General features: G+C 47.8%; 1 protein-coding gene across 1 annotated transcript; it reads left to right on the top strand.

The window, feature by feature from the left end:
• Positions 1-23,644: 23,644 nt before the first annotated feature.
• ATXN10 (ataxin 10) lies at positions 23,645-96,063 on the top strand. The gene is made up of 11 exons (XM_044677785.1): positions 23,645-23,796; positions 32,115-32,306; positions 44,128-44,213; positions 53,733-53,829; positions 54,276-54,437; positions 61,154-61,234; positions 62,763-62,928; positions 66,274-66,382; positions 66,850-67,019; positions 89,436-89,499; positions 95,873-96,063. Exons 1-11 carry the CDS (start codon positions 23,645-23,647, stop codon positions 96,061-96,063), a joined length of 1,470 nt encoding a protein of 489 aa, XP_044533720.1.
• Positions 96,064-113,406: the final 17,343 nt, after the last annotated feature.

Consider the following 113,406-nt stretch of genomic DNA (forward strand, 5'->3'; position numbering starts at 1 on the left):
GGGGGAGGGAGAAGGAGGGGGAGAGGGAGAGAAAGAGGAGGAGGGAAAAGGAGGGAGAGAGGAAGAGGGGGAGGGAGAAGGAAGGAGAGAGGAAAAGGGGGAGGGAGAGGGAGAGGAAGGAGATTCGGTTTGAGTAGTGTCCTCCCTTCCAGCTCCCAGGGCGATCTCCAGTCAGTCCCGGCTCCTCTGGGAGCCTCAGTACTCCTCTGTACCACGTTGGAGCGAGTTGGAGATGCTCGAGCGTCATGGTGTCTTGGGTCTGTGAGTTGGACCCAGGGTGTCAGAGCTCCCTGCCCCCGCGGGCATTCTCTGCTCCCATGATCCCAAAGGGTAAATGTGCTTGGCTCGGCCTCCCCAGCCTCATAGCTAGGCACCCTCGCCTGATGGCGTGCACACATCTAATCTCGGTCTCCTTCGCTCTCCCGCACAAAGGCACGGGATAACGAGACGTGTCTCTCCAGAACCTGCCATTCCATCCCCTGACCTCATCTTCCTGGGAGGGAAAAAGGAAGGGAGGGTTCTGGTGGGGTCCAGAAATCCTGGCAGCTGCCCCCGCGACCTCAGCCCCAGCCTGAAGGCTGGACCACCCGGGGCTCTGCAAGGGCTGTGGCGGGCGTTCTGGGGGGACGAGGAGCAGCCTGAAATGGATACCTCTGGCGCTCGGGCTGAGGTTTCGGGAAGGCTGGCTTCTGCACAAGGCCAGCTAAACTGAGGAGAGAGGGAGCGATCGAGGGGGGACTCTGTCTGTGGCCAGCCCTGCGGGATTTGGAAATTAGAAAGGAATGTTTTCCGCTCTGCAGCGGCAGGCGGCGGCGGGGCCTCTCTGGCCACGGGGTCACCTCTCTAGTCAGCACCGCCTGGCACAGCCGCTGCAGCGCAGAGCAGGGCAGAACAGCCCTTATCAGCCACCCTGGATACCACCTCCATCCGGCAGCACACGCTCTAACGCGGGCCTTGAGCAGCAGCCCAGCCGGAGGAAAGCAGCCTCGTGCGCACTCGCTCTGTTCTGCTTGGCCGGTAGGTTGGAGGGCGGCCACCATAGGGCCTAATTAAAAGAAGTGCTTGATGCCGGCGGGCGGGGTGGGACTCCCTGATGACTGTTCTCTGTGCCAGGCATCAGATGTGCAGGCACGGCTCCAGGAGCATCTGTGGGACTCCGGGCGCTCCAGGAAGCAGAGGCAGGAGCTGGGTGGGGCTCCGAGACGGCGGCTTTTGGAGACAACAGACCTCCGTTTGAACCCTGCTTCTGCCGCGGCCAGCCGGGTCCTTCTCCAGCTCCCAGTGTCCTTCCGACTTCGCCATGTCCAAGCCCTCTTCCGGCTGCGAGGCGGCACGCACATAGCCCGGAGAGGGTCTTGGAGTCTGGGGTCGGCCCCATAAGTCACGGTCCTCTAGAGCCTCCGCAGACCGGGGATGAGAACGCGGCGCAGACCTTCCCTAGTGGCGCGATCTGGAGCCAGCCTCCTTGTCTGCACTCCCGTGGTGTGGTCGCTGCGCTCTTCCAGACATGGCTTCGCTCCTTGGACCTCGGCTTGTTCATCTCCATCTTGTCCATAAAATCCCGTCAGGAAAGCCCACAGGCTCCTGGAAGGTTCGAGTCCCCTAACCAGGAGTGGACACTTCGCCCTCCTGGGCTGCCTGGCACTGCCCACCAGGCCTCCTAGAGGCCTCCACAGCCACAGTGCCAACCTGGGCTTGCCAGGTCTTGGGGGAGAGTGAGCTGTGGAATCTGGGGCTGGGAGAGAGCTGCCCACTGGGCTAACTCGAAGGGAGGACCACAGCTTTCTGTCTCTCCCTTTTTAGAAGTAAAGCAGCCCCTGATCGTCAAGGCCCTGCCCGCCTTCCCTTGTGGCCCTTCAGCACTCTGCACACATTCCCCCAGGAGACAGAAAGCAGAAGGGGCCCCCGAGAAGATGGGGACCCAATGGCTGCCCAGGGAAGTGGGAGATGGGCATCTCCTCCTCCCCTCCACTGCTCTTCCATTTCCAAGAAAGGGAAGTCCTTTGGCAGTTGCCAAAGCCCCAGGCCCCTCAGGCTTGAGGCCTCTCCCTCCCTGGCCAGACCAGACACTCGGGGGACCCAGCTCCCTCAAAGGGGAGATGCCTGCTTTCCCCAGAGATAATGTCAACCTCATGCCCTGAGGTTTCTCCAGTTAAATCTGTGGTTCCTGGGGAAATCACTCTTCCGAGGAGAGCAGGGTCTGTTGAGGTGGCTTTGCTGGAAGCAAGGGGTGGGGTTTGTTTACAGGGCTGGTGGGCTGGTGTCATGGTACCAGAGCCTCTGATCTAGGCCTCTCTGTGGTTGGGGCCGGGGGGCAGCTCCGTTCTGCAAGCCTCTATTAAGTAGGTGCCTCCTGTGCAAGGAGATTCAGAGTTTGGGCTCTGCTCGCAGTCTAGAGAGGGGAGCAGAACCCCCAGACCACAAGAAGGGTTTAGGACCGATGATATAGTTCAAACCTCTCATTGTACAGAGGAGTAAACTGAGGACCAGAGACGGGAAGGGACTTGCCTAAGATCACACTGATACCAAGTAGCAAACCCAGGATCTGGGGCTCCTATTCCAGGGCTTTCTTGACCATACCATGCTGTTTTCATAGAGAGACAGGCTTGGGCAAGCCCACTGTTCAGAGATGGGACTCCAAAGGCCCTTGTAGATTATTCAAAAGTGAATCAAAGAGGCTGATGGGGGCAAATAGGTGTCTCAGTGGATACGGAGCCAGGCCCAGAGATGGAAGGTCCTGGCTTCGAATCTGATCTCAGACACGTCCAGGCTCTATGACCTTGGGCAAGTCACTTGGCCCCCATGGCCTAGCCCTTCCTGCTCATCTAATACTAACTTGAAAACAGAAAGTAAGGGTTAAAAAAATAAGAAATAAAGGAAGTTGACTTTGCTACAGTGACCCTGAGCTTTGATCTATGGGTAGATCATCCTTACTCCTTCACTGCCACCTCCATGCATCTGATCAGTAGGACAGAGACATCTGCCACGGGAGTGGGCTTTTTAAAAGTCTTTTGGTGCCCAAAAAGACAATGTGAGGCTTATTGGCAGCCGGATCAAGGGTGGCCTGAGGAGGAAGATCACTGATGAAGGCCCAAGGAAGGCAACATCTGAATGAGACAAAAGATAATTTCCCAAGGCTACCCCGGGGCCTTTATGTTCCGTTTGTATAGGAAACGGATTCTCAGTGTGAGACAAAACATGAGCCCCACCAGAGAGACCATTCATTTGCCACAGGGGCCTGATATAGCCTTATGTAATAATATTCTACAACAAGTCAACCAATGTTTATTAATCCCCTACTATGCGCTAAGTACAGGATGTAACAAAGAGTGGCCGAAGAGGGCCTGCCCTCAAGGAGCTTTCACGATTCAATGAAGGGCACAATGCATAACTAGCCAGGTACATTCGAGATGTACACACAGCAAATGAGAGATGGTCTTAGAGGGGAAAGTATTACCATTAAGGGAGACCAGGAAAGACTTCCCGTAGGAGGCAAAATTTGAACTGAACTTGAAAGAAGTCGGGATGTAGAGATGAGAGAAAGGATTCCAGGTATGGAGGAAGGACAGCCAGAAAAAATGCTTGGAATTAGTTCCCTACTAGATGAGTCATCAAAGGATACGAACAAACAATTTTCAAAAGAAAAACTGCAAAAGTTTTCAGACCACATGAAAAGACGGTTCCAAATCGGTAATAAGAGAAATGCAAATTCCAACAACCCGGGTTTCACCTCATACTCTGCAAACTGGCAAAGATGATAAAAAATGGTACCAATCAATGTCAGAGAGTTATCTAAGGATAATAAAATATAATATTCTTATGTTACATATAATTATTATATAATAACACTAATACATTGTTGGTGGAGCTGTGAAATGATACAATTATTTTGGAAAACAATTTAAAATTGTGCAAATAAAGTGACCAAAAAAAGCTGTGAAATGATACAATTATTTTGGAAAACAATTTAAAATTGTGCAAATAAAGTGACCAAAATTTAACCCAAAGACTCCATGACTAGGCTTATTCTTCAGGGAAACCATTGAAAAGAAGTCCCACATACTCCAAAACATTTATAGCAACACTTTTTGTGATAGCAAAGAATTAGAAACTGATATTTATCAGTTGGGGGATGGCTAAACACATCATGAGACATGAATGTAATGGGCTATTGCCAGGCTATAAGAAATAATGGGGGATTTGAGTACAGAGATCTTCATGGACCATTGGGTCAGGAAGTAGAACCAAGGAAATGAGACACAGTGTAAATGGAAAGAATAGTAACACCCCAAACCTAAGTAAGTGAAACAAAATTATAAAGATCAGAAGGAATTAGAATAAAAAGACAGGAGAAGACTCTGCCCCATCCCCCTCCACCAAGTCACCCCTTTCACACTTTAAAAATCGCAGCAGCAGAAGCAGATCCCAGCTTTGTTCTTGTGACCTTCAGTTTGGGCCTGAAATACATGTTCTGTTCTGGTCTGACTCAATTTAAGACTTGCCCTGTGTAGCCCCAGAAAGACAGGTAATGGGTGAATGTCTCTAAGCTGTAGGCAAGGGCCAAACAATCCCAACAATGAGCATCTAAAAGGAGGTAGTGAACTTTCTGCTGCTGGAGGCCTTCAAGTTAACACAAGACATATTGAGAGCCATGTCAGGGGTGCCCAAGTCTGATGCCACTCAGCCTATGACTTCTGGGGCCTTTCCTGATGCTGAGAAAAACTGGGCTTCTATGGTTTTGTGCAGCGATTCCCAAAGTGGGCGCCACTGCCCCCTGGTGGGTGATGCAGCAATCCAGGGAAGCGGTGATGGCCACAGGTGTATTTGGGGGCGGTGAATAACTGTAAGGGGGCGGTGATAGTATGTGACAGGGGGCTAAGTTATATTTTTTCTGGAAAAGGGGCGGTAGGCCAAAAACGTTTGGGAACCCCTGGTTTAGTGGATTCCGTAAGGGGTGAGAGCCAGGCATTTAGCAGAAGATGGAGATCGTTCTGCTACAAATATCCCAGAAATGGAGGCCGGGTGGTCCAGGATCAGCCCTTTCTAATGTCCTCCCACCCTCAGACATAATGCAGTTGGTTGACTCTGGGAGCCTAATATTGAGAGATTACCAGGGATTTCTTAAGGGGAGATGAAGCTCCAAGGACTCACTAAGGGCACACAGTCCTTCCCCCACAACTTTTTGGTGACAACGAGATCCGACGCCACAGAGCTGAGTAAGATGGCAGGTCTTCTGAGAACCACTTGGCGTTTGCTGGTGTAACAACCCCGAAGGCACAGTCCTTGTTGACAAGGAAATAAGAAACATTCCCAAGCTGAAAACGGGGCCCCTGATATCCTGGGACAGGGAGTGTCAAGAGCGAGGAGGCATGAGAATATCTAGTTCAGTGCCCTCATGCAGGTAGAGAAACTCAATCCATCCATGAAATGTTTATTTAGCCCTGTGCTAAGTGCTAGACAGTCTCTGCCCTCAAGGAGCTCACAGTCTAAAGGGGAAGACAATAAGCAAACAGACATGTACAAACAAGCATTATACAGTTCAATAAGAAATAATCATCAGAGGGAAGGCTCTGGAATTTAGCAGGTCAGTGAAGGTTTCTGGGAGGAAATGGGAGCTTTGCTGGGATTGAAAGGAAGCCAGGGAGGTCCGTAGTGAGATGGGGAGATGGTTTCAGGCATGAGGGACAGCTGGAGAGAACGCCTAGAGGAAAGACAGGGGGTCTGTGTCTTGAGTCTAGCCAATCAACCAAACAATAATGGAGGCCCAGTGGGTAGCGTCTGTTCATTTCCAAGGTATAAATGCTCCCTGTGAAAACGGAACAATCTACTGACTCTCGCACACCCCTGCAAACACCACCCTAGGATTTCCGTTTCCAGCAGGAGACTTTCTTGGGCGTTTGGGCCCCGCTCTCTAGGATTTAGGGTTTCTACAGCTCTTGGTGGGCTTCGTGGGGATTTCTCTGAATGAATAAATCCAGGGTGGCTCACATGCAGTAGAGGTTAGTTTGCCTGGACCCGTTCCCTGACACTAACTTCCATTCCCATTCAAGTACACGGCCTATTGGAAGCCCCTAAATATAGGGGCCAAGCCAAGAAGCCTTCCCTCAAGGAAGAGTCAGGAAGCAGTTGCTTCGTATTAATACCTGCTTACTCACCTGGGCACAGGCTACTTCCACTGTGTAGAACAGTGGCCTGGGGGAGAGCCTGAGAGCTTTCACGGGGGATGCCTGGCCTGGGGGTACTCACTCCCATGAGGCCAGGGAGTTCCCTCTTGGCCCAACTGCCCCAGCAGCTTTCTATCCACACTGCCCCTGGGACAGTCCCCCCTGGCTTCGGTGACCGCCAGGACCCAGAGAGAAGACCCTACAGAGATGAAAGGCTCCTGAGGAGAAGCGAGAGATAGGCTGAACAAAGAGTGGTTTGTTTGTTCTGGACCAACTGAGGCAGAACACAGCAGTGAAACCGGAGCCTTGGGGAGCCCAAAGGAAGGGGAGAGGGTCTGTGAGAGGGAAGTCAGATAGGCTGGCACTAGAGAGGCAGGGAGGGAGGGAGGGAGCTCTCCATCCCTAGGCATATTCAAACAGAGGTGGAGGCTCCTTTTTCCAAGCAGGATTAGGCTGGGAGGCTTCCCTCTAAGAGGCTGGACTCTGGGGCCAGAGTGGGGACCCTTTGCTTTCCGTTTTCCAAGCCAGCAGTTCTCCTCGCTGGCCCCTGCCCCCTTGGTACCCAGGCTTATCTCAGGACAAATTTGAGCAATTCAAGCAATTGGAAAAGCATTTATAAGTGCCTGGGCACCATGCACACAGAGGCAAAGACAAGACCTGTCCCACTTTCTGACAGGGCGATATGCCCCAGTCTCAGCATATCCACATGACAGATACGAAGTGAATGCCAGGCAGCTTGAACAGGAGGGAAGAAGGGCATTCCAAGCCTAGGGCACGGCCCCTACAAGGACCCAGAGGTCAGAGCTGGGGCACTGTGTGTAGGGAACAGGGAAAAGTCCTTCTTGGCATCTCTGTGGGCCCAGACATAAGTGGGCAATTTGGAAACTGAGGCTTCTAGAGGGAGAGACGAGTGGTCAAGCTGGCACTGAGTCCAGGTCTCTCCTCTCTGCTCTCCTGGGGTTTCGGGCTGCCCCACTTCTAGAATTTCACACCATTCAAAGATCAGTACTTCTAGGGCCTAGAAAAACAGAATTGAAAGCTGGAAAGGCTGGCTGGCCCAATGCTGTCCTTATGTACAGAAGAAGCAGATGGCCCCGGGCCACCCAAGGAGCAAGTAGCAAAGCTTGGCTTGGAGCCTGGGGCCTTGGCCAGGGCTCTGGGCTTCTGGGCTCAGGTCTTGCTCAGCATCTTCCAAGCCCAAAGGCTTCTTCTCCCCAAAAGGGAACAGCAGGGAGACAGAGGGAGGGAAGCCTGTCCCCATTGGTGGACAGACAGACAGACGCTGAATTCCCGTCGCAGCCACACAACGCCCGACCGAGCAAACATGAACATTTCCCGGGTCTGTGAAGCCGCATGTTCATTCTTGTCTAACCCAGTTTCCTCACCTGCACCTGCATGGCAAACATGAGCTCATGGGTGTGGGACTCTGTAGGTTGGGACAGCCTGGAAGGAAGGACTCCCCGAGGTCAGATGGTGGCCTCTGTCATTGTCATCTCATGGCTGGGAGATGTCTTGTTTTTACAGAATCTTCCCCATCAGACCAGCTCTGCCGGGGTCCCAAAGGTTGGCAAAGGACCTCTTAGCCCCACAAGGACCTTTGAAGGGAGATGGAGCAAGAGCTGGAACTCAGACATAACAACAACCATAATGACAATATTATTATTTTTGTGGAACTTGAAGGATCGCAAAGCACTTAATAAACATGACCTCATTAGATCCTCACATATTCCCATTTTCACAGCTCAGAAAACTGAGGTAGATAGAAGTTAAGGGACTTGCCCAGGGCTATACAGTTAGGGTTGCACGGTTGTTCTCCAAACTAGAGTAATGGGGGCCCACCTTGGTTTCTTTTTCTGTCACGTCCATTTGGCAGGCTTGTCTCATGAAATGGTTGGAGGAAGGCTCTGAGGCCATATTTGAATTCGGGATTGCTTTGACTTGAAGCCCAGCGATCTCGAGTTCTTCATTCAAAATCCAACACACTTTCCTTTAAGGAAAACCCAAGAGCCAGTCAGGAAGGGGAAAGTCTTAGAATTCAACTCAATTCAATACAGTTTCTTCCTTTCTTCCTTCCTTTTTCTTTCCTCCTTCCTTCTCTTTCTCATCACCTTCATTTTGAATGTGATCTTCCCCACTTTCCAATGTGGTCACACATTGAAACATGGGAAAGAGGGAGTGGGAGAGAGGGAAAGAGACAGAAACAGAGAGAGATAGAGGAGAGAGGGAGTGGGGGAAAGAGAGAGAGCCAGAGAGACAAAGATGACAGAGAGAGAGGAGATAGAGGAGAGAGGGAGTGGGGGAAAGAGAGAGATAGACAGAGATAAAGATGACAGACAGAGGAGAGAGAGAAGAGAGGGAGTGGGGGAAAGAGAGAGATAGAGAGATAAAGATGACAGAGACAGAGGAGAGAGGAAGTGGGAGAGAGAGAGAGATGGAGACAGAGAGACAGAAAGGGAAGGAGAGAGGGGGAGAAGAGAAAGATGACAGGGATAGAGAGAGAGGAGAGGCAGAGAGAAATAGAGGAGCTGCAGTTCAACTCAGTCAATCACACAGTAATCAGGGCTGACAAAGACCCATACCCATGGTACCTTACTCATACAGAAGAGAGAGGGAGGGGCGTTTTCTCCTCTCTTGGGGGGATGAGCTCAGTTAATTTTACTTCGTGAGAGTTGTTAGCTTCCATTTCTGTTCTACAAGCATTGATTGAAGCCTCCTTGGCCACAGGCCAGTCCTGGGCTTTGCCCCAGAGCAGATACTTCATACAAATCTGGGTCATCCGACTGGCCGGCAGAGGTACTAGGCCCAAGGAGGTGTTACTGAGAGGTGGAAATCGGTCTTCCTTCTGATGCTAGAGAAGGCATGGAAGAATGGGTGGAGAGCAGGTTTTAGATTCTGGGAGGTCTGGATTCAAATCCTGCCTCTGACACAGACTTTACTGGGTGATCCCAGGCAGTTCTCTAAGACCAACTCACAAAGCAGAGGGTGATCTGCACTGGGAGAGGAGTGTCCTCATGTGGGAGCTCCCCAAATCCATGAAACCCAGGTCTCAGCTCCTCTTCTCAACCCTAATGGACAAGACTTTGAGCCTTGTTTTGTATCCAGTAGAAAGAGAAATAATACTGAAGATAGAAATCAGAGGACTTTTGCCTCTTACTATCTGTTACCTTGGGAAAGTAGCTGTTCTTCTCTGGGCCTCAGTTTCCCCTTCTGTCAGACCAGATGACCTCTGAGGTCCCCAACATCTCAAGATTAATGACCCTATCTCTGGCCCCCTCATTTGGAGAAATTGGCCTTTTACTCTATGAAATCTTTGTAGATATCATTAGCCGAGCAGCTCAGTGTCGACAGGAAAGGCAAGAGCTGTGGTGTCCAGCCCTGAGTGTGAATTCAGGCTGGAGTGATAGGCCCGGCCCCTCTTCCTCTGTTGTGTCCATCTGGCAGGCTTGCCTCACGAGATGGTTGGAGGAGCTCTGTGAATTGGCAGATACTCTAGAAAGGGGAGCCAGGCTTAGAATTTGTCCTAGGATGGCCTGCTCTGTACTGGCTCTGCCCTGGACTTCTCTCTCAGGCACAGTAAAACTGCGACATCATTAGTAAAGTGGCCATTATCTTTGCTCTGGGCATTGCTGGGTCTTCAGGAGCACTGATTTCCTTGTTGGGGTGGGGGGTCCCTCCCCTTGTCTACCACCCAGCGGTCCCCCTCTATCTCAGAAGACTGTCCTGGGGGCCCCCTGAAACCCCATGGGGCTAGGGCTGGGGCTGGACTCATTCTTAGGCAGCCTCTACTGCTCAGCAGGTCCAGCCAGGGCTTGGGTACAGGGGGAGACCCAAAGTCCATTTAGCTCTGTGCACGGGCATCTGGGAGAAGAGAGATACTGGAGCCCGTTAAGCCTCTGCACGTCCTTAGAAGAGGAAGGTGGCGGCCCATATTGACATAGTATGGGTGTCAAATAGTTTCTTTCAATGGCATGAGGATGGAGAGGCAGGACCCAAAGGAGCCCATTCAGAACAGACTGATTCATCATTTTCACTTTGGCAAACACCGAGAAAAGCCCTGTGCCCTCCAAGGACCCAGTGCACTTCCTCAAGAGGGTGCCCTCGGGTTCAAGGAGAGAAGGAGCCTTGTGACGGTAGAGTTGCTAAGGGAACCCCCAGGGGCCAAGAGCAAAGCAAACAGCTGAATGGAGGGGGCAGTAAATCATTAATTTCAGAGGTGACTATTGAGGGGTTTTGGAAAGACTGGCACAATTTTGCTTTGAATTCCCATTTTTAGAAGTTTTCTTTCATCGGAAAACAAACACTTGGTGGACCACTTTGAGGCTGGTTCTGGGTGCTTTTGCCTCACACCCTGGAAATGGGAAAAAGCTGGCTCTTGGCTTTTCATTGATCAAAGAAAGGAGGATGGGCCAGAAGAATGGGTCCTTTGCTCATGAGAGGGGCCTGGGTGGGTGGGAATGAGGGGGCGCCATCTAAACCAAACAGTGCTAAATGAAAGCTGCCTGACAAAGTGGATGGGGGTTCCGGTTTCCTGAGAGATGAGGGATGATCCAGATGGGGGCTGGGGAGAGCCAGAGTCCAGTTAGTCCGCCCTGGTCAGCCTCATCTGGAAAGACACTTTGGGAGGACGGGGATGGCCTGTAGCAGAAAGACAAGAAGGAAGGAGGGCTAGACAGCAGCTCAGAAGAGAGGCTGTGCTGGAGTGGAGACAACCAGGGAACGCAGAAAGGGGGCATGAGAGCTGGCCATTCCAGGTTCTCCTGGGGGAACATGAGCTCTGTTAGTGAGGGACAATAAGGCATAGGCACAGAGTTGACTTGATGTCTAGAAAAAAGCTCTTAAGAACTGAAGCTGTCCCAGGGTAGAACAGGCTCTCCAAGGATGCAGGGATGGGTCCCTCTCTTCAAGCCAAGCCTGGAGGCTCCTTGTCAGAACCTCCTGGGTTAGACCCCAAAGTGTGTAGCTTAGCAGGACTCGGCAGTCTTTGTAACTGTGATCTGAGACTTCAGGAACCTGAGCTGGTGCTGAGGCGGGGGCAGGGACATGGGGAGGGCAGAGACAGAGGCAGAGATAGGGGCAGGGGCTAGAGCTGGGGTAGAGAACAGCCGGCAGAGCCAGACCTGAATGCCAGGACCAGGCAGGGCAGAGCCGGAAGCCCAAGCTCAGACAAAGCCCAGAGCTGGCGGCCTCCTTGTTGCAACACCCATGGTGAGTGCCATGCTTCTGAGCTGGGTCAGGATGAGTCAGCACTGCCTCCCATAGCTGGCCGCTGGGCTACAGGAGGTTACTGAAAGGTGAATACTGCCTCGGCCCCATTCTGTGGTCTAGATGAGTAATCTGGGGATTCCTCATGGTACAGTCTAAGGGCTTGGGTTCAAATCCTGTCACTGCCCTGGGACTAAAAGTCTCCTAGTTCTAGACGGATGGTCCTAGCATCCCCATGATGACCAGCCACGTGATGGGCTTCTCTGTAAGTGAGGGATGGCTCGGATGAGATGACCCTTACGGTTCCTTCTACCTCTCCATTTGACGAACAAGGGGATATGGTGAGATAATTCCGTAACGGTCTCCACTTCTTCATTTTCCCACCCCAACTTTCAAAGAAACCCCTGTGATCAGAGGAACTGGGGCAATCCTTGGCGAGGCTCTGGAATTGAGACATGGGTGGGGGCTGGAGAGTGGGCTTACATGAAGCCAGGTGGGAAAGGAAGCGTGTGGCCGGACCTAGGTCTTCTTGGCCCCGATCCAGCCCTCTTTCCAGGCTCCCCCGCTTTCTCTGCCCCTGCCATTTCTGGGCTCTCATCACTGAGACATGCTTCTGTTCCCTTCCCCCAATACTGGGCCCCTATTCTTGTGCCTGGGGATTGGTGCAGAGGACCCTCCTCTGAAGCACCAATTTGATGTCCTTCCATCCTCTCCTGGTCTGCACTGGTGGGGCCAGGGGTTGAGTCTCTCCTCTGCTCTACTTGGGCACAAGAGGCTGCCTATTCTAGAGTCCGAAAGCTGGACTGGGCATCTGGTACACAGGATCACAGGATTCAGAGAAGAAGAAACCTCATTGGCCAAGCGGTCCCAATGAGGAACCTGAGGCCCTGTCTTCGCCCAGGGGCCCAGCTGGAAGTCCCAAGTCTCAAACTGAAAGGGCCCTCAGAGGTCGCCTTGCCCCCACCTCCATGTTGGAAGGGGCCTGAGGCCCTCTGGAGCTCAAGGCCAGGCCTATTTCTCTGCCCAGAATGCCTGTCTTTGTAGCATCCTTCTTGGTGTTCTCCTAATGAGGACGCCAGGTGAGGGTTCTAAGCCACCCTGCATCACTTGTGAACGGCAGGGATTAATGTTCAAGATGACAGATCAGATGCATTGAGGTTTGCCATGAGCATTACAAATGGCATCCAGGGGCTCTTCACCAAACCTGCATAGCTCTTGTTCCCATTTTATGAAGGAGGAAATGGAGGCACAGATTGATCCCTGGAGGGTGTCTGGAGCAGGGCTTCAGCCAGTGGCTGGAGCTACGAGGCCAGGGCTCCATGCTCTGGGGCTCTTGTCCCACTCACAGCATGAGTGGCAAGTCTCTCCAGACCCAGAACCTGAGCCCGGCCCAGTCGTGAGAGGTCCCTTTTTGGGAAGTGTGGAGGCAGTAGCCATATCCTCTTCTCGGAAATCTCTCTAGTGTTTTCTTTATAGGAAAGAAAATATCCTTATGCCTCAACGTAAATTTGAACCACTGATGGGGAAATGCACTCTTCTGTCTCCAGGGAGGCCAGGAATCAACTGAGTTCAGACTGTCAGAGTTAGGAGAGGCCTTGGAATCCCGAAGGTCAGAGATGGAGGGCAACCTAGAACAGAGAACGTGGAATGTCAGAGCCAAGGCGGTCTTAGAGACTTTTCTACCCCACTCCTTTTAGGAAAGAAGAAACTGAGGCTTCAGGTAGATCATCCCATGGAGTGTTGTGCTTCTCCCAAGCCCCAGTTCATGCATGTATCGGGTATTATTTAACATCATGACTGTGTGTGTGTGTGTGTGTGTGTGTGTGTGTGTGTGTGTGTGTGAGAGAGAGAGAGAGAGAGAGAGAGAGAGAGAGAGAAGAGAAAGAAGACAGAGACAGAAACACAGAAAGAGAGAGAAAGAGAGAAAGAAAAGAGAAAGAAGAGAGACAGAGACAGAGAAACAGACAGAAACAGAGAGAGAAAGAGAAAGAGATAGATAAGGAGAGAGAGAAAAGAAGAGAAGAGAAAGATGAGAGAGACAGAGACAGAAACACAGAAAAAAAAGAGAGAGAGAGAGAGAGAGAGAGAGAGAGAGAGAGAGAGAGAGAGAGAGAGAGAGAGAGAGAGCGCAGGGCAGGCAGGGGTTGTCTCTCTTAGGCTAATGTCCCAGGAGGGGCAAGCCCTGGGGCCATTGCCTTTCCCCTGGCTCTAGAGCAGAGAGCCCAACACCATGGACAGGGTCTCATAGATGCTTGTGGTTCAATAGCAGCCGTGAATGAGCGAGTGAGTGAATGACTCCCTTCTCCCCTGGGCTAATGCAAGCATTTCTAGTGGCCAAGGCCCTGTGGCGGGCCTCCTTTTGCTTTGGCTGAGCCTGGATTGGGGTCCAGGGCTGGGGGAGGAGTTCTGGGGGTGGGGGGCCCGGGGCCCTGGCGCCCGGCTCCTACCTCCTGGCCGCACCCTCCCAGGCCACAGCTGAGACTCCTGGCTGCCTGAGTGGATTCTTTCCAGAGGTAATTAGCGAGCGCCCGACATGCAGGGGCTCGTTCCCCAGTGGGAGCCCATCATTGGAGCTGACAAATTGGACAGGCTCCCTCAGGCGAGGGTTAGCTCGCTTTGTCATTTGTAGCACTCGAGATGTGATTTATAATAGATTCCTATTTGCCAGACACTCCTTTGCCCAGGAATGAAGGAAGGCAGCCCCTGGAGCCAAGAGGTCTCCCCCACATCCCAGCCCCCTGGGAAAGCTTCCGCAGGTCCCCGCTCAGGCTTGGCTTCCAAGGATGCGCGTGCCCCATTCTTGGTTGGATAGAGCCAGAGGCAGGAGGCTCATCACTGCCAAGCTGGTAGGGCCTCTGGGGTCATCCAGCCCACTCTTTCATTTTACTGATAAAGAAAGATGCAGAGTCTAGCCCTATAGGGGTTATGCAGCGAGTGGCGGAGGTGAGATTCAAACCCAGGTCCTGGGACCACCCAAATCTCCCAGCTTCTTCAGGGAAGCCCATTTCCCAGCCTGAGTAGGATCTTCATGTTCCAAGAGCTAGGAGGGCTGGGGGAGGGGATGGGGCCAACTATTCCCCAGCTTCAAGGAACACGTGAAACGCTCTGAACCCCGAGTCTCTGCGTTTCCTCTTCTCCCCTGGGGCCGACCCCTCTTACTCTCTCTGTTTCTGGAAGAGAGCAATGATGATAAGAGGAGAAACAGTCCCAGAGCTTTTTCCCTCCACTGGAAAAAAAGGAAAAGGAAAGAAAGAAGCCACATAAAAGTGGAGGATTTTCTTTCCTTAAATAAAAGTCGAGCCTTTTCTTTGGAAGGTTTGAAAAGTGAGTTAAGGTTACTGGGTCACTTGTGGCCAGGAGTGGGGGGAGTCTAGGAGGAGGTAAAGCTGAGCTAATCTCTGCATCTGGCCAGAAAGCCCAGGCAAGGAGCTGGGGGGAACAATGTCCCTGTATCAGGAAACTTCCTAAAAAGTTTTCCCCGGAGTAACCTGAGCTCCTGAAAAATGATCCCGATTGCCAGTGGGACAAAGCTCCCCTTCAAAGCACTCTCTGGGCTGAGCCTTTGTTCCAGCTCCCCAGAGGGGGACGGGGGATGGGTGCATCAGGCCAGCCAGGATGGACAGCCAACAATTGCCGCTATCTGCACCTTGGGTTCACTTATTTGTACAGGAGCTCGGAAGAGGACAGGATTTAAAAATCCTCACCTACATAATAGGAGAAAGGCCAGGGAGGGGCAGTGGGATGGGTGAGAGCTCCCTGTTGCTACCTGTGTGAAGGTGGGCAGGGCCTGGCCTCTTGGGGCCTCAAGTTCCTCACCTGTGAAACAAGGCAATTAGACCAGCTGGCATTTGGGGTGTCTGCATGCCATTCTTACTTCTTCCTAGGAATTTGTAGTAACCCATTCTCAGATGCCCTTCCTTGTAACACTGGCCACCAAATACCTTTCTAGCTCTGAGGGTGTATATTCTAGAGCCTTGCTGGCGAACCTATGGCACACATGCCGGAGGGGCTGTTCCTTTCCCCCTCTTCACATGCCTGAGGGCATTTTCCCATCACTCACTCCTCCGCCCAGCAGCCCAATAAAGCGCTTCCTCCCTCCCCTGTCTGGGGTAAGGCAGGGGCTCACTTGTGGTGAGGGTGGCAGTTTGGACACTCGGCCTCTAAAAGGTTGATCATCACTGCTCTAGACTCTAAGCTCCCTACCTACTAGCTCAAAGTAGCTTAGGCAAGAACCTCCCCAGTTCCGACATTCCTTGTTCTAAGAACCCTCCAGCTCTGACATTTCATGTTTTAAGGTCTCTCCTCATATCTGATATTCTCTGTTTTAGATCCCCACAGCCCCACTATTCCAGCTTGTAAGGGTGCTCCCCCTCTGGCAGTCTCTGTTCTAGATCCCACCAGCTCCATTATTCCATGTTCTAAGGATGCTTCCTCTCTGACATTCCATCTTTTAGATCCTCCCACTCCACTATTCCATATTTTAAGGCTCCTCCTCATCTCTGACAGTTTCCATTCTCAGTTCCGACATTTGACGTCTAGCTTTAGGGTAGTTTCAGGTCTAGCTCACTCATCTATTTAATGGGTGGATAATAGACTTGTAAACAGTCATTTATTGCTCGTCCCCCATTAGCCATGAGCCACTGAAGATGGTACCCAAGGAGGCTCAGTGAGTAGCTCAACCTGTCTTAGGCAGACAGTAAGTGCCAGAAGTGGGGTTTGAACCCAAGTCCTTCAGGCTGTTCCCCAGGTTCTCCTTTGCCTTGATTCCATTTGACCTTGACCTCATCTCGTCTATCCTAATCTGGGTCTCGGTCTTATCTTTTCAAGGAGCCAGTCAGCCCTTTCATTGCCGAGTCCCTGGGATTCGGGCAGAAGACCTTGCACGCAGTAGGTGCTGAGTTAATTATTTGTGGGATTCAAATCACAGGATTCATGTATTTGTTCAGTGTGGGTTTGTGAAGCGCTTTCAATGTGCCAGACACCACGTGAGGTGCTGGATAGAAAGACAGAAGTGAAACTGCCAGGGACCTCCAGGAGCTTCTGTTTGAGGAGGGAAGGACACCAGAAAATTACAGTAAATGCAAAAAAATGTAGAGTAGTTTGGGTAGAAGAGCACGAGGTTCAGAATCTTCCTTTGGGAGAGGGCACTTTGAGGAAGCCAGAAAGACTGAATCTATGAGGCCAATGGAAAGAATGGATGCATGCCTCATAGATTAAGAGCTCAAGCCCCCCATTTTGTGGATGAGGAGACTGAGGCCTTGAGAGGAGGTCAGACCTGCTCAAGGTCACCCAGATAGGAAATGACATCAGGGCCCTGTACATCAGTACAGCTAATGAGAGTTTGGCCCAGAGGAGGCAAAAGGGTTGTTTTCCCTCTTAGGTGTCCTCCTGGCCAAGGAGGAAGAGGTCTGATGTTGTGGGCAGCTCCAGAGATCTGAGCTGAGGCCCCCAGGCCCAGGAAGGCAGAGCTGGCTAAGAGTTTCTCCGGCAGGAGTGAGCTTCCTGTCCCTGAAGCTGAGCTGTCTACAGCCATAGGACTAGGGTTGGATGGGGAAAGATGGAGTTCGGCCGGCCTGTCTTTTCACTTTCACTGACGGCCAGTACCAGGTGTGGGCCAGGCTGGCTAGGGGAGAGGGTCAGCAGCCAAGGGGCCCAAGGACAGAAGACCCGAGCTCACGTTCTGCCTCAAGGATAATTTCTTCATTGGAACCACCAGAGGCTGGCACTCAGTGGTCTTGAAGGTTCATTCCAGCTCTAAATCTGGGATCAGATGTCCAAGTCCCAGCGGGTCAAAGGAAGGTGCCTGAGAAATGATAGAACAATGTCTGAGTCTGACACTTAGGGAAACTGAGGCCCACAGTGGGGAAGAGTCCGGCCGAGGGTCACAAAGTGACTTGGAGGCAGAGCTGGGATGGTATTTCATGACCCCATCACTGGAGTGCCAGATGTGACCTGGTGCTTGAAGGGGGGCAGCAGGGAGCCTTCAACTGCCCTTTGGAAAATGCCTTTGAACTTGGCCCCTGCTGCCTTGGTCCTGGCCGAAAAGGTTTGTGAGCCTGTCCGCTAGATGGCGCACCAGGACTACAAGTGTCGGCCAGACAAATGTCTGGTCTGCGAGCCAGAGCTTTCCTGGTGGCTGTCTTTGGCTATGCGTCAGTGCAGTGGGCATCCAGAGCGAAAACCGTGGTGCTCCCCGCTCCCTTTTATTCACCAATAGGGCCCTTCGAAACTTTTTTGCTTGGGTTTTTTTTTTTAAACCCTCACCTTCCATCTTGGAATTAATACTATGTATTGGCTCCAAGGCAGAAGAATGCTAAGGGTAGGCAATGGGGGTCAAGTGACTTGCCCAGGGTCACACAGCTGAGAAGTGTCTGAGGCCAGATTTGAACCCAGGACCTCCCATCTCTAGGCCTGGCTCTCCATCTACTGAGCCACCCAGCTGCCCCTTCTAAACTTTTTTGGAGCCGTAACTTGCCCCCTTCCTCCCCAACGTCCCAGTGTGGGACCAGAAGGCAGAGGTCAGGATGGCTCCCTGCTCCCCACCATCCTGAGCAAATGTGGTCCAGGCCCTCTCTCGAATCAAACCGGAAGGCAGGAGCCTCCCCATCCACCAGAGCCTCTCCTTTTAATATTTCCGTGGGCCAGGGGCCAGCTGTGGGCTCTCTCCTGGTGTGTGCCCCCTTGCCCTGGAGCCAGGAGGGGACCGGACCTTTTCCCAGTGACGGGTGCTCATGGCGATGCCTTTAACGGTGCTTCTCTGTACCCTTTCTTGGTCATTACTGTCGTTTCTTTTCCCCTCTTCCCTGTGCCTGGAATGCTCTCCCTCCTCTCCTCTGCCTCATACAGAGGTTTTTTTCCCCCCAGCCTAGGCCACCTCCTCTCGGAACCCTTTCTTGGTGGCTCAGCTGCCTTCCCCAAACTCCCTCATGCCATGCTGGGAATATATTTGTCCCTGCTGGGTTTCTGGACAACACCTGAACAGTATCCCCCAGTTCTTCTCTGACTGGGATTCTTTGACCACCCTGCTCACTCCCCAAAGTCTCAGTCATGCAGCCTCACTGGGGCATGTTGGGGCTAAGTGGAGGAGGGGACAGGGACCAGATCTGGGCCTTCATGGTTTTAGGGAACTCTCTCCCCTTAGCTTTGCCCGACAATGTACACTCTTGAGGGTTTGCCTGGCACTCCAAAAGGTTGGATAACTTGTCTTGGGCACCAGAGGGAGAACTCATCCCAGTTCTTCCTGACTCCAAGGCTCGCTCTCCAGGTTCTCTGCTACAACCCCTCTCTGAGCTGGTAAGGACTAGTGTCCATCTATTTCCCAAGATTCATGTCTGCTTGAGGTCTCCTAACATTTTTAATGGTGTGAGAGTGACCTGGGGCTCCCAAAGACGTGACCATGCATGGAACCCAAGTTGTGATGAAGTCTACTGAAATGCAGAGGCTTTGGGGGAGCTCCAGGAGCAGAGCCCACATCCTAGCCCTGTCGTTATTCTGCACTCTCTGAGCAGTCTTGGACCAATCCTTTCCTTTCTCTGTATCCTCCTCTGTAAAATTGAGGAGGTGTCCCCACCATGGGAATGCCATGCTGTCATTCTAGGATTAGCTGAACTACAGATAATCAGCACAAATTGATTCTCCAATTTGAGCTCAGTAGCACCTGGGGCATGGATTTTTTTTTCCAGGAACAACACTGCATAAAGACCATCTTCTAAATTGTAGAGGAATTGTAATCTACTCCAATGGGAGAAGAGAAATCAGAACTTCTTGGAACCCTGGTGGTTCCAGGTGTTCATGATCAGAGCTCTAAGACTTTCCATGGCTCCCTATGGCCTCAGGATAAAATGCCAACTCTTCTCAGCCTAGGGTCAGGAGCAATTTGGCTCTAGTTTGCTTTTTCAGACTTCATATCACTCCCCTACACACACTCTATGCTTCATTCTAACTGGCCATGCCAGGGGATGGGTGGATATTTGTGGGGACCTGGAGTTAGGAAGATCTGAGTTCAAACCCAGCCTCAGACACTTTGAATTGCATTTCTCTAATCAGGAGGGATTTAGAACACTTTTTCATGTGCTTATTGATAGTTTTGATTACATCCTGTGAAAACTGCTTATTCATGTCCCTTGACCATTTGTTGATTAGAGAATGGCTTGATTTTTTGTAAATTTGACTTAGTTCCTTATATATTTGGGAAATTAAACCTTTGTCAGAAAGTTTTGTTATAAAGATGTTCTCCCAGTTTGTTGCTTTCCTTCTAATTTTGGTTGCATTGGCTTTGTTTGTACAAAACCTTTTTAATTTGATATAATCAAAATCATTCATTTTACATTTTGCAATGTTCTCTATCTCTTGCTTTGTCTTAAATTCCTTCCTTTCCCACAGATCTGACAGGTATACTAATCTATGTTCACCTAATTTATTTGTGATTTCACTCTTTATATTTAAGTCATTTACCCATTTTGAGTTTATCTTGGTATAGGGTGTAAGATGTTGATCTAAACTTAATTTTCCCTATACTGTTTTCCCAGAAGTTTTTGTCAAATAGTGAGTTCTTGTCCCAAAAGCTGGGGTTTTTGGATTTATCGAACACTAGCTTACTGAGGTCATTTACCCCTAGTCTATACCATTGATCCACCCTTCTGTCTCTTAGCCAGTACCATATTGTTTTGTTTTGTTTTTTAAACCCTTACCTTCCATCTTGAAGTCAATACTGTGTATTGGCTCCAAGGCAGAAGAGTGTTAAGGGTAGGCAATGGGGGGTCAAGTGACTTGCCCAGGGTCACACAACTGGGAAGTGTCTGAGGCCAGATTTGAACCTAGGACCTCCCATCTCTAGGCCTGGCTCTCAATACACTGAGCTACCCAGCTGCCCCCCAGTACCATATTGTTTTGATGACCACCCCCATCCTTCACATTTTTTTCATTATTTCTCTTGATATTCTTGATCTTTTGTTCTTCCACATGAACTTTGTTATAATTTTTTCTAATCCTTTAAAAAAGGTTTTTGGTAGTTTGATAGGTATGGCACTGAATAAGTAGATTGATTTGGGCAGGATTGTCATTTTTATTAGGTCAGCTTATCCTACCTAGAAGCAATTAATGTTTTTCCAGTTGTTTTGAAGGGTCCAGAGAATTTTGGATTTTCCACCAGCGTCCTGGTGTCATCTTGTTGCCTCTTTCCCAGCAGTGACCTCATAAGATTCGGAAGGCAGATTCACGCCTAAGCGAAAAAGCCGGCAAAGAAGCCTCTTCTAGTTTAGGGGAACCTTGTGAGTATTCCTCAAAAGGGAGAAAAGAACTGCCAAAAAAACAAAATCCATGGCACCCCTTTGTCACATGTGCTCTCTACCTGGATTCCATTGGAAGGGAGTATGTTTTACACCAACCCTTCTCACTGTATCATCTTTGTAAATGCTCCTTTGAGCCTGGCTGAGTGAAAATCAACCTACAATCAGGACAGGAAATTCATTAGTGGGGGCTCGGCCATAGCACCAGAAACTACTCTCTGCCACCTCAGAGCTGTCCTTAGAGTCCTGAAGAGATGTAGCAATCAGGTTCTGGGGTCCTGACACATCAGAGAGAGTGACAGAAAGAAAATAGTTGCTCCCAGGTGTCCATCACCACTTTTAAACCCAGGGATCACTCACCCCCAGATCCATACCAGGGGGCAGTGTGCCAGCAGCCCCAAGCTGGTATAGTTTTCTCCAGAGTAACAAGCCATGGGGGAAGGTGGGCAGATGAGAGAGAAGGCAGTGAGTTGGTAATGGGTGCCCCATTGGCTTGGGAAACTCCCTCCTCCTTGAAGGAGGGGAAAGCTGAACAGAGTTTTGGAGGCGGGTTTGGCAGGGAGGTGGGTGGAGATAGGAAGCATTCCAGGTGTCAGAAAAGGTATGTATCTTCTATCTCCCAGGCAGAAAACAGAGAAAGAAGCTTCCCTGCATGGGAGCAAGGCTTGTCTGGCTGCAGAAATGGGACCAGCTGCTCCAGCTCCTTTTCTATGCCTGACCCTCTCCATCTTGGTCTTCCAGCCAAGCCATATTCGTGGTGTTCTTTGGTCCCTGGAAGGAAGAGGAGGGAGAAACAGCTTTCCACGTTGGTACTAATGATGCCGATTCTTCCATCCAGAGCTGGAAGCTTCCTACAGGTCATTGTGTCATCTTCTTATTTTACCAAAGAGGAAAAAGATTCAGAAAGGGGAAGGGATTGTCAGCTGCAAAAAGCAGAGCTGAGATGAGATCCCTATTTTTCTGATTCCAGATGTGTTACTCTCCACTTATTAACAAATCAAAATGTTAAGCAGCTACTGTATGTATGTGAGGTATCACACTTGGTGCATGGGGAAATTGCTGTCTGTTTAACACACCACTGCTCTCAGGGAGTTCATCTTTGGGTAAGGAGATAAGTCACAGACAAGCTACTTTAGACTTGAAGGAGTCCCCACCCCCCATTACGTGTAAAAAAAAATTAACATTCGTTTTTAAAAACGTTGAGTTCCAAATTTTCTTCCTCTTGCTCCACTCCTTGAGAAGGCAACAGTTTGTTATTGATTATGTGTGAAACATATGATCTTGGATTTCACAATCAGAGGAGGCAAAGAAGGTTCTATAGAAGATTCCTTGTTTCCATTTCACTGTTTACTCCTTTTTTCTATGCTTCTAGGGAGAGCTGACTCTTTTGCTAAGGCCAAACCAGGATCCCAACTTCTCTCATCTTTTTTGGGTGCTTGGATGCTCCATTGATCCCCTGTCTCTCCTTCAATCTCTCCAACTCTTTCCTTGCAGTCTAAAAATATGCTCCGGGCTCCCCGATTTTTTTTTTAATTTTACCACCAGGGAATGCTTAATCTACTCATTTATCTGACCCAAACCCTTTTTAGGGATGGCAGTCAAGGTAAAGCCAATGCTATATTCCCTCTGGGACTGGAGATTTCTTCCTTCCTTCCTTCCTTCCTTCCTTCCTTCCTTCCTTCCTTCCTTCCTTTCTTTCTTTCTTTCCTTCTTTCCTTCTTTCTTTCTTTCTTTCTTCATTTTAAATTTTATTTTTTAGAAAAATTTTCCATGGTTACATGATTCATGTTCTTACTTTCCCCTTTGCCCCCACCCCCACCTTCTATCCACTGGTTTGAACATGTGTCATGGATCAAGACCCATTTCCATATTATTGCTATTGGCGTGGTCGTTTAGAGTCTACATCTGGGACTGGGGATTTCACTCATCTGCAGGGGTGCTCAGGAAGAATGCTGTTTTCTATGGTGAGCTGTGGCACCTTTATTTCCTAGTTCTGCCCTTTTGTGGCTGGCAACTACTTTCCTCATTAGAGGAGAGGAGGGTGGCTAGTATGGATTTGTCCAATTAGAATTTTAGATTAAGCTCCCAGATGAGGAGGAAACTCGTCTTCTTTCCTTCCTAGCTAAAAACGCATGCCTGAAGTGTTGTATAAATCTATATTCACAATTCAAACAAGGAATAAAATCCATATATACTAAAAACAACTGTTCATTAATGAAAGGTTGTTACAAAAGAACGAGTTCTGGGTCTGAAGTCAGAGGACCTGGGTGCACATCCCGAGTCTAAGGCAAGTTATTTAACATCTCTATTATTCTTCGGTTACCTCCTCTTAAAAAAAAAAAAAAAAAAAAAGGTCCTGGTTTAGCCACTCCTGAGGTCCTTCCCACCTCCAAGTCTGTGCTTCCAGGATTTTATCTATGCCTGTATCTATGGCTGCTCCCCAAACCTCGGGATTTCTGGAGGTTCAGAGGGAACAAACGTTCCCAAAGCTGGCTTTCCCATTCCCTACCTCTCACCAGTCAAGACCAGAGGGATTGCCTGCTTCCTGGGAGATACTTAGGGGAACACCGAGCAAGGCTGCAGGGGGGCAGGGCCGGGGACCGGGGGGCGGAGCTGGAAAGCGACGGCGTCGTCAGGGGGCGGGGCTCCTGGAACTAAACATGCAGGGGATTCGGCGTTCAGGACATTGGGGCGGGGCCCGAGCTCAGGGGCCAGGTGAGGGGCGGGGCCTGAGGGGTTGAGTGACAGGGGCTCGTGAGGCTGAAGAGGCGGGACAGGAAGAGGAGGACGCCGCAGATTGGTGGGGGGAAGGTTAGGGGTGGGATTGGTACGGTATTAGGCTGTGTATGAAGAGGAACGAGATACTCAATTGGGGGAAAAGCTGTTGGAGGCGGGGCTCGAGGGCAGGCCTGGGGCCGGCGGCGCGCAGCCCATTGGCAAGCAGACCGTTGGGGGCGGTTTTCTGCGCACAGGTCCCTCCCTCTCACAAAGATGGCGGCGCCCAGCGAGGAATCCGACCGTGTAGGACCTAGTTCGGGGCCGGTGGAGACGGCGCTGGTGGCGCTAGAAGCCGACAGTGACCCGGGCAAGCAGCTGGAGCGATTGCAGGAGCTTATGGGGCTGCTTCGTGAGCAGCGGCACCGGTAACGGAGGAGTAGTGGGCCGAGGCGGGTTGGGAGAAGAAACTGAATCTGGGACCTGGGAAGGGAAGCCCAGAGCGGAGGGAGGCTGAGGCCCTGCCCCGGAGGTGACGTTATGCTGAGGTTCCGTCCCCGTCCTGCTCCCCCTTTTTCTTAGAACCTCCTATCTCATCCATCATTTCTTCTCTGCCACCTCCCCATCTGCCAGCCGCTGTTCTGAGGCTTTCTTCTCCTTCTCTTGCATTCTCTGTTCTGAGGTCCTTCCCAGCCTTGACATCCCTTGTTCTCTGTTTCCTCTCACCCAACATCCTTATTCTAAGGTCCCTCCTACCACTGAGGTCCCTCCCAGCTCTGACATGTCCTGTACTAAGGCCCCTTCCCCTCTGCCATTCCTCCTAGTAGGGCCCCTCCCAGCCTTAGAGGTCCCTCCGACCTCTGATATTCCCTCCTCTCCCAGCCTTACCATCTCCTGTTACAAGGGCCCTCCTAGCGTTGACATTTTTTTGTTCTGACTGAAATAAAATAGAGATAGTTTGAGCCTCAGTTGTTTCCCTAGTTGTCCCTTTAGATTTTGGGGTTTTGTGGCCATTTCCAGTGCTGTTAACTTGAGTCAGCTCTGGGAAGTGCTGGGGAGGGAGCAGTGGCAACAGGTTCTGGTAAGACATGCCCCTCCCCCCCTTAGTACATGTGCACATTCACACACGTCCCACAAACACACCCTAACTCACATATCCATTCACATGAGTCTACATACTGTCCTCTCCACTCTCCCCCCCCATGCTACCAAACATACCTATGCCTGTATACACTTACATATGCTCTCACACTCATTCATACATGCTCACTCAAACACACATATACTCATGAGCACACACACTCATGATCCCTCCTTCCCCTGTATCATTGAGTCCATCCTTGGCAAGGGATGGATGGCTTCAATCCTTTGCTTTCTCTCTGCCCAGTTCTTCTACTTGATTCCCTTCCTTGACTTGGTTTACCCCTTCCTCCTGCTTTGAGCCTGTTGAGTCTGTTTTTCCTTGTGGAGTGGTGGCAGCTTTCCCAATGTCTTTGGGCACTGGCAAACAGGAAATGGATACTGCCCCTGGGCTCCTGGGAGGATAACAGTGGCCTGCCACTAGTTTCTCTATCAAGAATGTGTTTAGGGCAGCTGGGTAGCTCAGTGGAGTGAGAGTCAGGCCTAGAGACAGGAGGTCCTAGGTTCAAACCCGGCCTCAGCCACTTCCCAGCTGTGTGACCCTGGGCAAGTCACTTGACCCCCATTGCCCACCCTTACCAATCTTCCACCTATGAGATAATACACCGAAGTACAAGGGTTAAAAAAAAAAAAAAAGAATGTGTTTATAAACACTCAGAGCCTGAGCTGGGTTAGGGGAATTCTCTAAGATTCCTCCCTTTAGTCACCCTGAGTTGGTACGTGTGTAGTCCGTGTTTTCTCCTCGGTAAAACAATCTTCCCTCTTCAGCCAGATCAGCTGTAAGAAGAGTCAAAGGAGAATTCTGGGCATTGTCTTTGGCTATCAGCACCTCTCATTTTCATCTTGCCCAGACAGGACTCTTCTATATTTCCCTGGGATAACCTGGGCTGAGTCAGGTGTGTGAATGAGGCATTACTGGGTGAGATGGATTCAGAAAAAAAATGGAAATGAGGTTGGGGGAGGCTGATGGGGCTGTGACACAGGAAATTTTAGCTCTTCTAATTGAGTGGGTCTGCCTGCCCTTTTCCATTGAGGCTTATCAGGGTGCTTTGGTATCCCTGATTGCCCAGATAGATTGCCCAAGGTATCATCTTTCACCAACCTCTGGTGAAAAATCTGAGACTCCTTTCTCCCAGCCTGAACTGGGGAAGGGACTCTCAGGACTGTGGCAGTTCAGCCTTTTTTGGTTCAAGACCAGACCCTCATCAGAGCTGGTTTGGATGGATAGACTAGGTGAGGAAACACATTGTGGGTTTTGGGTGCAGCCAAATCCTGTTTGTGTGTTTTCCCATGTTGGTGTCTCCTGAACTTTGTGCTGGTTTAGTCTAATTGCCTTGTGGAATATTGACAGACACTTCATTTTGATTAGAAATCTCAGCTTCTCTCAGATAAAGAGCAACTTTCATTGTCTCACCACCATTTGAGTTCCTTGGAATTAGGGTATTGGAGAAGAGATGGTGAAGGAGTTGAAGGTTTGGGTTGAGAGTCATGATAGAAAGTTAGTGTTTCAAATGATAATGTGATTGGGTTTCAGTCTTGGGGCCCACCATGGATTCTTGTCTCTTGCCACCTTTAAGAAAAGAAACAGGATGATTGGCATGGGAAACCAAAAGTGCTTTCAGAATCTGTATTTGTTTTCCTGACCTTTGGGGTAGAACAGAATCATGGGATTTAGAAATCAGACCTTTGGCCCATTTCCTTCATTTACAGCTCAGGAAACTGAGGCCTGGAGAGGGGGAGAAGATTGCAGAGTTTAGTTCTGACCCAGGTCTACAGACTTCAGACCACTAGGGGTTTTTTTTTGTTGTTGTTGTTTTTGCTGAATTGAAGATTTTGTCCCTTAGGAAAAAAGGCTGTGGTTTGTTTAATCATTGTGATTACTTCTGCCACTAAGAACCCCTCCATGGATAGTCTTGTAGAGTCTTTGGGGCCCAAGTCTCCCCTTGGCCTGATCCCTGGAGAGTGAGTCTCTCCCAGGAGATTGACGTGGATTTTTTCAGTGGCGGACTCATGAAGCTTTTCTGGTGAGGACCTCAAGGTCCTTGAGTCTTCAACCCAATGAAGTCCCATAGTGGAATTGGAGGGATTGGGGCAGTAGCTGAGAGCTTTCCCCATGTGTCATCTACTGGGCTCAAAGAGCCATGGCCAGGAATGGGTCATGAATACAAGGGGGTCTCTGGCATGTGAACTTTGGGGAGGCTAGCAGGTGAGTCATGTACCTCATGCAACAATTGGCCATGAAAGACAAATGAGAGCATGTAGAGTATTTTCCAGTATGCTTCTTCACTTTGGTCTTTCCACTAGAGAAGAGGTAAAAGATTGCTTTCTATCAGAAATGTGAACACAAATGCCATCAGTTGTACCTTCTGGAAATCATGAATATGGGCAGGGAGTCAGGAGCTATGGGCCAGAATCCCAGCACCTCTCCCAGCACAACTCTGTACCCCCTGGGCCGCCTTAGGTAGATTATTGGGATTGTCTGGGCCTCAGCTTTCTCATCGATGGAAGGAGGAGTCTGGAGGAGGTGGCCTTCCAGCAAGGCCCCAACCCTTCAGTTTTCCACTCCTATGATTAGACAGTGGAGTTCTAAGGTTCCTTCTGGCCCTCCCATCTTGATGGTAGGGAGGAAGGCAAACATTTTAAGAAATTTACTTCATACTCACTGAGTGAAGACTATTGAAACTTTTTGTCTTTGGTCAGTGACTCCTGACCAGCTCCTATCAGGTGGGGACCAACTAGCTTTGTAAATGACATGTCTCGCTATGACTCATATCCCCAAGGCTGCTTCAGCTTTTCTGTCAACCCTATCCAGGCCCCTGGAGGTCAGGCAGGAGGCTCTCAGACATGAGACTGCTGTTGAAGGGGACTGAGCTGAGAGCCCTGATGCCCATCTCCTCTAACCCGATTGTTTTGAGAGCATGGCTTGTTCCTTTTCCTGTTTTTTTTATTCATCCAATGTAATTGACTGTAGTGGGCTTGTAAGGGGTGGCTCACACTGACCACTGTTTTCTATATTTTGAGATTGACTCAGAATCCCTTAGCAAATGGTTCCATGTGCTCCTCAGAGCTGTGGCCTTGGAAAAAAAATAAAGGCAATTGCCCTGAGGCTGTGAAAGGGCCCTCTTTTTATAGTGTGCCTTAATTGGTGGGCTTGCTGTTCTTTCTTATGGTAGCTGAGTCACAGGGCTGCCCAGGGCCACTCAGAGAATGCTTCATGCTGTGCCCCCAGACAGCAGGCAAGCTTCCAGGGTGATTCTATGGGCCACTGAACCCCCAGTCACCCAAACTCCTTCTCCACCTTGGGAATTTGAGATAAAATATTTATTCAAGGAATTAAGAGCACAGAGTTATCCTTTTTGGACTTGGAAATCTTAGCTTCAAATAGCTTGTCATGTGTGATAGCCTGGCTGCTGTCTCCCTTGGTCCTTTTTTCCTTCTATCTTTTCTTCCTTTTCAAGGTCTTAGAAGAAGCTAAGTACTAAGGGGGATGATTACCAGTGGTCTAGGCTACCTCTGAGTTGGATGCCTTTTGGGTGGTGGTTAGGTCAGGCATTAGAAAAAAGCTGAGTCCTCTGCCTCAAGGGACTTTATTGAATTTTCTCTGCCTTGGAAACCCATGAGTAGTTTCTCTTTGAGTGTTAAATGGGAACTTGTGAGTTTCTCATGAGCTCAGAGAGCTTTTCTCTGTCTTTATTTCTGGTTTGTCTGCTCCCCCCACCTTGGCCCATTTATCATTTAGATGAATGAAGGTCTTTGATGAAGTCAGCCTAGATAGTCCTTGCTCCCAGCATTCCTTTCCTATGAAAAGATGGTTTTTGGCAATCTTCTTCTTGGTATTTTAATCCATTCTTAGTGCCCTGGGCCACCACTGAGCTCAGGGCAGATAGATCCAACCAGTCAGCAAATAGCCTGTATTGAGTGCCTCCTAGGGGCCAGGCACTTGAAGGAATACTATAAAAGGAAATCAGCCCTGTCCGCAAGGGGCGTGTGTGTGTGTGTGTGTGTGTGTGTGTGCGCGCGCGTGTGTAAAAATCAATGCAATGCTATTACCTGATGAGGGAGAGTACCTGCTGTGGCAGGCAGCTGCAGGGGTTGGGGTGAGGGAAATCAAGAAAGGCTTCTGGAGAAGGAGATCTCAAGAGAGGGCCATGTGAGAGGATCAGAAGGAAGGCCAGGACAGGTGGGGCTAGCTTGAGAAAGACTTCCAAAGCCAATCAGTAATTGGGAGCCCTGGGGATTTGGGAATTTGTGACCTAGACAAAGCTATGATCATGGAAAAATCACTTTGGTTCCCACATGATCAGGGGTCTGGGAAGGAAGGAAGGAAGAAGGACTTCTCTTTGCTTCTGTGTGTCTAGAAGAAGCTGCATGGCAAGATTTGGCTGTGGTTTGAATGTATGGGGTGAAGGGGAGGGATATTTAGAATGTGGGAGTGTGGATGGGAAGTCTAGAGGACAGGAAAGGTTAGGGGAAAAGAGAAGGAGTTTTTTATTAGTAAATGGGCTGAGTTGAATGCCAATTAGGCCAGTGGTGATTCAGGATTGGTGCTCAGGAGAGAGGCTGGGAATGGGGAGTTGGTCTGTGAGTCCTTGACCTAGGGAAGGTGATCAGACTCCAGTCTTCACCCTCTGTAATTGTGCTGCTGCCCTCATCATTCTGATAAAACTGCCAGCCTCTCCAGAGCTACTCAGGATCTCTGAGTGGCTAAAGCCAGTGAAAGCCTCTTCTCAGTCCTTATTTTCCTTGACCTCAGTGTTGAACACTGTCCAGCACCATCTCCTTCTTGGTTCTCTTTCCCTTCTCCCTTTTGGTTCTCCTCCTTCCTGTCTGGCTGGGTACATGCCATCTTGCTTGGTGACTTTATCAGCACCCATGGATTCAATCTCCTCTCCAGGCTCTTACCTCTGTTTGTTGAGCCTTGATGTCTTTTCTTGGCAGCTAGATAGTGCAGTGAATGGAGTCTAGGAGGCAGGTGCTGGGGCAGGTAAGAGGATGGGACCCATGGCCCCACTCTGGGAAGGCCCTTGTGCCAGGCAAACCAGAAAGGATGTTGGAGGGTTAGGGAACAGCTAGATGGGAATGTGTTTTTTCAATAACTAGGCCTAGGAAATCAAAACTATCAATAATCACATGAAAAAAAGTGTTCTAAATCCCTCCCTCCTAATTGGGGAAATGCAAATCAAAACAACTTTGAAGTATCACCTCACACCTAGCAGATTGACCCATAGGACAGTAAAGGAAAATAATAAATGTTGGAGAGGATGTGGCAAAATTGGGACACTAATGCATTGCTGGTGGAGTTGTGAATTAATCCAAAAGATTGTATGCCCTTTGATCCACATTGAGAAAAAGAACTCTGGGAGTAGAAACGCAAAAGAAAAACATATGACTTATCATTTGTATATATGGGTATATGATTTTGGCTTTAAAAGATTGCTCTCTAGCAAAAATGAATAATATGGAAATAGATATGAAGTGATAACATTTGTACAACCCATTGGAATTGCTTGTCAGCTCTGGGAGTGGGGAGGGAAGAGGGGAGGGAAAGAAAGTGAATCATGTAAACATGGAAAAATATTTTAAAAATAAATAAAAATTAAAAAAATAATAATAACTAGGCCCCTCCAAGCTACATTCTACTACTTGTTGATTAAATCTGAGCCACTTGAATCCATCTTTTGGGCAGCTCTGAAAGTCCTGGTCTTAGCAGGACAATGACTCACCTGGCGTTTCCTTTTCAGTAGGAGACCACCCCGCTCAATGAAGTCTGTGGAAACTGGATCTCCTTGTAGCATCTCAGACCAAATTCTTCCCTATCTGATAGTAGAGTCTAAAGGCTGATTCCTAAGAGTCTTTGCAAGGGCACTGATTGCCCATTGAGGAGGAGCCCAATATCTGGGGCTCTCCACATATAGGATCTCCTATGTCAAAGGGCTGAATCCCCACGGAATTGTTAGGAAAAAGAAGAACCTGCCTCCCAGAGCTCCGGTGGGCCATCACAAGACTTTCTTTATTACTGACCTGATGGCACCATTCATGAGTAGTCCTGATTCGTGGCCCTTCTGGTCACATGGCATCTTTTTAAGGAAGTCTGTCAAAGATGGGCAGAGGTTAGAAAGCATGGCATGCATGCATGTGTGTATGTGTATGTGGCATTTATGGGGACTGCTCTGATTGGTAGCCTTGGAGCAGCTTGGTGCTTTTGATGGTCAGAGCTCTGGACCCAGTGAGGAAGCCTGGCCAGCTCAAGCTGCCTCCTCAGTGACCCTATCTATAAAATGAGGCTAACAGTATTGGTGGTGAAGACTAATGTGATATCATATAATAAAATGTAATAAGATTGAATATGATAAATAGGATAGAATATGGTATTATATTCTTTAGTGTAGAAACTGGTAGAAAATATTACATCAGACAGCTCTGAGGGATTTATGGTAAAGATGCTACCCACATTCAGAGGAAGGACTGCAGGAGAGGAAACATATAAGATAAACAATTGCTTGAATGCATGGGCTGAGGCGGACATGAATGGGAAATAGACCCTGAACAAGGACACTTGTTACAACCAGCGGAAATGTACGTTGGCCATGGGTGGGGGGAGAGCGGGGGGTGAAGGGGAAAGTAGGGGCATAAAGTATGTAAACAGGTTAAAAACAAATATTAATAAATGTCTAATAAAAAAAAAGAAAATATTACAACTCCACACAGTATAGTATAATAGTATGTCCTTCCCCCACATGGAAAATAAGGATGAAAAATTAAAGCCTGTAACCAGTGCTCACAGTCAAGCCTGACAGATTTCCATTCTGTCCCCTGAATCCCCCTTCCCCCCAGTTGGTCAGGGTTCCTAGCCAGCCATGGGAAGGCCAAGAAGTCCATTCTCTATCCAGGACCAAGGCTGTGGCTGTCTCAGTTGTGGTTTGGTCTTTAGTCAGGCATGAGCAAGTCTGGTGGAATCAGTGGAGTCTGCAGGGTCTTCTGGATGAGGCAGCTGAGGTCCACAGTGGTTCTGTGGCAGGCAGGATTCCTTGTCACACTCGGGGTTCTTCCACTCTGATTACCATCCTAGTCCCTGGCAGTTGGAGGCTGACATGGGGTAGGAACAGGATTGGAGCTACTGGCTTAAAGGATGCTCCTGGATGAGGACACCCTCTTTACCAGTGCAGGTTGGCACCATCTCTGTTCCTTCTAGTCCTAGGTGATGGGCCAGGCCCTCAGGGTCTTGGGGCCTTGTCCAAGATCATGGCATCAGGCCTCGATCCATGTGTTTCTGGCCCCAGGCAGTTGCTATATACCCTGCTCTACACTGCCTGTCTTAAACCTTAGAAATGTTAGAGACTTTAATGGATTTGGGCTTCCCAGGAGCATACTGCATTTCCCCACTGCTTTGGCTCCTGAGTCAGTGAAAGCTGCTGAAATGTTGAGGGGCAATTTCCACTCTCAGCACCTCCTTTTGGTCACTCAACTTGCCTGCTAAACCTTCATGATGTGGAGGCTGCCTGGGGACGTGTCAGCCTGTGGCGTTTTGCTTGGCAGGTGCCTGTCCTCTCAGCCAGTTTGGGAAGTTCCCTCTCCTCTTGACCTTCTCCTTTTCCTCTTGTTTCAGAGAAACAGCGTCCAAGCAGGTCTTTCAGGACATCCAACAAATCCTGACAAAATCCTCCCATGAGGTAGAGTTGGCATGCCAGGAGGCCGGCCGCCTGGTGTGCCTGGACCGCCACCTGCAGCTCATTGCAGAGTGTTTCCGCTGCCTGAGGAATGCTTGTGTGCAGTGCCCTGGGAACCAGGGCACGATCAGGTAGGGCATCCGCTCCTCTTGGGCACAGGACCCGAGCCAGTACTGCTGCTCGGCCCACAGCACAGGACTCAGCTCAGCTGGGAGGGGTGGGCTGGTGCAGCATCTTCTGGGACCAATCTTCCAATTGAGATGAATGGTGACTTCTTTGGTGTGTGCCTTGAGCAAGTGGCTCCAATCTCAGGGCACAGACTGACTGTGGCCTTCAGAGGTGGTGAACAGGAGAGGATACAGGAAAAGGAAGGGAGGGCCTATGAGCAAAGCGGTATTGTCCCATGACCAGCCCCAAGGTGGCTTCTGAATTGGTCCCTCTTAGGATTGGCCCTTCTTCTGCCAGGAGTTTGTTCATCTCCACAGTGGTGATGAGAAGCCTGGTACTGTGGGCCTTCCTGGGTCACAAGGCAAGCATGTGATGCGTATTGGCTTCGGTTCACTCCCCTAAGACCTCCTAAGTGCTTCTGGGCTGCATTCCTGGTACTCGATGGAGTCTTCCCTTGGGTTTGAAGAGGTGCTTCCGCCAGTGATTCCTGGTCAAGATAGTGTATCCGCCCCAACAGTGATTTAGCTTTTCCAAAGGGATAGATATTTGCCAAGAAGACAGAAGCCTAAGCCCATCTGCCCTCAGGCCCCTGGACCCTGGGGAAGGCTGGAACCTGAAGTGACTCTTGCCAAGATCTTTGCTGATTGTCTCATGACTGATGGACAAATGGCTCCTGGGCTGCAGGACATATGTTTGCTGAGCCATCAGCCAAGTCTCTGCCCTGTATGGACTTCTATCTCTGTACCTCATGTGGCCACTGTGGCCTCTTGGATCTCTGGGAGTCACAGCTTGGACATCCTGACATGTCTCTGTTGGGCCATCATCCAGGTCTCTGTCCCATACTGACTCCTGTCCTAGGACCTCTTGGAGCTCCTGGGGTCACATTCCTTCCTCATAGAAGCTGAGAGAGGCTTGAGGGGCTGGGGAGAAGGTAGGTGCTGTTGTTCTCCCCAGCAGTCACCACCCAGTGAGAGACCAGGGATTGTCCCTCTGCTAAAGTCTTATGGCTACATTCTCTGTTCCAGCCCAGCCTGTTCAAAGATCTGCCTTCTCTATGTAGTCAATGGGCAGGGGTAGCTGCCCCTGGGTCTCTGGACATGTGCTGAATTCGGGGCCAAGGCCACCCCTTCCAGATCCTCCTAGTACAAGTGTCCATGTAGTCTCTTCTGTCTGTGGATTCATGGGAAGGAGCACCTCTGGGGGAGTGACCCAATGCCACCAAGGGCCTGCATCCCCTCCTTGTTGGTTGGTGGGTTTTTTCTCTGGGTCACTTGAGCAGACTTTTTGTGTGTGAGATGGTGACATCTGTTAAACCTGCTAGTCTGAAGGTTTTTGTGGCTTGTTGGTCTGTACAGGCAGCAAGGGGGGCGCCCACTGGCCAGGGAGAATGGTCCCAGGCTCCTGCTGCTGGTTGGTTGAATTCTTGAGGCTACTGGGGGTCTGCATTGGCAAGAGGAGGACCATACACTTGCCTGTCAGCCCATATATACCTGCCCTCAGAGACCATCTCACAGGAACCTATAAGGTGCTTAGTTCCACATGGCTGTGTATGTGGTTCAGGTCTCTGGTTCTTCCTCTTATCTGTCAAGATACCTCAGTCCAGGACGGCTCTCTGGAGAGATAACTCTTCCACAGTTTCTGGTGGTCTTGGTCCTGGACTGCCCTCACAGACTCCCTGCTTTTACAGTCGATCTCAGGCAGCTTGCGCCCTTGTTGGACATGTCTTAAAGGATGTCTGTTTGGCTATGTGGTTGTGCTGGCTTGGTAGGTTTGGAATCCTAATGAGCTGTACTTGGGCCCAGGTAATAAGGAGGCTGCCTTCAGAAGTTCTCAGTGGATTATCTTGCAGCCCCATTTATTAATAGTGACCTCGAGTAGGTGCCCCCCTTAAATCCTGTGGGCTCTGCAAGCAGGGGGTCAGACAGTGCCTAGGGCATAGTTCTCTGCTCTCTCCAAAAGTTTGGTAGACTTCCCAGCAGGGCAGACCTGTCTGGCCATGATAGATGTTCCCCTGGCATTCACAGTGCACATGGGATGTGTCTTCCATTCTCCTCTGCATGCCCACCCTGGGGCTGATGGCCCCCTTCTCTGTGGGGAAGTTCCCCTCGGGCATTGGTTGCTGCTCTGGGAGGCTTGAGTGGTCAGAGTTTGTGGAAAGCCTAATGGAGGATTCAGAGGATTTCATGGGTTAGGCACTAGGAGCAGGATTTCCTTCTGAAAAGTGCTGCTGTCTTAGGGGTTGACCCGTAGAAGTCTGGGGAGATTAGCCCTTTGATGATTCATGCTCCCCTCCTGCCGTCAGGCCTGCATGTGTGAAATTACCTATCCTTGAGCCAGGAATGCCAGGAATTTCCTTACCCTGAGTTGGGAGGCCTATCTCTCCTACAGGCTGCCTCCTGGCCACAGGATCCCTCTCTTTTTCCTCCCAATTAGCTGTTTTGGATTGTTTTCATCCATGGGCTTGTTTGGGGTCCCCTTTTCTCACCTTGGAATCTTGGCCTTCTCTTGGCCTTTGTGTGGAATGATGGAGATTGGGAGGCCACTCCTTTGAGGGGGAGAGGAGAGCCCTTCATTTTTCGCTGTTAACATTTTCCCTCTATTCATGCCTCCTCAGTGGTGTTTGAGTAATTAGTCGGTGGAAGGGCAGCTAGGTGGCACAGAGGATAAGGCACTAGGTCTAGAGACAGGAGGTCCTGGGTTCAAATCTGTCCTCAGATATTTCCTAGCTTTGTGACTTTAGATAAGTCACTTAACTCTGCTTCAGTTTCCTCATTTGTCAGATGAGCTGGTGAAGGAAATGGTGAACTATTCTAGGATCTTTGCCAAGCAAATTCCAAACGAGGTCACCGAGAGTCAGATGCAACCAAAACGAACGAACAACAAAGACTCATTGGTTCATGATTGGGGAAGGAGGAGTTTCACATAAACTAATTTTTCAGTTAATTAGGAAATATATATTTAAGCCTTTTTAAGAAAAGTTCTTCTAAAATCTCTTGTTAGATCTTTCTAGAAATATAAAGATTTTTTCTCTCCCTTATAAGCAGCATACTGAACATAAATTTATCTTAGAATTGTGGCATTCAGCCACAGAACAAGGCCTTCTCATCCAAATATCTCATTTTAAAATGAGGCCTGAAGAGGGGCAGCTAGATAGACTGTCAGGCCTGGAGTTGGGAGGACCTTGAGTTCAGATCTGACCCCAGACACTTCCTAGCCTGTGTGACCCTGAGTGAGTCATTAACCCCCGTTGCTTATCCCTTACTGCTCTTCTGTATTGGAAACCAATACCCAGTATAGATTCTAAGATAAAAGGTAAGAGTTTTTAAAAAAAGTAATTAATCAGTGTTGCTAATTTGAAGTTCTCAGGGCTTAATTATTGGATCACTTTCCAGCTAGGTGTTTTCTTTATATTGCTCATTCTCCTTGTTAGCTCCAAATTCTGGGATTTTCTTTCTTTCCTGTTCATCGATATGTCCTGCAATGATGTGATATTAAGAAGGAGAAAGTTAGGGCTCTGAGATCCTGAATTCAGCCCCTTTTCACGAGGTTAAATACCTGACCAGTCCTGAGGCTGGCTAAGACCTCAGCTTGTTTAGGGTGAGCTTGGAATTTCTGCCCAGAGTGCTGGGCTCAGAGCTGTCTGTCTACTTTTGAGAACAGGGGTAAATCTTGGCGATGATTAAAAAGCTTTCCTGAGCTGGGCAGCCAGCAGCTGGAACTTTCATAGCTGAAATCCAGGCTATTGGAGAAGTCATGTGATAGGGAGGTCCTGGGGTCCATTGGATTTTGAGGGCGTTGTGGAGAAAGGTGAGTGTTGGCCCGGGTTTTTTGGGAGGCCTGAACTCTTGGGAGTTCCTGGGAGGCTCATTGCTCTGCTCCGTATGAGACAGATTGATATCCCCGGCCCAGAGCTGTAGCTAGTAGATAGCAGCCCTGATGCCCGGGGCAGGTAACCTCCTCCTCTAAGTACAACAATCCCATGAGCCCTTTCTCCCTGCATAGCTCCAAAGACACAATGGAAGCTTTTCTCTTTGTTTATCCCCAGTATTGGTGGGGTGGCAGGTGATGCCTTCTTTTGAGGAATCCCTCTGGGATCTCTAAGAGCTGCTGTGGAGGTCCCTCATGGAGCTCCTAGGTTGACGAGAATCCAGATTCCCCTGGTATAACTCTGGAGATGCAGGGACACTTTAGGCTACAAGGAGGCAAGAGTTCTTAACCTGGAGGATGAGAACATGAAAAAAAAAATTTTTTTGTTCATTGTATTTCAATATAAGTGGTTTTCTTGATAATCTTAACTATTTTCCTTTATACTTTTAAAGCCATTTTTTATTTTTTAATTTAAAAAAATGTTTTTTTTTATTTTGAATATTTTCCCATAGTTACATATTTCATGTTCTTTCCCTCTCCCCCAAACCCCCTTCACCCCCCTTAGCTGATGCACAATTCCACTGGGTGTTACATGTATCATTGATCAAGACCTAATTCCATATTATTGATAGTTGGACTAGAGTTATCATTTAGTGTCTACATCCCCAATAATATCCCCATCAGCCCATGTGTTCAAGAAGTTGTTTCTCTTCTGTGTTTCTCCTCCCACAGTTCTTCCTCTGAATGTGGCTAGTTTTCTTTCTCATAAATCCCTCAGCCTTGCTCTGGATCCTTACATTGCTGCTAGTAGAAAATTCCATTATGTTCGATTGTACCACAGTGTATCAGCCTCAGTGTACAATGTTCTCCTGGATCTGCTCCTTTCACTTTACATCAATTCCTGGAGGTCATTCGAGTTCACATGGAATTCTTCCAGTTCTTTATTCCTTTCAGCACAATAGTATTCCATCACCAACAGATACCACAATTTGTTCAGCCATTCCCCAATTGAAGGACATTCTCTCATTTTCCAATTTTTTGCCACCACAAAGAGTGTGGCTATAAATATTTTTGTACAAGTCTTTCCCCTTATTATCTCTTTGGTTTTTTTCTAATTCAGTAAAAAAGTTTTTTGGTAGTTTGATAGGTATAGCACTAAGTAGGTAAATTAATTTGGATAGGATGGTCATTTTTATTATGTTAGCTCGTCCTACCCATGAGCACTCTGTTTTTCCAATTGTTTAGATCTAGTTTTAATTGTGTGGAAAGGGTTTTGTAGTTGTGTTTGTATAATTCCTGTGTTTGTCTTGGCAGATAGATTCCTAAGTATTTTATATTGTCTAGGGTGATTTTAAATGGAATTTCTCTTTCTAACTCTTCCTACTGCAATGGAAATATATAGAAATGCTGATGATTTATGTGCGTTTATTTTGGATCTGGCAACTTTGCTAAAGTTGTTGATTATTCCCACTAGTTTTTTGGTTGATTATCTGGGAATTTTTTAAGTAGACCATCATATCATCTGCAAAGAGTGATAGCTTAGTCTCCTCATTGCCTATTTTAATACCTTCAATTTCTTTTTCTTCTCTAATTGCTACTGCTAGTGTTTCCAGTATAATGTTAAATGATAGAGGTGACAATGGGCATCCTTGTTTCACACCTGATCTTATTGGAAAGGCTTCTAACTTATCCCCATTGCAGATGATGTTTGTTGATGGCTTTAAATATATACCATTTATTATTTTAGGAAAGGCCCTTCCATTCCTAAACTTTCTAGTGTTTTCAGTAGGAATGGATGTTGTACTTTGTCAAAGGCTTTTTCAGCATCTATTGAGATAATCATGTGGTTTTTGTTGGTTTGCTTGTTGATATGGTCAATTATGTGAATGGTTTTCATAATGTTGAACCATCCTTGCATTCCTGGTATAAATTCCACTTGATCATAGTGAATAACCCTCTTGATCACTTGCTGGAGTCTTTTTGCTAGTATTCTGTTTAAGATTTTTGCATCTATGTTCATTAAGGAGATTGGTCTGTAATTTTCTTTCTCTGTTTTTGATCTAACTGGCTTTGGGATCAGTACCATATTTGTGTCATAAAAGAAGTTTGGTAGAACTTCTTTCCTTATTGTGTCAAATAGTTTGCATAGTATTAGAATTAGTTGTTCTTTGAAGGTTTGATAGAATTCACTTTTGAATCCATCTGGTCCTGGGGAGTTTTTCTTAGGGAGTTCTTCTTAGGGAGTTCTTTGATGGTTTGTTCAATTTCTTTTTGTGATATGGGATTATTCAATATTCTATTTCTTCTGCTATTAATCTAGGCAATTTATATTTTTTTAAATATTCATCCAAATCACCTAGCTTGCTATATTTATTGCCATGTAATTGGGCAAAATAGTTTTTAATGATTGCCTTAATTTCCTCTTCATTAGTGGTGAGGTCTCCCTTTTCATCTTTGATACTGGTAATTTGGTTTTCTTCTTTCCTTTTTTAAATTAGATTAACTAGTACTTTGTCAATTTTATTTATTTTTCCAAAGTACCAGCTTCTAGTCTTATTTATTAATTCAATAGTTCTTTTACTTTCAATTTTATTAATTTCTCCTTTGATTTTTATAATCTCTAATTTAGTTTTTAACTGGGGATTTTTAATTTGTTCCCTTTCTAGTTTTTTAATTTGCATGCCCAGTTCATTGATCTTTGTCCTCTCTAATTTGTTATTATATGCACTCAGTGATATAAATTTCTCCCTGAGTACTGCTTTAGCTGCATCCCACAGGTTTTGGTAGGATGTCTCATCACTGTCCTTCTTTTCAATGAAATTATTAATTGTTTCTATGATTTGTTCTTTAACCATCTGATTTTGGAGAATCATATTACTTAATTTCCAATTAGTTTTTGATTTGCCTATCCATGTGCCTTTACTGATTATTATTTTTATTGCATTATGATCTGAAAAGATTGCATTTATTATTTCTCATCTTTTGCATTTGTTTGCCATGTTTTTGTTCCCTATTACATGGTCAGTCTTTGTGAATGTACCATGTGCAGCTGAAAAGAAGGTGTATGCCTTTTTGTCCCTATTGATTTTTCTCCATATATCTATTAAATCTAATTTTTCTAGGACTTCATTCACCTCTCTTATCTCTTTCTTATTTATTTTTTGGTTTGATTTATCTAGATCTGATAAAGGAATATTTAGGTCTCCCACTAGTATAGTTTTACTATCTATTTCCTCCTTGAGCTCTGCCAGTTTCTCCTTTAGAAATTTGGATGCTATACCATTTGGTGTGTACATGTTGAGTACTGTTATTTCCACATTATCTATACTGCCTTTTTTATCAGGATGTAATTACCTTCCCTATCTCTTTTAATCAGATCTATTTTTACTTTGGCTTTATCAGAAATCATGATTGCCACTCCTGCCTTCTTTTTCTCAGTTGAAGCCCAAAACGATTTTGCTCCATCCATTGACCTTAACCCTTTTTATGTCCACCTGCCACATGTGTGTTTCTTGTAGACAACATATAGTAGGATTTTGTTTTGTAATCCACTCTACTATTTGCTTCTGTTTTATGGGCGAGTTCATCCTATTCACATTCAGAGTTATAATTATCAGCTGTGTATTCCCTAACATTTTGGTATCCTCTCCTAGTTCTACCCCTTCTTCTTACGTTATTTTCCTTTTTAACCAGTGTTTTGTTTTAAATCAGTACCCCCTTGTCCCCTCCCTTGTTTTACTACTTTTTCCAACCCCTCCCATCCCCTCTTATTATTTTTTTGTCTTTTATTTTTTTTTAATTTATTTTATTTAATTTATTCTTTTTAAATATTTTATTTTTTTAGAAAAATTTTCCATGGTTATATGATTCTTGTTTTTACTTTCCCCTTCACTTCCCTTCACTCCCCTCCCCCCATATCCAATGAGCATTTCCACTGGTTTTAACATGTATGATCAATCAGGACTTATTTACATATTATTGATAGTTGCATTGGTGTGGTCGTTTAGTGTCTACATCCCCAACTATGCCCACATCAACCCATGTGTTCAAGCAGTTGTTTTTCTTCTGTGTTTCCACTCCTGCAATTCTTCCTCTGAATGTGGGTAGCATTCTTTTCCATAAATCCCTCAGAATTGTCCTGGGTGATTGCATTGCTGCTAGTACAGAAGTCCATTACATTCTATTTTACCACAGTGTATCAGTCTCTGTGTACAATGTTCTCATCCCCTCCAACATTTATTACTCTCTCCTGCTATAATTTTAGCCAATCTGCTAGGTGTGAGGTGGTACCTCAGAGTTGTTTTGATTTGCATTTCTCTAATTATTAGGGATTTAAAACACTTTCTCATGTGCTTATTCATAGTTTTGATTTCTTTATGTGAAAATTGCCTATTCATGTCCCTTACCCATTTATCAATTGGGGAATGGCTTGATTTTTTTATACAATTGATTTAGCTCCTTGTATATTTGAGTAATTAGACCTCTGCCAGAGTTTTTTGTTATAACGATTTTTTCCCAGTTTGTTGTTTCCCTTCTGATTTTGGTTGCATTGTTTTTGTTTGTACAAAAAACTTTACTTTAATATAATCAAAATTATTTATTTTAGATTGTGTAATTTTTTTCTAACTCTTGCTTGGTTCTAAAATTTTCCCTTTCCCATAGATTTGACAGGTATACTATTCTATGTTCACCTAATTTTCTTATAGTTTCCTTCTTTATATTCAAGTCTTTCACCCATTCTGAAATTATCTTGGTATAGGGTGTGAGATGTTGATCTAAACCTAATCTCTCCCATATAGTTTTCCAATTTTCCCAGCAGTTTTTGTCAAATAGTGGGTTTTTGTCTCAAAAATTGGGCTCTTTGGGTTTATCATAGACAGTCTTGCTGAAGTCACTTACCCGAAGTCTCTTCCACTGATCCTCCCTTCTGTCTCTTAGCCAGTACCATATCGTTTTGATGACCACTGCTTTATAGTATAGTTTAATATCTGGTACTGCTAGGCCACCTTCCTTCACGTTTTTTTTTTTCATTATTTCCCTTGATATTCTTGATCTTTTGTTCTTCCAAATGAACTTTGTTATAGGTTTTTCTAATTCAGTAAAAAAGTTTTTTGGTAATTTGATAGGTATGGCACTAAATAGGTAAATTAATTTGGGTAGAATGGTCATTTTTATTACGTTAGCTCATCCTACCCATGAGTAATCATTTTCCAATTGTTTAGATCTAGTTTTATCTTATTATTTTTTAAGGCCTAATAAATCCCTCCCCCATCTCTTCCTCTCCCTTTATAAACTCCCCACCCCACTGCCCCCCTTGGTTTATCCCTTCTGACTTTATCTATAGGGTTAGGTAGAATTTGATATCGCAATGGATCTAGCTACTCTTCCCTCTCAGGATTAATTCCGCTGAGAGTAAGGTTTAAGTATTTCCTATTAATGCTCTCTTCCTCTCCTTCTTATAATAGTATTCATCCCCTCCCCTTCCCATGCCCTTTTTGTGTCGTATAGATTATCCTATTTTTCTTATTCCTTCAAGTTTCTCTGGGTTCCATCTTCTATTCCCACCCCCAATTTTTCCTCCCATATCATCTTAGACCATTTAATACTCCAACCTCTCCTTTTGACGAATTCTTCTAATTACTATAATAGCGAGTACAATTTTTTAGAATTACACATAATATTTCTCCATATAGTAATTAATACAAATAATTTGATCTTGTTGAAGCCCTTGAAGAAGGCAATTTAAAGATGAGTTTTCTTTCTTTCCCCTCTCTTTCTTATTTACCTTTTCATGTTTCTCTTGGTTTTTGTGTTTGGATATCAAACTTTCCATTTAGTCCTGGTCTTTTCTGTGCAAATCTTTGGAAATCTAACTTGTTGAATGCCCATACTTTTTAATGGGAAAGTGATCCTTGATTATAGACCCAATTCTCTTGCCTTTCTGAAAATCATGTTCCAAGCCTTGAGATCTTGTAGTGTGGAGGCTGCTAGATCCTGTGTAATCCTGATTGGTGTTCCTTGATATCTGAATTATCTCTTTCTGGCTTCTTGTAATATTTTCTCCTTATCTTGGAAGCTTTTGAATTTGGCTATATATTCCTGAGGGTTGTCTTCTGAGGATTTAGTGTAGAGGATGTTCTATGAGCTCTTTCAATGTCTATTTTGTTCAAGGACATCGGGGCAATTTTCTTGGATAATTTCTTGTAGTATGATATCTAGATTTCTATTTGTCTCTAATTTTTCCAGAAGATTAATAATTTTCAAGTTGTCTCTTCTAGACCTCTTTTCTTGATCTGTTATCTTCTCGTTGAGATATTTCATGTTTATTTCTATGTTGTCAGTCTTTTGACTTTGCTTTATTAATTCTTGCTGTCTTGTGAGATCATTGGCTTCTACTTACCCAATTCTAGCTTTTAAAGACTTGTTTTCGGCTATAATCTTTTGGTTTTCCTTTTCAATCTGGTCTATCTGGCTCTTCATGGCTTCCAGCTGGCCATTTCTGGTTTTCAATTTGCTTATCATTTTATTTGATTTCTGAACCTCAATTTCCAGTTGCAGAATTCTGCCTTTTAAACTGTTATTTTCTTGCCAGATCTCTTCCATCTCTCTCATGATATCAGATTTGAACTCTTCAAGAGCTTGTGACCAATTTTCATTTTTTGGGGAAGTTTTGGATGTCTTCAATTTTGTCCTCTGTTTTCTGGTTTTTTTCTGTGCAGAAGTTATCAAGTGTCAGAGCTTTTTTCTTGGTCTTTTTGCTGGTTATTTCTTGGGCCTTGCTTGGCATCACTATGCTTTCTCAGCTGGTAGTCTGAGTAAGGCTGGCAGACTCTCTGTGTATGGAGCTCATTGCCTGAGGCTACTTTTGCGAGTCTCCTGGCTTCCACTGTCTACTAGGCCTCAGCTGTCCACAGCCCCTCTCAGCCTTACTTCTTCTCCCAAGGTCTGAGCTCCCTAGCCTCCTGGGGTCTCTGGTCTAGCTGTTTTCAGAGTCAAGCCCCTTTGGTCCTAGTTGGCTTCCCAGAGCCCGGAAACTAGCCCACGCTTGCTCTTCCACCTGAGGTTTTACCCCGAGTCTCAGCAAGCTGAGGTGCTTCCACACCTGCTGCCTCTCTCATCCCCACTCTGCTGTCCAAGGTCTGCACTTGCATCCTCCTGGGGTCTCTTGTTGCTCTCAGGGGCAAGCTCCTAGTGGTCCCAGCTAGCTGCCAAAGAGCTAGATTTTGTGCCCCCCCTCACTCTAACTCTGGAGCACAGCCTCTGACTCTGGTACTGTGGGTGGGGTGGAGGAGGGTTAATCAGCTCGCGTTTTGATGGGAGCTATTTCCCCCCACCCCCCACCCCTTATAGTGTGGAAGTGTCAAAAACCCACGTACCTTCGATATTGCACCCTATTGTGGGATCCCTTCTTTTATCTGGATTTGTTTTTTTTTTTTTTTGTCCTTTGGAGGTATGCTATATGGGTCAGTAGTTAGGAGAATAAAGTGCCCTGTTTCTACTCTGCAGCCATCTTAACCCAGAAGTCTAAAGCCATTTTTTAGAGAAGGGTTCTATTCACGGGCTTCATTAGCCTGGGTGCTCATAGAGGCCATACCACCAACAAAAAAAAAGCACCCTACCCTACCCTAATGTAAGACTTAGCAGAAACTCAGTCCCTCTGTGCAACTTAGCCTAAGTAGTAGGGAGTAGAGATGGGTAAACTGAGGCAACTTGGGGGTAAGTATCTTGTCCAGGGCTCTGTGTTGAGTTAAGTGCCTGAGGCAGGTCCTTAGGAGTAAAGGGAGCACCCCCCTCCCAATTGTTGGAAGAGCAGCCATAAAAGAGGAGTTTGGGAGGGGGGCTGAAACAAACTCTACAATTTGTTTCCTACCCTACAGTCCAGTGAATTTTGCTTTTTTCTTTGAAAACATTTGCCAGGGACTTGGATTTGATTGGCACCTCAGTGAAGCTGGTGGACTTATTTCGGAAACGGAATGTCATTAAGCAGGAATCCCAGTTGACAGGTAAGAGATAGAGTCATTCCTTGGGTGCATCTCCCACAATGAGTACCTTATCTCTCCTTGCCCCTGCTCTTCCTTTCATGCTGAGGTGGGCTTTCTGGCCCTCTGCTTGGTGGAAGCAACTCTCCAGGTGTGAATGCCAGGGTGCCATTAGGTTGGTAGGGTGATGCCCTTACATATGGGGAGGGATTCCAGTGCTCGTTTGAGGCACAACCCAGATCAAACTGAGCTCAGAAATTATAACACCACAGCAGGCTTATCTTGTTGTCCACACAGAATAAGTTGCCCCAACACAGACCTTGACAGTAGACTGTGAGGACTCACAGCAGGATCTTGTGCCCATGACAAGAAGGAGCCTGGCCTTGTCTCTGTCTCTTTCTCTGTTGGGGATGGGGTATCTCCCTTCTGTTAGAGACTTGGGCCCTGTGGCCCTGGTTCTGGCTATCCTGAGAGATGCCATAGCAGTGGACACAGGATGGATTCTTTTCTCCTTTTGGAAAAGTTAGGAGTCTGTGTGTGTATAAGGAAATCAAGACAGCAACTTTAAAACCCCATCTATTTGAAGTCAGTTTGGAGCTGTAGGGGCTCAGAAATTAGGGATAAAGAAAACTCCTTAGGCACCAAGAATTCCATTTCTGCCTGCTGTTGTCTTTGAGGCAGTGGGAGGGCACAGGCTCATCTCCCCCATTGTCACTGGCAGAGCCTGGGCTATGGCCGTGAGCAGCAGTTTGCTTGTTTAATGATGGGCTACTAAATAAAGAAGCCCCAAAGGAAATGCTATACCAAATGCCACGATTAAATAATGATTACAGGAGTGAGGAGGCAGCAAATGAAATCCAGAAGGTTAGGCTGCTGGGCCTCATCTCTGCTTGCCTCAAGACCTGGAACCCAAGAACTTCTTGTGGCTCTACGCTCTCTTTGTGTTGGAGTTGATGATTTGCTGTCCCCTGTTCAAAATGCTGTTAGAGGTGTCACTGGGCCTAGACCCATCTCAGGGCAGCAGAGGGAGGGAGCCTCAGAGCCGAGCCTGGGACCCTGAATCTCTGGCTTGAAGGCAGGGCTTCTTCCCCCAAAGTATGTGGAATTGCTTTTAAGCTTTCTCATGGGGCAGAGAAGTTATTACAAGCTTAAGAATTATGATTTGGAACACTGTGTGACAAGTGTATGATAGAATTCAGGTTAGGTTTGGAACCAAACATAGTGGCTTAAGCCCTCGAACCCTCAGGACTCTGGGCACAAGTGGCCTCCCCACCCCTCCTAGGGCCTTGAGCCTGAGCACTAATCTCCTGAACTAGAATGTGTAATGTGTCTGCCATTGCCAAGCTGGGTGACCAGGGGCAGGTTCTTAAGCCTATCTGAAGGCTTTCCTTGTTTGTAGACTGGAGACATCTCAAACATGGAAGAAACTCGAGCTCTTTAAGAAGCATGGTGGGTGGAGGGGGTGAGACCTTCCAGTTGGGGCCAGGTCTGGAGCCAGGACTGGGAAGGACAAGTAGGGCTGTGAACATCTCTTGCTGATCAAAGACACTGGCTGACCAACTGTGAAGGCAGTGATGAGCATGAGGCACTTATGACTTGTTAACTCCTCATGTAGCTTCCAAAATACAGCTCCCCTTGGCTGAATTCTGTTCGAGGTCTTGTGCTAGCTCTAGGGAGACGGAGACAAAAACGAAATGTCTGTTCCCTTAGGGACCTTAGCTCTTAGAACCCTCAGGCCAAACCTTGAACTAGGAAGCAAACTCAAAAGACATACAAAGTGGCCTTTTGGGGCCCAGCCACTGCCAAAGTGCTTTCTGCTTTGGCTGAACCATGTCACAGCTCCAAAACCCTCCAGCTTTGACCATTTCCCTTTTTTGTCATTTGGCCCATCCTGATGTGTCTGAGTACTTTGGCCATTTGTCTCTTGGGGAGTGGTTCTCATTCTTATAAATTTGAATCTGTTCCCTATGTCTTTGAAATGAGATCCCTGTCAGAGAAATTTGTTGCAATGAATTTTCCCATGGTTATTTCTAGTCTGATTTTAGCCACATTGGTTTTATTTGTGTAAAAGTTTTTTAATTTAAACAATCAAAACTGTTCCTTTGATTACCTGTGATCCTCTTTATCTTTGGTCATGAACTGTTCTTTTCTTGATAGTTCAGAGAGAGAATTTCTTCCTTGCTTCTTTAATTTGTTTCTGATGCCCTCCTTTATGTCTTAAGTCACGGACCTATTTGGAGCTTATCTGTCCTAGTGTTGAGTTGTTGGTCTAGATGTAGTTTCTGCCAGACCATTTTCCAGTTTTCCCAACAGTTTCTGTCTAATAATGGGTCTTTACTCTCTACTATTTGGGGTCTTTGAGTTTGCCCTAAATTAGCCTAATGGACTCATTTAATTCTGCATATTGTATATACTGCTATGCCCCTTTTGTGTTTTTTCCCCCCATTAATTCCCTTGATATTCTTGACCTTTTGTTCCTCTGGTAGAATGTCTTTAGTATTCTTTCTGATTCTACAAAGCAATCCTTTGATATTTTCATTAGTATGGCACTCAATGATTGTATTTTTTGGCAATATTGTCATTATTTTATTGACTCAGCCTACCCATGAACAATTAATATTTTAATTTAGGTCTTTATTTTTGTAGTTGTATTCATATAGTTCCTGTGTGTGTGTCTTGGTAGGTAGATTCCCAAGTACTTCATGTATTCTGTAGTTACTTGAAATTAATTTCTCTTTTGATGTCTTCCTGTTGTGTTTTGTTGGTAATACACAGAAATGCTGCTGCTTTAAGTGGGTTAATTTAATATCCAGCAACTCTGCTGAAGTTATTGTTTCAATTAAATTTTCAGGTGACTCTTTAGTTCTCTGCAAAAAGTGATAATTCTAAATTTTCTCTTGACATACTTATTTTTGCAATTTCTTTTCTTATTTAATTGGTAGCATTTCTAGCATCATATATCAAATAGTAATGGTGATTATGGATCCCTTTGATCTTACAGATTATGCTGGCTCTTGGGTTTAGTTAAATACTGTTTATCACTTTAAAGAAATATTCATTTTTTTCCTCTGTTTTCTGTTTTGTTTTTAAACAGGAATGAGACTATTATTTTGTCAGAAGCCTTTCTGTATCTATTGATATAATATTATTTTTGGTATTCTTATTGTTAATATGACCTATTATATTGATAATTTTCCTAATATTGAACCAACCTTGTATTCCTGGTATAAATACAAGCTGCCTGTTTTCTATCATTTTTGTGAAATATTACTCTAACCTCTTTGCTAATATCTTATTTAAAATTTTTGTCTCAATGTTCATTTAGAGACATCGGTCTGTAGTTTTCTTTCTCTGTTTTGACTGTCCTTGGTTTAGGTAACGAGGCCAATCCAAATTTATATCAGAAGGAATTGGTAGGATAGTTTCTTTTCCCATTGTTTTCGAACAACTTATATATTATTGGAATTAATTATTCTTTGAAATTTTGATATTATTTCCTTGTAAATGCCTCTGGTCCTGGTTTTTTTTTTTTCTTTGCTCGTTTATGACTTTTTCTAATTTCTTTTTCTAAGATTGGGTTAAGTCTCCTATTTCTTGTTCTGTTTTCTGCACATTTTATATTTTTGGAAATATCCATTTCAATTATTTTGTTAGTATTATTAGTACATAATTGAACAGCTTTTAATAATTCCTTTTTTATTTATTGTGAATCCAACTTTTCAATTTTAATGCTGATAATGTGGCTTTCTTCTTCCTTTAAGAAAATCAAATTAGCTAATAGTTGTATTTCATCTCCCCTTTATCCTTTACCCCCCAAAAAACAGTTCCTACTTTATTTAACTTTTAATTTTGTTAATTTCCTTTTGGGGTTTTAGGATTCCTATTTTGGTGTTTAATTGGGGGGGGGGATAATTTGTTGATTTTCTAGTTTGTTTTTAACTGTAGGTTCAACTTATCCGTCTTCTCTCTTTTCCTGATGAAGGTATTTAAAGATAAACATTGCTGCCCAAGAATTGCTTTGGTTGTGTCCCCTAATTTTGAAAAAAAACCATTATCTCACTATCTTTATTTTTAATGAAATTAATTACTATTTCTATGATTTGTCCTTTGACTCGCCAATACTTGTGGATTAAGTTAGTCTCCAATTAATTTTTAATAATTTTTCAGTGACCCTTTTTTTTTTACTATAATTTTTATTTCATATGGTTAATCAAAGCTTTTCTTATTGTTTATGAAGTTTTTCTGCCCTAAAAAGTCAGTCGTTTGTAAAGGTGCCATGCACAGCTGATAGAAATCTCTCTCTTTCCTTCTCTGTTTATCTATCTCTCCTTCTTTCTTTTCTCATTCAGTAATCACCAGAGGTCTGTCATATGTAAGTTTTCTAAAATATCTATTCAAGTCCTTAACTACTTCTTTTTCTTTTTGTTAGTTTTATTTAGTTCTAAATGGAAGATTCTCTCACTGTTAAAGTTTTACTGTCTATTTCTCCCTTTAACTTATTTCGCTTTTCCTTTATTTAGATACAATGCTGCTTAGTGCACATATGTTTAGTATTGATAAAAGATTTATGACACCTTTCAGCAAAATGTAGTTTCCCTGATTATCTCTTTTAATGAAGTCTTAGATCTGCTGTGTTGGCATGGTTGCCTTTTCTTCCATGCCTGCCTTTCCAGCCCCTCTTTTTAACTCTGTGAATTTTAACTCTGTGAAACACATTTCAAGTGGGTTTCCCAGAAACCCCCTATTGTTGGCTTCTGGTTTCAAATCCATTCCACTGCCCTCTTTCATTTTAGGGGTGAGTTCATCCCATTCTCATTCGCAGTTGTGACAGTTGATTGATTGGGACATTCCCTCCACTGGATTCTCTCTCCTTGTTTTCTCCCCTCTCTTTGTAAAGAAGGAGGTGGCTAGCAAGAAGTGGGCCCCTCTGCTCTTCTCTTTCTTTTACTCAGAGCAAACCGGTAGGATTCTTCACCATCTGGTAAAGTCTTTGGACTCCTCTTCAGTCATAGTTTTAAAGATACAAAATGCAGAAGGTTAGAGAAGAAACCAAAGATGAGGGAAAATGAAAGGTGATATATATATATATATATACTTCAGATCCCAGTTTATGGACCCCCTGAAATCTCTTTGTGGGCCTTTTGTTAGTCTGTGAACCCCAGCTTAAGAACTGAGGGCTTTGCTCATGAAGAACAGAGAGCTTTTTACATGCAAATTTAATTTTAGACAGAGTTCACTTGTCAAGATGATGATTTTTTAATATATTATATAACTCTGATCATCACACAAATAGCCTCTTTAAAAATGATTTTTGTTGCCCAGTAATGTGCCCATCGGCCTCTTTCTGTGTATTGAGAGGTTTGGGATAGAGGATCAGCGCCAGTCGTCTCCTACCACTGGTGAAGGAATAACTATAATTACATTGTCAAAATAATATTTAGAGTATTATTTTCAGGGACTAATTGCAGGAGTGTGACGAATACATTACTCTCCTCAAATTTAACGTAAACACAAGTGTGTGTTTTGTACTTGACTTATTGATGTTTTTGATCCTGTTTCACTTCCAATCTGTAAAAAGAACAGTGGGATTTTCTTGGGCTCTGTCCCATTTTCAGTGTTTACTCACAGAGCAGCTGAGAAACTATCTGGTCAAAGTAAATGGTTGTGTTGTTTGTGTTGGCATTTTCTGTTCTGGGTTCCTAGCTCAGTTCTCCAATAGGACAAGATGCCTTCCAAATGTTTCCCCCCAAAGTTGCCTCCTGATGAGTCAGAGCATTCACACAATTGTTTTCAGAGTCGCCATTTTGGCCCTCATTGTCTATGCTTTGGATGGTGTTGGTTGGAAAACTCAGTGTTTGGAAGAAGCAATTGGAACTTGGCTTGGCAGGTCTTTGAGTGGTGGGTAGATTCTAGGCCTCTTGTCCCTGGGGTTCCACCTGGTCATGGTCCTCCAGGCTGCCTTACTCACCTGCCCCAGAAGCGCCCCCCTTAGGGGACCCCGGAATGAGCTCTTCCTGCTGGTGATAGGCCTGGTTCCAATGATTCCCTTCTCAATGACTCTAACTCGAGACCTCCTCCTGAGCCCGGCCCACAGGCCCAAACTCACATCCCACTTCTCCCTTGTTGGTTCTCGGCACACTAGGGACCATGTCCCTGCCTGATGGAGTGTTTTTCCTTCCCTTTTGTATGAGAATTGAAGAAGGAGGAGGCACCTAATGGAGGCTGATGGGATGCATGCCTCATCTCTGAGGTGGAAGCTTTAAGTGCAGGAGGGCCAAGCTCCTCAGGGGTCCTCACTAAGACTGGCACCAAGATGTCAAGCCCCCAGTTGCTGGCAGCCATCATGGCCCTTGCCACAGCTTCCCAGCTTATGTGTGGCTGCCATGCTCTCAGCCTGGGTAAGACAGGGAGATGGCACACAGATGGCCAAAGAAACTGTAGCCAGGAGAAGCTGGAGATCATCTCAGACAGAAGGTGCTAGCATCGGGAGAGTCCCAGAAAGTGGAATTTTACCTGGGACATGAAGGATGCCAGAGAGGACATGAGGTGGAGGTGGGCTGAGCAGGGAGAGTGCCCAGACATGGGAGACAGCCAGAGGTGACCTGGGTGAAGAGTGGCAAGGAGGCCAGAGGCCTTGGAGTGAAGGGTCTCTGTTAGGAAGGGAGGTGTGAGAAGCCTGGGAAGGCAGGAGGCAGCCGAGTCACGGAGGGGGAACACCAGACAGAGCATTTTGTATTTTTTGCTGGAGGCCATAGGGAGCCCCTGAGGCTGTCTGAAGAAAGGGTGATCTGGTCAGAGCTTCACTTAAGGAAAACCCTTGGGGTAACTGCATGAAGGACGAATTGGAGCCCCCCCACCCCAGCTATGACAGTAGTGCAGGTGGGAGGGGGCAGGGTCAGAGGAGAGGAGGTTCCATGATGAGCAAGGCAGCATCACCTGGGATCAGCATTGTGGGTGGTAGTTCTTCAGGCTAGGCATGAGGTGAAGAGAAGGGCCACCATGCAGTGAGAGGCAGCGTTGTACCTGGGTATTAGCCACGGGCAATGGCTAGGATGAGGAGGGAAGTACTTACCTATCGAGAATATTCAGGCATGGGTGGCCTTGGCCATATAGGTGGGCAAGGGCACTGGATGGGGGAAAAAAGGAGAGGGAAAATGAACCCACCCAAGTGCAGACTCCCTCCCCAGCTGCTCATCTGGCTAGTTACTAACTTGCCCAGTGACTGTGGCCAAGTAGTTTACCCCCTGACCTGTTTTCTCATCTGTAAAATGGATGATTTTTTCAGGTCCCTCCCATTCCAGCAAACTTTCAGTCTTATGCCCACTAAAGGCCTGTTGAGTAATGGGATGATTGCGCCTCTTGTTTTTTTTTTCAGATTTGGGGCTAACGCTCCAGGGGGTCCCGTGCCCATACTATGCACAAAGCTTCCTTTGGCCTGGGACAATATAGGGAACAGAATCATTATCATTCAGTGATATATTTATGTAAATACATATATATGTGTATATTTGGTTTCCAAGGGCCTCATGCTGAATCAGGTTATTTTTGGTGGTTCCAATGGAATATGCCCTCCATTTGTTCAGAGTACTTTGAGCAAATTGTCTTCTGTGGGCATCCATTAATAGGCAGTTCTATATAAGTATATTATTTCTATTTTAAAATGTTAAAAGGGCCAAAGGGAGGGTCCAGAGAAAGGATGGAAAAAAAAAAAAACGATTCAAAGAAAAAATGCAAATCCTTGCCATTCCCTGATATTAGCTTTAAATTAAAAAAAAAAATGACCACTTAGGCTTGCCACTGAAAACACAAAGGGCACAGTTTTGTCTCCCCCAGCATTGGAGGGGGGTTGGTAGAAAGCATGACTGGCAGCCGAGCAAGAGCGTGGTCAAACCCCCATGGCAGGTGGTGGGGCTTCTTCCATATTTTCTCTGTTTGCCAGCGGCAGAGTTTCCCATCCAGGTTGAGCCCCACTGTCCTTTCATTGTAGCTAGAAAGATGATGCTTTGTCAGAGTAATAGAAGCCAGCCAGTTACATTTGTGCTAACATTTCATTTCCCAAGTGGGAAGGGGACAAGAAGTCTGCACACTGGGAGTCATTTCAAGATGGTAGTGGTGGTTGGGAGTATGAGGGTGGAGAGGTCTCATGCTAGGTGAGGACTCCTCAGGCCCATGGAAGGTTCATCTTCTCAGCAAGCCAATACAGCTCCAGTGAGTCCAGCCAAGAGGCTGTCTGTCTATCCTCCAAAGGAGTCCTGAAGCATGGGCCACTTGGGTATCATCCTAGAGTCAGTCAGGTTATTGCTGGGAAGGTTTCCAGCCCGGGCTCTTTGCTTGACAGAAGAGGAAAACTAAGGCCTTTCTGTTTCTTCCTGGCTTCATCTGCCATTTTCTTATGTGGTCCTTTTCTGTGTACAAATGACATAATTCCTAGGAAACTATGGAGACTGGCCGGGCTAGGGCCATGTCAAGTTTTGCCTTTATACCTTGTGGGCCCAAGAACAAGGCCTTGTCTGGCCAAGGCAGACCCTTCTCCCTACACTCAGCCATCCCCACATTGGCACTTATCTTCAGCCTTTCCTCTGCTGGATCCTACCCTACTGCCCAGAAACAAGCCCATGGCTTTTTGGGCCTCCTAGCTTTGCTAGTCATTGTCTTATTCTACAAAGCTTGGAAATTCTTATCTGACTTCTGGCCTCATCATTCTGTCTAAATTGCTCTCTCTGGAAAAACAAACAAACAAATAAATAAATTACTCTCTCTGAAGTGACCAGGAATCTTGTTTAGTTATGGCCTATGATCTTATCCTGTCCTGGGAAGGTTGGTCCTTTCTCATAAGGATGTGGGCATCCAAGAGTGAGAATGCCAGCTTGGACAGAGGCTGGGTCAGCAGGATGCCCTCTGTATTGGGAAGCCTATTGGCCACATTTGAAAAAGGACCAGGGAAGGTCATCAGGACAGCCAGCAGCCAGGGAAAGGGCCCCCTGGCTGGACTTGACTGACAGCCTCTGAAGGGTGAAAATTCTGGGAATTACAAGCAGCTTTAAAATGGCCTTTTGAAATGAATGACATTTGCATTCAAAAGTAGACTACAAATAGCTAACAATCGTTTATTTTTAGTAAGTAATCTTAAGCTTGACACACTGAGGCTTAAATGTTTGCTGAAGGAATGGGATAATGTCCAGAACTTTTCCAAAGTTCAATTATAGAAAGAGTGAGGAGGAGGAGGAGGAGGGTGATTGTTCCTGTTAAATGGAGGAGTCTCTTTTTTTTTTTTTTTTTTTTAAAACCCTTACCTCCTGTCTTAGAATTAATACTGTGTATTGGTTTCAAGGCAGAAGAGTGGTGAGGGCTAGGCAGTGGAGATTAAGTGACTTGCCCAGGGTCACCCAGTTAGGAAGTGTCTGAGGCCAGATGGTTGAGTTATACCAATACTTGCTTTTATCCCCAGTATATTAAAACAGACCAGCAAATCCCCAAACCAGAGAAGCCCCCTCCCCCTTTCTTTGTATTTCTTCTCTAATGGTTGGTCTTGGTGTCTCTTAGCCTTTCGATGTGGCCTGCAGTTCTTGGGTAATGCCGTGGCAGGAAATGAGGCTTCTCAGAGGATTCTGTGGAAAGACGCCTTCCCAGATCTCTTCTTGTGAGTTTATTGGGCTTGTGGGCTGTAAATGACCTCCCTGCTGCTGGGGCTCAGGGTCTGGATTGGACAGAGGGCCCTTATCACTTCAGTGACAGAAGTGTTCTCTCATGCCGAGGGTGGTGCAGTGGGTGGCAGTGTCTAGGCCCAGGACCCCTCCCTGTGGACCCTTCTGTCCGGCACACCTCACTCCCTCTCTTGTCCCAGTTATTTGCCAGGGTGCCAGGCCCTTGTGGCCTGACCCATGTGTGTGGGCGCAGCACTCCCATCACCGCAGGTCACTCACTCGGGTGCTCACCTGAATGGTGAGTCCACCTTAGAGGCCCTCATCACACTTCACACTTGGAATCATTCTGCTTTCTTTCCGAGAGTGAGTAAAGAATTGACCTGGCACATCCTTGCAGTTCTTAGCCAAGTGCTCACAGCGCTCTCCCTTTGTGTCCTCCCAGGGCCTGCCTCAGTTATCCAGATGAGAAGATTGTCACCTACTCTTGCATGATCCTGTTCACTTGTCTGAACTCAGAGAGGCTGAAGGACCTTCAGAGCAGAAATATGACCATAGCTTTGAGAGTTGTCCAGGCCTATGAGAAGCAGGCAGATGCTGAATGGGCGTAGGTATCTCCTGGGGCACAGAGGAGTGATTCCCAGGGGCCACTGAGCAGGACACCATTCTTTAATGCTTTTGACAAGGGACCAAGACTACTTGATTATCTCTGGGGATTGGGAGCTCATTACCTCCCAAGACAGTACATTCTACTTATGGAAAGCTCTGGCTGCTGGGAAATGTTTCTTGATGTGGAGATTCAGTGTTTCAGGCTTTCTAGACTTCTGCTCATCCCAGCTGCTTCCTAGGCCTACAGCTGGCAGCATTCAGGCCTGCCATCTCATTTGACAGAGGAAGAACCTCAGGCTCAATGAGGGGCAGAGGATGGCCTGCTCAGGGTGACCCAGCCATTGGTGGGACTCATCAGAGCACTGGGCCTCTGGGTCTGGATGAAACGTAGTTTTGTCAGCTGCTTCTGTCTGAGGGCTGGGACCACAAGCCTTTTCTGTCTTCAGCTTGGAGGAGTGAAGGGATGGAGACTGTGCTTTACCCACCCACCTCTCGTCCTGCTTTGGACACATCCTGGCTGTGTGTCCCGGGGGCCAGAGTCTGTCCTCTTTCTGAGCTCCAGGGCCTCTCTCCCCCTCATCTTTCTTTGCAGAGCAGGTTCCCAGAAGTCCATCTGCCAATCATGAGTCAGCTCCAGCCTGCCCCCCGGCACCTGTCTCTTGGATAGGGTGACAGAAGACAGGTTTCATGTCAGGTTGGCTCAACCTTGCCCCTGCCTCCATCCTCTGGGAGACCCTGTCCAACCTGACCTCCCACTGGTCCTCAGGGCATATGTGTATTGGGGTGGGGCCCCAGGATTTACTCTCACCCCAAACAGGCTTCCCTGCTTGCCTTTGGGGAACATAACAGTTTTTATCCTCTCACAGGCAACCAGAAATCACCAGTGGGGGCATTAGACCACAAAGGTAGCTGGGGGTGGACAGGGAAGGCTTGGCCAAGGACTCGTTGTCGTTGTAGAAATGCCAAGAGCTCAGAAGAGTGAGGACTTCCTTCTGCTCATTGTGCCTAGTTTGGCTGCCTGGGTCATGTTCCTCCTGCCCTGCTGAGGGCCCCAGCACTAGCAGGAGAGAAGAAGCTTCCTGAGCAGCTCAGAGCCCCAGGCCCAGCTGGAATTCCTGTGGCCCCCAGCTGGTGGCCTCCCCCTTCCAGTCCTAGTTACTGGTCCTCTGGGGGGGGGGTGGAATCTCATGGGCCCTTGGGAGTAGATTTCCATGGCCCCTAAATCCCCGAGGTGGGCTTATCTCGGGGTCCAAAGGGAAAGGGCCTTTTCTGCTTGTTTCCCTCCTCATTGAGCACATCAGAGGTGGGCCTTCTGGGAACCCTGGCCATCTGTATGGGGGATCATCAGCATCCTGTGGACTCCCCATTTGGGTCTTCAGAGCCTGAGTCTGGCCATAATTATCCTGGTCCTCTGGCTCACCCCTCCCTTCTAAAGCCACAAACCTTCATGGGCTCTGTAAGTTTTAAAATTAATATTCAATGCCTCCAAAGTATGATATTTATAAGGATTTATTAAAAGCACAGGGAAAGAGTCCCAAATCACCCTTTGCCACCCTGTGACCACACCAAAATACACCTTACAAATCACTCCCCCCACAAAAAAAAAAAAACCCCACAACCAATAGGAAATGGCCTAAGGAATTATGAGTATGGTGAAAGGGAGTTTGGGTAATGTAGTTTAAAAGGGTACAAGGTCTTTTCAACTTTACATTCCCCCCTGCAGTCCTTTGGGAGACCAGTCTCCCCAATGGATCATGAAAACATAATCAAATTAAAATTTACAATAATTCAGAGATAAAAGGGAAATAAAAGGGAGAAAGAACAAAACCAATGTTCGGTGCATTGACAAAAGCCATTTAGTGGGCAGCCCCCTTTCTGGCATAAAAGTATCCATTCAAAATAAATACATTCAACCCCTCAAAGTTCAAATTTGCCATATCTTGAAATTCACTCTGGATCTTCTGGTGCAGTGCGTGGTCTCTTCAGGCATCTTCATGGCACCTCCTGGATTCTGGGAGGTAGTCTTCTGTTCTAAATTAGGGTCAAATTCAAGTCCAAATTCACAGAAATAACATAGTACCCCCCCATAGGAGAACAACTTTACATTCCCCTCTGAGAAAAATACAGGGATACACATGGGAATCACACAGGACCATGGTCAAGGCATAAGGTATATGAATCAGTTCCCAAAACATCAAAGAGTCCAAAGAAAAATACCCTGGCATTCAAGACCCTCCCCAATCGGATACCTGTATTCTCAATTATATCTCTTCTCCTTTTCCAACCAAAACATCCTTCTGTCCTGTGTCCTGTACCCCATTATTTGAGCCTTTGTCTGCCCCTCTGACTAAGAGACCCTCTGCTACTACTCCTGGATGCCCCTAGCTACATATGCATTTGTCCATAATCTCCTTTTCCTGAAGACTCAGCTGCCATTACCTCCAAGAATCCTTCCATGGTGTCACCCTCCAGTATCTCCTGGGGAGGTTTACACAATGTAAACATTTATCTCACTGGGGTTTGTGTGCCTGTGTCTCCACCCATTGTGATGTGGGAAGATTGCTGGTCTTGACCCTTCGCATGTGACTCTTCCTCCTCTAGGCCTCAGTTTTCCATCTGTAAAATGGGCTCTGGTGAGGCCATTTTCTTTGCAAATACTAGAGCACTGTGTAAACATCAGCTACTTTTCTGGATGGATTATTGTGTCCCTGAGCACTGGCTCTGATTGACTGAGGGGTCAAGCAGAAAGTGAGCTGGGCTTGGGGTCTAGCAGCCTGGGCCCTGACTCCCAGTGTGGAGTTAGACTAGTCCTTCCCTCTCCTCCTAGCCTCTGTTTCCCCACATGCACACTTAGGCCTACCCTTCTTGGTCCTGGGCCTAGCAGGCAGGAGGGGCTGAAGAAAGGTTCCTGAGCACCTGAGTTGGCTTCTCCTTGGGATGAAAGCTGTGGCCTGAGAGGATCCGTCTCTGACCTCCTCTAGGGCAGGATGGGCTCCGGAGGCCATGGGGATCGACCATAGCTGCCTGGAGATGTGGCTTCCATGGCTGTCTCATGTTCTCTGTAGTAAATAGTGGTAGTGGGGAATGAGGGTCGCAGGTTGGGAGCGAGTACCTGCCCTTCTTTGGCCTGAATCTCCTCCATTGTCGGGGGAACCCAAGGGTCTCAATGGTGCCTTCTCCTTGGGGCTCACTAGAGCCTAAGACTTGACCCTTGAACCTCAAGGCCTTGGCACCTGTCGTTCGCCTGGGAGCCTGCGCTGGGCAGGCTGGGCAGGAGGGTGGCATGTGGCCTGCCTGGGGAGCCACAGCAGCCTGCCTCTTGTCTCTCTTGCATCTCCTCTTTAAACTCTCCATCTCTGGGAGAGCTCAGGGTCCCAGGTCCAATGACCTCTACTTGGAGGTGGGAGGGAGCCTGACCAAATGTTCTGGTGAGTTTTCCAGAAGCTTAGGAAATGACCAAATGGCAGCTGTTTTTCATCTAATAGTCGCTTTGGCCTCGATTTTGCCACAAGATGCATCCGTGGGCATGTTTTCTATTTTGTGGTTGATTTGTTTAGGGCACAGATAGTTTCCAAATGGCAGATTCAGTCTCCCTGTTGGGTAACCAAACATCTCTCCTCCCAAGTGTGACATGGAGCCTTTCATCTGGGCTTCTTGCAGTGTAAACAGAAGGCAAAGAGGCTGAGGTAGAGGTGATCCAGTTGGCAGTTCCTTTATTTTCCTTGAGTGAAAAGGACTCGGCATGGAAGCCTCTGTGCTGGTCAGGCCTTGGGATGGCCTAGCAGGAGCCTTCTCATCCTGCTGGGCTTACCAGCCCTTGGATGATGGAGGAGAACAGACGGATAGGTTGGGGCCCCGGCCCGGGCAAGGAAGCAAAGCACATGTGAGCCTCGGCCCCAGGCCCCTCGGTGTCTGTTCTGTGGCCTCTGGCCACCTCCCTTCTGGTAACACATGGGTGTGTAGGCTTCCAGTGCATGGATATTGTGGCTCCACTTCTTCCAGAAATGCCCCTTCGAGTGACCCCCCAGAATTCTCAAGCCTTGTCATTTGGATCCATAGCCAGATTCGCCTGGAGGCTACCAGGGCCAATAATCATGAGCTTCTTTTCCTCAAACAAATCATTTTATATCTTTTCTTTTAACCCGGCCACATTTCCCAGGGCATCCTGTACTCTCCCCTACTTAGTGCCTACTAAGTTCCGTTACATTCATAGACTGATTTGGTTGGCCCTCCTCCAGCAGATGGGCACCTGCTTTGTTCCCTAGTCTAGGGGCCCTTCTCTCTATCTTGGAACCTGCCTGAGCTCCGAGTCTTTGGGAGTTTCAGTCCCGTTCTTGGTATAATTACAAACCACACACAAAATGTCAGAACTGGTCAGGGGCTCAGAAGGCATCTGTTCCAACATCTATTTAAGCAAGGCTCCACTCACTAACATCTCTCACAGCTAGAGGTGACTTGGATGCCTTTTCCAATGGAGAGCTCACTACTTGCCAGGGTAGTTCATTGTACTGTGAGCCAGCTGTCCTTGTTAGGAAGTTTTTTCTGCCTTCAGGCTGCTCTCAGAGGTTTATCCCTTCAAGGTAACAAAGAGACCTTGTTACATTGCCTGTGACCAGCTGGTTTGAATCTGCTGTTCAAAATCTCTGAGGTCCCTTTAAGCCCAAACCCCGGATTGGTTTTTCGGATATTTCAAGATTTCTAGGGGAAGGAGGAGGAGAAGTGTTGGGGGGTGGAGGGGGAGGCAAGAAAGAGGAAAGAGGAACCAGAGGCATTTCTTAGCCTGGGTGGAAAAATGATGTCAAAATGTGGTCAGTTGTCTGGCACTGAAAACCTGATTTGGGAACATCAGCTTCTTTTGACTACATTTAAAGGATGAATTTTTGGATGAAGCTGAAGGAAGCTTCCTTCCCCTGACATTGCCTGGGGGTATTCAATCCTGGCACCAGGGTAAATGGTGTTGGCAGAGAGCAATGTTGCTATGTGGAAGCTTCTCCTTCAGGCATCAAGGGCAGCATCCCAATGGGGCTGGCAGGGAGCATTGGGGGAACCCCTAGGACAGTGATAGCGAGCCTTTTAGAGACTGCATACCCTGCAACCCCCTTATCCCAAATAGGGGAGGGAGAAAGCGCTCCCATTGGGCTGCTGGGTGGGGTTTGGATGAAGTGAGGAATGTCCTCAGCGAGTGTAGAGAGCAGGAGAGGAGTGGCCTGAGTGTACCGCTCCTCCAGCTCTGCCACCTGTGAACTGCCCACCTTACCCACTGTGCATTCCTACCGGGCTGCTGGGCAGAGGGCTGGGGATTGTGAAATAATGGTGTCAGGCACAATGGCGAAGAGGAGGGGAGCAGCTCCACTCAAGTCACTCAGTCTTTCTAGTAACAAACTCTGGTGGGGTGGGAGCACTCTGCGTGCCGTCTTTGATGCCTGTGCTGTAGGTTTGCCATCACTGCCCTAGGACTTGCCCTGCTTTCTCTGCACAGCTCTAGTGTCCCCAGTGCTCCCACCTGGCCTCCAGCAGTGAAGGCATTTGTTTTTCCTTCAGGCTGTTTAGCTGATGTGGCTTCCAAGTGGCTCAGAGCCCCACTGACTGGTGCAAAAAACATCATTGCCAGGGAGCCATGTCATCTCCAAATCAGGGAGTCACTTGAAAGAGTTTTCATTCTTTCTTTGGAAAACTCTACACAGAACTCAGTCTTTTCTGCACTGGGAGTCAGTCACTTTCTCCTTCCTTAAGTTTCCTTTGAATACCTAGAACTGTGCTTCTGACCTTTGGAGAGCTTTGGAAGGGAACCCACAGGCCCCCTTTGATGGCTGAGGCTCATGACTCCCAGGGGATCCTCTTTCCCTACCCTCTTTGGTACCAGGCTCCCATGTTGATGGTCCTGTTTGGTTCCACTTGATCCAGCTCCTCCTCTGGTCTTGGCCCTGTGTTGGGTCCTGGGGTAGAGGACAGAGATGACAGACACAGTCCCAGGCCTCAAGGAAATTCCCATCTAGGAACAGAGATGAGGTCAGCTAAGAGAGGGTGCTCCTAGGGCCTGTTGTGTTCCAAGTGGTCACCAGGTATATATTGTTGCCTACCTCTTATTCTCTCATGGTTATAAGTCTGGGTCCCCTTGAGCTCCTGCTCATCTTCACTGCTCATCTGTGGGGCAGAGTGCAAGCAATTTGAGTTATGCTGTGAAGGAGTGATTCCCAGACGTGACTCCATGTGCATCTGGGTACCTGAGATAGGAGGACTTGGCATGTCCTGCCATTTTTAGTGACAAACCTTCTCTACCTTTTTCCTGAAGGCCAGGGTTGGCCATCATCTCAACTCTACCTCTCAGGGCCCAGCCCTAATCTCTGCAAGCAGCAGGCCCTCCAGCTGGGTCTCTGAACCAAGGATTAGGGGGGTGGAGGATATAGTGGGGTCACATTCGGGAAAGGTGGGGATTGGACATGGCCTGGAGGACAGGAGGGACTTTGGTGCTCCCAGAGGAGCTGAAAGGCTCTTTCCCTGGGTCAAGAACAGCATTGGTCAAGGCGTGGAGGTGGGTGGGGGGGTGCTTTGGAGCGGGCCAGGCAGTTGTGGGAGCAAGTGCAGGCACGTTGCGCTACATCACGAGGAAGCGATCCCCAGATGTGACTCCATATGCATCTGGGTACCTGAGACAGGAGGACTTGGCACATTCCATTCCAGCATTTCTAGTGACAAACCTCTTCCTTTTCCCAGGTTCTTGATCATTTCAGACTACTTGCTGAAAATCCCAGAACTGGTGAACTCCCTGTATGCCAAGCTGAGCCATCAGGAAAGGTGAGCCCCCAACGCAGCCTTCCAGACCCCCCTGTGGGCAGCTTCTGTGCTGGCCCAGGCCTCTAAGTACATGTAGTGTCTAGGTCAGTGAGGGTTGGCTGCTTGACAGTGAGGCTCACCCAGCTGGCAGGGAGTTGGGGATGCTCCCTTCAGGTGGGTGCTGTTACTCAGGAAAGAACCAGTAAAAGGTTTCACACTCACCCTTCGGGGCCTGGCTGCCCAGCTCTTCCTAGGACTGAATTTGTAGTTTCCCTGGAGAGCTCACTGTCAGCTCAATCAAAAATCCAAATGCCATCCCTGTTTACATGGTAATGGAAAGAACCCTGGATGAGTGGATCAGGAGACCTGGAACCTGGAACCCCATGGGGTGAGCCTGGGCCGGTCTCATCCTTCCAGGGGATGCTCTCAGTTTTCTCCTCTGTTAGGTGGATCCTCAGATCCCACCTCAGGTCTACACTGGCAGGGCCTTCAGCCACGCTCTGGGGATACCCTCCTTCCCCAGAGGGCTAGCAGGGAGGGGCTTGGCCTCAGAGAGGCCACTATAGCATTAAAGGGATGGGTTTGTTAGTGGGACAGGATGGCCACAGAAATCCCCTCTGACTCAGTGACTCACCGAGGCCATTGGGCCCTGGAATGAGGGAGGATGGCCATGGTGGTCCTCCAGGCCAATGCCTTTTCTTTACGGATGGGGAAATTGAGGTCCAGAGAGGGGAGTTAACACCCCTTCTAATGAAGCAGAGCCTGATTCAGACCAGAATTACGTGATTTTCATTCTTTTCTCTTTTAAAAGGGTGGGTGAATCTGGAGAGGTAGAAGAGGAGTCTTCTCCCATCTTAGGGATCCTTCACATCCTCCTCAAGCATGGTCTCAGGGCCTTTTGCCATCTGCTTATCTCTGAGGGTGTTTTCTATCACTTCCATAACCATCTTTGGTGGTGATTCTGACACCTGGGCCTGATGTCCCAGCTAGGGCCTGGCCAGGAAGGAGAAAGCATCAGGATGGTCAGGCCCCTTTTGGTACACTGTTAACTCAAATTGGGCTTGTGGTCCCTTCAGACCCCAAGAACTTTTTCTGACCAACTTCTCTCTAGTGATGCCCGCCTGCCCCATCTTGAACTTTGGGAAGTGGCCTTTTAGAAGCTGCTGTTTGCCCAGCTCTCTAGCCTGCTAAGTTTGGAGTGTTTACTCTCTGCTACCTTGGGTTAGCTTTGGGCTATCTCCCCATTGCAGGAGCATTTTGGCTGCTCTGGAAAGAGTTGTTCTAAAGTTTTTTGTTGATCTGAGTTCTTCTTTCTTCGTTCTCATTGGGGTAGAGATGGTTAGGACTATGAATGGGTCTGGGGGTTAGCACAGTTTGGAAACTATGGGGGCCAACTTCCAAATGGCTTTCTGAAATGACTTGTTCCTGACATTCATGTTCCTTTATGCTTCGTAATTTCCTCCAACATTTGTCCTCTTTCTCAGTAGTGAGCACCTCTTGTGTGCCTAGGACTCACGACAGCCTTCCTCCACCTTCTTGTGTTTTACAGGGTGACCTTGCTTGAGCTCATGATAGCCAAACTCTTAGGGGATGAACCGCTGACCAGTGAGGACACAGCTGCGTTTCTAAGTCACGCTGGATTTGTGGCAAGCAAATTCAAGGAGAACTACAAGTCTGTGCTGAAGCTCGCCTCCGTGAGGCACCGTGAGGATGAGGTCAGGAGGCAACAGGTCCTCAGAGGGGGCAGAAGGGAGGGAGTCACCCAGGCCAGCCTCGAGGGGCCAGCTTCGATCCTGGCATGAGTCAGAAATGGGCTGCTTAGCAGCCCCCCTGCCCTTTGCCATTCTTCTTGAGCCTTGGCCCCACCCGGCCAGGCCCCCTCTCCCATCTCACCCTTTGCTGATCTTAGAACTGTAGCCTCCAGATGGGAAAAGACTTGAGATACTGCTGCCATAAGCATGATGGTGGGGAGCCCACGTCCCAACAAGGGATAATTTTTGTTTAAATACCTGTAGGCATGGGAAGCTCACTCTAGTCCATTTAGTTGGGGTCAGTCATAATTGACAGAAAGTCCTTCTAGATAGCGATGGAGAAATTTTCCCCCAGATTCTGTGTGGAGGCATCAACTCCCCTCTCTCCTATTGGAGATTGAAAATTACTGTATGGAGGAAATGTAGGTTCTCCCCCCTCAACTTCTGGGCCTCACCGTTTCCCTTTCAAACTCCTGTTTCAGAAGAATCTCTGACTTTCCTCTCTTCTAAGCTTGCTTCCTTGCCTCTTTGGCAAGGGGTTGGAGGAAGGGCCTTGACTAGGAGCTGTGATGTCTGGGGCTCTGCTCCCAGCTGTGCCCTCCTCCCTACCTCCTGCTCTCCCTTCTAGCAGAGATGTTTAGTATCCACGGAGATGCTCCCCTCAGCCCCTTAGGACCCCCTCATCCACACAGAGGGATGTCACACCCTTACTCATTCAGAGAGGACCATGGCCAGGTTCTTACACCTTTGGGCCTTGCTGTCCTGCTCTCTCCACTCGAGGTTGAACTAGATGTCTCTGATACCAAAGCCACAGAGTTATTGTGCTAAGCCGAGGGTCCCTCCATCTCCTGTGCTGTCTTAGCCTCTCTGGCATCTGGTTTCATTCAGGGCTTTCTCCATCCTGGATCCCCTCTCCTTACCTGCCACCATACACGCACTCAGACCTCTGCTGTTTCCTTCTGGCACAACCTGGGGCCAAGACTCTTCACCTGCTCTGGCCAGTAGGGAAGACCATGTCTAGGGTCAGTCTGTGCAGTCTGGAAGCAAAAGATGGCCAGTTGGCTTTGTTTATTAACTGCCTGCTCTGCATCCATCTCTCTCTCCATCCATCCATCTGGGCATTGATTCCTAACACTGGAGAAGCATGGATTGGATGTGTTTTATGCAGAGCCCTGGGAGAGATGTGAAATTCCTGAAAGAGTAAACCCTCTAGCACTAGCAATGGCAGATGTGAGGAAGGCAGTCACAGAGGTGCCAAGTGGATGCCAGGTGAAGTCTGAGGGTTAGGGACATCCTTTCCCTGGAAGCAGTTGCTTTTTTTTTTTTTTAAACCCTTACCTTCTGTTGTGGAGTCAATACTGTGTATTGGCTCCAAGGCAGAAGAGTGGTAAGGGTGGGCAACAGGGGTCAAGTGACTTGCCCAGGGTCACACAGCTGGGAAGTGTCTGAGGCCAGATTTGAACCCAGGACCTCCCGTCACTAAGCCTGGTTCTCAATCACTGAGCTACCCAGTTGCCCCCTAAGCGATTGCTTTTGAGGTGTGCTCTAAGGCTTTTCAGAAGGATGGCCTAGAATATCAAAGGGATCGGAATGACTGGAGGCATTGGGGGCCCCTGGGAATTATTGAGAAGATGAATGACGTTTGTACAAGAAAAGGGATTCTGGCACTGCTAGAAAAGGACAGTTTGGAGGGGGGGAAAGAATGAAGGCAGGAAGAGCCATCAAGAAACTGGTGCTGTGTCTGGAGAGGGACCACAGATGTCCCTGATGTCCAGCAGGAGGAGCTCTGCACTGCCCCATCCTGCCCTCTTCTTGGCTTTGCCTTTAGGGGATTCCCCCAAAGGGTTAGAAGGAGGAGCAGAGAAGGGAGGAGAAAGGGAGGGAGGAAAGAAGGAAGCCAAAGCCCTTGCCCAGTTACACTTCTTTCCTGGAATTTTTCAGGATAGCTTAGGAATTGGAGGCCTCAGTCCCTGCCTGTATCATGTTAGAGAAATGAGAAGCTCTAAGCTGTTGCCATCTTGGAGGGAGGGCAGGTGGGTGCACTACAGAAGACCATCTGTCTTCTCGCAAAGATCAGGGAGTTGAAAACCGGCCTGTTGTCCTCCCGCTGCCCCAGCCACAAGGCACAGGGGCTTGACCAGCTACTGGCCATATGACCTTGGATCAGTGTCTATCTACCCTTTGCTGGTGTTCTTTTTCCTTCTCCATAAAATGAGGCATCAGACAAGGTGGTCTCTGAGGCCCCCAGCAGCCCCGTGGCGGCTGAAGCAGGTTCCAGAGTCCTGGGGGCCTTTTAGGAACTGCACAGTGGGGTCTTGAAGTGTCTTTATTCATTTCTCTAGCTTGCTGGCTTCCTCTTCTTCCTGTTTCAGTTGTCTGGGCCCTGTTGGACCTCTGAGCCCTTGTTCAGCCCCTTGAGATTTTTCTCATGTTGAGTGTTCCCAGAGTGAAGCCTGACACTTCCAATGTTTCTTCGGGGGAAGGGGGGGGGGGGGTAGAGCCTCTGGGTCTTGGCCTTGGTACCTTCAGTCCCCATGGTTTGGCTTGGCTCAGGTCTCTGGGGCCCTGGGCAGAGTTCCTCCATTCCTCCCTTCTTCCCTCCTTCCTGTTGCTTAATCATCTCCTACATTGGAGACCCTTAAGTTGTCTAGTTATTACATATTCGTTTACTTGCTCTGGTCTCTCTGTTATGAATTTCATGATTTTGAGACTGTGATAAGTCACTGAAATATCCTGGAGCGAAGCCGCTAGGCCTTTCCAGAAGAGGGAGGACCCTCCCCGCTGGCCTGGGGGGTGGCTGATAAGCTGGCGTGGCATGACCGTATTATGCTCAGCGCACTGAGGACCCCGGCCTGGCACGCGCCGTCTGTGGAGTGGCGAGATAAATTCACACTGTCGGCGTGCTGACCCAGGACGAAGGCCCCTCGCTGCAGCCCAAGTGCGCCCGGCCTCGGGGTTTACAGGGCTCGTCCCTGAGGACAGGGAATTCGCGTCCTTCCTGGGCCTTGCACGTTGGAAGAGCTCCCAGGAGCCAGCACTGGCAGAATCGGGTTTTGCGCCATTTCTCCTGCCTTTGGAAGGAGGACAGAATGTATTCTTGCTGCCTCCTCGCTTCCTGACTCGGCACTGTGTGCCGCAGAGATGAGGCTTCATCTCCGGTCCGCGGTGGCATGCCGGGAGCAGGATTTCTCCCATCCGCAGCGGCATGCCGGAGCAGGGTCGTCCCTGGGGCTCCCTCAGCAGGCTCCCGGGCAGCCAGCTCGGCCTGCCCTCGCTCAGATTCCAAGGCCCGCGTGCTTGTCTTCACAGGAAGCCCTGACCGCCATTAGGCTTCTCCATGCCCTTTGTGAAATGAGTGCCAACTGTGACCTGCTGCCCTCCTTACAGGCTTTCCCGGGGCTCCTCGAGACAGCACTGGGTGAGTGGAGGTTAGCCCGTGGGGGCACCCTCGGGGGCAGACGTGGAGCTTCCTCTCCAAGGTGGGATGGGGGACTCCAGGGAGTGGAAGAAGCGAGCATTTGTCAGAAAAATCTGCCGCTACCGGGTGTGGGGACAGCGGAGCGGCTGCCCGGCCCGTGTGGGCGGATGGTCGGAGCCCTCTCTGCACGGCCACCTTCACAGACACGTGGCAGATTCCCGCCCTTTGCCTTGGAACCCGGCTTTATTTGAGGAAAGGCCTAGCTCTGGGCTGGGTCCTCCTGGCGCTCCCCCAGGGCGTCCTGGCCCGGCTCCCTCCCCACCTCAGCTCGCCTCTGTTTTGGAGTGCAGCCCCAGGCAGTCCATGGAGCTCGGCTGACTCGGCGCCCCTCTTCTGAACGGGGTTCCCAGTGGCGTCCCAGTGTGGGGGGCTTTTTCTCTCATGTGACTTCCGTTCCTTTGAAACAGAGACCTTGCAGATGACTCACTTGGCAGGGAGGCAGACCCTAAATGTCTTCACCACTTCTCCCTGCGTGCGTGGGCACTGGGACATCTCCAACCCTGTGGCAGGATTCAAGTCCCACCTCATTCGTCTGATTGGCAACTTGTGCTATAAAGACAGGAATAACCAAGACAAGGTAGGTTTGCCCGCGAGGCCCACCCCGGGCAGGCAGATGGGCCTTGTTTGGATTGAGGGTTAGCTGTGGGGCTCCAGGGAGTGGCCCCAAATTGGAACCCAGAGCGCTGAGGTTCGTAGCCCCTCTAGGCCTCGCCCACCGTGTGCCTCCCTCCCTCTGGCCTCCGGATGGAGGGAGGAGACGCACCCTGAGACCCCCTCCAGCCCCGCGTTAGATAGCCCTCTGGAGTCGGGGTGCTCCAGGAGCTTTGAGGTTAGTCCTTTTCTCTCCGACACTGCTTGTGGGTCTCTGTTGGGGTGGGGACCTCCCGGGGGGCAGCTCCCGTTGCCAGTGCAGCCTGTCGCTTAAACACCTGAGGGGGTTCCCTGGGCACAGAGAAGTTAAGAGATCGACTATTAAGATTAAAAATGATAAAGACTGATATAAATATATAAATTAGTATTTTAATTAAAGCCATGCTGATAGATAAAGTCATTAGACCACGCGCTTGTAAGCATTCAAAACTGCCGCCCCAGCCATGATTACCTCCCGTCTCCTCCTGCGCCCAGTAGCTAAAGAGCAGCTGAAGCGGAGAGCTAAAGAGCTAAAAAGGCTTTACTTTCGGGTTTCCTCTCATTTTAAACTGTTCTCTGCGTGGTGACGCAGACGTCCCCACGCCCAAAGAACCGGAACTTTGGACCACGGGAAATGTAGTTTGATAGTTCCCACGTGTCCATAGAAAATATATATATATATATATATATATATATATATACTTTTAGATGGCATCTCCCAGATTTCACTTTTACACTACCCAGGGTCTCCCAGCCTGACTGCGCCAGAGATAGCTGAGCTCAGGCCGCCTGTTGGACTTCTCTTACGGTGTGATTTTTAATCAAGAATAAAGAGGGGGAGCAGCCGGGTGGCTCAGTAGATAGAGAGCCAGGCCTGGAGAGGAGATGTCCTCTGGGTAGCGGGGTGACCCTGGGCAAGTCACTCAACCCCCATTGCCCAGCCCTTACTGTCCTTCTGCCTTGTTGTTTAGCCAGCAGCCCTTCTCCCACTCTGGCCCAAATGTCTCTGCGGGCTGCTGTGGCGGCCCTGTGCTGTGCTCTGAGGAGTGGCCGCCACAGGCAGCTCTCGCACTCGCCTCCACGTGCACAGCTGGGCACAGTGCGTTTTAGTGACACTTTAGCGCAGGCACACCAGGCTCCTGCTGTGTGAGGCCAGCCAGACCGAGCAGGGGCCGAGCACCTGCGGCCTGAGCCCTGGGGGGCACCCTGGTGGCCAGGAGAGCGCTTGTGAGAATGGAGGCCTGAGCTTCCACCAAAAGGGTTCCCAGAGCCGCTTGCTGGAGGGCCCCCCGACTCTTGGTCCGAGGCTCCTCCGCTCCCCTGAAGGCTGTGGGCAAAGACCGTTCACTGTCAGAGCCTGGAGGGGCCTCGCTCTGTGTCAGCGAAGGGCAGGCGGACCCAGGAGCCGTCCTGGAGCCGTCCTGGAGCCGTCCTGGAACCATCCTGGAGCCTCCTGGAGCCTCCTGGAGCTGTCCTGGAGCTGTCCTGGAGCCGTCCTGGAGCTGTCCTGGAGCCTCCTGGAGCCGTCCTGGAGCCTCCTGGAGCCGTCCTGGAGCTGTCCTGGAGCCGTCCTGGAGCCGTCCTGGAGCCTCCTGGAGCCGTCCTGGAGCTGTCCTGGAGCTGTCCTGGAGCCGTCCTGGAGCCAGGCACCCCTCGGGCTAGAGGAGCCTCATTAACTGGCATTCGTTGTTGACTCAGACAGGAAGTGCACAGATTCGTGTGTCCCCTCTTGGCACTTTCCAATGGCCCCACCTTGGGTGAGGGTCTCGGTTTGCTCATCTGCGGAGTGGGAGTGACCCTCCTGCAGCTCCCAGGGAGCTCTGCTGACTCGTGGGGAGTGTCCAGCCCCGTCCTGGAGCCCCGCCACGGCACGAGGTGCTGCCCCTGCAGCCTCGGGGGACCGAGCGGCCTTCTGAGCCCTGGACGGAGGGCGGAGCGGACGGCAGAGAGAGAAGAGAAGGGAAGGGACGAGCCAGACTGAGAGTGAAGGTGTGTGTGGGTGAGGGCATGTGTGAGCACATTGTGTGTGTGTGTGTGTGTGTGTGTGTGAGAGGGTGTGTCTGCGTGTGTGAGGGTATGTGCATGTGTCAGTATGGGTGAGGGTGTGTGTGCGGGTGCGTGCATGTGTGTGAGGGTGTGTGTGCGAGGGCACACGTGTAAGGGGTGTGTGTGAGGGCACGTGTGTGAGGGGTGTGTGTGCAAAGGCATGTGTGTGAGGGTATGTGTGGAGGGCACACGTGTGAAGGTGTGTGTGCGAGGGCACATGTGTGAGGGTATGTGTGTGAGGGCACGTGTGTGAGGGGGTGTGAGAGCACACGTGTGAGGGGGTGTGTGCGAGGGCACGTGTGTGAGGGGTGTGTGCGCGAGGGAATACGTGTGAAGGTATGTGTGCGAGGGCACGTGTGTAAGGGTATGTGTGAAGGCACATGTGTGAGGGGGTGTGTGCAAGGGCATGCGTGTGAGGGTGTGTGTACGAGGGCACACGTGTGAGGCTGTGTGCGAGGGCACGCGTGAGTGGTGTGTGCAAGGGCACATGTGTGGGGTGTGTGTGCAAGGGCACGTGTGAGGGGTGTGTGCAAGGGCACGCGTGGGGTGTGTGTGCTAGGGCACACATGTGAGGACGTGTGTGCAAGGGCACATGTGTGGGGTGTGTTGCGAGGGCACATGTGTGTGGGCACATGTGTGAGGATGCATGTGCGAGGGCACGCATGTGAGGCTGTGTGCGAGGGCACGCATGTGAGGGTGTATGTGTGAGGGCACACATGTGAGGGGTGTGTGCGCAAGGGCACACATGTGAGGGGTGTGTGCAAGGGCACACGTGAGGGGGTGTGTGTGAGGGCACTCGTGGGGGGGTGCGCTTGTGCGAGGTGTGCAGGATGGCAGGTGGGGCCACAAGGCGTGCTTTCCCCAAGTCTCAGGTAGCTGGCAGAGCCCCCCCGTGGGCAGGCCTCTCCCCAGCAGGGAGGCGGCTCCTCACTCAGCTTGGACTCGGGGCCGGCTGCCCCCAGGGGTGCGGGTGCGGGTGGGGGCTGGAGGAGGCTCGGCCCCTGAGCGGGTGCCCCCCTCCCAGGCTGAGCCGCCCTCGGTGCTCCCTGGGCCGCGGCCTGGGCGCCTGCGGGCGAGGCTTTTCTTCTGTCTGGCCTCGGGGAGGGGGGAGCCTTGGCTTCGTGCTGGGGGCCGGGTGGTCCCCCTTATTCCGCGCCTTTGACATGTGATTCCCGTTCGAGAAATAGGCCAGAATGCCGAAATCGGGCCGGAGCTCCCTTCCCCGACGGCTCTTGTTACAGTCGCTGAAGTTAAAACTCCCGCCCAGAGGACACGAGCCTGGTTTGGTTCATTGGCCCTCCGGATGGGAGCCACTGAGGGAAGCTTCTCCCTGCCGGGGCTGCCCCGGACGGCTGGCCCTCGGGCTCATTGGCACAGCCAGGAAGACCCTGACGCTGCCCGCCTCCTCCTTGCTTGGCTGGGGGCAGGGGTCGTGGGAGCGGACCTGGCCTGGCGGGGGCGGTGAGCGAGGTTAGAGCTGGGGCGGCCTAACGGACACTCGTACTGGTCAGAGCCATCGCTGTCTCATCTCCACTTTGCAGGTGGCTAGACTGAGGCCCTGGAAGGGAGCTGCCCAAATAGGTCAGGAGCACGTATCCTCCCCGCCTCGGGGGCGCTTCCCGGGGCTCTTCCTTCGTCTCCTTCCCCTCGTGCATGGTCTTCGGGGTCCGCGTGCCCCCCTGGGGACAGCTGCGGCTTCTCTTTGGTCAGGAGGGCCGGGGAGCTGGCGAGGGAGTCTCTCCACAGACTGGTGAGGATGCTTTGGCTTTTGGGAGGTCCCGGCACCAGTTGGTGGCAGAACGGGCCTCCCGAGAGCTCCTCCCTCCCTCTGGGACTGGGATTTAGGGGGCCCCAGATTCCGGGGTGCCTCCCCCCCCATATGGCTAGCAAGCCCAGGACCTGGCACACTTGCCAGCCTGGAGGCCCTGTGCCTGTCTTCGGACATGTGTGTCCGTATGTCCGGGCTGGGCCCAGGAGTGAGACACCTCGAACCTCCCCAGGCTTCACTGCTTTGGTTCAAGGAAAAAGGGGCTTCCATCTTGCTCAGGAATCCCGTCCCAGAGCCTTCCGTCATGTGGCCCGGACTCTTGACCTCGTGGCATAGTAGGCATTTTGCTGGCAGCGACAGAAAACTTAGAGGATCAAAGGTACCTGGTACAAAAGACTTTTTTCGTTAGCAATTAAAGTCACTGTTTTCAAAAAAAATACATATCACTTTGCTTGCTCTGTTGGAATTTAATTTTGTATCCCTGCTGTAAAGGCTTAGAATGAGGTCCCTCCAGAGTGGGGGCTGGGTAAGAGAGCAAGCGAGCCAGCGAGGCTAATGATGGTCTCTGTGACGGGGGCCTTCTTTACTGAACGCTTTGTCTTCTCACTCATTTCCCAGTGAGGTCCCAAGTTCTTCCCTCTCCCCAAGAATGAAGAGCTCAAGGCATACCGGGAAGCAGAAGGAGAGAAGTCCTGGTCCGGGTGCCTCTGACCCTGCAGAGGACAGACATCTGGCCTTTGTCTTTTTGCTGTTTTGCTCCAAGGTGCCCGACTCACAGAGATCCTCCTGGGTCTCACTGACGCCTCCAGCTGCCATTTTTTCTAGGCAGTGATGCTACTCTTCCACCCACGTACAACCGCCGGGTGCCCACCTTGAAAACAACTACATCCCTGTCTCTGTCCTCCTTTGTGGACAGACGGGCCCGCCAGTGGTAAGAGGCGAAGCCTTGAGGGGTTAATTTGGCTTGGAGCATTTGGTCCTGTGCTTGGTGACGATTGATGTCTTCCTCTTCTTCCTCTTGCTGAGTTGAGCTGACCCACGTGGCTCATAGCTCGGCTGGCGTACCTTCTCTCCTGACTTGTGCTGCATGGATTTTGTCTGTGCAGAAGGTTCTCAATTTTTTGGCTTGATCAAAGCATCCATTCTTTTTTGTGTGTTTGCAAAGTCTTTCCTCGGCTGTAGCTGAGCAGGGTCCCTCCTATTCTCTGCTTTTGAAAATGTAGCCTTTTGTGGTATGTGGTAGGAGATGTTTGGACCACTTCCCGAAATGGAGGCCTCAGGAGGCTCCCCTTGAGGAGGAGCCCAGAAGGGCAGAGGGATGCCCTGGGGAGAGAAGGGATAGAGGGATGACCCTGAGGGAGGCCCCAGAGCTCAGGATGTCACTGTCTATGTAAGGCATTTATTCCTGCCCATCCCCGGAGCCAGGCCTGTGGCCAGGGCCAGCCTTCTGTGTCTCAGACACGTTTGGGCCTTAGTACTGATTTCTTAGCTGCTGACCCTGTCTCAGGAAGCCCTTTGGGGGACCTTTCTCATGTCTGCCAGTTTTACGCCTGCAGACTTGATCTGTTCTTGGCACGACCACGTTCCTGTCCAGCTGTGAGGAAAGGGCACAGCCCAGATATTTGTCCAAGGATGATTATGCACTGGCAGAGGAGCTCGGAACCTTTTTAGTCTTCAGCAACCTGAGAAGGTGGAGCTGGAAGGGCTGGGAGATGCTAGGACCCTGTGGTGACACCCTGACTTGCCTTCTTGAGCATTCTGCATTGCCAAATAATAGTAATAAGGACTGATGGGGAGCTTTTCTTGGACCTTTCAAGGCAGTCGGCACATGTTTTCATCCCCATTTTAGAGATAAGGACGTTGAAACCCATCAAGTTCATCTCTGGTACCAGAGTACCATCGATACTCCCGAGAAAGTTACCGTCATTGACTAAAAGCCCATAGACTGAATCAGACAAGGACATTCCTCTAAGTTGGACATTATTATTCCCTACACTGAGCTAGGGAAAATGGGGTCCTTCCTAGCCAGGTCAGGCCAAGGGGACTGAAGTTGCTTCCACAGATGGATGGACGACAGCACCATCATAGTCATGAGGGGGCCCCAGGAAAGCCCTTTGAGGATGCTGCCTCCTGCATCAGCACCTGCAGAACTCGGGACAAGAACAGTTGATTCCAGCCCAAGTCACTTCAATAGTTTGGAAAAAGACAAGGATGGGGGCATTTCTCTGCCTTTGTCCTTTTCGCCACCTTCTCCCAGTTGATGATTAGTAATTACATGAAACCCGGGGAATAGCAGAAATTGGTGTGGATGGTGTTTAATTAAAGTGAAAACAAAATTATACCCTCACCATGGAGAAACCCATAAGTGGTTGGGCCCAGCCTAAAGGAATGATGACGGCTTGCTGTCAGAGCTTAGGAGGACTGTAGGCCTCGGGGCTTTACGTGGATTAGGAAGCAGCCTTGGGGATGATGCAGGCAGGGACCCCTACAGCAGGCCAGGGAGTCTGCCCCTCTACCCCTACGTAGGCCCTTGGGCTACTCTAGGTGTGATGCAGAGGGAGCTCCCTGTCAAGGCAATGAATGCCTAGGCAAGAGCCTCAGAGGCTGGCAGAGGAGAAAGCAGACATGGTTGGAGTGGGACCGACAGGTTCCAAGATGTTTCATTTCCCATCCCCAATGGACAGTGAATAAAGTAGTGACCAAAGGAGACGTCTGGACAGATGCAAGATTGGTGGAGCCCAGCCTGGCCTGGGCACAAGGCTGTTGGGGTCCTATATTGGTGTCTGGGGAAGGGCCAAGAAGGCCCCACGGACAACCACTGGGAACTTCTCTGCCCACTTGGCTTTCTTCCCTCGGTCTGGATGACCCACTTGTATACAGATGTTCTCTCAGAGACCAAAACCATTTGAACTCCACTAGAGTAAACCCCAGATTGTTGGCTCTTACTCCAGGCGGCCCTCCTCACCCAGGCCATGTAGTCATTCACAGAAATAAGAAACACACAGCCCTTCTGCTTGATCCCTTTCTGTCCCGGTGGGCCGGGGGCCTGGGGGCTCTGCAGGAGGCTGGCTGGATGCTCACATGCTGCTGGGTATCTGTCTGTAGCAGTGGTGTTAGGCCCCATACCTCCAGAGGCCAGGACCCCTGTTACCCATGAAGTTGGGCCTGGAGTCTGGGTGGCCCAATAGATAGAGAACCAGGCCTAGAAATTGAGGCCTTGGGTTGAAATCTGGTCTAGCTTCTAGCTGTGTGACCCTGGGCAAGTCACTTAACCCCCATTGCCTAGCCATTGCTGCTCTGCTCTCTTAGGACCAATGCATAGTATTGATTCTAAGATGGAAGATAATAAACTTTTATCTAAAAAAAGGAATTAGTCAGGAGGCTTCAGAGTCGGGGGGTGGGGGTGGGGGGGACTGGTCTTGGGCCTTCCCTCTCCCGTCTGTACCTAAATATTGGTATGTTGTCTCCCCAATTAAACCAGTAGCTCCTCAGGGCTAGGGCCTAGTTTCTGTCTTGGTTTGTATGTACCCCCAAGGCCTAGACATGCCTGGCACATGGTAGGCATCTACTGTTGACTGATTAACCGGCCAGTCCAGAGAGTTCATAATGCATGGTATCAGGGAGGGCAGGGGGGACCCAGACTGTGGACTGACCTTGCTTTAATGAAAAGAACCCAGCTCTACACTGGAAATCAGACACCTCTCGCTCGTTCCACTCCTGGGTGTGAGGCTCAGGTTGGCCCTCACCCCCACCCCCACTGGCTGTGTGACCTTGGTCCAGTCCTTCCCCTTTTCTGGGCTAACATGTCCTCTGTAAAATGGAGACAGGATGGCTGGGAGGGAGGCAGTTGGTCACCAGTGAAGTACCATGGAGCACCAGTGGCTCCAGACTGACTCCACTGTGGACTGAATCAAAATAGAAAATAAGTAGGAAACATTTTTTTAAACCAATCTGATGGCATGAGCCTTTGGGAGCCTTAGTCAGCTGACAGCAGACTCTGGGGCAGAAAGGCCAGGAGGACCCATGCTGGGGGCAAGGACTCTGAGGGCACAATCTGGTGCTGCCCATCTAACCCAGGAGCCCAGGGAAGGGACTTACCTGAGGAGGTAAGCCTGGGACTCTTGAGAGGAGTCTCTGGGGTGGGGGTGGCTGGGCCTGTGGTACCCCTCCTCCTTCCCTGCTCACTTTGCTCTTACTCACGGCCTGCCCTGCTTGTTTGTCCATCACAGACCCTGAGGCACTCGGGCAGAGTGCACTCAGGAGGCCACACAAAGGGCTCCTGGGCGCAGAAAAGGTGAGTCACTAGGGATATAGGATGTGGGAGCTGGCACCAGGTGCCTTCCATGCCCAGCACCCATTGGCCCCTTGTTGGCTATCCCGTTTTTCCCATGGGATCTGGGAACCCTGGCCCCCTGCCCACTGTCAGCCTCCATGGTTCCTACAGGGGACAGCAGGAACGTGATGTTGCAAGACATTAAGACCCAGAATGGAAAAACCCCAACATGGCAGGGCCTGAGAACGGTGACACTTAGTTATTCTTTAGCTGTTTTTAGTCTGCATAAACACGGAGCTGTGGCCTTGGTGAAGCACACTCTGAAGCCTCTTGGAGAGGGTGCATGCAGGGTCTGCTCCCATTTTAGATGAAAGAACCAGAGCCTCCTTGCCATCTCATGGTCTCTTTATTATCAGAGAAACAAGTTTTGCTTCATTTTAGTTGGACTTTGGCGGGGGTGCCTTCTGGGTATGAAAGAAACCCTAATCTTGGGGGAGTCCCCCCAAAGCAATTGGTTAGCCCATATCTGTTGCCTACCCAGTGAGAGTGGAAAGATCCTGGGCGGGTTTCCAAGGGTCTGGGCCAGTTACATCTAGAGCAGTGGTTCCCAAACTTTTTTGGCCTACTGCCCTCTTTCCAGAAAAAAATGACTTGGTACCCCTGGAAATTAATTTTTTTTTATTTTAATAGCAATTAATAGGAAAGACAAATGTACCTGTGGCCATCACCACTTCCCTGGGTCGCTGCAGCACCCACCAGGGGGCGGTGGCGCCCACTTTGGGAATTGCTGATCTAGAGGGACCCACAGTCCTAGAGCTAACAGAGACCCAAGAGACCATGGAGCCCAAGCCCTTCATCTTAGAATGAGGAGGCATGAAGGCCCAGGAGAGGAAGGGACTTGGTGCCAAAGGCAGACTTGGAGGAAAGAGCAGTTTCCGTTTTTTTATCCCAAAGATTTTGTGATGTTTTTGGATTTCTGTCAAGGCTTTTCATTAAACAGAGGGAAGAAATGATGAACTCTAGACACTTGTTCTACTCCAGAGAAAGCACTGGCTACTTCAAGCCAGTAGGACAGTTGCTTGGTCATTTCCCTCTAGAATCAACTTCTGTCAAAAGCCCCTGGGCTCAAAGCAGCGGCTTCCTCCCCAAGAGATAAGTTGAGATGAGATTGGGACCTCAGGCCTTCTTTCTTTTCAAGGTTTTTTTTTTAAATTCATCTTTATTTTCAGTTCCATTGTCTCTTTCCAACCACTCTTCCCCCCCCCCCCCACATCTGTTGAGAAATCAAGGGAAAAAAACCCCAAACCTAAAACTCATTACATGCATGTATAGCAAAACCAGTTCCCACCTCAGCTATAGCCAGACCTTACAGACATGTACTAGCTTCAGTCTGCCATCCAGACATGGGCAGCACGTTGCATCCCAAGTCCTCAGGCATTAAGTTTGGTGGTTATTGTGTTGATCAGAATTCCCAAGTCTTTCAAAGCAGGTCATGATTCTTTTTTTATATAAATTGTCCTCCTGGCTCTGCTTCCTGCACTTTGCATCTGTTCACACACGTCTTCCCCAGTTACTCTAAAACCATCATCCCCTTCATTATTTCTTTGAGCAAATCATATTCTTTCACAATCAAATTATTCAGCCATTCCCCAATTGAGGAGTATCAGTTCCCAGTTTTTTACCACCACAAAAACAGCTGCTCTAAATACTTTTGTACATGAGGGTTATTTCCTTCTTTGATCTCTTTGGAATATAACCCTAGTAGCAGAATTGCTTTTTGGGCACAGTTCCAAACTGATTGTTCCATGAGCCATAGTGTTCCTGTTGTCCTATAGCCCCTCCAGCATTTGTCATTTTCCTTTTGTCAGTTTAGCCAATCTGATGTGTATGAGATGGTACCATAAGGTTGTTTTAATTTGTATTTCTCTAATTATTAGTTATTTGGAAAAAATTTTAGATAGTTATTGATAGCTTAGATTTCCTCGTTTAAAAATTTCTTAGTCATATCCTTTGACTAATTGGAGAATGCCTTTAATTTTTACTCATTTTCCCCTATATATGTATTGTAAATGAGACTTTTATTATGGAGAAATTTGCTGCATAGCACCCCCCCCAAACTTCCTACTTCATTGGTTTTGTGTAAAAACTTCCTTAAAATGTATGTAATCAAAATGATCCATTTTACTTTTTGTGACCCCCACTGTCTCTTGTTTAGCCATGAACTCTCCCCCTATCCATAGATCCAACAGGAAGTTTCTTCCATGTTGGTCTAATTTATGATTGTCATACTTTATGTCTAAATCAGGCACCCATTTGAAGCTTGTCCTGATACACAGTGTGAGATGTTAAGTCTGTGCCTATATATATATATTTTTTTTTTAACCCTTGTACTTTGGTGTATTGTCTCATAGGTGGAAGAGTGGTAAGGGTGGGCAATGGGGGTCAAGTGACTTGCCCAGGGTCACACAGCTGGGAAGTGGCTGAGGCCGGGTTTGAACCTAGGACCTCCTGTCTCTATTGTGCCTGTATTTTGACAAGATTCCTTTCAAGTTTTCCCTACAGTTTTTGTCACAGTGAGTTCTTGCCCCAGTAGTTGAGATCACCTGCTTTTGTATATTGTGTACTTGGAAAAGGAATGAGCAAACCACTCCAAGGTCTTTGCCAAGAAAACCCCAGTTGAGGTCTTGAAGAGTCCTACACGACTGAAATGATTGGACAGCACCAATATTGTGTCCCTAATCTAGTCTAACGATCACCCTCTCCATTTCTTCCCCAGGGTCAGGTTGTTTAGAGGATTACAGCTTTGTGGAGAGTTTGAATTTTGGTAGTTAGGTTCCCTTTCCGTTTTTAATTTATTTCTTCAATATTCTTGACCTTTTGTTCCTCTGGATGAATTTTGTTAAGATTTTTCTAGCTCTATAAGGTGATTCTTTGGTAGTCTAATTGATGTAGCCCTGAATAAATAAATTAGTTTGAGTGGTGGTGTCATTTTATTATATTAGCTCTACCTAACCATGAACAATTTCTAGTTCTCCCATTATTTAGATCTTATGGAATATCCACTTAAAGGTGCTTTGGGCCAAAGATCATCTTGTCCATCCCCTTCATTTTACCAAGAAGAAAACAGACTTTGCAGCAGAGAAGTCACTCATTCAGGTTCACACAGGTACTAAGTAGCAGAGGCAGGATTTGAACTTGGGTCTCCTGATTGAAAATCTGGTGCTTATTTCTGTCTGTCATTCTTATATCCTCATTTTGAAAATTAGGGATTTGGGGGCTAGGTAGGCACAGTGGATAGAGAGCCAGTCCTGGAGATGGAGGTCCTTGGTTCAAATCTGGCCTCAAACACCTCCTAGATGTGTGATCCTGGGCATATCACTTAACCAAATTTCCCTGCTCTTACTTTCTTCTTTCTGCCTTGGAACTGATATTTAATATTGATTCTAATATAGAAAGTAAGGATTTTAAATAAATAAAATTGGGGCTTTTCGTTCCTATACTCAAGAAAGAAAATATATAGACATTTTATAAAATCTGAACACCATAAAAAATAATCCATTATGAGTAGTTTGATCTGCAGTAGAACGGATGCTAAACTTGAAGTTGGGAGACCTGGATTCAAATCCTGGCTTCATTACTTCCAAAATAGGTCAACACAAGTATGTTCCTGAGCCTCGGTTTCCTTTTCTTTAAAATGGTAATAATCCTGACCCTTATGAAATAAGATCTTATTTGTAGAACATTTAGCACAGTGCTTGGTATACATTGGGTGCTTAATAGATGCTTATTCCCCCTTTCCTATTATGAAAGCTCTTTGTAAACCTTGGCATACTATAGAAGGGGGAGCTTCTCTTAGGCCTTGGGATTATAATCAGAAAAGTGTCAACATGATGTGTTAAACAGTGACCTGCCTGTGTATGTCACTACATGTCACTGTGTTTATTTTCTCTCTGTCTGTCTTTCTATGGTTTGTGTGTTTGAAGTCCCTTGGGTTGGTCTGGGCCTTCCTAGTCAAACCCTAACCCTGGTTGTCTCCATCCCTAAAAGCGGTTCCTCTCTGAAGGTCGACAGGCTCTGTCAGGTTGGGAGCCAGCTGGCCCTTTGCCAGGTGATCCACTGAGCAGCGCCGAGCACACGCACTCTGTTTGGTTTCTGTTATGTCGTTGTTACCATAGCTGGAGGCGAGAGGGGGGGTTGCATGGACCTTGGTGAACCCAGAATTCTTGCAGGATGATGGAATATTCCATGTTTCATGCTCCTGATACAGAGAATGTGTTCAGCTCTTTGACCAGGTATGTGTTTTTTACAGGTTCATCTAATATAGAAAATGTGTTTCTGTTCCAAGAAAAACAGAAGCGGTAAACAGTTGGGAGATAGCTCGCATATTTTCCTTTATTTTCCTGTCTGATGATTAATGTGTTCAGCTCCGCTCAGCCTCACGTTTAACCAGGTTACTGTTTAGTTTGGGTGAGGGTGTTTTCCTGCTGAGCCCAGAAATGGCCAACCCTGTGCCCAGCCTGTCTTTCACAGGGAGGCTTTGCATTGTTTCCCCATCACGGTGCTTAATATCAGGTCAGATGTTCTTGTGAAAACAGATTTGGGCTTAACGACGTCGTCCCAGGTCTGTTTGCACATGCTCTTCCAGATGCACCTCCCCGTGTCCTTATGCATTAGCAATGGGCCCCGGTCTGGACTCTGATGGGAGGATGAAGAACTGGCTCTGAGTTTGTGCTCCTGATGGGGCAGGACCAGGAGCAAAGGTCCTAACCATGTGTAAGGAAAAGAGGTTCCTTCCATCACAGCCACCTCACAAGGGAGGGAGAGAAGGAGGAAGCTTCCCACCACCTGAAGTCGCCTTCAAGGGGAGACTCATGGAGATGGCCTTTTCCCATTGCTTCCAAGTCTGAGATAGGATTAAATCACCTTTCTCATTTTAAGGAAGAAGTCGATCAGGAAAAAATCATTTTAAATGGTTTCTCTGAGTTGGTTGCATTCTTATTCTTGCTTTCCTCTAACTGGGTATATGTTTCCTGAATGAATGAATGAATGAATGAATGAATGAATGAATGAATGAATGAATGAATGAATGAATGAATGACACCAGGGGAGGCTTATGGACCTGGGACAGTTGGCTGATAAAAACAGCTGAAGGGCTTGTGCTGTCCAGCCCTTAGAGTCATAGAGGCAACTCCAGAAACACAGGTGGGGAGCAAGGCCAAACCAGTGCCAGCTGAGTGGGGGAAGGTAGAATCACTGCAGAAAAGTGAGAGCTAGCGCTGGCTGAACCTGGATTCCCTCGACTCTATTCTTGGCGCTGACATCTCCTCATTAGCCAGTGTTACACTCTGAAATGAGCAGAACCAGGAGAACAATGCATACAGTAACAGAAATATCATTTGGTGATCAACCGTGAAAGACTAAACTAAATGGGCAAAGCAGGTCTCCAAGGTAACCACAAGAGACTCATGATGAAAATACTAGCCAGCCAAAGAAGGAACTGTTGGAATCTGAGTACAGATCAAAGCATGTCGTCTTCCACTCTATTTTTTTCATGAGATTTCTGTTGTATGTGTGACACATGACTTCTATCACGACATGAGTGAATCAGAAATGTGTTACATGAAAATACAGATATAACCTATATCAGACTGTTCACCACCTTGAGTGTGTGGGGGGGTGGGGGTGGGGGGGGGCAGTGTCGGGGTAAGAGAGGGAGAAAACTTCAGTTAAAAAAGGCCAAAAACAATTATTGAAACTGAGAAAATTTTTAAAAATTGGAAGAATGGCATCAGTCGTTAAGAGTAGAGATTTGGAGGGAACTGGAGATTGGGAACAGGTTGATCTCCATGCTTTAGTACTGTCCAGAGTGTAATGTTTTCATAAGTAGGAAATGAACAATTTAATACAAGAGTTTATCCTTCCAATCTTCCTCTCTCTTTCCTTCCTCCCTTATTTCCTCCATTTCTCTTTCCCTTTTTCCTTTCCTTTCTTTCCTCCCTCTCTCCCTTCTTTCTTTTCCTTCCTTCTTCCCTTCTTCCTTCACTTGTTTCCTTCTTTCCCTGCTTTCTTTCTTCCCCCTTCCCTGCTTTCTTTCCCCTCCTCCCTCTTTTCCTTTCTACCCTTGCTTCTTTGAGTCAAAAAACCCAGACTCACATTGAGTAAGTCACTTTCTCTTGGGTGCTCATTTTCCTTACCTGTAACAATGAAGAAGCTCGACTCAGTGACACCTTTCTTTCTTCCTTGATTCTTTTCTTCCTGTTTGGTTTGTCTTTCTGGATACCTGATTCTGTCTTGAGGTCCTTGTCCTGCCTCTAGGCTCAACCTTGGATCCTCTTCTCTCTCTCCACTTCTAACTTGGTTACCTCATGGTTCCCACAGCTTTCGTTACTAATTCTTTGCAGTACTAATTTCTTTGCAGATGGCTCCCGACTCTATCTGTTTAGCCCTAGCCTCTCACCTGAGCTAGTCTTACATGCTGGCTGACATCAGTATTGGGTATCCCATAAGTGCCTCCCCCTCAGTGTGTTCAGAGAACTCATTCTCTTTCCTCCAGCCCTCACTACATTCCTCTTCCTGTCTTTCCTGCTTCCTTCTGGTTGTCCATCCCTCCCTCTGTTTCTGCTCTCATAGCCTGTCAGATGCCAAGTCTTGTCTGTTCCACTTCTACATCACCCTTGTTCACATCCTCTTGAATGTCCTCATAAAGCCCCATTCATCTCTTTCCTGGGCCGTGCCTCTCACTCCCTTCACTATCGTATTCTCTACCCCCTTGATCTTCCATTGGTTTGGCCATGCCACTCCCCTACTCAGTGAATGCCAGGGACTCCCTATTATCTCTAAGTCAGAACAAAAACATCTCTTTGGCATTTAAAACCTTTTATAGTTTGGTCCAGCCTCTCTTAATTTCTTTTCTTCCCTTGGTGTACAAGCATTTATTTGGGTCCTACTGTGCTCATTGTTAGCAACCCAAAGGCAAAAAAGCCAGGCTCCCATACCAAGGAGCCTGCCTGCCAGGGAGAGAGATGGCCTTTTAATAGCAAAGTGATTACAAGATGTATGTGGAGAGATGGAAAGGACACTCGGAGGGAAGATGCCAAGAACCAGAGGAGCCAAGGCCAAAGGCCAAGATGAAGTAAGATTAGGATCCTGGAAGATCCCTTAGGCTGAGGATTCAGAGTCCTTTTTGCCCGGCCCCTGCCTGATGGGTGGCCTTGGACACTTGCTTAGAAAACTAGCTCCATGATGTAACTGAGACCTTCCCTGAACAGAACTTGTGGTTCTCTTAAAAGTGCAGAATGTTTGCAAATATCAGGGCTTCAGTGACTGAGTTCTGAATGAGACAGCTATGCAGCAGAAAGACTACCCCAGGGGTAGGGGTGTTGGTGAGCAGCCCTTGACCCTGCTGCTTCCACTTATGGAGGCCTTGTGTTGAGCTGTCCAAGAAGCATTGCAGTGGGTCACCCCAAAAAGCTGGAAATTCCCTTTTACTACAGGTCAGTAGGTGCAATATCTCACTTGGTGGCTCCCCAGCTCCCATGGATTCAATGATAACTTTCAGGTCAATAGCTTGTCTTAACTTCTCTCATGTCCTCCAGTCTCGATTCTCTGGCTGCCTAGTAGATGTCTCAGACTGGATCTATTCAACTCCCAAAGCAACCTTTCCCAAGTGGAGGGCTGACCACGTTGCCATCCTGGCCAGTCAACCCCAGTGGCTCGCTAATACCTCTATAACTGAATCCTTCTTTTTGGCTTTTACAGTCCTCCATAATCTAGATCCTTCTGCCTTTCTGGTCTTTTCCTACATTATTCCTCCTCGTGTACTCTTTGATCCAAGGACATCCTGGCATCCCTCAAGCAAGACCCTCCATCTCCAGACACAGTGCGCAGGCTTCTAGGGCTCTCCCTTCTGCCTCCAGGTTTCCCTCAGGACCCCCTTTAATCAGAAGCTTTTCCCAGTCCCTCTTAATTCTAGTGCTTTCCTTCAGCTGATTGTCTCCAATTTATCCCATGGATGTTATCACTTGCCTGTGTTGTCTCCTCCATTAGACTGAGAGCTCTTGGAGGAAAAGGGACTGTGGTTTGCCTCTTTTTGCAACCTCAGAGCATAATCCAGTGCCTGATATACAGTAGGTGCTTAATAAATGTGTGTTTTCTGACTGACTCTTTGAGATGTCATAAACTAGGGTGCCAAACTGTTATAGAAATGGAGTACATTTATCCATATACAAGGATCCCTGCAGGCTGGCTGCTTACTTGGTTTACAGTGTAATATTATCGATGTTCAATTGTACATTTATCTTGTTGACCATTTGTTTCCCAGTTACATTTTAATCCAATTCCAATCCCAGATCGCTCTGCCTTTCATTTCCAACCTCATGTCAGTCACGGGGTCCCCATGGCTTCTGTACTCTTAGGCTGAAGGGGCTCCCTTCTCCTAGTCTGTGCCTCCTACCCATGGTTCTCACATCCTTCCATTCATCACTCAGGACACTTTGTGCCAACCAAGCAACTCTACCCACTTTATTTAGACTTGTTGTATTTGTGCCCCTAGAGGGCAGAGATGCCTTCTTTAATGAGCATCTTCCCCAGATCTTGGCATGGGCCTTTCCACCCAGTGGGCACTTAAAGTTTGGGTTAAGCCTAGACAGTCCTACTTATGACAAAGAATGCTCTCCACCTCCAAGAAAACTGTTGGAGCTAGAATGCAGATCAAAGCATGCACTTTTTCACTTTATTTGTGTTTTTATTTGGGGGCTTTGGTTTTATGTGAGTATTATTTAAAGCACTGACAGGCCTAGTCCCTCCCCTTGCTAGAGGATAGAGGTGCCCTGGCTGTGGGGGCTTTCATTCCGGCCCCCTCTCCTTTTCCTCTGACCTGTCCCTGCACACCCAGAAGGCCTCCAGATGTGGGACTGGCCTGGCCAGGTCTCCCTTTCTAGTCCTCCTTTCACCCTTTACTGGATTAGTGGCTCATCCCAAGCTGTCGAAGGGCTAGGAATCAGCCGAAAGACTTAGTAGGCCCCAGGTTCCAAACGAAAGACAGAATGGTTTGAGCTGCTGAGAGCCAGGGCTTTTTGTTTGTTTAAGCTCTGAAGTGTGACGGTAGAGATGATGCGTTGTGGTGGGAAATCACAGCCCAAGGGGCAGAGCTGGAATGCAGAGCTTTCCCGGATGGGCTCTGGAGGTTATTTTTCTTGTACAGATAGTGCTGGGTATGTGTTAGCACAGATGGACCTAGACAGCCTGCTCCCGACAGCTCCCATGTTCTCTGCAGTCAATCCCACTTATCAGTGGCTCCCCTGGCTATCTTAGGGCTCTCCGGGCTTTGCAAGGGCTGGGGAAATGGTATGTACTCAAGCTGGTAGGGAACGAATTGCTGCCTCCCATCTCCTTTCTCTTGGCTTTACCTGAAAATGTCAGGTGTTTATCTGTTCCTTTGAGACCCTCACTGCCTGGTGAGACTAGCTGATTAATCCTCTGGCAGAAAGGAAAAGGCAGGTGAAAAAGTCAAGGTTGGGGGAATGGTGTTGGCTTCTGCTTCTTTGCTTCACCTTTCAGTAGAAAGGGAGGCCCCATCCTGGACTCCAGCCCTTAAATGCCCACTCCCACTTGGAGTGGAATGAGGCTAATGCCTGGTGGCACGTGAGGGTTGGACAGGGGCAGTTCAGCAGTCCCCTGAGCGAAGCATGACCAGCCTTTGAGTGGTGGGTGCCAAGAGCAAAGGGCCCAAGGGCTTGAACTCCACTACTGATTCAAGGTGCTGGAGCTGCAAAGACAGGAATCCTAGCTCCTGCCCCTCCAGGAATGAGGATCGGAGGACTCCCTCTCCTTCATTCTTCATGCCTTCATGGTGGCACTTAGTTGTCTCTTTCCTCACCGATAAAAGGGCAGGGGGCTACCTCTGCTGTAAGCACCCTCTGCCTCAGTTTCTCCCTCTGCTAAAAAGAATGAATTGGTTTCCAAGATCCCACCTAAAATCAATGGAATTCTGTGGCAAAGATCAAAACCCCAGACGAAAAGGAGCCTCAAGCCAATAGGACTTGGGCTTTTCTTATGAATGACTCTGAACAACATCTATCAGTAACTCTCAAGCCACTGTTTTGTGCAGGGTTCTGGACTCCTTTTGGCATTTGTTAGGATTTTCTTCCTGACAATGGCTTCGTTGAAGAATGTTTAAATCATTATGATTGGGGAGCAAAGGAAGGAGCACAAGTGACTTCTCCAAAGCAATCTAGAAAGTATACCTGACAGAGTCCTGATGGTAGGGAAAGGCCACCCCCCAATCACAGCCTCCTTCAACAAAGTGACCTGGCCTGGGGGAGTGTGTGGATACTGGGGCCAAGTCGGAGCACACCTCCAGTCCCCAGATAGGCTGTGCAGCAGCAGGGCAAGAAGAGTTCCCAGATCCATATGAGGCACCTCCAGATTCCATAAACTCTCCAAAAATTAGGACGATCTAGAAGACAAAATTACTCCATGAGGGAATGAGACATGTGGAAGCAAACTCCAGACAGAAGAAACTAGAAGTAAATGACAGTTAAAACAATTGTCTTGGAAAAAAGATTAAAGAGATAATCATTAAACTAGCTTCAAGACCAAAAAAAAAAAATCTTACAGCACTTAAATGAGAGGGCCAAGTCCAGGTCACCTCCTCAAAGAAACCCCTAAGTCTAAACTCTTCAGAACATCACAGCCAAAATCCAGAGCTTTCGGGCCAAAGAAGAAACTCTATAAGCCACCAAAAAGGAAGAATTCAAGACCCTGAATGTTAAGCAAGAGGAAAGGTCCCGATGTTAAAATCTGGCTGCTACAGTCACTTCCATTGAGTCTCCAGTTCATCAAAGCCCCTAGATGGGTTCTCACAAAATAGCTATCTCACCTTCACTCCTCTGTGATCCTGCCTTCCATCAGAAATGATTTGTAGTCATCCTGCACACACACACACACACACACACACACACAATTCTACACAGTCACCTGTGTAGAGTTGTGTGTGTATTGCTCCTCCCACCAAACTGTGAGAGTCTTCAGAACAGGATCTATTTTTGCTTCTTTTGGGCCCCTTCTCATAGGGCCTCCCTCATAGTCAATGCCTAGTAAAGGCTTACAGTCTATCTCTTTTGGAGGCTTAGACACAGTGAGTTACCCAAAGCCCCCAGCTTATGAGGGAGAACTGAGGTCAAATCCTGCCTAAGCCGACAATGATTTCAAGTCCAGACTTGGAGACTGTTGCACAGAATACACGAAGGTCAGTCCTAGATGAGAGATCATCCTAAGGGGCCTCCAGTGTCAGTGGAGCAGGGGAAGACCCTTGGTGACCTTCCATTTGACAGAGGAAAAGCTGACCTATATGGTAGTCATCCAAATGTCTGTCCTTCCATTCCAGAGATACGTGTTCACTGGCTGAAGCCAGGCTTTGGCCTTTGATCAAATGTACTGCCCTTATAGAAGTGTTGACAGAGTTTGACTCCTTCAGATGTAATATAACCCATGACTCATTCATTATGGGCCTATAATCAATTCTCAGCTTGTTAGGCAGAGCAACAAACAACTCGTTTGTTTTATGATGTGTGAACAGACAGTAGCTTGAACAGCCAAGGGGTTTTCCCTTGGGTGGGCCATTCCTCTCCACTGGCTGCACTGGCCAACCAGAGAGGTCCTCTAAGAAAAGACCCTTGGAACAGGAAGGGACCTCAGAGGCCATTTGATCCCAGGCATCACCTTATTTTACAGTTGAAGAGACTGAGGCCCACAGGGGGCTAGTGCCTTCCCTGTCCCCTGACCTCCTATCCAGGTCTCATTGCATCATTGACTCTGCCTGCCTATCAGACCAGAAGGACACTAAGGCTTCAGTTATCCAGTCCCTCCCAGCTCAGGGCTCTCTACCTTTGCTTAACCTGTTGAATTAGAGCCATGTGGCTCGGTGCATATGCCAATGTCTCTCAGCTTGGCCCAGGGGCTGCTTTCCTTCCTCTAGGAAGCTCAGGGCCTCTTCCCCTTTCAGGTGGGTTCTGAGCCCCTTGGACAGGCTCTTTGATGAAGCCTGCTTCTCAGAATCAAGGCTTTAAATGCAAGAGATAAAATAGATGAGATTACAAAGAAAATAAGTTACATGGAAGCACAGTGACCAAACATGGTTCATGGTCTCTCCCCTTGTGACAGGGACAATGCCCTCTGGGTCTTGTGAATTTATCTCTCTTGTCTTTTCCAAAGCCACTGGTGGCCTGACTGCTGACTGACCTGTTTGATCTTATTCTGGATTGTGAACCCAGTTCAGGGATAACCCTGGCTCTGAGCCTTGACTTCTTCTTTTGGGAAGAGGGACCTTCACAAAAACCTTGCTAGACTCCTCTACTGCTCTGATAGTTTGTGACTGAGTTGGCCATACATTTTTCTTTGAGATTCTTTCATAATGTGGTTGTTTTCATGAATATTCTCCATGAGAGCATCCCCTTTGGGCAACCACAGTCTTGTCCTTACCACTACCGCTGCCAAGCATCCCTCTGTTAATCCATACTACCCAATGGCTGAAATCTCAGATTACAAAGTGTTGACTCAATTTGCTTGCAAAGAAACCTTACCCGTTTCGCATGTCCTGAGCATCTGAAATGTCAAGGAGTGAAAATTGTCTTTTCCAGAGTTTAAAACTATCAGTTTTTCATTTGTAAAAAGAAAAAAATGTTTTTTGAAGAGCAGTAAATGTTCACTTAATGCAAAAAGAGCAGGCATTTCTTGAGCTCTAAAAGCTGAGACACATGCTAGGAGCATAGCATAGAAGGTAGAAGAGAAAACAGCCTGAAGTCTGTTTTCCAAAGACTTGGGTCCAAAAATTTCTGGCTCTGCTCTGCTGTGTACTCCTTGTGTGACCCTGGACCAGTCTTAAATAAAATCCCTTTGATGGCGTTGATGCCTGCCTTGTTGGTCTAGCAAGATCGAAAGCTGGAAAGAATTATTGAGATCCTTACTGTGAAGACAGGAGTCAGACCTCCGCCCCGCCCCAGGCTCAAGTTCACTCCCAGAATAAGGGGACAAGAACCCTGGCTAACTCACCATTCTCCAGGCAAGAGCCTGTTCTCTAGACCCTTTGTCACCCAAGGCATCCTGTGCTGAATGTTGGCCTCGTTCATCTGAGTCTTTCCTAAAGGGTGATGGCCTGAACAGAATTCACCCTTTTAGATGAAGCTTCTCCAGGGCAGTCTTTTTCAATGCTGCTGATCAGCATTCCATGAAAAACACCTGTCTTCTCAGTGGCCATCCTTTAGGCATATCACCCCCTTTTTAACCTAGCCTAGTGGTGTCTTAGACCTACGTACAGAACTTTGCATTTGTCTCTCCTGGTTTATATCTTATCTGATTCCATTTGTCATGCCAGCCTATGTCTGTTGTCTGTTATCTCTTTGCATTATCTGCCTGTTTGGCAAGCCAGCCATCTCTACTTTGATCCAAGTTACTGATAATAGAAGTTGCAGAAACAAAAAGGTCCTCTATGCCTGGGACTTCATTGTCACGAGTTATCCAGTCTGGGCTGATTCTAACCAACTCTTTGCCATAAGAAATGGCTTTTGGAGGTAGCTGAATGGCTCAGTGGACTGAGTCAGACCTAGAGATGGGACATCCTGGGATCAGACACTTCCCAGCTGTGTGACCCAGGCCAAGTCACTTAACCCTCATTGCCTAGCCCTTACCACTCGTCTGCCTTGGAACCAATACACAGTATTGATTCTAAGATGGAAGATAAGGGTTTAAAAAAAAAAAAGCTTTTGTCATTGTTAAACCTGCACACAAACTTTGCATGGGGAGCAGCCATCCTTGGGGTGGGAATTTGAGAGAGGGGGAGGATGAGGTTTTCTGCTCTGATTTGGGTGGTCAGGTGAAGCTCGGAAGCTGTCAGCCTGTTTGGTAGGACCTGCCTGAGGGGCATGATTTAGGGTTAGGTCCTTAACTGAAGCACAGCAGAAGAGCTTGGGCAGAATTTTGTATCTTAGGGTAAACCCAGTTTAAAACTTGTTCATGGAATCTACGTCCCTCTTATCCTCATCATAGCCAATGGGATTTCAGCCTGAAATTGGGAAATGGCTAGTCTGTTTTCATGTCTTTTTTTTTTTCAGTTGTTGAGTTTTGTGAAAATGTCCACCCTCTGTGCTGTCTCATGGGCAGTAGCAGGAGCCATCAGATTCACAGAAAAGAATCCAAACTGTTTACATTTCTGGCTTAAAGTTTGAATATTCCCAGAATGGTTTTTAATACTAACCTGTTCTCTCTGTCTGTCTGTTTAGGTGTACCAGTTAGATGGTATTCCCCTGATTCTGGACAGCTGCAGCATCGATGACAACAATCCCTGTATCCTTCTTAGAGGAGGTGGAGGCCCATCTGTATTTCTCCCTCTGTGGCTGTGGGTTATGACTCAGGTGTGTGTGGCTCATTTATTGTATGTACACGCATCATGTCTCCCCTGCTAAATGCTCTATATTTACGAGGCTCTCAGTAAACATTTATTAACGGAATAAGTAAAAGATGTCAGACCATAGGGGAAATAGGCACCCTCCTGCCATTCCACAGAATCATAGATTTAGAATTAATCTTAGAGAAAAAAAACCCTCACTTTTAGAGATGGGAAAATGGGAGATAAGTGGCTTACCCACATTCACACAGACAGAAAGGGCAGAGCTAGGGTCCCACCTGTCCTTGGACCCTAAAGCCAGGGCTTTCCATCACATGATAGATCTTTACTAAAGTTTCCAAAGGTCGGGATTTTAGCCAGTCTTTTGGAAGTGAGGCCCAAGTGTTGGACCTCAGTTCTCTGGGCCAGGCCCACACTCCATTCTATACTTCTTCCCAGAGCTGTTTTCTGTGCCAGCAGAGACTTTGAGGGCATCTTTGGAGATAGGGGTAGCAGAGGAAGCTGCCAAAGGGCATTTCTTGATTAGCACTCCTTCTTCCATGTGTGAAATGGCAAGGGCTAAGGTGGCTTCAGAGCCCCGGTCACTCTCAGAGATGGGGAATTTGGGGGTTGGCTGGTGGGTATAAACATGAACTTGAGCTCTATTGCCATTGCCAGCTATGCATTTGACCATCCAGTCCACTCTCCACCACTCCCAGGGAGCTCAGTCAGGGTGGTGAGACTCGATGAGCATTCCCCTGAAGGTCTAGAGCAGGGGTTCCCAAACTTTTTTGGCCTACTGCCCCATTTCCAGAAAAATTATTCCTTAGCCCCCTGGAAATTAATATTTTAAAAAATTTAATAGCAATTAATAGGAAAGATAAATGCACCTGTGGCCATCACCGCTCCCCTGGATTGCTGCAGCACCCACTTTGGGAATCACTGTTCTAGATAGAGGGAGTGATGGGGCAAGATCATTGTCCCATGAGGGGAGCAGCTGGCCAGCAACAAGAGATGAAGCCAAGCTTTGGAGGCTCCTGGCCTCTCTGGACCAGCTGGTGAAAACCCATGTCCATTTGAGTGATGGGAGAATTGTTGCCATGGGAACCTTCCAGCTCACTCCTTCCCACCCCACTAGCAGGGCTGATTTCTTATTTGTTGGTTTCCTGGTAGTGACCAGGACTCAGTGCTGTTGTTCCTAAACAGAAACCAGCTGAACTTTATTTGAAATGTTTGTCCTTTTTTCCTTTCCCATTTCCTTTTTGATCAGTGGGCCTTGATGTGGGTTTGAGGTTTTGCTTTGTTTGGTGAATGAGGATGAGAAAAAAAAAGGGTGTTTTTTCCTTCTCCTTTTTCTTTTTTCTTTTCTTTCTTTTTTTTTTATGAAAGGCAACATTTACAAGAGGAGACATCCATTTGATAGCATTACAAGTCAACCTTTTTCTAATTTGTCAATTCTATGAATCAATCCGTAAACATGTGCCAGTCTGGATGCTGCAGCTAAAAGATAGAAATGCCAGTTATCCCTATCCATGGAGATAGGGCACATGTAGTTGAGAAACTAGAAAAGGCTTCATGCCAAAGATGGTGTCAGGGTTACATGTTAAAGGAAAAAGAGGCTCCCCTTAAGATAAAAGTAAGGGAGGTGGGCATTCCTTTTGGATACAAAGTGAAAAGGCTAGTTTGGAAGTTGGTCATTGAGGCTAAACAGGTAGCTTGGGGCCAGCTTGGGTAATTGAAAGCCACTGGAATTGGCTGTGGTCTGATCCACTTTCTGGGGAATTTTCTTTGACACCTCCATAAGAGATGGACTGGGATTGGGGATGGACTTGAGTGGTGATCGAGGCAAGAAGCAGTATGAGTCTAACTATCGTAGTGCCTATGAGGTTGGGGAGAAGGGAATGCATGCAAGAGATGCTGGGAAGGTATAATAGTGAGATGTTTGGGGGGATGAGGGCGGCCAAGGGCCAAGATGGTACTTTTGAAAGAAATGGGGAAGTTTGCAAGAGTATATTGAGGCTGAGACACCTCTATGGCATCCAAATGAGAAAGGCTTCAGGTGGGGATACAGGACTGTGCCTGGGTACCTGCAGCTTGAGGAACAGCCCCTCCTTTGCTGGAAGGTGAATGTTTTCTAGAGTACAGTACAGTACAGTGCAGTTTCTCTAAATCTTCTCACATAGACCTGTAGGCTTGGGGTCTGGGTCAGCAGAGGAGACAGATATGCCCAAAAGATCTGTGGGCTGGGCGACCAAGTTTCCCAGGAAATCATGTTTTCAGTGACTTTTGTACAGGAGAGGTAACTGAGGGAACCTTTTCAGGGAACCATCCTTCCATTTAACTACAATATTGGGGTTTTCCCCTGAGAATGGGGATTGAAATGTGGACCTAGTGATGTTCTTCAGGTGGCTCCTCCAGGCAGGATTGGGCAAAGGGCTCAAGTTTGGCCCCTGGACACGGCCCAGATCTGGGGCAGCCATGATGGAGAGTCCAAAGGAGCCCTGTTCTAGGCCTCCGGACTCTCCTTTGGAGAAGACTCTGAACTTTCCCCAGGTCGTCAGCTGTTAGACAAACAGTTGTATCATGTGGGCTAATTGTCTTAAGGGGAAGCCAGGTGTGTATACTTGGCTCCCAAGCAGCAGCCAAACCAAGACAGATCAGGAACAACTGCTGCTAAACAACTCAGGATTATGTAACTGGATGGGCTTGATGTGGTTTGGAGAAACTCAGAAGAATTCTCCATGGAGTGAAGCTGTTATGATGGTGTCTGAACAATTGCATCCTGGCCTCTCATCTTAGGCTCTGCCTTCCTCAGGAGGGCACGTGTCAGGAAGGACCCTGACAGAGGGGAGTATGTCCCGAGCAGAGGAGCCCAGAAACCCTGCCATGCTGGAGATGCTGAACCTGGGGGGACCAGGAGAGCTGCCGCCCTCAGGCTCTGCAGGGTCCTCATGCGGCAGGGGATGAGGCCTGTGCTGATAGGCAGCTCCAAGGTACCCAGGAAGTCCTTGAAGGTTCTGCCACACTGGAAAGGCTTTGACTGTGGCCCTTTGTGGGACCCCTGCTTTTGAGCCTCTTCTCAGGATAAGATTTTTAAGTGCTTAGAATGAAATACAGAGAGTTATAAAGAAAAGCTATTCTAGTGAAGTTTAGCTCTGAACATTCTCGAACTGCAGGTTAAGAACTCCTCATCTAGTCCAGCAAAGAGGCCAACTTAACTGCAACATGGATAGAACACTCAGCACTAATGCAGAATTTATCAGGTCTCCATTGGACTCCCCCAGTGGGCCCCTGCTGGCAGTGGCTGCCGTTTCTCCCCCTCCCCTCCCATACTCTATGGTCTAGCTTCTGAGCCCTGGACTTCCCAGGGTTGCTACCTGCTTATTCTTCCTGACGCTCTTTGACTTCCTTACCAATGGACCATCTGTGGTTCTCCTGTCTGCCTAACCATGCCTCCTTGGTGAGATCATCGTGCTACCCCTCCCCCCGGTGGTCCGTCTCTGCCCCAGCCCCGTGCTCCTGTGGCTTGGCCCAGAGGGTTATGGTCCCACCGCCACTAGGGACTCCCTCTCTCCTCCCTTAACTGGGGCATTCTCTCCTGGTTCATTAGTTTGGTCCGAGGCAAAGCTCACTCTCATTAGCAGGGTAAGCAGAAGGTAAGTCAGTCTTGAGTAGCGTTAGCCCCCATTCACTCCAGATGGTGGTCCCATTCCTTTATCTGTGCTTCTTCCTTTCCTGAATATGGCTCGAAAAAAAATCCCCAATTCTTTCATGGTTCTTAGTGTCTATCCCCAGCCTCAACGCATTCTAAGGCTTTGTGCTGACCTTTTTACCCGACTGTGCACCCTCCTCTGGTGACCTGCCCAGACCTTTCAGCCATGAACGGCTGAATAAATGGGTGGAATAGTAGGTGTATATTGGGATTTTTTTCATAGCATAAGAAATACTGAAAGGCATTGTTTGAGAGAAACTTGGAAGGCCTGGGTAAATCAAGGCAGGGCGGAGTGAGCAGAACCACAAGAGCATGTCTACATAGAATCAAAGACAAATCACATCGATCAACATACTGATTTACCACAATTCTAGCTGAACTCTGCTTCCCACCCCTCCACCCCCCAGCAGAGGAGTCGAGTGAGATGGGACACTCTTGGATATCACCAAAATAGGCAATGGTGCTCCTGGGCGCATCCAGGAGGATAGTGTGGCTTTGCATCCTCCCAGTTTGGAGGCAAGAAGAGCTAGGGAGGGAGGGCATACATAGTGAGAGATCTACTGGAATGATTTTTATTTTATTGTTTTAAAACCTTTACCTTACGTCTTAGAGTCAATATTGTATATTGGTTCCAAGGCAGAAGAACAGTAAGTGCTAGGCAGTGGGGTTGAAGTGACTTGTCCAGGGTCACCCAGGTAGGAAGTATCTGAGGCCAGATTTGAACCCAGGACCTCCCATCTCTAGGCCTGGCTCTCAATCCACTGAACCACCCAGCTGCCTCCTACTGAAATAATTTTTAAAAGAAAGAAAACAAAAAGTAAGAAGAGGGGGTTGTTGAAACATGTCCAAAATACGTAGGCGAGAAATAGAGACGAACAGAACAGCTGTGGAGAAAGGTTGAATTGATTATCCACTTCCACTCTCTGCCTCTCGGGCATATAAGGGCCTCAGTGCCCTGGCATCTTTGCTGCCTAACTTCCCTTGCACCCCCCTGCATTGGAGCTGGACAAGGAGGCAGCTCCTGTGGCGCTGGCTGGCTTGGGGCTGAGCGGCTGTCCTGTTTGTTGTCACCATGGCAACCTCAGAACAGCACAGCCCTTCTCCCTTGGTAGACTGGAGATGTTTCATTTTCTCCCTTTCTCCTTTCTTTCTCCCTGTCTCTAGAAAGGGAAGGAACAAGGGTGCTGAGTGAATATTGACTGGGACTTGCTCTTCTCTGTGACCCCAGGGGGCTTGCAGGGTCTGCACATGGCTCTCTGGAGGTTCTTGGCGAGGGCCCTGATGAGTGGCAGCCCGAGCAGCTCAGCCTGCCATTTCCTTCTCCCTTCTGAATTTAAAATGTCTTGGAAGGAATCACCAAGAAAGACTAGTGACCTTTCAAAATGACAACAACCATCCTGGAGACCCAGAATCTGGGCTCCTGTGGCTAAGATGGTCACCCCAAAAGGAGGAGCTGCTGGGAGGCAAAGCATCTTATCAGCCTGGATACTTCCTGGAAATGGGTTGTGGGTAAAAGGGGCAAAAACTTGTATCTGTGAAAATCAGACCTGGCCCCTCATGCCTAGGTGTCAAGTCATGGAGGGGTGAGAGAAAGGCATTCCTGCAAGCAGAATGACTGGACCCCTGGATTGGCCTGATTTCCAAGCATGTCCACACTGTCTCTTGAAGACCAGTTTAGAAAAGGAGAAATGTTCCCACCTCCAGCCTTAGTAGTCCTTCTCTCCATTTGTGCGAGGTCTGACCACACCTTCAATTCCTAACCAGGTTTTCTCTTTTTGTCATGACTAAGTTGTAGACTTGGGACTAGCTTAGAACTGACCTCTCTAGCAGCCTCCCCAAAATAACATTAACTTCTTTGGATGGGAGATAGGCAGTGCACAGTTAGCCCCATTTTACAGACCAGGACATTGAAGCTAAGGGAGATGCTAAGGCATTTTGTCCTTTGTCATACACCAGGTTACTGTTGGCTCATCCAGGCTTTTATATGAAATGGGAAGAACCTCCCTTAGTCTAGAGGAGTGGAGAGAACTTCATTCAGTGTTCTGGAGCAAGTGGAGAGAACCCTTCCTTTAATGCTCCAGCCAGTCTGGATTCCCCTGTGTGTGTGTGTGTGTGTGTGTGTGTGTGTGTGTGTGTGTGTGTGTGTGTGTGTGTGCATGGGAAATACTATATGTATGTATATGGAAAATATTATTTATATATGTGTATATAAATCATCATCATGTGCCCGGCACTGTATTGGGCACTTTACCTATCTTATCTCAGTTGATCCTCACAACAACCCTGGGAGGTAGATGGTGTTATAATCCCACTTTTCAGATGAGACTAAGGCAGGCAGTTCAGTGACTTGGCCAGAGTCACACAGTTACTAAGTGTCTGAGGGTGGATTTGACAGACATTTAGTGTGTGCATCAATCAAACAGTCCCTGCCCTCTGGGGAGTGAAGGATCGAAAGGGAAGATGGAAGTGTTAGAGCAATAGAGCAGGAACCCACCTGATCATAAATTCTCTCTGAAGCTGGAGGGCCTCCTGAGTAGCCTTCCCCGTGCACTCATGTCTAACTGGGGTTCATGTGATGGGGGATATATGGTGGTGGTCCATTCCTTAACTCTGTTGGCCAGTTCTGAATCAGTGGGCAGTGTATGCCATTCGAAATCTGACCGAGCAGAATAAGAGAAACCAAGAACTAATTGCAAAGATGGAAAACCGCGGCCTGGCAGATACAGCCTTGTTGAAGAAAATGGGTCTAGAAGTTAAACAACAAGATAGGAAGCTTACTCTGAGATCCACAAGAAAAGCTTCTGGTGGGTAAGCAAGCCAGAGGAAAGTCTCCCAGCCCCTGCAGCAGGGGGGAAGCCCTCTGAAGGTGACCAGACATGGAGCCCCCCTAGATTGGACTCCATCAGTGCACAGAGGAAGGAAGGAAGGAAGGCCACTGGGAGGAGTGGAGGGAGTTCTGCAGCCCACCTTCCTCCACCATAACAGGCCGTTTCCCAGAGAGTCTAAAAGTGGCCTTTTAAATCAATTCAAACATTTGTCTTTGTTCAATGCTGAAAAGCAGGGATTTGGTGGGTAATGGATGTAGCCTGCAAACCAAAACGTCTCAGATCCTGGTCTTGAGGCTTGACTGCACCAGAGAGCATCAAATGATTGAGGAGATTCCCCAGTTTGGGGTAGTCCTCCTGTCTAGAGAGGGTTGCTAGGAGGACAGGGCATGGATGGAAGAAATGCCCACATCAGCACCAACCCAAATCTAGTGAAGAGAAGGTTGACCATCAAATGGAATGAATGCAATCCAGATTTTATTAAACGCTGAAAGTAACACTGCCACTTTCAGAGAAAAAAAAATTCACTCCAATTTTATAGAAATTTGTTTTACTTTTTTCCGGCCACGTTTTATCGATGCTGCTGCTTCTTGAGTGTGTGAGTTGCCGGCTTTTCTGGTAACTTCCCCACCCCACAGGGCCCTCCCTTAGAACAAAGAACCACAGTGAAGCAGCCCCCCCCCTTCCCCACACACCCACAGGGTGTGCCCTCCTCCTCGCTTGGAGTCCATCCTCTGCCAAAGTCTGGCGGCCTCACAATTGGTCACTCTACCAATCTGACCATTTTGTGGGTTTACTTATGTTAATTAGGGTATAGATTTTTCTCTTCACGTCTCTGCATCTGTTCATGCAAATCATCCCAAGTTTCTCTGAATCCTGTTTATTTATAGAAATGTTATTTTAACCACATTCCCTAGTTGATTCAGCCATTCCCCAGTCAAGGGACACAATCTGTTTCCGTCACTGTGAATATTTAGGGGGACAGTTTCCTCAAAACAACCCTGTCAAGGAAGAAGTGCAGTCATGGTCAGTAGGGATGAAGCTTTCTTGGAGTTTTTTAATTGAGAAGGTTTGCTTTTAGAAAAGGGTCCGAGTCATTGGTGCTCATAGGATTTCTTTTCTCCCCGTCACTTAGTGAATAATCCTACCGCCTGACTCTTGGCTCCTGGCTTCCTGGGATGTGACATTACTGCAGGACATGATGTGACGAGGATCTGAAGAATATCTGACTAGTTCAAAGCCAAGAAGGTGTACAATCTGAGGAGAACAGAGCTGGATGCTCGTGGGTGGGCCCGGTGTGCCCCCAGATGTCAGGCACACGGTCCGTTAGGCCGTTTTTGCCTTAGATTTGCCATCTATTTAAGTAGCACCATAGACTTGTCATCTGAAAATAAAGCTTTCTGTTGTTTCTTGCCCCTTCTCCTTACACTCCTGGGGGTTCTGCCCAGCCCCCACCTCTCCTCTCCCGGAGGGGGGTGCAGACGGAAGCCCCGAGCTCCTCTTCGTTGTTGCCGGTTGGGAATGATGGGGCCGGAAGGTTAAGCCTTCCTCCACCCTAGCCCCTGCCACCTGGTGGGCTCCACAGGCCTGGGCCAAGAGGCCTCTACATACATCGGGGAGGCTTTTAGAACCCCCGGGGCCGGGACAGCTCCAGCTTCAGGGGCCTCAGAACGGGGTTTCCAGTCCCAGCTTGGGCAATGGGCATTCCAGCATTCCAAGCTCCAGATCTGGAAGTGCCTTTCCAGGCCTTGTGGATAAAGAAAGCGAAGCCGAGGAGGCCTCTGGGCCCGGCCCGGCCGAAGCAGAACCAGCTGAGAGCCGAACTGGGCCCTTCCGTGCCCGAGACGGGACTAAATCCCGTCCGCCCTCCATGCCTGCCTGCCTGCCTGCCGCGGCTCGGCCTGGTAGCGGGCAGAGAGCCGGTGCCTGGGCTGGGCCCGTTGCTTTCCCACGCCAGGCGCTGATCCTGAACGGAGGCCGCCTCCCGCCCGGGCCCCAGGCTGAACGCCCCTCCTCTGGCTGCTGGGCGCGGAGGAGCCCCTGCCTGCCTCCCTCCCCGCAGCCTGGGCTAAATGGCTTTTTCTCCAGCCCGGGATGGCCCCGGGGCACTCCCGCTTCGGGAGCACTTTCAAGTCCCGGGGCCGCGGGGAGCGCTTTCCCCGCCTCCCGGACATTCTTTCAGGATAGAAACCAGGCAAATGAAAACGCCCAGAATCCCCTTCTGTGCCGAGGGCCCCGAGCGCTAAAATCCTCCCCGGCAAACAAATGGGCCTGGAAGCCTGGTCTGAGGGAAAGCGGCAGGGGGGAGACGGGGAAGGGGCCCTTCTTTTCCTTTTTAACGAGTGTGCAATAGACACTTTTTTAAGCCTCAATGGTTGTCTGGCCACCAATAGAATCACGCGAACGCGGACTTCTAAGCACATAATGGCCGGCACAAATAGCTAAAAGGGGAGCCTCTGGGAATGGCCGAGGGGGGTCCTAGTTATGTGTTTTCTAAATAGGAAATGGGGGGCTTTCAGAGGGAAAACATGCTGATGACTCTATTGTGAGCCGCTTTTGATTCCCCGGGCTGGAGGAATTCTTCGGAGACCGCAGCTGCCCCGGCTCCCGGGTGCACTCGGTGCCCCGAGACCCCGGCCTTACACGCCGGGAGGGATTAATCGGCCCGCCACAAAATGAGGAGGAGGAGGAGGCGAGGCTGCGGCAGCCTGGGAGAGTTTGGGAAGGGTCAGCATGGCCTCCGGGAGTCTTGTGACCGCCTTATTGCTTTCAAGAGCTGACGGACAAACTAGCCCCGTTTGGGAGCCTCCTTTATTTGAAAAGCAACAGGGAAGATGGATTGTCTTCCTGGTAACGAAACATGCCCCGCTCGCCCCGCTCCCTCCCTCCCTCCGCACTCCCCACTGATCGGCTGCTTTCCCTGCCCAAAGCCTCCAACAGCTTTGGGGCCTTGACCCATCCCGTTAGATTCTCCCCGGAGGCTGCGCGTTCTCTGAAGGGAAGATCTCGGACCTCTCCGTCCTCTGGGCCCGGCACGCAGTAGGCGGGTCTTTTTTCAGAGGGCTTTAAGGCGAGGGACTGCCCGCCTGGGTCCTCGGAGCGAACGAGTGAATGAAAAAAGCCCCAACAGTCATTTATTCAGCACTTAATAGAGACCCCGAACTCGGCTGTGACACGGCGGCCTCGGAGCAGCCAGCGGGCGTCACTGCCCTGATGTGGCCAGTTAGACGAGGGTGAGAGATTTGGCAGATCTCGCACTCGGGGCTCCTCCTTGGCGCTTAAAAGCCGTGAGTACCGGTGCTGGTGTCGGAGAGAGTCTAGAGCGCGAGAGACGCTCAGGGTTTTTCATTTTTAAACGTATTTTTATTTTTACCAATGACAGGTACCACGTTTCGAACTTCCCTCCCTCCCTCCCCTCCCCCCTCCTGGTGCTGGCCAGGATTGGGTCTGCCTTACACAAAGCCATTTCTCCACGTTGTTCGCTTTCGTGAGCGATCTCGTACAGCCCAGACCCCAAGGCTGAAAAAGCATCTGCTTCCAGCCGCATTCCGCCTCCAGCACTTCTTTCTCTGGCCCGGATCATGGCGCGGCTGCTGCCAGCTCAGGGTGCCACCGCTGATCCTTCCACAACATTGCTGCTGCTGCTGCTGCTGCTGCTGCTGCGTACAACGTTTCCCTCATTCCGCATCAGGCCATGAAGGTCTTCCCAGCTCTTTCTGACATCATCCTCTTCCTCATTCCTTACAGCACCATCACATCACCGCAATTTGTTCAGCCATTCCCCAGTTGATGGACATCCCTTTCATTTGCAATTCTTTGCCACCAAATAGGGCAGCTATTCATATTTTTGAACAAGTAGGACCTTTCCCTTTTTGTTTTATTATTATTTTTAATTTCTCTGGGACACAGACCCCGTATTGGTAGGGCTGGATCAAAGGGTGTGCATTGTTTTATAGCCCTTTGGGTATAATTCCCAATCGCCCCCCAGAATGGTTGGATCAATTGACAACTCCACCAGCAATGCATTAGTGTCTCTGTTTTGTCACATCCCCTCCAACCTTTATGGTCATATTGGCCAATCTGCTAGGTGTGAGGTGATACCACAGAGTTGTTTTAATTTGCATTTCTTTAATCAAAAGGGAGTTAGAATGTGTTTTTCATATGATTATTGATAGCTTTGATTTCTTCTTCTGAAAACCTATTCCTATCCTTTGACCATTTGTCAACTGGGGAATGATTTGTATTCTTGTAAATTTGATTTAGTTCTTTATATATTTGAGAAATGAGGCTTTTGGAAAAGGGCTTTCTGCCATTCCCCAATCGATAAATGGGCGAGGGACATGAATAGGCAATTTTCAGATAAAGAAATCAGAACTATCAATAAGCACATAAGAAAGTGTTCTAAATCTCTAATAATTAGAGAAATGCAAATCAAAACAACTCTGAGGTATCACCTCACACCTAGCAGATTGGCTAAAATGAAAGTAGGGGAGAGTAATGAATGCTGGAGGGGATGTGGCAAAACAGAGACACTAATGCATTGCTGGTGGAGTTGTGAACTGATCCAACCATTCTGGAGGACAATTCGGAACTATGCCCAAAGGGCTTTAAAAGATTACCTGCCCTTTGATCTAGCCATAGCACTGCTTGGTTTGTACCCCAAAGAGATAATTAGGAAAAATACTTGTACAAAAATACTTAAAGCCACGCTCATTGTGGTGGCAAAAAATTGGAAAATGAGGGGATATCCTTCGATTGGGGAATGGCTGAACAAATTGTGGTATCTGTTGGTGATGGAATACTATTGTGCTCAAAGGAATAATGAACTGGAGGAATTCCATGTGATCTGGAACAACCTCCAGGAATTGATGCAGAGTGAAGGAGCAGAACCAGAACATTGTACACAGAGACGGATACACTGTGGCACAATCGAACTTAATGGACTTCTCTATTAGCAGCAATAAATGACCCAGGATAATTCTGAGGGACTTATGAGAAAGAATTGTGGGAGCAGAAACGCAGAAGAAAAACAGCTCCTTGATCACATGGGTTGATGGGGATGTGATTGGGGATGTAGACTCTAAATGATTCCTAGATTCCCAAAGTGGATGCCACCGCCCCCTGCTGGGTGCTGCAGCGATCCAGGGAGGCGGTGATGGCCACGGGTGCATTTGGGGGCAGTGAATAACTGTAAGGGGCGGTGATAGTATGTGACAGGGGGCGCTAAGTCATATTTTTTCTGGAAAGGGGGCGGTAGGCCAAAAAAGTTTGGGAATCAGTAGGGCCTAGTGCAAATATCAATAATATGGAAATAGGTCTTGATCAATGACACATGTAAAACCCAGTGGAATTGTGTGTGGGCTATAGGAGGAGGATGGAGGAGGGAAGGGAAAGAATGTGAATCATGGAGCCATGGAAAATTTTTCTTAATCAATAAAATAAAGTTTTAAATGTAAAAATTAAAAAAATGAATGAATGAATGAATGAATGAATGAATGAATGAATAAGGGCTTTCCTGAGCCCAGGCCTTGTTCCACTGGGGCAAGTAACAGACATCTCTTGCCTCATGGAACTGACAGTCGAATTGGAGATGGAATACCCTTGCAAAGGTCTGTGAGAAAGGACAAAGATGCTGATTAATGGGAATTCATGATTATGTTGGAAAACCTCTATCTGCCATTGAGTCCTCCCTTCAGCAAGGACAAACCTAGACAAATCCAGGTTCAGGATGTTAGCAGAAACACACCACCAAGTCAGACCCCCAGGAGGATAGAATATATGTGAGGCCACCACTCCACCCTCCTTCAGACTACAAAAACAAAACAAAACAGAAGATAGAAATGAAGGTCGAGGGTGAAAGGAGGATAACCACTGGGACACATTCTACAGTTAAAAGGATGTCTGTTCCCATTTGTTTCCCATTCCTAGGAAAGTCAAGCTCATGAAAACAGCCTTTTCTTGGGTATAGGACAATGGAGAAAGGTAAATATTTGGCCAGCAGATCCAAACTGAGTAGAGGCACCACTAGCTACTGAGTCCGGTGTAGGGGCCCTGGGTGCTGTCCGAGGTTCTGATCACCCTATAGGCCCAGAAAATTGCACATCCTAGACTTTAGAACTGGATGAGACATTAAATATCCCCTATAACAGCCCTGGTTACTTTACATATGGGGGGAAAGAGACTCCGAGACATTTTAAGACTTAGTTTTTAAATGTTTTATTGATTTAAGAAAAAAAAAAAGATTATTGCTGTCTCTTCCCTCTACTAACTGAGGTTCTATGCCTGATGGCATATTCTTCTGACCATAACTGCCAGCCACCACATCTCTGTGAAGAGAGGGGTATGTTTTTTCCTGAATCAGGAGAAGTCGTTGCATTGATTTGAGTTCTGATGTCTTTTAATTAGTTCATTTACATCACTGGGATCATTGTGTCTGTTCTCTTGGTTGTTCCTTCATGAAAGCTTTCCTGAGTTCTTCTGAATCTCTCATTTCTTACAGAGAAATCATATGACATTATATTAATGTCCATGATTTGTTTAACTGTCTGTTTCCAAGTTTTTGCTACCATAAATTAGGAATATTTTCTTTCCCTGTATATATACACCCCCATGAAGTAGATTCCTTATAATAGGATCACTGTGAAAAGGTAAAATTAATTTAGTAACTTTTCCAGTATAGTTCCAATTTGGTTTCCAGAATGATTGAACCAATTCACAGCTCCACTAACAATGAAATCATATGCCTATTTTTCCATAGCCTAATACTTTAAAAAATCCTTACCTTCTGTCTTAGAATCAATACTATGCATTGATTCTAAGACAGAAGAGCGGTAAGGGCTAGGCAATGGGGGTTAAGTGACTTGCTCAGGGTCACATAGCTAGGAAGTGTCTGAGCTCAGATTTGAACCCAGGACCTCTGGTCTCTGGGCCTGGCTCTCAATCCACTGAACTACTTAGCTGCCCCTGCCCCCACTTCTATTTTTTATATCTTTTTCTGAGTATGAGAGTAACCCTTAGAATTATTTTAAATTACATTCCTTATTAGTGATTTGGAGTATTTTTCTTGTAGTTGTTAATAGTTTGCATTCCTTTTCTTTTTTAAACTCTTCATATGCTTTAAAGAATCCTTATATTCCATCTTAGAAGCAATACTATACATTGGTTCCAAGGCAGAAGAGTGGTAAGAGCTCTGTCACTTACTTAGGTGGGATTAAGTGACTTGTCCAGGATCACAGTTATTCTAAGGCCAAATCTGAACTTAAGACCTCTTGTCTCTAGACCCGGCTCTCAATCCACCGAGCCACCTAGCTGCCCCCTTCTTCATATGTTTTTTTTTTTTTTTTAGGATTTTTTTTTAAACCCTTGTACTTCGGTGTATTGTCTCATAGGTGGAAGAGTGGTAAGGGTGGGCAATGGGGGTCAAGTGACTTGCCCAGGGTCACACAGCTGGGAAGTGGCTGAGGCTGGGTTTGAACCTAGGACCTCCTGTCTCTAGGCCTGACTCTCACTCCACTAAGCTACCCAGCTGCCCCCCCATATGTTTTTACTAAATGGGAAATGACTCTTTTTCTCATGCCTCTGTACCAAACTCCAGAATGTCTTGTTTACCAAATCTCTATCAGACATATTTGATGTAGGAGTCCTTTCCCAAACAGTTTTTCTTCTTATCTTAGTCTTGAAACTATTTTTAGGCATGAACAACACTTCAACTCTAAGCTCTTCATTAAAATTTTCCTTGTAGCCTTCTATCACAACCTGATAACTTTACAAACTCACTCAAACTTACTGCCTCCCCTTCAGTTCAGTTCCTCTTTTCCTATCTGAATCAACCGTTTTCTCCATCCACCAATCTACTCTATCAGTCTGTTCCACTAATATCACTTTTTCTTCCTGACATTGCCTTGCCTTGCCTTGCCAACTACTTTTTCCTTATCTTTCTTGCATCTACCTCTTAAGACATCATCTGCAAATTTGACACACAGCTGAGAAGGAATGCAAAGTCATATACTTGGGTATAGGAAATCAGTTTCAGAAATATAAGATGGGGAGGGTATGGATAGACAGCAATTGTTCTGAAAGGACCTGTAAATCCAATCAGTGTCAGCACTGGGATATAGCTGCCAGCGGTCTGAATTAGGAGGGTCAGAGCTTCCAGGGAGAGGGAGGAGATAGCCTCATAGGACTTTGCCTTCATCAGACCTCATTTAGATATTGTGTTCAGTTTTGAGTACCACAGTTTAAAGGGGGTATTGATAAGCTGGAGTGTCCCAAGGAGGGCAGCCAGGACAGTGGAAGACCTTGTGTCCATGTCTGAAGAAGTTGGGTGTGTTTAGCCTACAGAAGAAAGGGCTCAGTGAGGGACTGAAGCTGGCTTCAAGTATTTGTCAGATGGAGAAGTGATTAGTTCTGTTCTGCTTGATGGCAAAGGGCAGAACCAGGAGCTGTGAGTAAGAATTGTTAAAAGGCATATTTAGGCTCAGTTTATGAAGTGATTCCGATCCATTTGAACTCTAACAGCATGATTCTCTTCTTGGAAGGAAGCCTTTAAGCAAAAACTAGGTAACCACTTGTTTGATTTGTGGTAGTGGAGATTCCTCCATGTATTGTTCAGATTGGAGTCCACCAAGGTGCTCTCCATTCTGCAAATTTTGTGATGATGTAATGCTACTAGTTACATTGACTTTGTTGTTGTAAAAGATTTTAAAATGTTATGCCATGAAATGATCTGATTTCTGTGATATAAGACTTATTTCAATCACCCAGATGGTGATAAGACTTGAATGTTCTTACTCTCAATCATCCAGGGCTCTTCCCATTAAGGTACACTGTCTCCTTGACCTCTGGCCACATAAAGCCAAGATCATTCCCTGTTGGGGGTAGGGAGGTTGGATAATCTAGTTAACCCTTTCCTCCTCACCCCTATTAGGAGCTTGTTTTTCTTCTTGTCTACCACATAGGAGACTCTTTGTGCCAGGCACTGGACTAAGCACTTTGCAGATATTATCTCAGAACATCACAATAATCCTGGGAGGGAGGTATTGTTATAATCCCCATTTTACAGCTGAGAGAAGTAAAGGAGACAGAGGCTCAATTACTTGCCTGGCCACCCAGCTGGTAAGAGTCTGAGGCTGACTTTGATTCAGGTTGTCCAGACCCAGCATTCTATCTAATACACTACCAGCTACCTTGGGACAAGGTTAGAGTTTTAGAGGGTTGCCTCAGAGCCAGGATTTGAAGCCAGGTCTTCCTTCTGACTCAGAGAATGACTCTCTCCACTCTGTAGCCAGAGTGAAACTCCATTTTCCAAATGTCCAGTGGACATATCCTGAAGAACTCTCACAACACGAAAATTCAGAGTAGAGAAAGGGAGCCCCTGTCTGTACATGGCATTGGATAAATGTGTTGCTCAGCCATCATTTTAAAGTGTAGCTACCAGTCACCGCTGTACCTTCAGCTATGGAGCATGAGGCTCCCATGTTTCATGGGAGCCTAGAATCATAACATTGAAAAGCTCAGAAGCCTGTAGTTTCAATTCATGAGGATCCCTTAGAACCCTGATGGCGAACCCATGACATGCGTAACCATTTTTGATGACATGCAGCCGCATACAGAGAAGTACGGGGCCGCATGCCAAGGATGAAACATTTGCTGTAGAGTAGACACTCTGAGCTGGAGGTCTGTAGGCCAAAACAACAGAACTCTGGCACAGAGTGTCTAGTTCTGGGACGTCTGGGCCGTTAGGGGACCTTTGAGCTCACTTCTGGCTGGCGGAGCAGGGAGCAGTGGAGTGCCGCAGGGGACGCCTCTCTGGGGGCCCTGTGAGCGCCTTTGCCAGCAACCACATAACCACAGCAACCATCATCCAATCTATTGTTCTGGGTGTCGTGGATTTCTAATTGACCATCATTACTGAGATAAATGAGGGGGAGACTGAGAGAGGCGAGGGCCTGTGCTATGGGTGCCATTTCCCACCATTAGAAATAGTGGCAGCCATCTTAATTGACATAAGAAATGCCATCTTGCAGCATAGTGCAGACTCCATTTCACCACTATTACTGTTGTGCATCCTTATTAACCCCTATTTCTGCTTATTAACTCTGCCATCTTGTGGTCAGTTAGGCTAGTTAACCCTAATTGCCTGCAGGGCTAACAGACTATCTATAATTCTATCTTCTGTAACTGCCTCCTTGATGGAGAACTCCCCCCCCAAAAAGAAACCAAGGTTAAGTAAAGGAAGTGGTAGTAGCAGTAGCCGACCCTTTCAAGAGACACGGGACCAGATGTATGGCATTATAGAAAAAGATGGCAAATCATTTTGCATTCTATGTATGGACATGGTAGTAAGCAGAACATGAACTATAAATAGACATTTTGAAATTAATTATTCTCAGCTCTTGAAAAAAAGTGAGGATGAAAGGAAGGAATACTTTTCCATGAAGCTATACCTTTATAAGAGCCAGTCTAATTCCATCCTTAAATTCGTAAAAGGCTCTACAAATTTAGTATCTGCAAATTTGAGCATTGCTCACTCCATAGCTCAGCATGGAAAAACACTCAGTGGGGGAGAATTTATTAAAGATGTGCACCAGTTCTGTTTCACAATGTGCAGAATAAAGATGCAATTATTAAGAGAATATCTGAGTTACCACTCAGTAGAAATATCATAAAAGGCCAAATAATGAGGCTGAACCCAAACATACAACATCAATTAAAGAGAGACATAAATAATTGTAAATTTTTTTATCTCTCTTGATGAAACACTGATGTCACATCACATGCTCAGTTGGCCATTATTGGTCAATATTCTGATGGTCTCACAATGAGAGAAGAGTTGATCAAGTTAGTATCAATGCCAACAAGTACATCAGGAAGTGAAGTATGTAAGGTTGTTATACAAACATTCCATGACCTAAGCATTGATATCTCTAAAGTTGTGTCAGTGACACTAGATGGGGCACCAAACATAGTGGGAAAAAAAGTCAGATTTGTCAAATTTTATGGAAGCTATTGGACAACTGATTGTGCCTTTTTCATTGTTTTATCCATCAGGAGGCTTTATGTGCCAAGGCAGGATTCACCAACTTAAACGACTTAATGTCAGTTGTTACCAAAATAGTTAATTTAATAGCTGCTCGCCCCCTTCACAAGTGAGAATTTTCTGCACTTTTACTGGAGGTTGATTCCACCTACCGTGGACTGCTGATGTATAATAATGTAAGATGGTGGAACTGAGGCAAAGTTATTGAGTGTTTTGTGGAGTGCTTTGAAGAAATTAAGGTATTTTTTGAGGATAAGGATCTGGGAAACTTCCCTCAGCTCGATGATGATAAGTGGGTCAACACCCTGATGTTTTTTACAGATCTCTCTGTTCATATTAATGAACTGAATTTAAAGTTATAATGTTTTGGCAAAAGTATTGATGTCATGTTTGGATACATAAAAGTTTTTGAAAGTAAACTTAAAATTTTCAAGTGAGATGTAGAAACTAAAACTTATAAGTGTTTTCCTCCAGTAACAAAGTATTTTGAGAAGCCCAGTACAGCTGTACAAAATGAAATGGAAGCCTTGCATATAAAGTGCCAGCATGTTTTAGACTCGTTACTTGACCAGTTCAGTGATAGATTTAATCAATTTAGAAGCCTAGAACAGACCATGAAAATAATTAAGTATCCTGATGTAGTAGTCTGCAATAGTTTGGAATTAAATGGTTTCCAATGGATGCAAATTGATGATTTGGAGATGCAACTTGTAGAATTTCAAGACAGCATCTGGGCTCAGGTTTTTGTTGACTTGAGGTCAAAGCTTGAGAATCTGGAAAGGTGCTGCTTCGAGAATCAAGAGGAGTGCCACTACAAACAGGAAATCTGGAGGGCCTGGAACCAATTACCAGACACTTTTAGTACCCTGAAAAAATATAGCAATGGCTTTACTCACAATTTTTCCCTCTACGTACTTTTGTGAGACCTTATTCCCAGCATTAAATAATATCAAAACCAACAAAAGAAACAGATTGTCAGATGAAGTTAGTAGCTCTTGCGTCAGCTGGAAGTGTACAAAATACCAACCTTCAATTGAAGATTTAGCGACTAAATGAATTTTCATTAGCCAATGAAATTAAGCAACAAAAAGTCACTAATAAGCATTAGTTAAAGAATTCCCCCTCCCCCTCACTTATCTTAGTTCATGGCACCCCACACAAGTTAAATAATATCAATACCAACAAAAGAAACTGACAGATGAACAAAGAAGTCACTAAGCAGGTAAGTTAAATAATTAGTTTTGGGTTTATCAAATAGTTATATATTACAATTATACATTTTTGTTATTTAAACTATAAATATCGCAAAATTATGGTTTTTTTTCTCAAAGCGATATACCACTTGAGTTATGCTCCGTTTTTTGGCGAATTTTGACACACCAAGCTCAAAAGGTTGCCCATCACTGCCCTAGGATACATTTTGCTGGGTTCCTTAAAGAAGGTCTTCCAGGTCAGCTCAGTCTGGATACTTGACTAGGTTAGTTCTGATGAGGACTGAGGTCTGCCTCACTGGGATTTATAGCCCTGCATCCTCCAGGCCAAACACAACTAATCCTTTCTGGTAACAGTTCTTCAACATTTGCCTATTGAACACTTGAAAGACTGAGTTCAGCTCAATTCAGCCGGGACTTATCTGTGAATGACAGATAAATGTGTCCAGAGCAGAGAGAAAAATGATCTTTCAGAAGAAACATAATGGCAGCACCAAGGGAAAAGTTGATTGCAGGAGGTCTAATTTATCACCCTATGGCTCAGAGTTCAGAGGCCCAAGTTGGGTTGGAGTTCACAAAGAAACTGGTAATTCATCAGACCCTGCTAATTCTCATTCCCAGACCTCCATTTGTTATATTCTTGTAATATTTTTGAACAGACATCATCTGTCAACTTCGAAAAGTATCATAGCCTCCTTTGGCCTCTAGGTAGCTTTCCTTAAAAAATACCAGGGATGTTACTATTACTGATGATGGAAATGACCTCTTAGAGACTGCCCTATAAAGCCTGCTGGAACAGGGGGGAGAGAGAGAGAGAGAGAGAGAGAGAGAGAGAGAGAGAGAGAGAGAGAGAGAGAGAGAGAGAGAGAGGATGAATAAGAAGGATAGCCTCTCTGGAGAAGATGAGGGTCTTACTGACCACCAGCTCAATAGGAATCATGTGTGAAGATGGCACTAAGTTTCAGAATAGAGAAGGGGACCTACTGGCTGTACACTGTACTGGACACATGGATGGGTCACAATGGGGACAGTGTTCAGCTTGAAGCATCAAGCACTAGGAGGATAGTTATGTCTTCAATTCCAGTGGTTTCCCCATGATGTCATACTATGAGGACCAGGGTGCTGGGAGGGATATCTAAGGCTTCTTCTCACTATAATATTCCATGATTCTATTTGGAGACTTGCAGAAGTTTCAGGGAGCTCCAAGCACCTGACTCTGCTATTTTTATTATTATTCATCTTGAACTTGGATGAGATGCAAGGTAGTGATGTCTAAAGATATCATGGAGAGGAGAAAGGAGAGAGGAGCGTCATGATGCCGTGTGGTGGGAGGAAGAGAATGTTGAGGCCTGGGACTGGGGAAGGTAGCAAACTGGGCACTCTAGTCATATGGACAGGCAGACAGATTGGGCTTAGAAAGGTTGGCTGTAGGACTGACACATAATGTTGGTTTGGAATGGGGGTTTGATTCCAGGATTAAAGAATTCAAGGTAGAAAACAAGGGTGGTAATGAATGAAGGTTCCCAATCCTCCCAGCACCAGCTGGGAATTTGGGGGAAGCTTACTGGATGCTCTTTGGCATCTTCTCCCCTTCCTTACCCACACCCCACTGCTTCCTAGATGTTAGTATTGATTCTGTGCCTCTTTAAGTGCCTGTCAGTCAGTGAGAGAGGATTAGCCTACCCATGGGAAGGGGGGGATAGACCTTGTCTGAACTTGAACAATCAAATGCTGGTGTGAGTTTTATCCCAGAAACATACCATCCTCGTTCAGAACATGTGGGTGGGCCAGTTAGGTCAGGCCTCCTCCACTGGCCCGGCCACAAACAGCCTCCATTGAATCCAGGAAGCCAAAGGCTGGTGTAGACACTCAAGGGTCTAACTGGCTATTGGCTTGGCCAGCATGAAGGATTGTCATCAGGCACCTTGTTTCAGTCTAGAAAAGGAGACAAGAAGTCTTTGGGGGCATCGTGTAGAATAGGACCTCCTAGGTGGGAGCCTGGGAGCAAGGAGTAGGAGTGCCAAGGCCAGAGCTTTCTTAACAAAAGTGACTAAGGGGTGCGGGCAGGAAGCGAGCTCCCTGTCACTGGAAGTGTTTAAACAGAGGCTGGCTGTCCTCTCAAGGACAGAGGCTTCTTTTTCAGGTACGGGTGGGACTCGGGGACCTCTGAGTCACTTCTTGCTTTGGGTATGAGAGTTGCTTGCCGTGGGTAGTACCCGTGCCAGCTGCTTGGGTGACCTGCTTCCTAGAGCCTCCGAGACCTTGTCCCACAGCCAGGGCTAGCCTGCTGCCAATCGGGGGGGACAGTCCGGTAACTGTGGAGCCCCGAAGCTCCCCTGCCTAAGGAAGGGCCTGAGGACTAGGCAGGCCCTGGCATCTGCTCCGGCTCCCCTCGCCTGGATTTTGGGGGTGGCGGCAATCGATAATGCTGTACCCGGGGCTGATGCGGCTGTTTTCCTAGGTAATACCACAGATGATTCACGGGCCATAAGCAAACATTCCACTGTCTTGGAGGTGAGTGTGATGTTTAAATAACCCAGTGGAGGATTCAGGTTTCACCTCGTCTCACTCGGAATGCTGGGGCTGTGGGAGACTGGAGAACCCATGTCCTGGGACCTGCGGAAGGGACTGTCCCGCCGAATAGGGTGGGAGAGGAGGGCAAACTCAGTTTGGGCCCAGAAGACCTGGGCCCCTGGGCTCCTGCCTGTGGGGACGCCGGCTCCGGCACCTTCCCTTCTCGGGCCTTCCATCGCCAATCAGTCAACATTTGCTAAGGGCCTACTATGGGCCAGGCACTGTCCTAAGTGCTGAGCATATAAAAAGAGGCTAAACGCGTCCCTGCCCTCCCGGAGCGCACAGTCCAATGGAGGAGGCAACCTACAAGCAGATATGAACAAGGCGAGCTATATTTGGGATAAGTAGGGAATGATGAGCGGAGGGGCAGGCACTGGAATGAAGAGGGAGTGGGAAGGCTTTCTGGAGAAGATGGGAGTTTAGCGGGGACCCGAAGGAAGCTGCGGAGGTCAGTAGTCAGCGTGGAGGAGGAAGAGCCTTCCAGAAGTGGGGGACAGCCTGAGAGGATGCCCAGTGCCAAGACGAGGAGGGTCTTGTTGGTGGAACAGCCTGGAGGCTGGACTGAGGAGTACGTGTTGGGGTGGAAGGCATAAGAAGACTGCAAATGTCTTCCTTATTAAAGCAGAGCGAGGACTCGGTGGCCTTGGTGGGTCCTTCCAGCTCCGGACGGATGAACTCAGGGACCTGCCGTAAAACCTGAACTAGAAGCTTGGTTGTTGTAACCAAATTTGGGGGGAAAGGAGACATATAGGAAAGGGAGGACACTGCTGGGGGTGGGTCGTTTCCATCTCTGAAATTCTCTAAAAACTATTGGGGGGACAGTTCGTTGGCACAGTGGATTGAGAGCCGGGCTTGGAGCCGAGAAGATCTGGGTTCCAATCTGATGTCAGATAATTGTCCTAGCTATGTGACCCTAGGCAAGTCATCTAACTCCACTTGCTAAGCCTTTGCCACTCTTCTGTCTTAGAACTGATACAAAGACAGAAGGGAAAATTTTTAACAACGAAATTAAATAAAAGCCACGTGGTGAGGTGGAAGAGCACGACCGAAGGTGGAGTCTGAAGAAATCCCAATTCTCTATCTTAATGAATGTGTCCACTAGCAAGTCCTTCCCCTCTTTAGGCCTCAGCATTTCCTTCAGTAAAATGAGGGTCTCTCCATTCCCTTTCTACTGAAAAATATGGGTTCAGGTCCTAATTACGGAATGCTGCTAAGTTCAATCACACTCCTAGGGCCAAAGATTTAGAGAGGAGAGGAAACTCAGAAGCTAAGTCGATTAAACCCTCACGTTGCAGATGGGGAAACTGAGGCCCACAAAAGCCAAGCAACTTGCCCAAGGTGGCACACAAAGAAACTAGAAAGGGGCAGAGTCAAGATCTGGACTCTTGTCTGGCCCAGATTCGGCACTCAACACAGTGGCCACACTTTCTCCACAGATAGATATTTGAAACCCAAAATGTGTTCTTTCCTCTAGGGCCAAAGAGGAAAGCTTGGGCCTAGGGGCAACTCTGGCTTGGAGTCCGGAATATGGGGGCAAATGATGGGGCAGCAGAGCAAAGGGAAGGCAGAGGAGAAGGAGGAAGCAGGGAAACAGGCAAGACTTTGCTGCCAGATCAGAGGAGGGAAGGGAAGAGAGAGAGACAGACAGACAGAGACAGGGACAGAGACAGGTGCAGACAGACAGACAGACGGATGGAGACAGAGAATGAGAGAGTGAAGAGCTACTCTTGAAGAGCTAACAGCAGCAGGCTGGACCAAGATGTAGCTAGAGCCTCCTATGAGGCACAGTCCTGCACTGCCCTCTGCGGGATGACCCACAGCCAGAAAAAAATGGGAGGCCCGGAACTGGCTCTGGACTATGCATCTTCCTTGAAACTGCAGGGTGAGACCTGGAGTCCACTGCCAGGAAAGGCATCTTAACCCTCCCCACTTCCAAGGTGTTCTTTAACTCTGTGTGTGTGTGTGTGTGTGTGTGTGTGTGTGTGTCTTCCCTAAAACACACCTGATGGGTTTTTAACAAAATAGATCAGATTAGTCAAGGCCAGAAAGCTCCGACTGAATTCTGAATTGGAGGTGAAAACAGAGAGCAGCCCATTCCACCTGGGACTCCCTGGGGTTCACTAGAGGAAGATGGGGAAAGGAGGAAACAGAACAACAGAAGAGAAAAAGAGAGAAAGGCAGAGAGAAGAGGAAGGGAAGGAGAGAAAGACGGTGAGAGAGAAGAGAAACAGAAAGAAAGAAATGATAGCGAAATGGGAAAAAAATAGAAGAAACCAAACAGGAAAAGAAAAACAGGAAGAGAAAAGACCAAGAGAAACAAACAGAAGGGAGGAAAGGGACAGAGGAAGACAGGTATTGGAGAAGGAAGAAATAGGGCAAAAAGGAGAAAAAACAAAGAAGAGGGAAAGGGGGAAGGGGAGGGAAGAGAATATATATATATATAATATATAATATATATATCATATATATATGTGTGTGTGTGTGTGTGTGTGTGTGTGTGTGTGTGT

The sequence above is a fragment of the Gracilinanus agilis genome, chromosome 5 (genome assembly GCF_016433145.1).
Source record: "Gracilinanus agilis isolate LMUSP501 chromosome 5, AgileGrace, whole genome shotgun sequence".
Classification (NCBI taxonomy): domain Eukaryota; kingdom Metazoa; phylum Chordata; class Mammalia; order Didelphimorphia; family Didelphidae; genus Gracilinanus; species Gracilinanus agilis.

Coding starts and splice junctions, on each gene's coding strand:
- ATXN10 (XM_044677785.1), top strand. CDS start 23,645: ATGGCGGCGCCCAGCGAGGAATCCGACCGTGTAGGACCTAGTTCGGGG. Junction 44,214..53,732: donor GCAGGAATCCCAGTTGACAG/GTAAGAGATAGA, acceptor GGTGTCTCTTAG/CCTTTCGATGTGGCCTGCAG. Junction 61,235..62,762: donor AAGCTGAGCCATCAGGAAAG/GTGAGCCCCCAA, acceptor TGTGTTTTACAG/GGTGACCTTGCTTGAGCTCA.